This window comes from Anser cygnoides, chromosome 2 (genome assembly GCF_040182565.1).
Source record: "Anser cygnoides isolate HZ-2024a breed goose chromosome 2, Taihu_goose_T2T_genome, whole genome shotgun sequence".
NCBI lineage: Eukaryota > Metazoa > Chordata > Aves > Anseriformes > Anatidae > Anser > Anser cygnoides.
Genome location: NC_089874.1, coordinates 16,697,602 through 16,839,463, shown reverse-complemented (window position 1 = coordinate 16,839,463; position 141,862 = coordinate 16,697,602). Strand labels below are relative to the sequence as shown.

The following is a 141,862-nucleotide window of genomic DNA, read 5'->3' as shown; positions in this document are numbered from 1 at the left end:
TTATCAGATTTTATCATAAATTTAAAAACTCAAAGCAACCCCAAGCAAGTATAAAATCCAGTGCGATGCAAATTCATCAGACTTCTGTACCACAGTGGGTGAACCACAGAATCAAATTTGCCAAGCTCTGTTTTTATCTGCAGCTTCTAAGCAAAGCAGACTAGTAGAACACAGACGGGCTTGTTCCAATGAAGTTTCACGCTGTTCTAACCCTGTCCTTGCAGGAAACCCAAGGCCTGTAGATTGTAACACAGACCACAGAGATGACTCCAGCTCAGCTTCTGTCTTCCCCTAAATGATCAAAACCCGCTTCTTCCCTCCCTCCCCCGAAGCAAAAAGGATGATATCATCTCTCTGACAAACATTTTGATAGTCTTTATATGACTGGAGCTTTCCCAACAAGAGCACAGGAAACCCTTCGACTGAAACAGAGCTATGGCTTTTCTAAGAGCACTTACAATGTAGAGGTAGGATGGATACGCAGAGCGAGGGTATCTGTTCACCCAGGGCGGGATGCCAGTTTGCATATGAATAATAGTAGCTCCCATGCTGTAAATGTCTGCTTTTGTCGTGTGGCCTCTGCAGAGGATAACTTCAGGACTCATGTAAATCTGTGGAGAATAGTCAGAGAAGATTAATCAATAGAGGAAAACAACAAGCAAAGACCAATCATGACATGTTGTTGTCCGAGACACAGACACTAATCCCGCTGGTACCTGCAGCCTGGAGGCCGAGCACCAGCTGTGGAATAGATTTTCTGCTCTGTTACACTGAATAATACACAACTCTTTGGACAGAACTGGCAGGTACACTCATTCATGTCTTCATTAGCCTTCTCTCCCCCCGTTATCCAATAACCTGCACGTTGGGGCACTGCCCTAAGAAATAGGGTAGTCAGGCACAAGCCGGGTCTGAGGCTGGGCACAGGTTAAAAGCCAGGTCTCGAGTCCTGCGGCGTGATTTCTCCCCAGAGCAGCTATTAAGGCAAGCGTCTCTCTCCCACCCCTTTTTTAACCAGGAATTCCAATCTCCTCTAAACCAAGCTGCATTTCCATCCGAACTCTTCACTGAAAAGCTCGGATTTGTCACAGCAGCAGGGGTGCTCAAAGGGAAGTCCCCAGCAGCTGCAGCTGGAGGAGAACCAGCAGGGCGGGATGCGGGAGGCACTCCCTGCCATGCTGCTGCCAGAAACTGCCCGCGCTGCCCGGCCGCAGCCCGCGGGCACGGGGGGGTTCAACACGCGCAGCTCGGTCGGCAAGCCGTCCTGTTCGCTTCTGGTTTCCACTTTTCCCTCACCCCATTTCCCTCTGAAGGAGCCAAACAGATCTTTAATTAGTTCAAGTTGCCCTGCCACAACGCATCGCGTTAAAAGCCATGAACTGCCCCAGGGGCAGGAAGTTAAATCATCGCTGCCTAGTTTGCCGGCGGGCTGCCGCAGATTGAGAACGGCTGCAGTGCTCACGCAAATTCCCAGGAATACTTCCCAGTAAATCACACACATCTGCCACCAGAGCTTCGGGTTGGAAGCACGTACAAAGCTTCAGCAGATGTCTAGGGCTGCTACTGACCCCTGTCCATTGCTTTCCTCAGAGCTAGGGTAAAATAAGGCACCTGCCATGGTTAAATTTCGTACAGAGCAAAGAAAAGAGTTCCCATTTTTATAAAATAAGTAATTAGCACATACAGTGCAACTGCAGTGAAGTCTGTAGAGACAAACAGAAGTTGCCTTCTTGAAGAAAAAGGACGCTGGAACCAGAACCTGTCTGCAGTTACAGTCAGTGTGTGACAAAAGCCAAGATGTACTTTGACTGCAGGGACAAAAAGCAAAGACAAGACGTGCACCCAAGCTGTGACTGCAAACTGATTTAGTCTGGCCTAAAGCTTGGTTGCCCCCAAAGAGCGCAGCCCAGCCCCAGATACTTTCCCATTCCCGCTCCTTCCTGTCGCTGGGCTAGCAGCTGTCTGCCAGTCAGACACAACCCAGCTGTAACACAGGCCATTTTTTTGTGCTATCCTACTCTTAGTTCAGCATTCGTGCAAACGAGTCGCACCCTCAATCTTCAATTAACCTCAGTAGACAACTTTTTTCCCCTCCAGTGTTTGCAGCTGAAGCCTCTGCACTTTAACAAAGCGACAGAAGCACAGCAGAAAGTGTAGCAAACGCCTAGAGAAAGCCTGTCCTGCAGAGCAGCTTCACCACAACCTCGGTGTAGTGTGCTGCATGCGTTGTACAAAAGTAGTTCAGAAAACCCAGATTCTTCACACTACGGAAACTAAACAAAATGTAACCATCTTTCAATTATCCTGCCCAGAATTGCAACTATTCATTTTCATAAACTCAAAGAGGATTCATACACACAGACCTTCTGTGCTACAGGAGCAAATAAATATCCTAAGCCCTCAGAGGACAAGATGCACAGGAGAGAAAGAACTCCAGCTGTAGCTTCCTTTGTGGGGACTAGTCCCAGGCAGCACCAGATGCAAGAGAAGCCAGGCAGGAGTCTGCATGGCAGCACTGTGGCCCTAAGGAGGTGAGGTCATTACACGGACATGTTCAGAAGCAGCACTCCTGGACAGCCGCACCACTTCTTAAGGCTGCGTAACAGAGGGTGCAAAGTTCAGGGATGACTTTGGAGCAAGAGACGAGATCTTACTTGGAAAAAATCATGAAAAACGGTGCTATCAAAGACTACAGATGGCATTTATGGGTAACTGGATTAGGCACTCCACAAGGCTCAACATGGGCACCTACAGAACTTGTAAGCACAAAACCCCATACACTAGCATTTAAGATGTTCCTGTAAGTTTTCAATAGGCATTTGAACATCTCCTTCACCAGCGCCCTCTCCACAGCCTTACTTCTCACCCGCAGTGCTGCAGCAGATCACCAGGATGGCCAGTGCCAGAAACTGGCACTGCATCACCCTCACCCCGAGACAGCACACAGCAAGCCCCTGCACATTTCAGGGTTGCGTGGATTGTCTGCTTTCCGTGGACATGACTGTAGGCACTCAGCAATGCAGACTCTCTTTCTACTAAGTGAAGAACAACTGTGAAAATCAAACAAAATCTTACCAACAAAAATTTGACCTGTCCTCCATCAGCCAAGAGTAGAACATAGATGCTCCACAAACCTGCAAATTTCCCACCTACACACATCTCCAGGGCTTCCATCCCATTTTTTTCCTATCGTCATCCCACTATTTTTTTATTAACAGTGTACACATGCACATATGTTCAAAGCATATACATTAAATGCTAAAACAGCACATTACTTCCAGTGCAGTAAGTATTTTCAGCTCTTAACTCCTCTGACCAGAAAGCCAACACAAACAAATGCTCAAGTATTTTCTCAAATATCTTGAAAACAAATAAACAAACAAGGCTGGCATTCTGTGAAATCTTAGTTTACCCTACCCTGCCAAGGAGTGCTATGCTCTGTCAAATATACGAGTATCTCCTCCAAATACAAGCCTCTGCTGTGAAAGATTATCAAAATGGTAAGTGCCAACAGTTAAGCTGAAGCATTTCCTGTGAACAACCTTCTCTGGCAACAGAGAACAAGCAAAGCCACAATTGCAGCAGCTATCCGTGCTAATTACCCCTGCCTGATTGTTTGCTAAAGCTCCAGTCCTGGAAACACTGTGGCATGAGAGTACCCAAGCCGTGAGCAGGACCTCTCTGCATGTTCAGAGTTCAAGTGCTTGAGAACATTTACAAGGCCCCCACCTCCTTCACTGTAATGCCCAAGCATTTTACCAGATAACCATCAACCACGCAGTACATAACCCCCATAGCGTATAAGGACAACACACATATGGGAAACATGGCTCAGAAATGCCAAAGATCAAAACCCACAGGTTTGTCATTTCTGTGGTTTCAAAGGAGGAGTCCAACTACCATGCTGAGCAGGTCACCCCAGTCCACAGCTGGTATCTCAGAAGAAATCTTTGATGGAGCAAAAGAACCAAATTCCAGTCTGAAGTGTCTGTGACCAGCAGCTGATTTGCTGCAAACCACCCTCCCCAGAGTATTGTTCCTTTGTTTGGCTATAGTGGATCCCAATTTCCTCCTTGACTTCATATTAAATAACCACTAAAAAGTGGGGCTGCAGAGAAGGCAATAAGGCTTTCAAAATGTAACACTTGATTTTCCATTCAACAAGTTCAAAATAAAAAAATTGAGATTATCAAAAACTTAATATCAAACAATGATGTAAAGTATTACGTATATTTACCCTTGAGCTCCAAATTTGAGCCTGAGCATCACAGCAATTGGAGTGATACAACAATGAGGTTTTTGTCCCTCTAGTGCCTTACCTCTGTTCCTCTAAGGTCTTTGGGATAGTAAATGTCTTCTGTCATTTGAACACTTAAGCCAAAATCCACCAAAACAGCCTTAGTTGACATAAAGACAATGTTGCTTGCTAGAAGAAAAACAAAAAAGATGGCATTTAAGGTTCTAGCATGTTGAGCGTTTATTTCACAACATGACTTTCATTTGGATGTTTGCCTGAAATTGGAGACCAGCACAACCAGTCCCAACAGCCAACAAAGTCCTTCTCCTAGCCAAAACAGGTCTGTTAGTGATCGGGACCAATTTTTAATTATATCTTTAAAAAAAAAAAATCAAGCTAGACTGGTTTGTGTAAAAGAAGAAAACAATGTTCGGTCATTTTCCTAGCTAAAAATAAAATAATAGAGAGAGCAAGAGAGAGACAAAATGGCTGAGGGTAAGTGAGCAAGCTAGAAGACTGCTGGACATCTTAGCACAGCCAGCCTCCTGGCTTGCTCTGAAGACCTTTCATTGTCTCCAAACTGAGAGCATGCTGTGCAGCTCTTGCTATAAACAACATAACTATTGGTCACCAAGAGATTTCTTAACACTAGCAATTTAAATTAAGACAGAAATAAAGAGCTCAGGCCCCGCCACAGCAGCCACACTGGTCAGCTCAATATAAGAGAAGACAGAAGACAGCTGTAAAAGTAAGAAAAGAGAGAATTTCAAACGCCCACTGAATTGCAGCAATATCTAGGAGCTTAATTCACTTTCCTTCATGAAACTCTGCCTAAGGCACAGCTTTGCACTCACAGGCTTTCTCTGCAGTTGTATTTCTGATCAAGTGCTTATCAAAGTAATGTTCTGTGTAAGCCTTGAGAAATTCGTATTCACCCTTTCTAAGACAGACAAATGAAGTCTCCAAGTTATGCTACAAAAATACTTTTTCACCCTAAAGAAAACCATGGAGTCAGGTCTTTTCCCATCATGATAATGCCCACCATGACCATACAGTGGGAAGAAACAAACTTTGATTTCGGTCATACGGATTCCCGAGGTAATCTCCCAGATAGTTGCCTACTTACAAGTGCCACAGGAAGAGCATTACTTAATGTGTAACTGTAGCGCTAACTTTGAAGGTACAGATTTCAAAGACCACATAAAACTGAAGCAGAAGGCAGCACTGCCATAAATGCAGCTACTTCTTCGGGATTGCACCCTATGTTAGCTTCACGGCTGGGACACAGGAAGAGCTGGACCCCGCGGAGAGGGACAGCTCTGCTACAGTTCCTCCTTTGACATGACTGAAAGTGCCAGCCACTGACCCTACACTCACTTAAGCAAGCTGATGAGGGTCTGCAGGCCTTTGAACTAAAGTTCTCCCCTCCACACACACCTCAAATAACCTCGTGATTTAACAGTTTCCCAACGAAGGGTTAAAATCAGCTACAGCACTGACCTACTCCTCAGAGCCAGCAGAGCGTCCCCCCTCCTTCCCGGCTCAAGGAGGCCTTTCTGTCACTACAATCCCCACCTCCTCCTGCGTCAGCACCACAGACTCAATAGAAGAGGACTCGGCCAAGAAGAAATCGGAGATGTTTGGATAACAGCCTTTTCTACTGACTCCGCCTGGCAAGGAAAACCACACACCTTGGTTCCCTCTGGCAGAGGCGGCCCTGCCCGGCACGGGGCGTTTAGGTCAGCTATCTGGGGCACGGTGCACCGGGTCCCATCAGGAGTGCGGACACCTCAGACAAAGCCTGTCCAACACCTACGGGCCATCACCAGGAAGCACTGGTGTTTGCGCCCAGGTGCACCCCACACGCCTCAGCCTGAAATTTCAGAATTAGAGGGATCTAAATCTGTGCTTCTGGCAAAAACAGGGTGCTCCTGCTTCCACACAGGATGCCCCTTACTCCTCTGCTGCGGCCCCCTGCCAGCTCTCCTGGTGCTGGCAGCGGACACAGCAAGCATGAGGTGAAAAGGAACCGCTTGCCCCAGAGCAGTGGAGACTAAGGTCAGCTGAAGTGGGATTTCGTGGCTCCCTCCAAACTGTCCTGGGGGTGCAAGGCCGAGGAACACCCCCACAGACCGCCCGCTCTGCTCCTTTCACATACATATCCCATAACACCACTACCTCCTCCTAAAACGCATGAAAATTAATTTCCATCTAAGCACTGACCCGTATTATCTAAAAATAAAATCCAACAAAATTTAGCGATGCTTGATAATCGCTTTCTGCCAATTAATAATCCTAACACTTCCAGTTTGAATATTTCTACTTCACAGAAAAAAAAATATCTATTTTTAACAAAAGTGAATTTGCAGAAGAGATGCATCTTAATTAGAAGCACTGCTACGAGAAAGGCAGGCACAATTTATCTGTCTGCAGTGGGGAGGAGTTGCTGGGAGAAACAGTATTTAATATTAAATTACATGAATGCATTAAAGTTGAATGTTAAAGCAATGTAATAGTCATCTATTGATTTTAATATCCATACATTTTGATTATTTGCATGTTAATGCCCAGAGGATTTTAAAAACAAACGTGCTAAAATTTGCAATAATTGTTAAAAGAAAAAGCAGTAGAAATTATGTATTTAGTTCCAAAGTAGAATCAAACTGAGAAACAGCCCTGCACAAACACTGAACTATTAAAAGAAGGCACAAGTGGAAGGTGGGCAAGGAAATACTTGGCAAATTTCCATGGAAAGAAGAAAACTTCTGATTAATCCATACTGATAATTTTGCTCTATTTCTTCAGGTTTTTATTTCAGGATTGAGTTGCTCAAGAAAGCAAAGGAACTATGACTTGCAAATCATCCTCTTCACTAAAGTAGTAATAAGTAGTGTAACTAACTTATCTTAAGAACCTGATCTTGTTATTTGTTGGGCGTCATCCAGTTTCTCCCTCCCTGTGATGCAAGGCAATGCACCCCAGCTCCGTACCAGGCTTTTTATCGGAGCCCCAGTCCGACCTGGAACATAAAGCACCCCAAGGAATCACACACTTACGTTTGATATCATGATGGATAATCCTTTTGGAGTGAAGAAAGTCAAGCCCTTTCAGGATATGCTTCGTCACCCAAATGATTTCAAATTCCCTCATAGGCCCACAGCTCTCCAGCTTTTCCATGACAGATCCTCCCTCTCCAGCTTCCATAAAGAGATGGATCGTCTCGTCCCACAGAATAGCACCGTATAACTCAGCGATGTTTTCATGACGGAAACATGCCTGTATTTCGACATCTGATGGTTTGAACTGTTCCACTGGGACCTAAGAGATGGAAACAAAACCACATACAAGCAGCTCAAGACCCAGGGTATCTCTACTAACACTGGTTTTCCTATAGATTGAAACGGAAGAAGGAAGCAAAGCACCCCTATCCACGTATTAAAATACGATGCTTTATTCTGATCCTGTGACTTGTTCTTCCTTTCCAAGTCAGAGGAACACATCCTGTTCAAAACTGAGAGTTTTTGGAATTGTGCCCAAATAAAAAGTGCAATCTTCCAGAAAAAGCAATGTAACAATTCCCGTCAAAAACTAGTGGTTACGCAAAAGCTCTAAGCAAACTTCCTGGTGAAGGAGATAAAAGTCCCACTGCTTTTTCAATTAGCTTTGCACAGACTAATCTGCTCTACGGGAGCTGTACACCCATTTGACACGTGGATCAGTGCTTCTAGCAAAGAAACGCTCAGCACGGTCTGCAGACTAACAATGCTCCAGACCATTACTGACCTTGATTAAGTCCTTATCAGCTTTCTTTTATGGTTTCCAAGACAGGAAATCCGCCTTAAAGTGAGCACTCAGCACTATTTCTTTAAAAAGTACTGATGGCAGATTATTAAAGCAATAGGCAGTGTTTGTTTACACAGAGCAAGGCTATTACCACTCTTTTTACTCTCTTTCCTTCAAACTTGTGGCTGTGAAGCAATTAACACAGTAATATTTTTCTGAGAAACACTGTCTGCATTTTCAGAAGCATTAGGGAGCTTTAACCTTGCCGTGGGTTATGCAGGGCTAGCAAACTAAATCTGTTCCCACATCACTGGCCACAAGGGAAGGACACACCACTGTCTCCCCAGCTCTGTCATGCACAGAAGCAAAGCAGGTGCTTATTCACAAGTGCTGAGATATAGAAGAGTGTCCCAGCTGAGCTTTTGCTGGCCCTAAACATTTACTACTCAAGTCAGAATATGATGTTGAAAGGTAAGGTTGAAAGAAAACATTGGCTTGCAGAAAAATACGGAGGTGCTCAGCAATTGTCTTGAGACACCTCGCAACTTTATGCTGAGTTAGCATCCAAAACGCGATGACAGTTGCATGTAAGCTGAGCTCACAGAGACATTAGTTGTACTAGACTAACAAAAACATATGTCTGAAGGCCCCAGCTGAAGGGTGAGATCCTAGAACCATCTGCAGCAACAGGGTTTCGCTGTCACCTTCAGCAGGAACGTGATTCCACACTGATATTTTATCTCCACGAGTGCTGCAGGACAAGCAGAAATTCTTCTGCCACAGGGCAGCAGGCCTGCCCACAGGGCAGCCACACGGGCTACCAGATACTTCCACAATGCTGAAACTTTTAAGGTCTTGGGGCCAAACACCGAAAACAAGTCAACAGTTAAAAATGTCCATTTCTCCTGCATTGTGTAGGCCTACAAAACCCGGGCAATATTCAGCCCAACAGTGGAATTTGATGCTGACATGTTTGAAAATATACCATATGTACCATGTCACCCAGCGTTTGCTCAGAGATAAAACCACTGAACTAACATACCAGTTTGCACGCCATTCGTTTCTTGGTTTCTCTATCTTGGGCTAAGTACACCTTCCCAAAAGCTCCCCGAGGAATAAAGTCAGAGCCAATATTTCTGTAAGTCAGCTTCCACGGGAACAGGAGCACATCCGAGTCGATTTGATAGCGGCCATTCTTGGGGGTGATCTGTGGAGTTAAATTAAAAAAAAAAAAAAACAACAAGCAAAACAATACTGAGGTTAAAATCACTTCAAGCCTAATTAATTTTATACATTGTGGAAAAAAAATATCACTTGTATATATGCACGATGCACGTGACCTGTTCAGCAGTCTTTATTTAGAAACACCAAATGGGAACAGCATGTGAGGTGTGGCATCCATTCACAGCCCAGGCATCCACGTTTCTCTCGAGTGACTAACTCACAAAGTGTAAGTTGCAATTAATTGTCTTGAAACAACAACAACAGCAGCTGGGTTAATGAAATTACCCACCTCTTGTTATTAGATTTACCTGCACATGTTTGTCCTTCCTGTAATCTGCTAACTTGTTATGCCACATACCTGTTACTCACAGGCTATCTTATATGATGTGAGCAAGAGTTTCAGCATTTCCTAATATCACATGGACTGCTAGGGGAACACATTTTAATTTTCCGTCTTGTATCAGAATTTCTGCTGCTTAGTAAGCAGTTGAAGAGGTCTGCCACAATCTCACCAGCCACCTTCTTACCGTTCTATACTGTAGCTGAAAAAAAGGCTGGAAATCACAGTATCTGCTTTAGGTGGGTAACGTATAGAGATCTGGTTTTCTACACTATCACCAGGGCAAGGAGGGGTCCTTCAGGAAGCGGTTCAGAGCACTGAAGTCAGTATCTTGCTCTGAATCTTCCCCTGAAAGAGCTCCCTCCCTCTGCACATGACAGAGAAACCAAACTCCTAACTGCAGCAACATGAGTCCTGCCTTAGTATTGACACTGGTTCTGAAGTCCCTTCGTATTCTCTCAGCCAACGTAGTAGTAGTCTTTCCAGTGAACATGCTTCTAATTAATTCAGGGATACACAGTACTGCCACTATCCAGAATATGGTTAACCTGTTTACTGATAGCTAACCAAGATTCTTAAAGGCATGTAAAAGTAGATTAAGGATATTTATCACTGTGCCTGTCACATGGTCTCAATGTGCTCAGCTCGTCAGCCTCCCTTTGTAAGATAACAGCATCTTAGGAAGATTACCGGTTTTAGATTTCTTTTTAAGATGTCATGCACGTAATCTCTCCGTGCTTTAACTACTTTGGTGTTTTTGATTTAGGAAAGCATCTTCTTGACTGCTAAAACCGTCATTTGTGGCCAGCATCTAAATACATGAAATAAGTTAATTCTTAGAAGTTGTTAACTTTTGCGAGGATAAGGTCTTAACTGATGGGGAGAGTGCCTTTTCAACAAAGGTGTTTCGCTGATATGCAGAATGAGCCCCCACGCTACTCATCGGGACCAAAGCAAAGACTGTACCAATCCCTGCATCTCCCCTGCGCGCTTCTGCATTTCACGGGGTTGAGATTAGCTAGTCCACGTGGGTTACAGCTGTCCTGGTAAGCAACACAGCGAGCGGAGCGCATTTGCAGAACAAAGGAGAGCAGGAAACATCACACTATTCATATTTCAGGAGGCTTTGGATTAGTTCCTAGCCTGGTGTTGCGGAGTGAACGCTCATTTGTGGCCATAGCCCATCATCTTCCAATTTAGTTTCAGCTGAAAGAAATCCAGCTTGTGTGCTCCAAGGCTCTTCGTGATGCAAGCCACGGTGCAGTTTGTGGCAGTCAGCAGGCAATCAGAAACACGCCTGATCCCGACTAAAATGCAGTAGGTATTTACAATGTAGATGTGCCTGTTGAAACGCATCTATAGGTAAGGCCCTGCCTCCAGTCCTCAGTTGCTCAACGAGTCACGTGCACCTAATAACACTTGGTTCATACCAATTGTATGCATCTATAGAAATAATATCCAAGCAAAACAACCCCGAGTATGTAGAACAGTGCCTACCCTAAGTATAGGAAACATTTAATATTAGTGTCATTTCAGTGTTACAGTTCAAAAAGTGACCATTTTGCAATACTCAAAATCAGAATAAAACATTACCCTTTGCTGTTTCACACCTAAGAAACTCATTAAGCCTCAAGCAACCATTGCTCACACGCAAAACATAGTGCATGCAAGATATTTTAGATGATAGATCTAGAACATACCAAGAGAACAAAGCAGCAGGACAAACATGTATGAATAAACTTCTATTTCATGATCGATTGTTTCCAAAACAACTGATTTTTAATAGAACTTCAACGACACTGATACCTATATGTGCTTGTAGAATACAAATCATTTCAGGAATAAAAATGGACATAACCCAAAACAACACACCCATGCTTGCATTCAGCAGAGTGTGATATTAGGTAATATTGTAATTCTGAAAGTCGCAGTTGATACTACGTACTTTCTCTCTCATTACTACGTTTTACATTTTTGTGCAGACAGTGAACTCACCAACTCTACCAAAATAGACGCTAGACCTTTATTTGGGAATTTTGCATAATGAACTGTTACTGCGTGAGCACAAGCCACTGGAGAGCCCTCGCCATCTCCCAAACTCTCCCTGTAAGCACTCAGAGTTGTGGCTTTTTCTTTCTTAATTGTGTCTCTCAAGTTTGTCTTCAGTGTTGGGAAATGTTTTCTAATCTCCAGGGCTACCAAGAGGCAACACAGAGTGGATCATTCTGAACAGCAGATCTTTCTCCATAGCCGCCTTGGACTACAGGGGCTGGATTTGATCTCCTGAGGGATTCCCTCCAGGCCCAGGCTTCCACAGGGAACAGTCTGCCTGTTACTCCTGGGACTGGGGGTGATCTTTATTTAGATTCAGGAGTAACTTTGAACACCTAACATACCTAATACCTACTTATTCTCAAGGAAAAAGAAAAGAAACGTACCATATTCAAGAGGATTCCAGATTCTTGCTGTCTGCATCCTTTAAATTGTTTTGCAGTGTTAGACACCTGATTTGCAAAAGCAAGCAGGTCTTCCACAGTCCCATACTTGACAGAGGACATCAAAGAAACCTCTCGTTCACAAAACAGTAAAGATTCCGCGTGTTCTTCATTTTGATTTGCTTCTTCACACATCGTAATTAAGCTGTCTTCATACACTGCAAGGTCTCCACCTGGATAAAGGTTTTCCATGATGTCTATCACCTCAGACATATTTAAATTAGTTAGCAACAAGTCAATTTCCTCTTTGCTATCACTACCCGTGCTCATATACTCCATTACTGTCCACTTTGCAAAACCACTCCTGAAAAAAAGAGAAACAAACAAACCTGAAGACACTTTTCTTCCAAATTTGTTTCAGCAAAGCAATAAGGAAAAGAAGTGATCAGAGCGACAGATGGCTCATCGATATACAGTCAGATTTAAAATTGTTTTGTATTAAGAAAAAAAAATCATCACTAGTAGACTGAGTAAAGAGGAAAAGGAGAAAAACACTTTAGTAACGAAATTCTTTTGCAAGTTATTAGTGAACCTCTCCCATCATTCAGTCTTGGAATTTACTTTATATCAAAGCTTTTAATTAGAGGTACTGACACAGTAGTGAAGCATGGACCAGCTATATTTTGCTGGATATGCAAAAATGCAGGAGCACCCTCAATGCCTATGAAAGGATGCATTATTTGGAAATGGATGACAAAGAGAGATATAAATGTACCATATTAGTTTATCCCCAAGAGTCTGTGAGCAATTTATATGATGTGTGCAGAAAGAGAAGGTCACAGAACAAAGCTAATAAGCATCCACTAGTAATAAGCACCTGTTAGTATCACTGTATAAAGCACAAATCAGTCACCAGCTGAGATACACCACCCATTTTTTTTTTTTTGCAAATGACTGACCAGAACTAGATTTGAACTGAAATTTTCACCAATTTAGGAAGAAAGTCAGAAACGGAGCTAGCATAAAAGCAATGAGCTTTTGAAGCAGTTACCAGCAGTTTGTTCTGCCTCTGCTATTTCTAATAATAACTTTTAGGATAAACCTCGACTGTTTGGCTGAAGTGGACTTTAGCTACGAGAAACTGGATTCAACATCCAAAGAAGTCCATTCCCATCCCAGTTTCCTAGTTTGAGCCAAAGACAGGTATTCTGCTCAAGTGGAAAACACACATACGTGGTCAGCCATTAATATACTTACACAAATAGTTTTTGACATGTAAATATCTGAGAGCACTTACCTTGTATTTATCCTGGTTACATCACACAAAACCATCAAAAACGTCTCAATATAATCCCCAAAGCCGTCATGTTTCTCGAACCCGTGTTTACCACCGACGATAATTTCACAGCGTTCCGTAGCAGTCTATTAAAAAAAGCAAAACAAATAAAGCCATGGCAGACCAGCTCAAGCAGAAGGACTGGTTTATATTCATATGATTGTTTGCTTCACAGGCTTCACGGAAAGAAAAAGTAGTAATCACAAGGCTGAGATAACAGGGGATTTTTGGCAGAAAAAGATGACTGCGAAAAAGAATTAAGCTACTGTATTGTCATCCAGATTTCCAGGTAGTAGTGAAAAATAAGTTTTCCATGGTTAGGTCTGGAGTTTTATTCTCTCTGCCTCATGCTTGCAGATGGAGGAAAATGAGATTTGTCTCTACTATCAGAACATACCGCACACTGAGAGCTCTCATTTCCCTTTTTCATAATCCACTGCAGCCAACTATTCTTAGCAAAAGATAACAACCGGACAAAAAGATACTTAAAAAAGGAAAAAGAAAAGAAAAGAAGCACAACCTATTTATCTCGAGGACAAGCAGCAGACTCAGTCCCCTGAGGCCACGAAGCAATGCAGCTTACCCAGGTACAGTTTCTTGTTATGATCATTATCTTTCTTACCCTCCCCACAAGGACGTGGAAGCTTTGCGGCACATATTTCTCATGGGTTAGAGAGCATTTACGTCAGCTCTAACGTTGAAGAAAAATGAGTAAAATGACACGGCTAACTTGGCAGAGAAGTTCAGACCATGTGCTGCGAGTTCGGAAGGCCGGGCAGGAAAACTCGGCAGAGGCAGAACAGGAAAAGGCACGGGGAGTGCCTGCGGTACCTCGTCCACCTTTTCAAAGCCCCATGGTGGCTTTGACAGAGCAGCCCCGAGCCCCCAGCCCTGGGCAGACGGAGGTAACGTGCTTCATCAGCGTGCATCCAGCCTCTGGTCCACGTGTGGGACCCCGGCGCTGGGGAAGCGGAGGAGGAACCCCTGCGGTCGCTAGCACTGCTTCAGCAGGGAGCACACAGACCTCGTATCTGGGGTGCTGAGAGAGGTCAGGGTTTTTGTCAACCTACACAAGAAGTAACAAGCTAAGGCTGTTTTCTAACCCCTAGCATCTCGCCTTCCTGTTCTACCCCCCTAATTAAAGGTTGCCCTGAACGCCTGAAAGCGGTTACTCTTAATTATAAAGGAGATTTCTATTTTTTCCTCACAGCAGGACTTTTATTCATTGCTTTTTTGATGCTCAATTAATGGGGGTGGAGAGAAAAGAAACACCCAGTCCAGTCATAAGAGGAACTGAGGGACTGCATGTGAAAAGCAAGGTCAAGTTAGAAACAAGTCTTTAGGGACTTTCAGAAGAAAAACACGAGCCTAGAGAAGCTTTAGTCCTTTGTGGATATGGACAAGTAAGCACCACGATTAAACCAACTCACTCTTTGATGATGTTTTCATGCATAAGACAACAGTGCAGTTTACAGTAAATGCAGCTTTCCCTAAATAGCAGCTCTGTTCCCCCAAATGTTCCCAGACTACACCATAAAACTATTACTCTCAACAGCCCCACTACTACCCAAAGGCGCCTGAATAACAAGAGGTGTCTACTACCAGCATATTCTCAGTTCTGTGCTTTTCCTGCTTGAGAAAACCTGCAAGCCCGTCACTTCTCCCAAACCTAGCAAATTCTAAGCAGTACACGTTTACATACTGAGAGCTGTGTCTAGGCTCTGTGAGGCTCATTTTTTAAATCATGCAGCAAGTTATGTATTATATTTCCACTACTAGCAAAAAGGTGTCAATTTATCAACAGGGAATCCGTTCTCCATTTTTTCCCCTAAAATTCTCCACTAACACCTGTGGTGGGAACTTAATGATGCAAATCATTCTCTACAATCCAGGTACATTAAGAAATTACATCACTAGGTACGTTTTACCTATGCTCTCAGTTAAAAATCTGTTTTTACCTACAGTAGAAAAAAAAAAACCTCTGTGCAAGCACTTGGGTCAGTTGCTAAAGCACAAGACTCTTTCTCCAGTTCTGTCATTATTTCAACATCATCACATGAGCAATCTGCAAGCCAAGATTTATTTCTCCCATTTATCGTGAATTGCATTTCCTTAAAACCCTTGTTCTGGGAAGAGCGCTGCTTTGACGTGACCTACACCACGTTAAAGTAAAAGTAACTGGATACCGAGTTCGGAGTCCCTGCGGGATGTGTGCGTGCGTGTCAAGAGTCAGCCACTCGACCAAAAAGCTTCAATAAAATTAAAAAGCTGTGCTGACTGGCTCAAAACTGACATATATCCAAAATAAAGGTCTCTTGCGTTGCCTGTAGGGAATAATTTTCTGGTCTAAGTCGCGGGCGACGGCCCACCGCTGATGGCAAATAAATGAATAGATCAATGCCTCGCTTGCTTCTCAGGTTATTGACAGATCAAGAAAAAACACACAATTTCAACTTCTTCATAATTTCAGATGCCCACTTGGGAATAAATAAACAAACAAACAAACAAACGAACACCCCCCGAATCCTTGCTTACAGCATCAACGAGGGGGCTCCGAGGGGCTCCGGGCAGGTGCTCCCCGTCCGGGGCAGCTCACGGGGGCTGCCCGAGAGCAAAACCTGCCGGCCGGGAGCCCCCCGATCCCCTTCCTCCGGCCGGGTTTTGGGGTCCCGTCTCCCCCCCCCCCCCCCCCCAGGCTTACCTGCGGGGCTCCGGGAGCCGCCGCGCCGCCCGTCCGCTCGCAGCCAGCGCCGGGGCCGCTCGGGCCGGGCCGGCCGGCGGCCGCGGGGAAGTCCCGGGGGCGGGCACGGCGCAGGTAGCACCGCCCGGGCCTGGCCGGGGGCGGGGGAGCGGCGGGCTCCGGCGCCGGTTTCTATTTCGCTTTACTGGAAGGAGAGAGAGCAAGCGCCGCCCTCCCGGCCTCAGGGGGGGCTCGCTGAGGCTCGGGGAGTTGGGGAGTGGGGGGTAAGGGGGTGTCTGTGTCCCCCCCCCCCACCTCCCCTCGGTTTTGGTTATCCCGTTGAAACAGCCCCAAATATCGTGGGGTGGGGTGGGGGTGAGGGCAGAGAGCACGTCTGAGCGGCCCTTGCATCATCCTGGAATGAAGAACCGTTTGGTGAAAGAGAAACCCGAAAGGCAGCAGAAGTGGCTGGGGACCCGAGGTGGTTTTCCCGTCTCGGAGAACACTGGTGCAACGCGCTCCCCTGTGTGCCCCCAGCGTGTGTCCCTGCCCGCGGTGGTTTCTGCTGGGACAGCTGGGTGGCTTCGCAGAACCCCGTCCCCACGGCCCCTCGTGTCCCCCCGCATGGCGTACACACTCCAGAAGGATGTGCACTCTTCCTGCACGAGCTCAGTTCAAGCATCATCTAAATAAAACTTCAGCTGAGAGTCTGTTGGAATTTAGGACAACAATGTGTAGGATTTGCTAGTGGCATTGGGATTAAAATACTCCGGGTGACAGTACCATGCGTTTGACCATTGACAAAAAGGGGCAGGACTGCATTTTACTCCTCATCCAAAGGGCAGTAACTCTTGCAGGACTACTGTGCTGCCCAGCAGCTTCTCTTCGATTAGTTTTTGGTTAAGGAGAGAAATGGGACTTCTTCATCACCCAAAGCAGTTCCTGCAGCAGTAGCAGGTGTTGAGTTGAACCTCCCTAACAATCTCATGAGACACAGGCTGCATTTTCTGCTTATTACCTGCATTACAATGGACTTTTTGCTGACTGAAAAGTCAGTCCAGTAAAGTTTCAGGACAAACACTCAGGGTAGGTGTTTGAGTACGTGTAACTCCTTTACTATTTACGTTATCCAGACACGCTGACCACCTTGTTTAAAGGTTACAGGTTTGCCACTTCTCTATATTCAGAACAACGCAAATGAGGTTCTGAACGCACAGGGGTTCAGACAGACTTGCCACCTGATGCCTTCGTTTTCCTCAGCATCATGACCCAGCGTGTGGAGAGCTGCTGGCAGGGCTGACCCCTGCTCGCACACGTTTGTTTCTGCAACGCATACAGGTGATAAACACATTGGCAAAGCCCCGTTAAGAAACATGTGTCTTTTTTCTTTTTCTTTTTCTTCTGGGCTTGTTCGATTGCTGTATTCAGTGCATGTGCTGAGAAAAGCCTGTGAATAAATGCAAGGCAGTTGAGGATGATTAATGGAACTAAAAACAGAAGAAGGAAACGAATGGGATTTAGGAAGAAGGCAGGCTACAGGAGAGGCAAAAGGGAGAGAGGCCAGGCCTAGGAGAGAGCAGAGTTGGCAGCAGCTTGCAGGTAGGAGGTTCAGGCTGAGTAACACATCCTTAATACACAGCAGCTCACACGCTAGGGTACTTTGGGTATCCTCTTTCAGGAACATGCCTCGGTTATTAGTTTCCCTAACCCCCAAATTAATTTTAATTAAACCATTTTCCTTTTTTAGTCCAGCTTCAAAGGGCAAAGAGGAGGAGTTTCTCTCTTTCCACATCAATGAATTTAGGAAAGATGCGTCATAGGATTCCCGAGAAAACTCATGTACGTGCTACGGAGGGATGCAGGAAAACGACATTTCTGCTCCATGGCATGGGTACATAGGATATTAATTAAAATGCAGTACTTTAAAAGCGATCTACTCTTGTCTTCTGGGACATCCTGGGATATACAACCAAGACAATAAAGTTACAGCAATTACTTGCAGGCTCTACAGGAGGCAAAAAAGAGTGTAGCTGACCTGCGAAGTCCTGCTAATCCCCACGGTACTCACACAAGCCCTAATTTACGCTACAGACGTGCCCACAACTTTTACATATGTGACAGCCTTTACACACCAAAGCCAGCTGCGTCTAACGCGTCCCCTCCACCCCCTGTACAGGGAACCGTGACACAGGCCGAGGACACCCACCCACCGACCGCCCCCGATCTCACACACGCCACCCAGCCCCGGCGGCCGACCAGCCAAACTCTTTTTATTTCTCCTTTTCCCTCCCCAACCCCCACAGCCCCGTTATCAGCCCGGGCCGCGGCCGCTGGGAGGCGGAGGAGTGCTGAGCCTCGGCGGCTGCCGTCGGAGGCGGCCGGCGGCGGCTGCGCGGTGCCGGCGGTGCCCGGCCGTGCCCGGCCATGGCGCTGCGAGCGGGAGGGCGGGCGCTGCGCCTGCTGCCCGGCCGCCTCAGGGCGCACGGGGCGCGCCTCGGCTCCGTGGGGACCGCGGAGGCGGCGGAGGGTATGGGGGGGGCGGCTGTGCCTCACGGGGAAGGGGAAGGGAAGGGGAAGGGGAAGGGAAGGGAAGGGGAAGGGAGGGGAAGGGAGGGGAGGGGAGGGGAGGGGAAGGGAAGGGAAGGGAAAGGAGGGAAGGGAAGGGAAGGGAAGGGAAGGGAAGGGAAGGGAAGGGCTTAGAACCAGGAGGAGATACCAGCGCACACCTTCTGCTGTAGTAGCTAAGAATATGCAGGTATTAAACCAGGGAAGAAGTGCCTAGCCAGCCAAGCCGCATACAGAGAGCTGTGGGAGCGAGGAGAGCTGTGTTCACCTCTTGGTTGTGGCACCGGTCCCTGGGACCTGTCACTGCTGCGCCTCAGGCACTTCACACTTCTTCGTTTGCCCCAGAAAAAAATAATATTACACGTGGAGATGGGCTAGAGAAAAATTAAAGCAGTTATCCTGCTGAAACGTTTGATTGTCGCCGTGTTCTTAGTGCAAGGCAGGAACCGGTGAGGACCAGCCATTGCTGATGTGCTGTGACTTGTGTTTCTTCTGGTGAAAAGTGCTGTGTACTACTAAGCAGCTGAAACAACTGCTTTGTGTAGTTTCTGTTTGCAAGCTGGCATGAGAAACGAAGAAATTATAAAAATACTTCTTTTAAATTAGAATAAATAGTAACAAGCTTCATTAGGTAAGATTCTCTTGAGTCTACAAAATCCTACGTGTTCCTCAAAAGCATTGTACGAGGATCTCTCTGTTGAATCCCTCTGTAGCCCCAGGGAGGTAACTGCATGCTCTCCTGCCTCCCAGTCTCAGTTACGGATGGCCGTATGAACAGGGAGCACCTTTCCACCCTGTGGTAGTGGGATGTGGTAAGCTGATTAATTTGAGTTACGCGGGGATGTGGTTATGATTTCACATTTGGGATGTAGCCCCTTTGCCTGGTTGCAGTCAAAGAAACCAACAACTTTCGGAGTTTTTCCGTGTTCCAGCGTGTCTCGTTTCCATGTTGGCTCTGTAGGCTGTCAGCAGCAATGCAGTAAGCAATCCTTGCCAGCAGTATGGCGAGATATGACTGATCTGTGGTTTAATTGATGTGAGCTGATGGAAGTATAGTATCAAATGAAAATTTTGTGTAGGAGTTTACTGTAAAAGAAGGTGGTGACTTGTAAAAAGAAGCAAGTGTTCAACTGTTCCCAAGGTGAAAGTGCTGTTTTCATGGTAGAAGAGAGAAAGTGTCTTTTTAGGGTGGCTTGCCAAAGGTCTGGCTCTGCCTCATACTCTTGCTGGGTACCTTGCTGCTAGACTCACGTGTTGAGTGTTTGATGGCGAGAAGCAAATCAGAGAGGAGCTAAGTTTCTTTGTATCATCAAACTTCCCGTGGCATCAAGGAAAGTCAGTGTTGTTTTCATCCTCTATTTCCTATTCCTTGTTCTAAGAGAACATACGTGTTTGTGAGAGAAATGCACTTCTTTATGTGTTTCATTCTTTCTTGTTTGCTGTTTTGCTGTGATCCTCTCAGAGAGCCAAAGCAAAACTTTTAGTTGTTCAATCGCAGAAGAGGAGCTGAAAATCAATTTTAAATCTTAATGGAGAAAAAAAAAACTTGATGCTCATTTCTTCTTGCAGATACTGAAGTCAATACCAGAAAGAAGACATTCACAGAGGTTCAGACAGAACGACTGGAGCAAGCGGAACGAACTGTTTTAATTAAATGCCCATCAAGACTTAATGAAAAAAAATTACTGCAGTATTTATCCAGTCATGGAAAAATTAACAGTCACTTCTTTTTTGAAAATCGGGTGAGTTATTAACCATGTAAACTGAAATCTAGACTCAGACAAAAAAGAAAAGCTTTTATTTGGTCAAGGCCTCATACATGTAGGTCAAGCATATTATGGACAATTAATATGTTAAACTAGGTTTTGTCTTTATTAATGTTTACAAGTTGCTGAGCAACAGATTTTTATTTGTAAGTTAGCTAAGCAACAGCTGTTGTAAGTGGTTCTAGTGACCTGTTTTACATTAAATCTTAAACTTTCATGTAGCACTGTAAATTATCCTAAAAATAGAGCTTTTTTTTTATGAACATTACAGTTGTGAAGGTGAATAGATTTCAGAACTCTTTAATATGTAGTGCTTACCACCAAGAATGGCATGTCTTAAATCTTTTTGCCCTCTTGTGAAAAAAAAAAACACATTTTAAAAGTGCTGAGGTACAGAAGCTGGCATTCATCTTTGTGACTCTCTCATTAAAATGTCATACTGCTACCACAAATGTCTGAGTAATGTCAGTATAACAAGTTCAAGGCTTGTATGTGTTTATCTAACACTATTTCCATTCTTAATTTTTTAGGGAATCCATGCTTTAGTAGAATTTTCTGAAAAGAGCAGTGTAGCCTCATTACAGGATGTTGTTGGAATTCCGAAGGCTGCAGAGCATCATGTTGTCCCATTTAAATCTAGACTTTTTACCTTCACGCTGAAAAACCCAGTGACTAAAGCTGCTCAAGAAACGCCGGTTCATCTCTCCCCTCAATCTCACATTCCAGTGAACGAGCTTATTCAAAAACTTTATCGTGCGGACAGTGTAAGTATAGATTTCTAGAGTTTTCTCAAACAAAAATGATCCCTGTCCACTTAAGATTTGTAAGTGGCCGTGTGAAGCATATAAAGTGATTTATTTCTATTAAAAAAAAAATCTCTGTTAGAACTTTGTGTCAGTGGTTCTCATACATGCAAACAAAAAGACAAAATTATTTTAAATGTCAAAATCGTTTTTTTCTATATGACATAAACGTTTGAGACTAATAAAGATCTTCTAATTGCAATGATAGTAAGTAGATGAAAATATATATTAATAGAAAATAGTCATAGTATTTTTACAGTATTTATTTTCTTTAATAGATAAGCAGTCAAATGTACATTCTGCTGAATGAGTATCAGCTTACCGAAGAAAATACCAAGCTCCGATTTCTGGCCTGTTCCCTGGTTCAGGATTTTGCACGCGCATATTTTCCAGACAGCACAGTAAAGCCATTTGGCTCTTCGGTGAACACCTTTGGCAAACTGGGATGCGATGTGGACATGTTTCTGGACTTCCATGACACACAAGAGCATGCTACACAAATGGTAAGGTTACGCTGTGCGTTTTCAGTCCTCATTCCTCCTTGTAATAGGAAGAAAATAATTTGCTGTTTTTGCAGACTTCGTTTGTACTGCCAGGGCAGACTTCACTGTGAAGAAAGCCCTCATCCTCCAAAGCTGATTGAGCAATACCAGACCTTCCTATCTTATTACCACTGTTTTTTCTTCTCTGGAGCTGCTGGGCTTCACCCATGCCATTTTAAAGCTTGGGTGTGATTTTTAAGGTACTCCATGTCCTGGTACATAATAATTTTGTACATGTGCATTTTGGGAGGGTTGTCAGATTCTTTTACTCAGTTTAAAGAGTTGACTTGCTACAGAAACATTATTATGTACTAGAGTACATACGCCTGCACGTAAAAGTGCATGGAGGTGTTAAGACCTTCTGGAGTAATATTGGTGAATAGTTGCAGGTAGCACCACTCATGTTTGTGGTGTCTTCCACCAACAATTAAATTTCTTCCTAACCCATGTCTTCACTGGTACCAGGATACAGAAGTCTGTACTATGCAATAGCCAAGTGTCACGTGCTCAGGGTTCGGACTGGGGCAGCTTCCAATTGTAAAGCTTAGAGTAGGTTGTGTCATGGTCCAGGTTTGTGAAAGCATAACGAATGGGAAAGGGCTAGAGAAGGTTTTTTTGGAAGGTGTGTCTCTTGCTATTGGTTTTTGACTGTGGATAGTGTAAATGTCCTGTTGAATCGGAGAAGGTAATATGAAAGAAAGGGGTGAAAATCAGGACGAGAAGAAGGGAGATTTGGATTAGAAGTGTCCTGTGGAGAAGCTGGAGTTCTTCATAGATTCTGAAAATGCCAGAATCACTTAATTACCAAAGCTGCTTTTTTATGTATGTGATAATAGTTTGGGGAAAACTGGCTTTGTTTTCCTTAAAAAAAAAAAAGACGATGGCCTTAAGCTTTTGGAGATTGAAAATTTGCTTAGCTTTTCTGTGCTATTTACATATTATCATGTATCATATTTTTCTTTAAAATATGCCTTCAGACATTCCCATTTTTCAGTATTACTGCAGTGATCAAACACAATGAAAGCAGATATGTCAGCTGAAGGATAGGATCACTGTGCCTTTGTAGAAAAGGTTAAAATCTAGGAACCCTTTACTTCAGTAGCCTCTTGAGTTTTGAGGAAAATTCAAGTATAAAATGTCTGTTTTCAAAGCATGCTTTGTCAGTAGCAGTTTTCTTTTGGTATTGATGCTCTGCAGAGATAAAATCTTTCTTTCATGTCATGCCTTCTAAGGAAAATGCACACTCTGTTTGAAGGCAATCTTGTAATAGAAGATGAAATCAGAATCATAAACCAGACCTTAGGATAAAAGGCAGTGGGTCACTGTAAATCTTAGTTTTTAAAATCATCTTACGCACATTTTGATATTTGGTTTGATCCTTTTTTTGTATGTATGTATCATCTTTTCAGTCACACTGGTATTAACAATGGACTTGGATTGGTAGGTGTGTGATCAGCATGAGCACTCGGACTTCAGTAGAATGTTAATACAACTTCTTGAAAAAATGACTATACCTAAAATGAATTGCTTAATGTTTGAGAGCTGGAAAAGATGTCAAATCAATCATCCTTCTGTAGCAGTCCCGTATCAATGCTAGGAAACATGTAGTACAGTAATTTTAGAAAAAGAACAAAATTTGACCATTGATGTCCTTTATTCCTGCATAGTCAACTTTTCATTTGTCCTTTTGAAAAACTTTTACAAATCAAGCAGGGAGGCAAGCGTAATTGCAGTTGCCCAAATTTTTAATAACTTTTTTCTCCTTTTGTAGAATTTTGAAGCGGCAACGTGCCTAGACATCATGGAGTATTATAGTATACTTGATAAATTCAGTTTTAATGGAATGCTTCCAGTCACTGCAGATTATTTTATATGAGTAGGGGAACAGAGATTCTCACTTTAACTTCACTGTGCTTCTAAAATAGTTCTGAAATTGAGGTGAAGGTAAAGGAGCTTTTTTAATTGACATAACGAACAACGACATTTTAATAAAAGATTAAAACTACAGAAAACTTCAAGAAAAAAACTACAGAAAAAAAGTAAAACTACAGAAATTCTTCAAGTTTTTCTTACTAGTGTTTCTTTACATGTTCTTTACATGTAAGAAGATGCAAAGTCTCAGCAAGATGAGGAGGAGAAATAATCCACTGTAGTTGTCGTAATATTTAGCCTCTCTAGAGACATTTCAGCCCACATCTTACTTGGATAAATAGTTTCCCACCACCAATTTTTATTTCAGAATACTTCTTCCCCCATACTTCACTCTTGCCAGTGAGTTACGGAAGGCTCTTTGGAACTGGGCTATATAACATGCTTTATTCAATCATAATTTAGCTGAACCAGGTTCACGTAGTTGACAGGAAGACTGTAAGGAGTGTATAGAAATGGCAGCAAGTCTAGGCGTGAAAAATTCTGCAGTGGTAATCAAGATGGTCTAGTGAGTGTTACGAGATGCACCAAAGATAAGGAGTATTCTCCCTCGGTGTGAGGACAGATAGTTGTATGCGTGTTCTTGTGTTGTCTTGTCATCCATTTGCAGAAATTGCTGCAAGAAAAATAAAAACAAGCAAACAAAAAACTAACAAGCTAGCAGTGTGTGTCCAAAGGTATTTGCCTGTCACCATTCCCTAAATGAACCGCGCTACTCAAAACCTCTGTTGTAAACGTCGGAGAGGTGTGAGAACAGGCTGGGTTACTAGAAGTTGTGAGGACTTGTGGACAGTTGACAGACTTAGTGCTGTGGGGCTGCAGCAGCAAAGGCCAGCAGGGATGCTATTTGCACTGCTGTCTCCCAATTATGGGACGGGTCAGGGGGCTGCGTGGCGTACTTAGGCTCTGTGGTGCAGCGAGGCTTTTGTCCCGTATGCAGATGTCATCTTTATGCGCTGAAAATGAAGATCTTGCTGGTGGTGTTGAAACTTCAGAGTGTTAAAATGCGGGCAGATCTGCTCCATCACAGTGAAAGTATGCACAAAAGTAAGGTTTGTTAAAGCATTGTCTTGCAAAGGACCGTGCAAATCATTAGTGCAACTCCTGTCTAGATTCAAGCACAGCCAGAGAGTACAGGAGAAGAAGGTGCCAGCACCTAGAGAGCTTTATACTCCGTAGGGAAACAAGATGTGGGTGTATCTCCCATAATAGGCAACAACTTAATACTTCAGAGGAAGGCAAAAATCTCATATAGGTGGCAGTGTGATTTATGGGGACGATGATATGATACTTTCCCTGGCAAACTGTGTTCCTAATAACCCTAAGTTGATTGTCTTTCCTAGGACAAGCAGAGGCAAAGGAAGGTAGCGTTAGTTACAAGATGATGCAGCAGCAGTGGGAAGGTTATCTTCTGAACTACTGAATTGCTGCAGCCTTTCAGGAAATACCAGCAGTGACAGAGGACCAGGCATTTTAGCATCAATTTACATTAAAATCACATTTTTTTTTACCACATCTTGTGGCAAAAAAAGGTCAGCGACTGTGACTTAGATGGCAGTAAAAGTCAGAGCGTTCTTTACCAAGAGCAGATGATCAATGCAGTGTTTAACACAGATGTGCTGTGTTCGACTTGCAAGCAGTTAGGGAGATTAGGGAATGCTTTAAAACAGAGCTTTGTGATAGTTTTAGAGTAACAGTTATTGTATTAAAAGTTGCACTTCTTGCTTAAGGGTGTATATCAGTCTACCCCAAGGTAGTAGTTACTTTGTCCGTATCTGTTGTTTTGAGCAGCATTCCACAGGGTGTGAGTAAGTGGTATCAGTGTTTCCATTCTCCCACAAGAGGAACCAAAGCTCCATGTGAAAGTCCAACCAATTAAGAGCATCTCTTTCATTATTACAAAAAAGTCTTCATCCAGCTTCTTAAGAGATACTGACCTGCTGCCTGGGAAGGCACATTGTGATTTTATTTTTGTCACACAGCTACGAGCACCAGCACACCTACGTGTCAGCCAAGTCTCCATCTTTTCCTTTCCTGTTATCTTCCCTAATGTTTGTAGCCGTAGGCTTCTTTCACTTAGAGCTGTTCCTGCTGTAGCATGCAGTCACGTAGCCAAGTGGGATTAGGGACCACTCTCCTGCTATGTTCAAACACATGGGCTGGCTGGAGAACTGTGGGCAAGAGGAGAGCAGGAAGAGTCACCTTAGTTATCAGAGCAACACAAATTCAGCTTCTGAAGTAAGTTTATGGGACGATTTGCAAGGTCCATGATCCCAAATTATTTCACCTATGTTTGAGTGCCTGTTTTCTGTGCACCAACACAGTGACACAGGAGTAACCTCCTCTATTTATGTCTTAGAAGACTAATTAGGTCGCTGCATAATGGTCTTTGTGTCATCTCCATTCACGCTACATTCATTACATGTTTCACAGGGGAGGATAAGTCACTGTCAGGTGTAGGATCAGCAAGCAAAATTAGTTGGGGCTTAAAAACAGAGGCAGAGTATAAAGAGAACAGAGATTTCATCAGTATGGAGTTATTTTATTGGGTGTTAACTGCAAATATGACAATTCAAAATACAAGGATCTACAGGAAAATTCATGTCTGAGCTCAGAGTGCAGCTCCACAGTTTTGTTATTTGTTGGGAAAACTGCATCAGGTGCGAAGTGATTATTTTAAGTTTTAAGGAAACTTACCTTCATTTTGAAGCAGTAAGCAATCTGCCTGCCTTTTTTTTTTTTAAAGTTTTTAAATTAAAAAGTGATTTTCCTTTACACTGCTACTTTGAGGATATGAAATGGAATTACTGGTGGTTAGAAATTAATAGTGGTTTGGTTGTGTTTTGTCCCTCTTACTTTTTAACTTAATTGTGTGCTGCTCTTTTCAGTCAGTCTGTCTGCTGTCTTGGGAATTCCAGAATGACTTGTTGTAGACAGTGGTGTAGTAGCATTATACTCTCATCCAAACAAGTAACTTTACAGTAAGTTACTCACTATTAACCTGGAAAAAATGAATCACTGAGAAAAAACATTACTTTCTCTTTTATTTTCTACCTTTTTTAAAGCTATGCAGGCTGTTTTGAATAATTTATTTCTATTTTAGCCCGTAATTGCGCAGATTCCTTTGCAAATTGTTGTCTTTCAGAACTATTCTTAAATGTCTCTTTACTTCCAGAACTAATAACTTACTTTAAAAAAATCTTGTGTTAGAAAAAAGGTCCCTTTGAAATGGAGTATCAGATGAAAAGATTACCATCAGAAAGATTAGCAACTCAGAAAATTCTTTCTGTGATCGGTGATTGCCTTGATAATTTTGGTCCTGGATGTATGAGCATACAGAAGATACTCAATGCTCGCTGCCCCCTGGTGAAATTTGCCCACCAACCGACAGGATTCCAGTGTGATCTGTCCGTGAGCAACAGGTAAGACCTGGTTTTAAAAATTTTAGACAGAATGCTAATGCACTGATGTTCTGGAAACTTGTCGTGAAAAATATTTAGTCTACTCAGTTCTGTGTTGTTGTTAAATGTGAGTGTTGGGTCTGAAAAGGATATTTTTGACTTCCAGATCTCAGTTTTCCAATGTGCTTAAGATCTCTTTCTGCAGTATAGTAAACAATTGCTAGCTGAAGCTGAAGGCCTGAAAAATACTCTATATGGTAAGTTTGGCGTGTAGGGAATTGAAAGCAGACGTGGTTCTTCAGTCATACTTCCCTTCATGTATGTGGGTATACGCACCGCCTTGTTTTGATTGCTTCAGGTTAAGCATCATGCTAATTTTCATTATCGTCTTTCAGCTGCCTTGCGGTCATTAGACTTCTAGTTATTTCGGGGTCCTTTTTTTTTATTTCTTAAGGGCCTGTGTCAGCCTGTTTGCTGGCAAAGTATCTGGAATGATAAATCAGCCCACCACATGAGAAAACAGCCTGAAATGTTACTGTCATTAGGGCCTTTCACAGTAGTGCCCAATAGAGGGAGCAGGCTTCTTAGAAATACTTCTCTTTGCATCTGTTTCTCCTCTTCCAGCTTCTTTCACTTTTTTAGTTTGTGGTTGACCAGTGGGTGATAGTCAAGCATATAGTTTGTTTTGCTGTCACTTATTTTGAAATACATACCTTAAACCAGTGTTCACGTGTAGCACTGACGTAAGGTACGTAATTGGAAAAAACAGTATGTAACCCTTTTTGTTAGTGTTAGGGAATGGTAAAATATGAGTGATCATCTTTCAAAATAGTTTCGATATGACTTACAGATACAATACTAGTATTACTAGTATTGTCTTGTTATTTTGGAGAAATAACAAAATCTTACGGACACAGGGAAGCACTTCACAGCTGAAATCTTACAAGTCCAGGTATTACAAAACTTTGATATGGCAAACTTCCCCAAAATGCTTTGGCGAATTTTTAGAGGAATTCAGTGTAAGATTGGGAGTAAAAATTCCTGCAACAGTAGTTCAACAAACAATTTAAACTAAAATTGCCCCCAAATTAAGGCTTGCTCTTACATCCTGCTTCCATTTTTTTTTCCCTGCTTTTCATTGCCTTCCCATTCATAGACTGCAAGAATGTTTGTACAACCATGTGATGAAACGGATAAAAGCTGATCCATCTGAAAGCCTTTATCCTTCCAGATAAGTTGTTTTGCAGCAGGACCTGGATTTGGATATTACGAACAACTATCAACAGAGTGGATGTGGCAGTGTGGGAATGAGAGCAAGCACCTGGGAGCAAAGCTGCTGCTTTCAGCTGCAGTTACTGCTTGTGTTTGTTTAAAGAATTTGCTGAAGAACAACTTCAAATTCATTCTGATCACGTTAATAATGTCTTCAACACTTTATGGTTTAAAATTTATAAGTTCGTTTTGTGCTGTCAAAAACCTAAGGACATAAAGCTTCAAATGTTAGTCATCTGAAAATTAGGATAGGTCCTTAGAATAAAATTGTAAAAGAAGTTCTAGATTGTATATAATGTAGTAAAATAGACGTATTATCTAAAACACTCCAAAGGCAATTGTGGCTAAATTCTACGTATGTTTTTTGCATTGATTCTGCATAGTTTAACTCCAAGAATGTGATGGGTGTTTTTGGATTTTCTTTTCTCTTTCATTATGATGTGGAACAAGGAAACAGGAAACAGCACAAATGCAATATTACTATTTACCCTTAACTGCACCCTTCTTACTATAGAAAGCTATCAGATATTTAATCCTGGACAATTTCAGACATTCTTTTCTATTTTTTAATGGATAAAAGGGGTTTTTATTATTGTTTTGTTTGATTGTTGTTGTTTAATAGATACCATCTTCCCTTATAATTGATAACCTAGGGCAGAGCAGCCAGCACTGCAGCTGGTACTTCCCATTCTCTTATTATTTACCTCTCGTACCTTTTCTTTTCAGTATTGCTATCAAAAGTTCAGAACTCCTGTATATCTATGGCAATCTTGATTCCCGTGTAAGAGCCCTGGTGTTCAGTTTGCGATGTTGGGCCCGCGTTCATGGACTTACCAACAGTGTTCCTGGTACCTGGATTACAAACTTCTCTCTAACCATGATGGTCATGTTTTTTCTGCAAAAGAGATCGCCACCTATCATTCCAACACTAGACCAACTTAAAGAACTGGCAGGTAAGGATAGCTGTTTATCAAAGAGGTTGAAGTGACTTTCACATTTATTTTAACTTCTGTAAAGCTATGAATAAACCCACGACGTTTCTGTATGCTCTCAAATACCACTGTATGTTGTCTATGCCTTAAGTTTGAAGGAACACAAAAGTTTCACTTGCATTTTTTGTGAAAAGAATGCATCTTAAAATAGATTCAGTTTTGCATTTCTAGTGCAATGCTAAATTCTACTTACAGGGGTTAGGCTTGTTCTATGCCTCAGACAACTAGAAGTGATTTATTTACTCAGTGCTCCCACGCTGCCTGTTTGTTGTTTATTTTGTTCCACTACAGACTTGTAGGATCTCATGTCTCTGCAGTTTTTAAGGATTTTGCGCAGATTGATGTGATGTCTGTTGTTTTATGGACACCAGATGTATCTATATTATTTTTTTCTCACAATTTGTAATATCCTTGAGACTGTTCAGAGCAACTGCAAATAATTTTTATATCATAGCAAACAAGGTGTTCTGGATGTTTCATACGTAGCTTTCAGGATGTGTTATCTTCAGTAAATTGAATGAAAGCTTGGAGAATGACATCCCAAATTCTTGATTCCTCACTTATTTCTTCTGCTTGTTGACATGCTTCCTTGGAAGCTTTGAGTATAGAAAAAGGTCTGTTCCGATGTTTTAAAATCAGGTTAAATGTTTCCATCAGCAGTTACAGACAAGTTCTCAAAATAAATCAGAAATTTTTATATGCGGAATGAAACATATGTCTTAGGAATATTCTGTAGAAATTTCAATAGCTTTACAGAAAAAGAGGTGTGGACGTTTTGAGTGTGATTATTGATGCCCTTATATAGCTATTAACCTCAGAAATTTGTGCTGTTTTGTGTATTATAAAGCTCTGTATGCAGAAATACCAGGTTTGTTTCTTAAAATAACTTTGGAGATAGAAAGTCATCACATACCTTATTCCTGGATGCTCTTGAAAATATGTCATCTACTCATGCTCATTTTGCTTTGCTTGTCAAAACATTTTTTTCTTTTCCATCTTTAGGGTTAAGATTCAACTTAAATGGTTAAAATTCGCTTGTGAACTTCTCATTTGCTGTGCTTAATGTAATAGCATTCATTGAATTCAGTCATGTCTCCTATTTGAATTTGATTACATACAGTGGCACTTTATTGTTTATCACTTCAAAACATGCTTGCGATCTTTGTTTCAGATGAAAAAGACAAGCATATAATTGGAGGAAATGATTGCTCATTTGTTAGTGATTTAAGCAAGATCAACCCTACAAAAAATACAGAAACACTTGGTAGGTAAATCTTCATTAACTTCCCTTTTTCTGAGTGTGTAGAAGATGAATTATTCCTTGATGTTACTGTTGGCTCTTGGTTTTCTTTCCCTTAGATGAGCTGCTCTGTGACTTCTTCGAATATTTTGGAAACTTTGACTTCAGAAAGAATTCCTTAAATCTTCGACGGGTAAGTGAATTTTAGTCTCTTATCGTTATTGATTGAATTTCTGTGACAGATAACGTGATCGTTCTGTGCTCGCCAAGAGGGCTGCACTATCACTTCGGTTTTTATATATCAGTCATGTTATTTGCTGGTGTGTGTGTGTGTATGGAAGCGTAAGATACGTGTACATATGTAAGTACCTTAACTAGCACCTGTTTTTGGTGGACTGCTAGGAGGATGAGGGGTTTCGGAGCAGTGCTGCTGTGCAGACACTCTTGTTCATGTTCCATTTCCTACTTGGGCACTACCGGTTTCTGGCATAAAAGGTCTTTTGCCAGTACAGACTGATCCTAGAAACTAATTAATTAAGCTGGGTAAATTTTGTTTGCCATTAAGGCTTAAGAGATGAGCAAAAGCCTCCACATGCCACAGCCTGACCTGGAGAGGGGAAATGTCTGTGCTGCTGATGTTTTTCTGTTTAACTAGTCCTGGCCCTGGGGCCAAGGGTGTGTGTCAGTATGTGGGCTCTTCCTGGACGAGCATTATCTGGTAGGTTCCTACCAGAGCTTGCAGAGGTTCTGTAATGCAGAGCAAGTTAGCTGAGGAGCACTGATGAGCACTGTGATGGGAAGTGCATTTAAGTAGCAAACTATGTAGTTGTCAACAACTTGTATTGTACTATTTGAGTGCACAAAAGTGGACCGTGACCCAAATAGCTCTGTACTTAAAAAACAAACTGAACTGGGGGGGAAGTTCAGCCAAGGCAGCGGTCTTGCTTTGTTATACTAGCTCTTAGGGAGCACCGTGAGGGGAATGGTTTGAACAGAGTAAGTGCTTGGAGTAGCTTATCAGACTGGGCTGTGCACGCTAATATGACACACTCCTGCTGCCCGTACACAAATGGAGATAGGAGCAGATTGCAGTGAGTGAGGTTTGAGGTTTGTGGAAAAGCAAACAGGAGGGTGGCCAAAAAGGCAGGGTAAGTTGTTGTCGTACATTCTTTGCCTTGAAGGAAGTCTAAGCTCAATGTGGCAAGGAAAACAACCACTAAGAGGATTTAGAGAATAGAGTCGTACAGTTAGATTGACAGGAAAATTAACTTGATTAATAATGACTTTTTTTTCCCAAAAAGTTCTCTACTAGGTCAGAATTCTCTTAACGCTGATGTGATAACTCCAGTGATTTGTTACTAGCTCAGCATATAATGCGTATGTGCAACTTTGTGGTTTTTTTTTTTTTTCCCTTTACACTATTTGCAGGGAAAGGAAGTAAATAAACCTGAATCGTCTCCTCTTTATATCTGGAATCCCTTTGAACAAGACCTTAATATCAGCAAGAATGTTAATCAGCCACAGCTGGAGAAATTTGTAGCTATGGCCCGAGAAAGTGCCTGGATTTTACAGAAGGAAGATAGAACTCAGCGAATGATCAATAAAGAGCCCTGGGGACTGGCAGCCCTACTAACACCATTTGGAAAAAGTAATCCAAACAAGATGAGAAGGACAAAGGGATTGGGAAGTGAAACAATCAGAAGCCTTTTAGACTCCTTAAAGTTAAGTAATGCAAGCAACCTACAAAAAGCAGTGGGAAAGTGACTTTCGGCACAAAACCAAGGTAGTTGCTATTCTGTTTTAGGAATTGAATGTGATACTGTCTGAAGAACATTACTTTTAATATTTCTATTATGGTGAAATGGAGAGTCAGGTAACCTCTGGTTTTCATTGTGATGGTTCTTTGTACAGGTCTGCTTTCCTTCTGTACATTGTCTCCTCCTTACTCTTCACTCTTCCATCTGTTTTATGAATGAAGAACATTAAAATGCAAATTTTACAGATATATTTTGGAAATATCCTTCAGTTGGGCACTCTTTAAAAAAGGAAAAAAAAAAAAAAAGGACTGACAAGAGCAGCATGGGAAAAAGCCCTTGGGAATTCTTGTGGTTAACATACAAATGATGCGTTAAGGAAAAGCTCAAGAAGCAACCACCTTCCAGTGAAACCACATGTTAAAAGAAGACAAATATTAGAACCATCGCTTCCACTGCAACCACGTTCTGGAAGCCAGTAAAACCAAAGTGCGTGTATCTATTTTTGTAATTGTTTTCAATTCATGTAGGTAGTGCCTGGACAAAAATAAAGAGAATGGAATTAGGTAGTAGGGTTTGCAGCTTCATACTGGATTGCTCTCCAAAAATAGCACACCTGCTTTGTGTTGGTAATGTGGGTTTGCTCTTGTGTTTACCACCTGTTCTCAAACTTCTTCAATCCACTCTCCTATATTATTTGTACCCATAGGGCTGGGTCTCGCTCGTACGTGCTCATGTTTCTCGTTTTGCCTTCAGCTTCACTTTAAGCCTGTATTTCAGGTTCCAGTAGGAGCTTTTCTTGCCTAATCACTCCCCTCAAAGTTGTTGCCTACTAGGCAACACCAAAGCCTTCATCTCATGATCTCTGTATCTCTCTGCTCTTTACAGAGATCCACGGGGAATCACGTAACAGGTTTGAGTGCCGTCCCTAGTCTTGCCTTATTTTTCATATATTCAGGAGAGTACTGACTGTACCTCTTCCAGATCAGCTAAACCAGTGAGAAATGTTTATTGGTGGCTTAAAGAAAGCATTGAGTTCTCCATGCTTTCACCATAAAAGAGTGTTTTTGGAGGAAGATGGAGAGGGCTGGAAGGAAGGAAGATGGAAAGAGAAATAGAGAGAGAGCAGTCAAATGTCAGATTTTTTCCAGGTAGATTTGGGAGTATTCTACCTGTCCAGTTTGAGAGCCACTCATCCATTAAAACTAAATGGCAGGCATGATGAGGACAACTTACAGACTGCTGTTTGTTAAAACAGAACTTTAAAAAGAACTCTTTAAAGAAATTCTGTGCAAGAGATTACTGTAACTCAGATATTATCATACAGATGCAATATTGAACAAGAAACAGTACTCATAAACATCAGTATATTTAGATTCTTTAATTCACTAGTGGTATATGATTTTGTGTGGACCTTCTGTTGGTGTAGTCTGAACTGGTATGTTGGTATTAGCAGTTAAAGAGTGTGCTCTCTTTTCCCAGAGGTATGTTTATCGGAAATAATTTGGGCAGTAACATGTAATTATGAAGTATTTGTAAAATACCACTGGGCAGGGAGAAGCACTGTTCAGCAGTTAGCAACCTAATCAATTAGACGTGGAATGGCACGAAGACCCTCTTACAGATCAATGTGATGTTAATTCATTTGGACTTTAAAATAATATTCATACCTGTCCATTTCATGTTCATAAACATTTTATCAAATGATTTTAACAGTTTTTATCTTAGTCACAGGAATTAATTCTCGTATTAACTGCTTTGGGCATTGGAGTTCAAACTTAGCTTTCTACTTAAATCCCTGGTGCTACTGTGTGAACTTCTCAGAGGCTGGAATGAAGTTTGTTGTAACTTGTTATTGGTGCTAACAAAACCTTTTGATATCAAGCTTGGCACTGGCGTGGTAAGCAGTCCATTGCTACCTTGATCTTTAGAGAACCTAAATAAATTTTCTCCTGTTTCCCGAGCCGTAGACTTTGAAGCTGTTGAAGATTAGGGTGGTACTTGAGTACTTGCAAGTTTCCTTTTTTCCAGCCAAACAAAATGGGTACCACAGGGATCTCCGCATAGGGATGATGTGCTGGAGAGCCTCTGGGTGAGGATTAAGGGAAAGAAAACCAAAGCAGATGTTGTCGTGGGTGGCTGCTGTTGATCACCTGCCCAGGATGGTAGCAGAGATGAGTTACTCCATAGGCAACTAGGAGAAATCCTCAACTCGGAATGAGGAAAAGGTGGAGGCATGTAATGCATTTTTGTCTCGATGTTTAATATTAATGATAAATCTTGGGTTGCTGGTCCCCTGAGCTGGGGGGAGCAATGATTTTCCATCTGTGGTCACCAAAACTGTGAGGGAACAGTTGTATCAGCTCAGTGTTCACAGTCCAAAGGGCCTGATGGGATTCACCTCAGAGAACTGAAGGAGTTTGTTGAGGGATCCACCTATAACATCCAATATTTACCAAAGGTGGTGTGAGTCTGGGAAGTCCCTGCTGGCTGAAAGGCAGCCAAGAGAAGAACACCTGAGAAGACCCAGGGAACTGTGGAGCTGTTAGTCTAATCTCAGTCCCTGGAAGAGTTAAGATTTCCCAGGGGGATGTTGAAATGCATTTAAAGAACAAAGCTATGATCAGGCATAGTCAACATGGGAGCATCAGGGGAAAGTCCTGCCTTAGCAATTTGACCTCCTTCCATGGTTACCCCCCCCATGGTGGATGAAGGGACGGCTGTGAATGCCTTCTAGATTTTAGTAAGGCCTTTGGTACTGTCCCTCACAGTGACCTGGGCAAATTGTCCAGCTGTGAGGCAACCAGCTTCACACTTCGCTGGGTGATGAACGGGCTCAAGGGGAGAGCTCAAAGGGTTGCAGTGAGCGGGGCTGCATCAGGCCGCTGGCCAGTCCCTAGCAGCGTTCCCCAGGGCTCAGTTCTAGGACCGGTTCTGTTCGCTTTTATCAGTGATCAGGATGCGGGATTAGAAAATGCATCCCTAGCAAGTTTGCTGTTGATACTGAACTGGGAGGTGCTGTTGCCTCCCGGGAGGGGTGAGAGGCCTTGCAGAGGGACCTGGATCCGTCGGAGCATCGGGCAGTCAGCAATGGTGTGAAGTTCAACAACGGACAACGCCAAGTTCTGCACCTGGGACGGAGCAATGCTGGATGCAGGTACACAGCGGGAGATGAGTGGCTGGGAGCAGCTCAGCAGGAGGGGACCAGGGGTGCTGGTTGGCAGCAGCGTGCCCTGGCAGCCAAGTTGGCAAGCAGCATTTCGGGGTGCAGTAAAGACAGCCTCCTGCCAAAAGAGGTGTTTTTCCTGCTATATTTAATGCTGGCACGGCCTCGCCTTGAATATTGTGTGCAGTTCAGGGCTCCACAATATAAAAAGGATGTTAAGGTGCTGCAAGGCATCCACAGGAGGGCAACGAGGCTGGTGAAAGGGCTGGGAGGCTTCGTTCTAATGTAGCTAAGAAAGACTAAGAATTTTAACACCCAGACACAGGATGCTTGTACCCAAATAACCAATAAACTTTGCAATTTGCTTATACAGTTGAGCCACTCTGAAACATGACTTTGGTCAAAACGCTTCATTTGTGAACGTGCACAGGCGTTCAGGCTGCTTGGTGTTCCTTAAAAGGCCGGGCAGGACGTGGTTGGTATACACACAGAGCCTTTCAGCATCACGTTTCTGTTTAGACTGTCTGTCCCTCTTGGGAACAGCTCTGAACAACTGTTGTGGCCGCGGGCCAAGTTCTGAAAAGAGAAGACAGAAGTCAAAGCACTGCAGCAGCAAGGAAAACGCACAGGTGATCGTTCCAGGTATCTGCAAGCTCCGGGTGCCAGCTGCTGAGTGAAACCCACGCTCGGAGGAGTGGAGGAGCAGTTGTTGGCAGAGTAAGTCAGCCCTGCTGGCGGCTTTCGTAGAGGAGGCTGCCTCGTGGGGGTGGAGAGCAGCCGGTCAGCTTCTCCCAGCCACAACGCGTGCTGGAGGAAGAGCCGCAGGACAGCACAGCCACCTGTGGGAGGAGAACCAGGCGGGGAAGGGGACCGAGGTTTGAGGGGGTGTATTTAGCAAACCGAGAGGAGATGTGATTCGGGTTTCCTGGGGGCAGCAGCCTTGTCACGCTGAAGATGGTTAGAGACAATCAGGGTGGTTCTGTCGGTAGAAAGAAGGGTTGGGTATTTGTCAAGAGAGGAGGATGGAGGCAGTCTGTACTGGAGAGCTTGCTCCCGTGGTCTGGGGAGATGTAAACACTGTCTCGGCGAGAGCGAGGCCGTAACTCTGAGCTTCTCAGGCTTGGTGCTGATACGCTGCGTTGTCAGGCAGTGCTGTTGGAGGACATATGTAAGGAACATCAGTAAATTAAACACATTTTTAACCCCCTGCCCCCTCCCCTCGCTGGGAGTACTTCTCAGTGCAGTCTCATGTTCCCTGACTCTGAACTGGGTAGGGAAACTGGAAATGTTTAAAAGTTCCTTGCCCTGAGAAAATGCTCTTTGGGACATTAACTTCAAGGCCACATTTGTTGCCGGGGATTTTTTTTTTCCTAGACATTTGATGCTCACAAGAGTTGCAGGAGTGGGTTCTGCTGCAGTTGCCACTGCTCCATCATTCCTCTGTGGCTCCTTCGGATCTGAAGGCATGGTCTCCAGCCAGCTACTGGGTGAGGACGTGTGCATGGTGCTCTTGGTTGAGACAGCTGCAAAACTGGGACTTCGTAGGTGTACCAGATGCCCTGTTCCTCTGCCTCAGTTTCAAAAATTCTGTCCTTTGGACTTCAGATCCCTGCATAATTCAGGTTGGAAGAGACCTTTGGATCTAGTCCAGCCTCCCGCTCAAGCAGGGTCTGCTCTGAGATCAGGCCAGGTTGCTCAGGCTCTTACCTAGTCAGGTCTTGAAAATTTCTGAGGGTGGAAACTACAACCTCTCCAGACAACCTGTTCCAGTGATTGTCTGTCCTCATCACCCCGATCTGCTGCTCTGTAATACACTCCCACGTCCTTGTCACCCTTCCTTTGAGCTCTTTGAGGAGCTTGCATCCATCCATCACCATGCTCCCACCACGTCTGCTACTCCCACAGTGCTGTAGTAACCACACGAGAGCTCTAGTTCCTCCTGTTCATCCCCCAGGCTGCACACATTGGCACCCGTACATTTGAGGTGCTCTCTGTTCGTTCTTTTGTATCAAGTCTCTCTCGTTCCCGTCACCCTGCATCCTTTCTCTCAATCACTCTCCACCACTGCCTCACTTAATTGTGGGTTATAGTTGTGAGAAAGCAATGAGTGGTGTTAGAAACCTAAGAGACTGTTAGAAAAACACTAGTCACCTACCCAGCTGGTTTGTCACCCTGCCACGTAAGAAGAAATCACCTACACAGTTCTGTTCTCACCTCAGTGCTGCCTTCCTACTGATCTGCACTCCCTCGCCCTTCATACGTGCTTCTCATCTTCATTCCCTTAACAGGCCCTTTCCATTTCACTTTCCAAGTGGAATTGTGCTGCCACACAATCGCAGGCTCATTTTCCCTCCGTGGATAACCTCGTTTCCTCTCTCCTTAACACAGCCAGCGGTGTTGCCCAAAGGTTGGCTGAGCTGCGTCCCTCCTCCTTGCTTAAGTTGGAGACCATTGCAGTGGGCCTATTGAGGTATCCAAAGGTATCTGACTGTTTGTATCACACATTATTTGTCAAGTGCTTTGCCTTTTATAAGGTGTTTGGATTTACTTTTTAAAACTTTTAAATATTTTTATTGTCCTTGTCATCTTTTGTACACTTGAGTTTACTGCGGTCAGAGAGTAGTGGTAAAAGCCAAGACCACAAACCAGCTTTGGGTGTCTTTTTTGCCAGGAGCTCCTCTTGGGCTGCCATTACTCATGTTATGAAATCTTTTCTTTGTTTTGCTCCAAGTTTTGCTTTTCTTTAAGATGGTGTTAAAATGCAGCCATTCCCAACCAGGGAAATCAAAGCCCTTGGTAAAATAAGCATTTATATTTTGGCGAGTCTGTCCTGGATTTAGTCATTTATTTAAGACTGGTCAAATATTGGAAGCACCTTCATCGTTTGCTGAGCTGTAGTGGCATGAGACTGCAACAGGGGAGGGTCAGGCTGGGCGTTAGGGAAAGGTTCTGCACCCAGAGGTGGTCGGGCACTGGGACAGGCTCCCCAGGGCAGTGGTCACGGCACCGAGCTGCTGGAGTTGAAGAAGCATTTGGACAATGCTCTCAGATATAGGGGTCTGATTTTTGGGTGGTCCTGTGTGGAGCCAGGAGTTGGACTCGATGATCCTCGTGGGTCCCTTCCAACTCGGGATATTGTATGATTCTACCTTATTGTTCATAGCTGGAAGCTGTTCTCACCAGTTTGGCCTGGAAACATACAGCCAATATTCTCATCCTGCTGAAGAAGTTCCCTTGACGTTTAAATCCTGCCTAAAAATCCAATTTCTGAAAGGATTGGTAGGAAAATAAGAGGTTGTGAATACAAGGTTGGCATGACAGAAGAAGTTTGTGCCTCTGCAGGGCAGCCTGGTGCACACGCCTCAGCTGGTCTCAGCTGCAGAGCTGCACAGCACCACGCAGAGACACGAGTTCAGGTGTAAGTGCAGTGTCGCACCCCAGCCCTGCTGCACCGCACAGCTTGCCAGCTTGGATGCGGCGTGTGGCTGCTGCTTTACTTCTCCCGGCTGCAGCGGAGCTGCGCTCAGTGCTCGCGCTGGATCAGTGGCCGATGAGGAACCGCCTTCCTAGCAGAGCATGTCTTCCTCCTTGCAACTTTTATTTCTAAGTTCAGTTTAATTTATACTCTCTCGGGGGTACAGGCTGTGTTTTATTTGACACGATTCTGTGCCTTTGGAACAGGAAAGATAGATTAAAATTCTCTATTTCAACAATTTTGCCAAGAAACTAGTTAAAGGTCTGTGCTGGGTTCAGCTGAAGCAAGGTTAGGATTTCCAGCCTGAGCTGCTTTGGAAATCTGATGAATCAACAGTTAGCAAGTTTTAACAGTGAAATCATCCTGCTCGCCGGAAAACTTGCTGCTCCAAAGGCTTTGTCTTGCTTATCACAAAATTATCACCAAGGCTGTCTTCTAGTACAAAATTCTTCTAAATTTCATGGGTAATTTGGGGTTAGTTTAAAGCAAGGATTAGGACTTACATAAGGCTAACCTGTGCCAGGAGATAAAATCACGGTCTCCAGAAGGTACCTTCTTTGCAACTCTGAAATGAATAGATGGTGCCTAGTTCTCTGCGTCTAGTAGGCAGCTCGACTGATAACACTATAAAAATCCTTAATTACATGTGATTTTTTTAAAACACTTTAACTGTCTCTTAAAGTGTTTAGCGTCGGTGTTGGAAAACACTGCTCTGCCATGTTTGCTTTGCAAGATGGGTTTGCTGCAGGTACACGAGTCCCTCCTCACTTGTTCTTTTTGGACTCTCTCTGTTCAGTGCTATTGATCTCAAATATTTCCCTTCCTTCCTACTTCTTTTTCTCCTGGCCGTTCTCTTCTCATCATATATAATCTGATCAATAAGCAGCAGATTTTCATTTGGCCCATAGTGTTTGTGGACCAGCGGTGAATACAGCCGCATTCAAGGAAAGCGGGGTGGTTTTTAAAATGTGGCACTCGCGTTGCAGTGCGACTTTCTGCAGCTTCATTTCCTGTGCAGACTGAATTTCCATACTGCCTTTTCCATGGTCCACAGGGAGATTAATTAGCTGGACTCGATGGGCCTCGCCTATACAAAGCATGCATTTTCAAGAAGCATTTTTCATTTAAGATACTTGTTTAACACTGCCTGTGGTATTAGAAAATAGAAGTTTCACGCAAACTTTCTGAGATACTTTGCCCTTTAAAAAGATTTCTGTTTTCCCCTGTTATTATGGGGAACATTATGTTCAATTAGTTTTACAGAAAGCCTTCAGAGATAGGTTTTTGTTCCCATGCTGAGCTCTCTTGTGCATACAAATTTGTAGTAAATGTAAACAGTGCAGCCCTATATTGGAATCTTGCATGGAACAACTCCCAGAATATGTCTTGTAGGTATTATCCTCACAGCCCGATGGGGGAAGTAAAAACACCACAAATTACAAAGGCATAGGCTCCCATTTGTGTTGCTCACTCCATAGGATGGAAGAATTCCCGTAACTCTGTGTCTCTTCTTATGTTGGACACAGGCAAAACTTTGCTGTTGCAGCAGAGAGGAGGTATGTACTTTAGATGTTGGACTGTGAGATTGAAAAGCAGCATTATTTAAATACTTTCTGTATGTTTAAATCTTAACTTTGATTTTCTGAAGTCCTTTTCTACGAGTTTCTACGAGCTAGAGGATTTCAGGATGAAAAGAAGAATTGGAAGAATACATAAAAGCTTCATAGATAAATGGTAGTTACTATGAGATTAATCATCCAAAATAATCATCTAGTGGAAAGCATTACATACAACAATCTGGCAGTAAAAAGAAACACTGCTTTGTCTCTTTGAATCAATTTTATTTCCTCTCTTAATTTTCTGTAGTCCTCCCAGTGACGCACTACTTTTATAAAAGGATGGGATTTGAGAGAGCATACTGAATGGAAATGATGGTATTCAATATATGAGAGGGTATTTAGCCCCTGCAGTAAATAAAAGAAGCAAGGCTGACTCCGTCCTGAAATAAGATTCAGAGATTTAGTGACTCCAAAAATACAGTATGCAGAATGGCTCCATGCATCCTTAGGTGATTCGTACCCCTCTATTTTGAAAATTATCTTTAGACACCTATCAAGCAATTATAGCAAATACTTTTTATATATGAGCTTGGAAAGGAAGATCTTATTTGAAACAACCATGATATCTTCTGTGGAGACACTAAAGACCTTAGCTATTATAGCTCTGCAATAAAACCCACGTTTAAGAGGCTTTGCATTGCAGTTGGCTTAGGAACGTGGAATTTTGCCATTTTGGGTTACCCTAAAAATCCAAATGCTTACAGATAGCAACCAACTTTCACTCTTCTCCCACTTATAAGATTTTAGGTCCCCTCTTTGGTATAGACAATATTCTCAATCTGAATTGTTCTGCAGCAGTTTATTATTGATATCCTAGAGGAAATACGAAATTAAGTAAAAGATCTCCTCTGTGTTAGTTCAGTAAGTTGCTGTTCCATTGACCTGTTGAAGTCTTTGAGATAAAGAAGAAAATATCTAGTGCTTTCCTTCCTCGGATGCAGGCAGAAGCTGGTTGCATACTGAAATGAGAATGCATTTCCCAGAGCAAGAGTTTTAACTGTTGATCTCTGAATCCCTCAGGGTCCGGGGAACTATGTCTGAAGAGCTCACAAAAAAGGCAAGAAAACAAACCCTAAGAAAGCCACCCTGACTGTCAGCCAGCTCCAATTCACTCGAGAGGTGTTCATCTTCTGGGATTTTCCAAACAAAACAAAGGTCAAAGCCACCGCCGCTGAGTCATGATTAGAGATGCAGCATTTCTTGCGATCCAACCTCAATTTATGTTTAATATTCTGTTTAAGTAAAGGGTGGTCTGTGAAGAGTATGTCACTTACAAAGCATGGTTTTTAATGAAGAGAGCAGAAATATTTTTGGATGTCTGACAAACTCTGAAAGATATCTCTTAATGGGGAGAGAAGATTTTTTTTTTTTTTCCTAGCAGAATATCTAAAGTTCCTGAACCCTGCCCTGGCAAAAAACTTGCCTTTTATCCTTATAAATTATAAAGGGTGAATACAGGCCTCTTAGTTTGTCTTGATTTAGTTTTATCCCACATGTATAGGGTTACAAGTATGTGGCAGTTAGGCATAAGTGATATGATTTTATGCTCCAAATGCTGATAAGAGAGAAGCTTCAGATCACATAGGTTAATGCAGACTTGATTCAAAGACACCTAGTCTGAATCCCCTAGACTTTTTCAGACCCCACCTACCACTGCTGCAGAAGACTATAAATATTCACGGCTGCCAGCTGCTCGCTCCCAGTAGGGATGCCTTCCCCTGAAGTTAATCTTTCTGATTCAGTGGGGACCTTTCATTGCCAAGCTGACCCAGCGGCTTCTGAAGTCATCTGTTTGTTTTACCTGATTCTTAAGCCTGAGAAGGCGAAGAACTGTTTGTCATCCCTGGTCCCCATTCCCAGCAAGTTTTTTCCTCCTGACTTCAAATAATAGCAGGAAACAACCCCAAAATTATTCTCAGATAAAGAGAGAGTGGACCATGATGTTATGACATGGCCATTGCAATTCCCCAACTTTGGGCAATTTATGTGAATGTCTAGGGTGGAGTGAACATTTTTCTTTAGCATCTTTATTCTGTTTTTCTAAAAAGATTGATGATCTGATTTTCTTTTTCTTCTAGAGTTTAATAAGCTGGAGCTTTCAAAGTTGTGCTTCACTTGCTCCCGTGTTTGTACTGGCAAAGAGCAGATTTTAAAGCTGAGCCTTTTTCTGCTGTGTGTTTTTCTTCTCTGAGATAAACACAAAATATGCAGTTAGTGTCGTGAGAGCAGTAGGTGCAGGATACAACTGACACTTCCCAGCAGAAAATTCTCCGTTTCGCCAGGACGTTTAGGCGAGGCAGCAATGATTCATTTCTGTGATAACGCAGCAGGAACACAAGTCCAATTGTTTTCTATGTAGGTCAGAAAGGGGTATGTTGGCATCGCTCTTCGCAGACTTTATAAAGAAGTCTGGGAATGGGAAGCATTACAGAAAAAACCTATTTTGTTACTACTTAAGTTGTTCCCCTGGCAGAGGTAGGCTATAAACAGTTTGCTGTAAAAGACTTGCCATCTAGCTGGCATAGCTGGATGCTGCATGTATATGAGGAGGTTTAATTTTTCAGGTTAAACAGCTCGTTTACTCTTTACCCAGTCTCTGCGATTAAAGTCTGGGTCTGCGTCAAGTAGAAAGCCCCCAGAAATACTCAATCATGCCGTTCCAGTGTGACTACCTGACAGCAGTTTATGTTCAGGAAGATATTTCATGTACTTAAGAGTCAGGGGAAACTAGCAGGTAACTTGGCTAGCTCTGGATTTTTCTTGCAGCCTTTTGAAGTCAATGACAGTGCATCAGAAACTTGTTCACCTTCAGTTTGGGTTTGGCCTATCCAGTCAATACCAGCTTTGCATGCTGGCAGGAAACAATGTTGTTGCAGATAATAATTTTGTTTAACTCATTATGATGATTTATTGGACACCCCACTGCACATTGTCACGACATGTCTCCTTGTGGGAGCCTACCAGCTCTTCCATGCTGTCTCTTCCTTCCAAGAAAGCCTTTTGTTATTGAAGATCAAGAACCAAGCTTTTATCTCTTTCCTTCTGTGAGTGCTTCCAAGGGAAGGGATCTGGGACTATTTTTATTTTGGTAGGTTTGGATGACACCATACACTCTTTGGAGCATTGCGTGCCTCTGCATGTGCCCCTGCAAACACCTCAGGCTCTAGTTTCCAGGTTTGTTCATCACGGTTCTGTTACCATCAGCTACATAAACAGCAGCACTACTTATAAAACTGCTCTATACCTGGGAGAAACTGAGGCATGAATCGCGCCTTCCTATTTTGGGAGGAGTAGCTCCTTCCCAAGTGACACATCGCCTTGACACTGACTGTCAGCTTCCTCTTGTCATGTTGGGAGAAACGTACAATGTCTTACAGCATCGGTTTTATATGTTACAGTAAATAAACCTTGCAGCCAAAGCCACGTTCGATTAGGTACTGCTTCGTACATGTTTCAGGAAATAATTACTTTCTTTGTCCCCGTACCTTGAGATCTGAACAGATCCTTGAAGCAGTTAGAGGCAGTGCTCCAAGATCAGCTCATGCACTCTCCTTTCCTCTCCGGAAAGGAGGAAATAAATCCTGATGGCTGGACATGATGTTGTCTAGTGATCCTATTATTTCTTGGCATGTTTATTAGCACAATGTGGACTTCTATGAGACTGTCCCCCACCCTCCATCAGTCTTAACCATTTACAGTAATTCTTTTCTCTGGGCTTCGGTTAATTATTTTATGAAAATCTGTCTCATACAGGAAAAATACCAAGTGAGGCAATGATAAATCTGAAATAAAGATATATACTATCAAAGATGTTAAGTTGCAACACAGTTCAGAAGTAACCCTGTTCGGTTGTTGTGTTTTGTTTTGTTTTTTTTTTTTCCAACCTCAATATGAGAATTTGATTTAATCTATTTTTCCTTACTGGTGAGGCTTAATTGGGAAAAATAAAAAAAAAAATAAATAAAAATAAGGAAATCCTGTTTACACCTGCCTAAAAGTCAGCATTCTCTTCCAAAGAAAAGAAGACTGAAGCCCCAGCCAGTGTGGTTATGAAAGCAACTGTAGCTTAATAGCTTTCAACAGAAGTCACTAGCTGAGGATCTTGGTTGTTACTGGTAATAATAAAGGCATAAAGAATACTACTGGAAGGGGGTTTTGGTTTCTGCAACTGTACACTTCCATGAAAGGCATGCAAACACAGTTAGAGCAGAACAGCAAGCTCAGGCACAGGGAAGCATCTGTATGTAAATGCAACTTGAATTTTCAAAGGGCTCCAACGCTGAGCCCCAAATCTTTTAGGCATCTTTGACAAATCACTGTCAGTATCAATGACACAGAGCTTTGTGCTGGGAAGAAGACACAGGGCATGTCTTCTGTTGAAGCATCACGCTGTGATGAACGGCCAGGAGGTCTGGTGAGTCAGTCGTCCGTTCCGGACCGCTCTTTGTTTCTGTAAATGAGCTAGTGTATATCTGGGAGAATGGGAACTCGTCTGGAACTGGAAAACTGATCCAAGAAATAGCTCACTTGGTGCCGTGACAAAAATGTAGCTGAGTATTTCAAATGTTCAAATAATGGTGATGTTTTTAATGAAACAAGATATTATAACCTTGTTTAACACTGCCACTACTGTTTGTAGCTGAAAGAAATGGGAAAAAATAGTAAAATAGATGCACTCTAATCTTCCTGTTTTATTATCTGTAACACTGATTACAATCAGTGAGTAATTAAAATCAGTGAGTAAAATCTGAGTAAGGAGTAGCAGATAGGATGAAATAAGACCTTTTGATAAGACTTTACCACACTGACTGTCATGTTTAAAGATCATACTTAGATTCGAATGATGTAACGATTACTGCTGTATTAAGCTATTTGTATTTATTTAATACGCTAATTTAATAAAGCTGCTTTTAAAAGTAACTCATTGAGTTTATTCTGTTTTCTTTTAAAATGTGTTGTGTTCAGTCTGTTTCCTATTAAAATTAAAAGAAATGGGTTCCACTTTGTTGTTTTCCATTGGCACTAAGGATGCTGGTGACAAGGTGGCCAAAATCCCACAAAGTTCAAAACTGGAATTCTTGCCTGTTCATGGAATTTTTTTTTATCCCTTTAGCACAATCCCAGAGCGGTTTATATGCATCTGTGTGAAAGCTTGTTTTCGTGATATAACAGCCTGCCCTACTGGTATTGTTTCCAGAGTCAAGATCCTGTATGTAACAGGCAAAATGTACTGAAATGGGCAAAATGTACTGAAATTTGCAGAAGTCTGTGTTATAACTGAGGGGTGAGTGTGGCATTTTGCATCCCTGGGGGTCAGGTGCTGAAGCAGGAACAAGCTCAGAGCTGCTAAGCTACAACCACAGACCCACTGTGCCAATGGTCCTGTAAGTCAACTGAAAGCCTTTATTCAGTCTCCTCGCTGACAGGAGGCAAATTCAATCTCTCTCTCTTTTTTTTTTTTTTTTTTTCCTCTGTGGCAGAGGGGCCCAGGGTGAAGCCCCCCGCTCCTGCACAAGCCCTGGCCACCCTGCTGCCACACAGGCCTCAATTCACGGCACCAGCTGAAGGAGCCCAGGAAGCTACAAGGTTTCCTGTCGCTTTTACAAGCGCTCGCAGCCTGTCAGCGGGAACCATCAGCCCAGTTTCTAATAACTTCGCGTTTTAATCGGGAAAAGGCTGACGTGGGTTTATCCCTGAGGCGCCCGCCCCCCGTGTCATGGCGCCCGTGCCCACGCAGGCCCCGTGACGCAGGGAGCTGCTGGCGGGGTGGCCTGGGCGAGGCGCGCTCCCTCAGGGGGTTTCCCCCGCCTCAGCGGGGTGCCTTCGGGTGCCGCGGCTCAGCCCTCGCAGCTTTCTCTTTTAGAACCGCAGGGGAGGAGATGTGGAAAGCTCTGTCCTCATCTGATGTGGCTTCAGAGCTGCCTCCCTCTGCCAGTTAGGGTTCGCTACTCAGAGACGCTGCTCCTCGTGAGGAGATCGGGTTGGGGGATTTCAGGACGGCTCCGTCAGGAAGTTTTAGGAAGTTTTACTCTGGCCCAGGGAGGTGAGTAAATCCATGACCATGAAAAGGGCCAGATCCCCACATTTACATCTCTGCAAAGTCTGCAGAAGTGTTTCTGTGCTGCTGGAGCCCTGCTGGGAATGTGACGCAAAGCACGTTTTCTCTTGGTATAGCACTGGAGGGAAAAATTCCCTCCCCACGCTGACAGCACGAAAACTGCTAATTCTGTTTTCTTCCTTTTAAGGCATTTACACAGCTTGAAGAGATTTCTTTTGTTTTTCAACCCCAGCGAGCACAGGCGGGCGATGTGAGAATGGCTCTGTATTGTACCCCATGTCACAGCACCCTGCACCTGAAGACGGGCACGGTGAGGGACAGGGGCTGGGGATCAGCCTGCTACAAACAGCTGGATTTTGAAACAGATTGTGGCCCCCTCAGCTTCCCTGCCTCATGCTTTGTGCTGTGCATGATGATAAAAGACACAGGAGCCCAGCCCAGGCCGTGTGCCATCTCCTCCTGCTCTGTCCTGCTCACCTCTGGACCAAACTCTTCTCTCTCCCTTGTGCTACGAAAAGCACTGGGAAGGTTCTTGACCAAAGTAAATAATTCCTGCTTTCTATTTCCCTTCTCTGGTACCTGCCGGCTTACTCAGTGTTGGATTGCTGCATCACTTATGCTTTCCTGGTATTAAGTCCATGCCCTAGAGAGAAGCTATCCTTTTTCTGCGCGTTCTGGGAGAAGACTGATCCTGAAAAGCCAGAAGATGGCAAAGAAACGCCTCCCATCTTCCACACACTGCTTGCTGCCTTCCTGCTCCATAGCTCCTTGCCAGCTCAGTTCTGCAGTTCTGCCTCAGAAATTTTGAGTTTACTTCCAGCAATAATAGTAAAAAAAAAGTTATTTGCATGAATTTAAACATAAGCAGTCCTTGACGATGGCAAAGTCAGTGGGTTGGAAAACTCTCTGTCCTGTTAGTGCATCCAGACAGCACGTGGACGTGGTCTTGCAGGAGCTTGCGATATGCTGAGAAAGACAGATTGGGTGGTCTGCTCCCAAGAGTAGCAACCCGGTGGGTGGGGAGATGCTGTAGATCATAATTTTGGATGACTTCAGCGCAGCACAGAAGGCTGAACTTCAAGCTGCCATTCCCTGTCAAAGAAGATTACTGCTTAGCTGCACCCCAGCCGAACCTCCTCCTTGCTGTTGAAGTTGCATGTGGTGCCACAGGGTGCAGGTGGTGCCACAGGGTGCAGGTTGCCCTGGTCGGGGTACAGCCACGTGCACCAGCTGAGGGTCAAGCAGCCGATGAAGCCAAGCACATCCACCCGCCCGTGAGCTCCCAGCCAAGCAACAAGTGAGTTGGTGGGTTTTATTGGAGTGTGTTTAGAAACAATCCACCACAGTGCTTGGAAAACCTTGAAGAGCAAAGGAGGTGCCTGGCTCTGCCAGCAAAAACATCTCCTAAAAGTAGAAGATAAATTACTTCTTGCGTGCGGTGGACTCACTTTCCAGGAAGGCGGCTGCCACCAGTAGTGGTGGGAGGGATACCAGAGGCAGCTCATACAGGGAGGTGATTTCTCTCAGCATGAAAGTATGCATCTGTTCTGCCTGCCACAGACCTCCTGACATCAGCCCTCCCTGCCTCGGCTCAGCGTCTTTCTTTCGGCGTGAGGCTGCAGGCTACTGTGCAAAAAATATATATGATTTTAACATGGAATAGCTGCTGCTGGAGAAGCACATGTCAAAGGCACCAAAGCACTCCCTGAAAACCTCTGAGCCAGCCTGCCTGCCCTTTCCTCCTGGGGCTATTGGTTAGAAAGGGCTTTGCTGAAGTTCCAAGCAAGCTGGGAAAACTTTCTCTCCACTGGTTTCTCTAAAATTGAAATTGAAATAGATTCTTTCCAGAAGGTTTGTTCATATGCATGTAAACATGAACCAGAAAAATAATACCATTTGTTCTGTGGCATTTTCCTATAAAATTTTCATTATTTGAGGGTAATTTTTCCAAGCCCTGTTAAGTACACGTGGTAGAACCATTTCATCCTTACCAACAGAAAGCTCTTCCATCATTCACTAAAAAAGTCCTTGTACCAATAAAATGGAGAAATAAAAATCACATCAATTTGAAGCTGGGTAACATGAAATCACAGAATGGTTGAGGCTGGTAGGAACTCTGGAGGTCGTCTAGTCATCTAGCAGGGGCAGCTAGAGCAGGTTGGCCAGGACCATGTCCAGCTGGCTTTGGATGTGTGGAGATGAAACCTGCACAACCTCCCTGGTCAGCCTGCTCTCCTGTTTAACCACCCTCACAGAATTTTTGTTTCTTGTGCTTAAATGGAATTTCTTGCATTTTGGTTGGTGCCCATTGCCTCTTGTCCTGTCACTGGCCACCACTCTAAAGAGCCTGGCTCTGTGTCCTTTAAACCCGTCTGTCAGGTATTTATACACATTGGTGAGATCTCCTCTGAGCCTTCTCTTCTCCAGGCCGAACAGCCCCAGATCTCTCAGCTTCCCCCTGTTTAAGAGATGCTCCAGTCCCTTAATCATCTTCACGTCCCTTCGCTGGATTTGCTGCAGTATGTCCCTATCCTTCTGGCACTGAAGAGCCCAAACTGGATTTAGTACTTCACAGATGGCCTCAGCCATGCCGAGGGGAAGGATCTGCGCCCTCCACCTGCTGGCAGCACCCTGCTAAAGCAGCCCAGGAGGCTGTGGGCCTTCTGTGCACTGCTGGCCCATGTTCACCTTGGTGTCCATCAGGTCTCTCAGGTCCTTTTCCGCAGAGCTTTCCAGCTGGGTGGCCACCTGCATGTACCGGTGCCTGGGGTTGTTCCATGAATGTCACGAGGTTCCCATCAGCCCGTTTCTCCACCTTTCTGAGGTCCCCTTGAAAGGCCGCACAACCCTCTGGTGCGTCAGCTCCAGCTCCATCACCTCCTCCCGGTTTTGTCTCATCTGCAGCCTTGCTGAGGGTGCTCTCTGCCCCATTGTCCAGGCCACTAATGAAACTGTTCAACAGTATTGGCCCCAGTATTGACCCCAGGCATACACCAGCATCCTTATGCTGTCCTCTTGCCGCTGATCACATCCCTCTGAGCCTCATCTACCAAGACAGACATCTCATTGTGGAGGGCTATCAGGTTGGTCAGGTGTGATTTCCCCTTCATAACTCCTTGCTGACTACTTGCAGGCACCTTCTTGTCCTTCGTGTGTCTGGAAATGGATCAGTTGCTCCCTCACCTTCCCAGGGACTGAGGTAAGGCTGACTGGCCTGTAGTTCCCCAAATCTTTGTTTTTGCATTTCCTGAAGGAGGACCATTTTCTTTCTTCCAGTCTTCAGGATTGTCTCCTGATTGCTTTGACCTTTCAAAAATAATCAAGAGTGGCCTTACAATGATAGTGGCTGGCTTCAACACTCGTGGGTGTATCTCATGAGGTCCCATGGACTTGTGTATGTGCAATTGTTTAAATGCGCCCTAACCTGACCCTCCTCCACTGAGTGTAAGTCTGTAAGTCTTCCTTGCTCCAGACTTTCCCCAGGTCTCAGGAGAATCTATAGCATCCTATAGCAAGGATGCAAATTTCTGTTAATTCTCTGCAGTGCTCACAGTACATATACATATATGAACATATATATATATACATTTCATTCTGTTCTACAGTATTCTCCAGAAAATATGATATCAACAGCAATGATTCCATGTAATCATAACCCATATATCTCTGCCTTCCTTCTCTTCCTTTTCCTCCCACCTCCAGCACCTTATTTCTAAATCCTCCTCCTCAGAGCCTTTGGGAAGAGCTGGCTTTGCGGCATGGCCGCGGGTTTGTGCTTCGCTCTCCAAGGCGCATGGGGCTTGCACATTTACACCTCTGTGGTGTATCCTTGAAAATTCAGCTTCATTTTCCAGAGGAGGAGAGCTCTGGTGAAGGTTTTCCATTAACCTCTTCCCAACCCCAGTGCTCAAGCCACTGCTGATGTTGTCGGATCCCCAGAAAGGGGTACCATTGCCACGTTGTGGTGGTGGAAAGGTGAAATGGTGCTGCTTAAACACCCAAAGTTAATCTGCTACCCGGTGTGTGACTTGCAATACCGCAGGATTTCCCTGAAAGATTAATGATGTTAAAATGTGCTAATGGAAGACGAGAGCAGCTTTCAGCTGCACGACGTGCTACCGGTGCTGTAAATACTGAACAGCTGAAGTAACAGCGGCACTCTGGGGGGCAGATGCTGTGCCGATTTTAGGGCTGCGTCTGCGGTACCCGGGCACCGCCGCCCCCCAGCACTCCAGCCTCATGCTTCAGCAGAGCAGGCGTGCTCTGAAATGACAGCTTTTCCAAAATGTTCCTCTGCCTTTTATGTTTGCCTCCTCAAGCAGAAGAAGGCTCCCTGCATTAAAAACCACGGCAGGTTTTTCAGAAATGTTGTTTCGGCCTCCGCCTGCCCATCCATCCGCAGAGACCCCAGCTGATGATGAGAGGCACAAGGCCCCCCCCCTCCCCACGCCTCTCTGCATGTACCCACATCACTCTGGGAACCAGACCGCTCCCCATCTTCCATCTGGGTGCCAAAATCTTCCCCTCTGCCCCACGCTGGCGCTTTTTCCCTTCCCAGCTCTTTCAGCGAGACTGCATCCTTCTGTAGTTTCAGCCACGGTGGGACAGCTGGATTTTGGACACTGCTAGCTGGGAAGATTTTCTGTCCAAGAAAACATTACCCACTGCTCCAGGACATAAATAAGGAGGAAAAATTTGGCAAATTTGGCCTCATTTGGCATAATGAAGGTGTATAAGGCAAGGGATGCAGATGGCACGATGGCCACACTAAATCCTCCAAACAGGCAGAAAAGCAGGTCTCCGTTTTCAAGCCCATGCCCCTGACAATTTGTGATTCTTCTTGACAGAATGAAATTAAATACCATGCTCTGGAGAATGCAGGTTTAACTTGGAAAGAGAGAGGGTCCTACTTGTAGATTTGACCAGAAAATGGGAGGTGTCCCATAGGGTATTTTTGTTCTCCCTGTATCAGAAGATGAATTGGATGGTGTCATTCTCTATTAATCCGCATATGACCAATGAGTAATATCAACAGAACCCAGTGGGTTAATCCCTATTCATTCTGCAAGCTTTTCCAGGGGGAAGAGAGGAAAGTGAAACAGTAAATTTGGGCTATTAAAATACTTAGTTCAGGCTGCATTCTGTTTTGGGTCACATCTCAAGCTGCTCACCCCACAAACCGTCTAACACCTTAAGTAAGAAGGTGCAGGAGAGATCTCCAAGGCCAGCCCCGCTACGGGGACGGCCTGGTGGGGCAGCAGAAAAACCGCTGTGGAGGAAACTGATGGAGAAGAAGAACAGACAGGAGATGCAAGTGTCCGTGCTCCCTGGCAGGAACGCTGCTCTGCAGTGCTGCATCCCAGAGGCAAACGGGCCGGATCCCACGGGACCTCTGCTCTGCCCCTGCTGTGGTGGTGGAGGAGCACGGCGGCAGCCGCCTGTGCGCTGAGGTTGATCGCGGCTGACTTTCTGCGGCCACACGCGATGGGTAGAGATGATTAAAGCAAACTCCAGTGCTCTCCTCAGCGCGGGGATGCTGATGAGCGCTGACAGCTGCACCGCTGCTGTCCTGTTCCGTGGTGGCTGTCGGAGATGGGAGCGCAGAGCGCGGCACTAAGTGCAGCTTCTTGCAGCACGGTCCTTGGGAGGTTTCCTCCAGGACGTGACAGATGGGGGGCTTTGCTCTGGGGAGGCGGAGGAAAGGTCTGTGTGGGGTTTGGGGTTGCACCAGGAGGGGCTGGGTTTGCTCTGTGATGCATTCACCATGCAGACCCGTGTCACTCTGTAAGTGCCGCCACAGCCAAACCGCCACGTGGTGACTTGCATTGCCCTCGCAAATCTTCTACCCATGCAATCCCTTCTCTTACCTAACTGTACAGCACCGGTCACGGTCGTAAACATCACCATACATCACTCCTGCAGTGCCCAGTGGGAAATCCTCGCACATCGTTCAGAAACGCGAAAAAAACTAAGAAGCCTGCAAGCAGTTCTGAAATCAAAGAGCCCGTGCACGCCTCAGTTGTTTCAGTGGGGATGGCGGGGGCACGGCCGCATGCCGGCCGCGGGAGGGCTGGCGGGGAACCAGGCATGCAAGGAAAACCAGCGTGTCCAAGCAGTGCTGTCAGCGTGGCCGTGTTTGGGCTGGGGTTGCTGCTGCGGGTGCTGTCAAGGCTGACAGCATAAAAGTGGCTCCCGATGGCTTTGGTTTGGTTTACAAAGCCCCGGCCTCGTTGGTGGCAGCCGCACTGACATGGCCAGCGGGAAGGTGGTTGTATTCCAGGTTTTTAAAGAACTATGTGGCATTTTCCTCTCTTCAAAGACACCAGTCTGCAAAGGCGCTGTGTTTGCAGAAGGATGCTCTCTCTCTTTAGCAGGGGAGAGCATTTAGTGAAATAGCTTCTCATCTAACATCAGTGCCATAGGGGACATCGAGCAGCAACAGGACACAGGAAAACCACGGCAAAGGGCAGCACGCTTTGCTTTGAGGCTTCAGTAGCTGGTTGCAGAGAGCACAGTGTTAATATAAGGCCCAGCACATCCAGACTTGGCAGCAGGAACTGCCCAGTGGATTTTTAAACGGTTTACGTGTTTAAGAACAGATGTGAAGCTGAAGTTTTGTTATTGCATGGCATTTCTCAGCTATTCTTTTCCATGAGATGTTTCATATGTTTTATACCCCGACGCACTTCCCCTCCCGTTGCTATAGTCCTGAAACATTTACATTATAACTTCATTTCGTAAGATTGGAAAAAGAAAATGTATTATTTCTCTCCCATCACCAGCCTCTCATTTCCGTCTCATGCACGCTTTTTTATCCAAAAGGCCACTCTGGGCTGTCTCTCGGTGTTTTTCACAAGGTGGAAGCTTGATGCTGTAACTTGTCTGCCAGCAGGGACTGTGGTCATGCCTACTACCCACTCACAGTAGCCGTGCCAATGTAACTGCTTTTTCGGTCCGTCACATTAACCATATCAGTGAAAAGGGGTGGGTTAAGAAGCAGTAGACCAAAGGGGGAAAGCTGCATCTGTTTAATGTATGCTCAAACAGAACAAATAGTTACTTTTCTTCCCCATTTCACAGAATCGGGGCAGCTGCCAGCCGTGGCCAGCAGCTGTGCAGCCCCAGGGCTCGGCGGCTCCACGCCGGAGGCAGCCGGGGCCCCCAGCGTGCCTGGGGACCGGGGCTGGTTGTGCTGACGTGGCTGGCCTCCTCTCCCCTCCGAGAGAAATGACGGCAGGACCTGCACGGCGGCTCGTGAGGGACGGTTGTGGAGGCTGCCAGCACCAGGAGACCGCCGGCAGTCTGGTGCTGTGAGGTGCATCAACACCAGTGTGGCAAAGGACAAATAAAGCCATGAAAATAAATACCTGGAGGGGCACCGTGCAGTCGCGTGGTTCTTCCTCATGTTGCTTTTCTTTTCATTTACGGCCTGGGGTTCCACGCGATGTCCTCCGCTCCTCATGCAGCACCACGAGGTGCTGGGCCTGGCCATGCCATGGTCATCTTCATGGCAGTGCCTCGATGTTGCCTCTGCCCTTTCCAACGTGTTTGCCTTTTCTTTCCCATGCTCTAAGCTTCTCTTCAAACACTACCAGCTACACAATCCCAGTGCCATGAAAAAATAAAAACACACCACCACCACACACACAAAAAGGTAATTTCCAACATTCAGAAGTCTGGCATATGTCTGTTATAACCAAAAAGTGGCTATGGCCTGATTTGTATAGACGTCTTCCTTTAATTAGGTGAAAAATGTGACTGTTTCAAAGCTGATTTATATTTCTAGCTGAAGCCCAGAATCTTAACCTCTCTTACTGTTTCCCCCATCTGAACTGTGCTTGGCTGTGCGCAGAGTGAGGAATTAGGGTCAGAGGTGGCAGTCAGAAGGAAGAAGGATCAATTGTTCCCATTTCAAAAGTAAACAGTAGTAAGTGCTTAATTGTTTCTGTAATTTTTAATCAAGTGGATTTTTTCAGATTGCTCTGAATAGCTCTCAGTGTGCACGAGCAGCGTGGACTGCCAACAAACCAATCCATGTCCTCCTCTTTTCGGAAGCTTGTGGGTTTTGTTGTGTTTCTTTTGTCGGTCCTGGGCGGGGATGAGCTCCTCCAGTGCTCCCTGCTGCTGTGCAGGAGGGGACTGCAGGGAACGTGCTTCTCGTTGGATTGAACTGGTGCATCCAGCCCCAAACTGGGACAGGGTATGGGGAAATGTCAGGAAGTCCTGCTACTCCTCTTCAGCACAGCAGGGCAAGGGGACCGCATGCTGAGCAGCCTGAGGAGCACCACCCTGCACAGGGCTGAGCTCCCACTGCCCTTGGAGGCTGCTGGGGGTGAAATCGACTCATCCGAGAACAAGCCCTTTGGTGGACACGGGAGCTACTGAAGCCTTATTTCCAATGGATTTGTGTCTTGTCCTTGCCCCAGGAAAGCGTGGTCTCCTGTGCTAAACTTTCCAAAGCAGGAGGACTTCACCCGAAGCACAGGAGACCATGCGACTTCTAGCAGACCTGCTCCTTAGAGCAGGGTCCGGCCTTTTCCTTCAGCCCCTTCCAGAGGCACTGAAAGGCTCAGTTCCCACAAAGACACGGACATTTGCTGTTCCAGGACCAAACTGGGCTGTTGTGGTGATGAATGACATTCCTGTGCTTGAAATGGCCCCATGGATGGTGAGATCAGGACAAGTGCCTGAGCTCCCTGAGCTGTACTGCTGCCTTGTATATCCTACAGATGGATTTTTTTCTCCCCCTTCATATTTTTCCCTGAGTTTCCATAGTTTTGGCAAACAAATGTAACCAGGATGCTAAGAGATTAACCAGGATCACAAGGACTTCCATGCCTGCTGGTGAACTTGGCTGTTACTTTTTTTCTGCATTTCCCAGAGCCACTGGAAGGCTGCGGTGTTCCTGTACAGGTTGTAATGGATATCGTGCAAGCCCAGGTTGCAAAACTGCAGGTTAACTGTGAGCAGAGAAGAGAAGAAGAACAGAGCTTAGCTCAGGCAAGAGGCACACCCTCTGTTTTGGCAAGAAGCAGTTCAAATTCTTACTCTGATTTACGCTAGTTTATAGAAAAGGCTGTATCCAGCCCTGGAAGCATGTGGTAGTATTTAACTGTATGAAACTTGGAATCAGCTTCAAGTGCTGCATGTGGGGAGATCAAAGCTAATAAACCATATATTTTATATAGGCAATATCTGTGATGAAGAAACAAATCCATTTCAGCAATAGCCAAAGGGAAGAACCTTGTTCTCGAAGGCTGACACGGTGACGTTCCTGTTTGCTGGTTTTTAAGGGAGATTGCTCACTGGAGGCACTGCTTTCATACAGACTCTGCCAAGTCCCGTGCAGGTTGCAGGGGCAGCTCTTGGGCCACGGATGAGATGTGCGATGGCAGATGGGTGCTGGTACTTGGGCATGGTGGCGTGGCAGCTCTGCCTCGCAGGTGGTGCCAAGTGCCTTGCTCCCCAGGCATGCTTTCCTCCCAGTGCAGTCAGGCTGACACGACTAGCTGTGGACACACTTTTCCAAAAGGGGAAGAGCCTGGGCCTGTGCTCACCCCACATCTCTGCTTCGCATGATGGCCAAACCCCAGAATCCCATGCTGGCCTCAGAGATATCCCACCCAGAGGGGGCTTGGGCTCACCACCATGGGGGTCTTCACCACAGGGACGGCAGCCGTGCCCCCACCGTCCTCTTCGGGGCCCTTCTGTGTTCGCTCCCCCTCGCCATGTGCAAATCAGCTTTTGTGTCCTGGTTATTTATTTGAGGCCGGCTCTCCAGGGCTGCCCCACAGGGCTATTTTAGTCGCTTCCTCTCCCGAGTTCCTCCCATTGTTGGGCTGGCATTGTGTGAGTCACCCGCCACGCTTCCTCCCACGCTCACTCGCAGCTGGGAAGGAGCTCCTCCAGCTCCTTTTCCTTTGTTAACTGAAGCATCCTGAAGTGATCCAACCTTTAACACCACAACAGCTGAGCTCAGTGATGGCAGCCCTGTGCTTTGCCGTCACTGAGCACAGCTCCTGATGGACACCGAGGTGAACATGGGCCAGCAGTGTGCCCTTGTGGCACGGAAGGCCCGCAGCCTCCTGGGCTGCTTTAGCAGAGCACTGCCAGCAGGTGGAGGGAGGAGATCCTTCCCCTCCATGCCACCAGTGAAGCTGTGTGTGAGTGCTCTGGCCTGGGCTGGGCTCACCAGCACAAGAGAGATGTGGGTGGACTGGAGGGAGCCCAACGAAGGGCCATGAAGATGATGTAGGGACTGGAGAACCTCTCTTATGTGAAAGGCTGAGAGAGCTGTGACCGTTCAGCCTACAGAAGTGAAGGTTCGGGGGGACCTTATCAATGTCTGTACGTACCCAAAGGGAGGGTACAACGAGGACATAGCCAGGCACTTTCCAGTGGTGCCCAGTGCCAGGACAAGACACAGCTGGCCCAAAATGAAACACGGGAGGTTCCTTCTGAACATCAGGGAGCAATTCTGTACTGTGCAGGTGACCTAGCCAGAGAGGCGGTGGAGTCTCCTCCTCAGAGACCTTCAGGAGCCCCCTGGACATGGCCCTGGGCTCCCTGCTCCTGGTGGCCCTGCGTGAGCAGGGGTTGGGCCTGGTGGGCCCAGAGCTCCCTGCCAGCCTCAGCCACCCTGCGGTTCTGTGGCAGGAGGGGGCACGGAGCAGAGCCCATTTGTTAAGGGGGTGCCGAGTGCTGCTGGTCACGGCTCCATGATGGAGAGCAGGGCTGGCGGAGCTGCCCCAGCACTGTGAGGCAGTGCAGGCCATCTGGGCACCACATGGCCCTGCGAAACGGCTGTGCACACCTGGCCGGGCAAGCTGGCTTGGCTGTGGTGCAAATGAGCTGCTAGCAGATGAGCACTAAAAGTATCTAAAATGCAGGCAGGGCAGGTATTTCAACATATGTGATGGGCAAGTGGTAAAAATCTTAAAGAAACAACTCAGCTTGTATCCATTTCCACCAGGTTTCTTTTCATTTGTTTGTTTTGGGCTTTTTGCATTTTATTCCCCTGAGCACCAGACTTATACAGGACTAACATTTCTGCCACCGCAGAAGTGGAAAACGTCAGCGAGCTTGGGTCTAGCAATTCCTTTTATTTTATGGAGTCATAATGTTTTCCAGCTCCATGCTGTGCTGGGCAGACTAATCCTCAGGGATGCTCCTTGCACTCCAGCCTTGCCCCCAGTCAAAGGAGGAAACCTAGCATTTCTCCCGCATTATCGGCTGAGGACATTGGCTCGGCTGATGTTATTTCTGCTGCTTGTTAGGTTTTCTCTTCAGTAACCAGTGACACGTTTCCCACTGGGAAGGTATAAAATCATCACCCAACTGCAGGGGATAATCATCATTTTTGCTAGAGTGACCCTGATGTTTCTTGTTAGCACCAGCAGTATGTGTGGGGACCTGCATGGTGGAGGGAGCAGATGGTGAAGGAGTCCCTTGGGAGCATGGGGAGAGGAGGAACACACAACTGCCACCAGCAGAAGCATCTGCCAGCCTGCAACCAGGTAACACCATCCCGGGCACCGCCACGCTGAGGTTTTCCAGTAGATGGAGACATGGCGGAAGGTGGGAAGGAAGGGAAAGGAAGGGAGGTCAGAAGGAAAGCTCAAAAAATGCAGCCTGCCAACAAACCCCTGTGACTGGTCTTCGGGTCTCGACCCCAGATGCGCTGATCCGGTAGTGCTGCAGGGGGCAGGTCCAGGCCAAAGCCATCTGGAGGGACACGGGTGGGCTCAGCCTCTCCCTCAGCACCTCACGGGCTGGGGCTGAGGCTAATAATGGTTTTAGGTCTGAGGAGAAGGTGGCCACCCTGTAAATAGGAAAAGGCAGGCCGCTCGTCTGAATGACTTCATTATTCCCCGGAGATGCCCATTCTGCCTCTAACAGACAGTTGCAAGGAAGCTGCTGGCTCTGGGGCTGGTGACACAGCGCAGCGGCACAAGGATGATGTACGCAGGCCTTTCCTTCCCTTGTCATTTATTGGAGCATCTGGGATCTCATTTCCTACAAATCAAGACAAAATCTGGAAATCAGGTTTTGGTCCCGGCTGCAGCTCATCAGATCAGGAGATGAGGAGGGCTGGAAGTGCCTGCTCGCAGCTGGCTGGGCTCTGCAACACCTGCGTCTCTCAGTGCTTTTTAATTTAATTCCCTAAAGCCTGTTAAGGTTGTTGTGGTTGGGACAGGCTGGTGTGGGGCCCCAGCAGCACCTTTCTAAATTTTGGTGCCACACAGTTCCAGCTGACCCTCGCTGGACATCTTCCCACTCTCCTTCAGTAGGGATACTGGGTGTCACAAGAGCAGGAGAATTAAGGAATCTTTTTCCTTCCAAATTTACTATGTTTTTCCTGGAAACTCTAAGAAAGCCAGGGCTGGAGGGGAAGTAGCTGGTGAGCTGGAAAACATTCATTTTGCTCCCAATCTTTCTTTCCCTGCTGCTCGAAACAGTGGGAGAACCCTTGAAAGAGTCTTGCCCCTTGTGTCCCCGACCCCCCAGCACACCCCTGTAAATGTTTTCTAAAGATGAGCCTTACCAGTGGTTGACATGAGGTAAAGACCAAAAGATATGAGAATCCAAGAGGTTGTATCCCAGGCCTGCCACACACAAAGCTCTGGCTTTGTGCAGGTCTGCATCTACTGCCTGGGTCAGTAGGGCAGGTAGCGTAACTACTCAGGTACTTCTGGTATTTTTACTGTAACACTGGAGCAACTTGCAGCGCTTAAAGTATTTCTCACATGAGCTCCCTTTTACAGAAAAGAGTGAAAAAAAACCATGACTTGCCAAGGTCAAATGAAATATTTGCAGCAAAATAGAGGATTCAGCCAGGGCCTTCCAAATTCCTGACTGCTACCAAAGTTGCTGCAAGACCCTGGCGGGACTGCAGGACATAGGGCCAGGATGCTTGGGGGGCCACTCAGGTGCCCTACAACATCCGTGCATTTTGAAACATGCACGCCTGCTTTAAAGACAACCCTTAAAGATTTTCTGGCACTGGCACAGGGATGGTCCAACTGACCTACTTTTACGGATCTTCCTCGTCGCTGACCTCCGTGGTTCATTGACTACAGGGATTGCTGTGTTTCTCATTAGCAGTTAGAAAGCATTTTTATGCTCCTGTTCACTCGGCGCGCAGCATGCAGCAAAATATTCCAGAAAGTAATCCTGCTGCACGGCTCAGGGCTGCGGTCCACAGAGAAGCAGGCTCCTGGAAAAATCAGAAAGGTGAGGCCAAGGAAAAGCACGGGATTTCTGTCGTGCCTGGGCTGCGGGCTGCGTGCTGGTTCCAGCGTGTCTGGGTGCAGCTCCCATCATGCATGGTCCCCCAGCTCTTGCCTCTGCTGAGCTGCCAAAAGGAATCCAACAAAGACAGCACGTAGGGTTAAAAGCAGAAGGGCCTATGTTCCCTTTCAGACTGGTTTGCTTTCATGGAAATATTAATTTCCAAGCAGTTACTCCTGATTTACTGAGTGAGACTGGAATGAGACCTATGGTATTTACATAGGAAATGATGTTGACATCTTGCTTTTTATGTAAGCTCCTCGGGATTTCTTTAGTCTGGCTGCTTCTCCAAGCGCGTGTCCATGAACTGCTATTTCTTCTCCTGCTGCACTTCAGAACGGTGGAGCTGCCTCCCACAGGTTGGTGGTGGGGCTCTTACTAATGCGTGTGATAGCTCAGGGGCTGCGGGTGCCTTTTTGCCACCCCACCCTCGCTATCTGTCCTGGGGAGGGTTTCCAGGCTCCTTTGCACCAGTTCAGGTGAGGTTTGGAGCTGCAGAGGGAGCGGCAGCAGTCCCACGCCAGCCACGGCAGTCCCTCTGGACCCAGGAGAAGGAGGAGCAGCACCAGGACCTGCTATCTCTCTGCGAGGGAGTGAACGCCCCAGCGCTGGTGCGATAAGAAACTGGGCTGAGGTTAGCATTAAACTCACTTTCTCAGCAGATAGCAGGTGGGGGAGATTGCATCCCATCGCCCAGAAGTGTTATTCCCACCTGGTCTAGATCTGCACTCTCCTTTCCAGACTGAGCCTGAACTCCGGTGCTTCTCATTTGCTTGTTTTTGAGTTGGCTTTGACATCCCATGGTCACCCACGGCTGGGGACCCTCACCCTGCTGGGTGCTGGTGTTGTGCCAGGCACTGCAACACGGAGCCTGCAAGGGGCTGGGCAACAGCAACACACCTCACGTGTGCTGAAGAAGCCCTACAGGATATTTTCCATTCTTCAGACACCACAGTGCTTCCCTTGATTCATTTCCTCCTCATACTGACTTACTGTTTCTTAAGGAAAAAAAAAGAAAAGACAACCATTAACTAACCCCAGGATTTCACAAATACCTTCTTCGAGGCTTTTGGTGAAGATCAAGTGTAGTATAACATTAAATATTTAGTATGCCCTCTCAGAAGGGATTAGATCTTTACATATGAAAAAGGGAAGAGACTTAAAGATTAAATAGATCTTTTAAACATCCAGCTCTGGTGACTCAGAATGACAACGCCAACAGGCACGGCTAAAGAACTGGCAAGCAGGGGATTAGGCAGAGCCCGGGTCAGGGCAGGGGGGAGCTGGGCTGTGCGGAGGATGTCAGTGGGGGAGTCATGGAGATGCCTGGGAGGAGGTGACACGAGGCTCACGAGACTTGGGCAGCCGAGAGGAGAGGGGCAGGAAAAATGTGACAGTGGACGAGAGGAAGGGATATGTAGCACTCAGACCTGGTGGCTTGGCATGTTCTCAGCTGGTCCCTGAGTGAATTACCCACTATATCACACTCCTGTAGTATCTGAGTGTCTAGGATGAAGCCTTGGAGTCTTCCCAAAGGACTTCGATCAGCCCCTCCTGTGATGCACTGGAAGAAAACCACCGCTCCTGCTCCACAGAGTTTATTCACAAAGAAGAGTTCATGCCATAGATATGCTTATATACACACAATCACACAAATTAAAAAAGAGGATTTGTGAAATGTCTCCCCCTTTAAACCAAAAAATAAAACTAAATTCAAAAGGCAGAAGAAAGGAAAAAAAATCATGACAAAATCCTTCATGCGCAGTGTGTTAAAATGAAGGGTTAAAGCACAGGGATGTCCCTGCTGCCACAAACCCTTCTCTTTCTCCGCTTTTAAGCCAGAAGACCGTGACATGAAGACAACTCATGAGAGAGCCTGCAGTTTGGCTCCTTAAACCTCTCCGGGAGGGCTTAACTAACGCGATGTGGCAGCGGCACGCGTGCGGTGCAGGACCCCTACCTTCTCGGCCAGCTGCCCAACAGGCGAGGGCAGGCGCTGGGAAGCGCGGACTTCCTCGCTGCCCTGGCTAAGGCACCTTTTTCAATTCAGTCCTTTCTAAGCTATGTACCTGTAGTGCTCAGCCTGGAAAAGATGCTTGACTGACCTTCCGTGAAGCTGATCTCAGCCTTTTCCCAGCCCAGCTCTGTGCCATTCCCGCGTACGAGTGAACAGTAACTGCCTACATGGGGAAAATAAGGTGTTGGCTCAGCCCAGAAGATGTGCACTGCCCAGGATTTCCACGACATCCCAAGTTCAGTTGCATCCCATTTTGTTCTGCGGAGCAAACCTCTGAATGACTTCAGTTGCTTCCCTTTGAAAATAATTGCTTTCCTGATGCAGCCTTGAACACCCAAGCAAAGAAATATCTCTTTCTCGCTACCAGCCCCGCTGAAGGAGTGGCAGGGACTGGAAACTGAGACGTGGTGAGCTCAGCATGACTAATGCCTATCAGATCTACTTCCCGTCACTGCGGTGCGACAACTTGCAAACCTGAAAAAAATGTGCTAAAGCTGGTGAAACCTGTCCTCGGTTTGCCAGTTAGATTCACAGAAAGCTGAGTTGGAAGAGGCTGTTGTAAACACTTACTCTGACTTCACATGCAGTTTGGGCCGGAGTTTCCCTGAATTAGTTTGCCTTTGAACTGGAGTATTTCTGCTTAAAAATGCATTATAGGAAAATTTCTGCGTTTTGAAAATCCACCTCAGACTATGCTAAACCATTCTCATGTTTAGTTAACCTCAGCTCCTAAAGCATCTTCCTTTTGATCTAAAATCCCTCTCCGTCAGCATCCAGCTCCAGATTTGGCCACACTTGTGCTCCAGGCTGACAAGCTCCCCAGTCACCTCTTTATTCTGTTTATCATCGCATGTGGTAGGAGTCACGTTGCCCTCCTTTGGATAACCACAGTGTGGATGTCTCCAGCCGAGCGGGTCACAGGCTCTACACTCGGCCAAAGAATCAGGTGCTTTGAGGGTACCGTCTCTGTAACCTGGCTTAGAGCTCTGCTGCAGCAAGAGGATTGCACTCCCAGAGCACTTATTCCTTCTCATTGACTTTAAAGGGAGTCTAAATATATCTGCGTTTGGTCAGATGAGACCCACCCGAGCAGTCGGCGATCCCAGCTCTCTTCGCTCATCTCTCACAAACTGCAAAAACACACCGAGATCCTCAAAACTACTTTACCAAGCGGAGTCATATCTCCTTCCAGTTACACCCATCGTCCTTCCTCGGACTTTACAGCTTCCCAAACCCTTCCCTTGTTTTTCCTGCAAACATATGGAAAGCCCTGACAACAATACCTTGCCCTTTCCAGCTGCAGATTAGGGCTACCTAAATGTTAAAACAATGTTCAGGACACGGTTCATTCTTTCAGGGGTTATTTTTACTGCCTTGTCTGTGTCCGTGGAGAGCTCCAGGGTCCATTTGAGCTCCGCGTTGGCCAAAAGCCACCACCTGGAGAAGCACAACCTGCTCCCAGGGCTCGTTCCCCCCTTGCCAGGCTGCATCGCTGCTGCTTGGCCGCCCAGATGCCTCGTCCAACACACCGTGACGGCCCTCAGAAATGAAACCCAAAGGGAGACTGTGCTGACTCAAGGCCAGAACTGGGTTTCCACAACTCTCAGAGAGCAGCCACTAAAGGAAAAGCTGCTGGGAGAGCCCCAGGCAGAGGCGAGCTGTTGACAGAGGGTTTCTGCAGGAAGACGCTGCCTTCCTGCCCGCGGGGCTGTGCACATCTGGCTTCCTCCTCTCCCCGTGGCAGATGTGGGTGTCTGCAGCTGCAGGGACACCGACACTGCTCCCTGCCGCTGGGGACAGCTACGTGAACGGCTGGCTGTGCCGGTGCCTCCTCCCCTGCTTCCCCCAGACTCCGGCCACTTCCCTTCTCCGTTCTATTCCAGGTTTTCCTTTTGGAGAGGCTTTTTCCTGGACATACTTTGTGTATGCTTTCAGCTCAACAGAAAACTCTTGTTCCCTCCCAGGCCTTTCTCTAGGGCACTGTGGACAAGTAGCCATCAAGCTGACCAAAACAAGAGGATCCCGTTCTCCTGCCCCTCGTCAGCTCTTGGGACATTTTGCTGCTTCTGCAAATTCGGAGCAGTCCTTGCTTGCAGCAGGGCCATGGATGGGTCTCTGCTCTGTCCCCGGTGTGCCTGGTGTTCCCCAGGCAGCCAAGAGGAGGAAGAAAAGGTTTCCTCTTCTTTCCCAGCCGAGGTGCCTGGCTACACCTTATCCCAGCCTCTGTGCATACAGGTGGTGCTGGAATTGCCACTGCTGCAGGGTGGGCAAGCAACAGGCAGAGCGAGAGGAAAAAAAAAAAGATAAAAGCTCAGCAAGTGGATGGTTTGCATATTTGGAAAGATCACACAGAGGGATAGGTGATGCTGAAGTGCTCCAGGTGGCATCAGATGCTTCAGAGTGAGCAGCACAGATCCGAATCGGAGCCACCTGCCTTCGAGCCCTGGAAAGCCAGCCCTGATCCCCCCCTCCTGTCCCCACCGGCCCTGTTCCCCCACATCCCGTCACCTCCAGCCCTCTCACCTCCAGCCCTGGCCTCCACCACTGCCATTCCCCTCAACGTTCAGAAAACCTGCCTCTGAAGGCTGTTAGGTGTTCCCATTTAAATACATAAGATTTGAAGTACAGCCACAGGGTTCGAGCTGAGCTTATTTTAGCTCCTTGGGTTGGTGGTGGAACAATCCTGGTGAGAGGTGGGGATGAGAAGGTGGGGACCAAAGTCTGCTTGCAAATCTGCATTGCTTCAAAAGTAGAGTGGGATATACACATAAATATAACAGAAGGTCCTTGTCATACAACTGCTGATTATTATCATTTTTTTCTTTCTTGTCTGGTTTTAACAGACACCTGTGCTTCAGCTGAACTTCTCCCCATTAGTTTTACCACCTTTATCATCCCACACTGCCTTTCCCTCAGCTGTCTTAGCTTTTGTTTGTATGCAAATCATCAGTGGTAGTGAATTCCCCGAAGAGGAAAACAAAACACAATTGTCTGCAATTATTTGTTGCTAATTTTTCTATGTATTCTTCACCGCTGAGCCCTGCAAAAGAGGGTTGTTTTGGTTTAAAAACATCTCTGTTGAGCTAAAGCTCGATGGAAATCCAACAACCTAGTGGGCAAAACTCTTAAAGGTAGCGAATGTTTCCAAAGCTGCACTGCTCCTTCCCCTGCACAGAAAAGCTCCACCAGCACAGCAAAGCAGTAAAACATGGGGCTGGGGAAATGCATTCCTCTGGTCGTCTTCTCGTAGCACGGAGCTCCTAGGTTTGAACCTTTAGTCCTCCAGTCATTTCCTGGTGTGTGTAATTACAACTGTTCCTGAAATACAAAGCAAAACAAAAGAGGGATGACTTCTGCCAAGTAAACTGCATTGTTATGTCAGTTATGCATGTCTTTCTCAAAGTTAGCCATTAGGGCTTGATGTGGGTTCTTATAAAGACGTTACACCTCAAATAACCGGGGAGAGAACAGAATCCAAACAGAGCACCACCAGGTCGGTTATATTACTTCTCTTTGTGACCACCTCATGAGTCCTTCACAAAATAAGTTGACTGTAGATAAGGTAGCCTCTATGTGACAGTCACGCTGATTTGTGAGAAGCGTTTTCATGGCCTGCTAAGAGGATTATCTAGAAATCCCATCAGCGGGGTGAGTGCGAGAGCACATCGTTACTTTGTCCCTGCAGCCAGTGCAATGGGTAGAGCTCGTTAGGTACTGAACCTTGATTAGGGCTTGTGGCTGTTCCCTGCACACCAGCCCCTGTTTTCCTCCCTCCAGTGACCGGCAGGGGCATGCTCCCCATGGGACCCCATGCCTGCCATGACCAGATCGGGGTGGTGGTCCCCAGCTCACAGGCAGCAGGCAAAGCAAGTCATTATCTTTGATTTAACGCTCTTAAGATCTGAGCTGTTGTCTAATTAGCTGCCTATTGAATAATGATAATAATTATTAATACCAAGCTCTTATCTGTTCTTTTCATTAGTAAAGCCAGAAGCACAACACAGATTATTCCCATATTACATAAAAGCAAAGGTGAAACAGAGATGGGTGGTTTGCCTTCCCCAGGGTCACACGTCAGTTTACTGGCAGATCTGGGAATAAAACCTCGTTTTTCCAATCCTTGGTCCAAGGCTGGAAATGCCAGGTCCCCTGGTGGGGTTTCCTGAGTGTCCGTGACAGCCTCACAGCCTTTCCCATTGCAGCCCTTCCAGAAACTGGAGGAAACCTCTCCTGGGCCAGAGTTCACACACTTCAGTTCAAGGCTGCATTGCCAATGACCTCCTGGAAAAGGATTTTCTCCAGGGAAGCTACCGGGCTATCACTCACGGCAGCATACAGAGCTAGCCCAGCTCTCAGGACAGTTCAAAGGCCCTCCAAGGGACACAGTTCCTAGTCTGAGATGAACTTTGCTTCTTTCTCTCTCTTCTTTCATGTGTGTGCTCTGTATTGCTACCCAAACACAAGCAACCACATTATAGTTTTATTCCATGCCCCTTGTGTGAAGTAGCATCGATTTTTTTTCCTCCCTGCTTTTTATTTCAGGATCCATTTTCTTTCTGTATCCCCTTCATTCTGTCCCTGGCTCTTTTACATGGATTCCTTGGGTATCCCCAGGTGCATGTCTCACAGCACCTCTCTGCTCAGTGCTTTTGTTCATCCCGAGCCATAAGCCCACTGCAGCTGTATGAGAGCTGCTCTGCCCCGTCCAGTCGTGCAGTGCAAGAAGAGACCCTTGGTAAAGGCTTGTCCGGCACCTGGCACACCACTTCGGTAGCGCTCCGTGTCACCCTCCCTGGCATGGGCGTTATGGGGTTTGTCGAGTTTCTGTAAGGATGGCAAGACCTCTGGGACGCCTGCTACTCTGGAGGGATTCACTTAACTGTATAGGTATATTTGGATTTCTTCCCAACTTAGATTTCCCGTTTTTCTCAGATTTGATTAGCTGAATTATTATTTCATAGAGGGGAAAAAAAAAAAAAAAAGACCTCAAACTCACTCTCCAGTGGAGTAATATTTGCATCCTGTCTATCAATGAAGGATCTCCTGCATATCTCTTTGCCAGATCCTAAATTTTTTTGCAAAGTCTCCTTCAGGCAAGGGGCGCAGTGTCTTGAAATATAACAGGTTTAAGCAACCATTTTGTAGCAGGATATTCCTCAATTCCCCTTGCATACCTAACTGAAAAGAAGAGATGAAGACCAGCTTTAAAAAGCTGAGAGAAAGAGGAGTGTTTCTGCGTTAGCTATTAGCAGGTCAAAGGCTTCTTGCAAGGAAACCTGCCCATTTACACAGAAAACTGAGAGCACACAGAGTATTTTTCTCCACCTTCCCTGCAGAGAGCGAAGTGAAATCTAGGAATTAGGGCTAAATTGTTTTCAATTTTTGTAATGGCTTCAGGTAAGTGGCTTTTTCTCCTCCACGTCAGTACACTTGATGGCCATTATGAACCTCCCTGGCCAGAACAGGCCCTGGAGCCCTCAGTCCTTATCCCAGCAGATCTCCCAGCTCCCAGCTGGCACCACGAGGCCCCGTGCCATGGGTGAACCATTGCATGGGTGAACCTGCAGCCCCTGCTCGGGTCCCTGCAGCCCCTGCTCTCCCTGCACACAGGGGGGCTCCAGCTGGGCACCAGCCCTGCAGCCAGCCTGCCCAGCCCGGCCGGCACCACCCCCAGCACTCCCCACACACCCCCGTTTTGTGCCCCAAAAATGTTTGTTCAAAAGAAAAGACGAGCTCTTTGGGCTTGTCTATTTCAGGATCTTCCAGTGCCTGAAGGAAATCACCGAAATAACTCTTCTTTCAGCTCTCTCACAGCATTCGGTGCCCCCGACTGACCAAACCTTTGCAGAGAGCAGCTCTGAACTGGTAGGTTCAAGAAGACATACTGAAAGTACTGGTGGTGATTAAGGTTGATTTTACCATCTGACATCTTCTGAATGCTTCTCAGATGATCCCTCCAATCACCTCCCGAAAAACACGAGGACTCCTTGCACACCAGGGGTCTGAAAGGTCCCCAGCACTTTCTGGGGGCCCCAGAGGTCTTCTCCAGAGGTCCAGATGGCCAGCCAGAGGGTGGGCCCTAAACCTTAGGGTTAGACCTCAGGTTCATCAAGGACACAACGGTTGTCTTCATTGAAATATGTAGTTGGTGAGGAAAGGATGGGGCCAGGTGCCTGCTCACTTCCCATGGGGACTTAGACCCTGGCAGAGCTGGGGCACGTCCAGCTGAAGGAGCACAAAGGGCAGAGGCAGCCCGCTGCTGTCCTTCAGCTAATGAGGAGCAGGAGACCCTGCTCCCACGGACACGTCCCACCAGTCCTCCTTCCCACACCACCTGGCTGGGCGGAGCTTTTCTCTTTCTAAAAGCCCTACCGACAGCACACACGTGTAATTTGGCAGTCACGCCAGGAGCAAAATGAAAGCGTTGCCTTCCCTTCAGCTCGCTATCTGCACCATTTCCCCCTGGTATCCTTTCTCTGTTATTTTGTTCTTTTCCCTCACCGCAGTCATTTAAACAATTTCCAGGCTCACACTGAAGTGAAATCATTTTAAGATGGCTTCCTCCTGTTTAAATTAGGAGGAGAAAGAAAGAAAGAGGAAAGAAAACCTTTCTTGCTTTGCTGTCAGCCCTCCGGTATGAGCAAGTAAAAGCTTTGTAGGGTGGTGATATGTCCCTTCGCCCTTACGGCATGGGTACCTTGCCTATAAAACCTCAGTCATGCTACGGATCTTCAGCACAGGTAAATCTAACAGCCAGGCCAAAAGTATCTACCTGGTCCTCACGGTGGTTGTTATAAGCTTTCAAATACAATATTTTCATTATATCGATATTTTCCAACATTTTTGAAATGTAGAGGTAGTTTAAAAAACTGGCATTGGTAAAAGGAGGTGTATTTTGCAAAGCTATTGCTTTGGACAGCAGCCTGTCCGAATGGGAACAGCCACCCCACAGCCCCAAATACACCGCTGGGGGCTCAGAACGTGCAGGAGGGGATGCCTCCAGGGTCCCCTGTTCCTTCTTGTTCATCAGCTACTAACGTGGCTGCTGGGATGACTGCCAGCTTCATAAGCATTCAGGAGGTGCTCAGGGGTTGGAGGTTCAGCACCGTTAGTGAATGGAGGCTGAAGGGGGACACGGCACTTCCCAATTCTGGCTTTCAGGGACTTTCTCCAGCCTTTCTCACCCCAGCTGGGCTCTGGGAGCAGCAGAAGATGCTCAGGGTCTGTGATTTTGGGGCTGGATTCAGGCTGCCTGGCCATGGAGAGGCTCAGCACCCCTCTGCATGGGAGCAGCTGCCTCCATCCACAGTGTCAAGCACTCCCACAGCAATTAATTAGTGCTGCTGATTAGCACATCCCATCACCAGACACGCTGCAGATCACCTTCTCATCAAGCCTCCGTTATCTCCAGGGCAGAAAAAGCCTTGGCAGCGAACGTGCCTTGCAGCATGCCCTGCGGGTCACCTAATCCTGCCCCTGCAGGGCTGGAGCGAGGGCTGGGCTTCACGCAAGGGAACCTCGTGCAAAAAAAAACCTCTGTGAAAGGATCGATGTAGGGTTTTGTTCTCTACATCGAGGTGCTTCTTGCTGGCTGATCGGCAACTCACCAGAGCTGCTGAAGCTGCGGAAGCTCAGCTGTGGAGCACCACGTCCACAGAGACATCGCTCGCACCGCTTCCCTGCAACAACCGCTGGCGGGGCACGCAGAAGGAAATGTCCCAGCAGAAAACAAAAGGGCAAGCTGTTTTAGTCTGGTTGAAACGGGAAAAGAAGGATAGTTACAGAATACGTGCTCCTGCATCAGCCCGTCCTTTCACAGGTGAGGGCAGGTATTCAGCTGACATCTCCGCAGGACACTGAGATGGGAGCAGCATCGCTGTATGTGCGGGCAGCCCATGCTTCTCCACCCCCCTGCGCCATGCCCCCCGCCTCCAGCAGCGAGGGGGAGGCAAGCCGGGATTGCGAGCTAAAAGAAATCTCCAAGCAGCTTTTTAACTTTTGGATTTTGATTCCGTCAGTATCATATTTTCAAGCTTTTCTCCCCAGACGAGAGAGCTACTAACGTTTTCTTTAAATAAACACAGGCGTTTTCGCATAACCGCATTATTCCAGGAACCTTACAGCAAAGCCAGAGCCTGCTAGGGAGGTGTGAACACAGGGTTCCCCGAGCATCGCAGTGCTGTCTCTTGGCACAGGAGGCACATTTTTGCAGGGGGTGGGAGTTATCCTTCGTTTACAGAATTTGCACTCTGATCCAGGTTGCTTCCTGAAGATGTAGCAGCCCCACGGCAGTTTTCTCAGCGCCTCAGGGGGCTGCTGGTGGGAGCAGGGCATTGTGACAGCACCAGGCTGCAGGAGATGGAGGAATAAAGCTGTAAAAAGAGCGGGGTCACTGGAGGGATGGTGGGAAGCCCCCCACCAGATGAATGGCCTGAACACTGCTGTGAACGAAATTATTCTGCTGGGAAGCTCAGGCCCTTTCCTTGGGGTAGCAGAGTCAGGTGAATTAAGCTCAAGTCAGGAGCTGTTCTCTAAGGCATCGGCCTGACTACAACCCACAGTGGGTATTAAAGCGAGTGATTCAACCTCCCGTGCGTCTCTTTCTTTATCTGTAAAATGGGAAAAAAATGAAGTATTACACTCAAAAAGCCTGAAAATCATGTTTGTGTGGCATAACAGGAAAGCAGTGTTAATGATCCGCCTCATATCTGCAAGTATGCAGGAAATGAACATAAACAAAATGTTCTCTGGTCTTTGGTTTCAGAAATCCAGAATTTATTTTTATCTTCAGATTGGCACAGATAATGCTACGCTGCCTTTCTGAAGGGGCACTAAAGAGTAGATGGGGCTCTGAGTGCCTAATCCATGCAGTTTTTTCTCTGCCTTTTTGCTTAGCAGTCAGGTCTGAACGGGAGGAGAAGGAACGGGTTCATTCCCAGGCACCTTGACTGCCATGGGCCTTGGAGTTACCAACCCACCATCATCATCACCCCAGCAGCTGATGGGGGTTTGATACAGCCGTGTTTATGCACTTCTGGTGTTTGCTAGGGCACAGATTTTTATCTTTGTTCACGGACACGGCTCCAGTTCGCTGTGTAGGGGCCACATGGATTCACCTCCCTGTGGCAACCTCGCCGACCCGTGCGGCACAACGTGGGCTGGCACCGGGCATCACGAGGGCTTGGGCAGGTTGGGCGATTTCCAACTGAATGGCCTTTTTGTTGTTCTTTGGATTGGTTTGGTTTCCCATTTGAAAATGCCGGTTCATCAAAATGGGAATGTTCACAGGAGTGTGCTGATTTTGACAGGTTGCAGCAGCTGGGGGAGCTAAAAACCATTGGTTTTGCACCAGGAGGCTGCGTTTTTTCCTCCAAGCAGCCGTCTGAGGGCAGCCCGGACTCCTGGCAGAGCAGGCAGCACCTCCGCTCCCTCGCAGCAGAGCTTTCCTGATCTTTTACATATCTCCAGAGTTTTCCCAGGATGGAAGGTGCTTTTTTTTTTTTTTTCTTCTTCTTCTTTTTTTCTTTTTCTTTTTTTTTTTTTCCCTGCCTCAGATAAGAGTTCTTGACCTTGAAAAAAAAAAACACAAAACATTTTATAGGCTTTCTGTCCATCCTGGACTATCGACACACACTGATGAACTGGAATAGCCACTGTTGAATTGCTTTGCCAATGAACTGATTAACTGCTCGGCTTCTGAGCATTACTAACAAGAACAACCATATCTCCTGCAAATTAGGGTGCAAAAGGAAAATAGAAATCCTAATGAGGTTAAGGACACAAACCCGACTAGTAGCAGGAAATGCTACTTGGGCCCTAATTTCTGCTGTGCGCAACCTTGCTGTCCTCCCCACGGCCACCTGAGGTGTCTCACTTGTCCTCACGTGGCAGTGGACACGGCTTTATTGCTTTTTGCTCCATGGTGATGCTGGGCAGGGCTGCTGCTGACCCCACTGTCACATCTCCCAGAGCCCGGGTGGATTCATTTAATTTGAGCTGCCAAATGGTTCCCAGAGGGTGTGAGCTTCAAACTGCTGCTGTCTCAGACTGGGAGAGATTAGCAAAAAATGAAGGACTCCTTATCCCAGCTTCTCCCTGGGTACAGCCCAACATAATCTGATGCTGCTTTTTTTGCAAAGACGTGAGATGTATTGCAAAGGGGGTGATAAGGGAAGAGACCCAGACCTCTTGATACTTTAAGAACAGAAGAATATTTGCACTCAGTTTTTGCTCAGGGAAATGCTCCCACTCCTGTATCCATAAACCCTTTCATTCTGTGGGAAATTTCACTGCATCATCATCGCTGTCCCAGGAGACATCCCTGACTGCACCGTGAATGGTAATTAAGCATGAAAACTTGCATTGCAGTGGCAGTGATGGGGCAAACACCGGAGTGCAGCTCTGGGCTGTATTATGATACAAAATTTAGATGCATTTGCAGATCTGGAGGGATATTTTCCCTGTGCTGTACTGACCAGTGCCCAGAGAAAGACTTGTGGCCTGCTGTGAGCATCCTGCCTTGCTGTGGGGAGGTGGAAAAGGCAGGCTACGAGACAGGGCTGACCCTCACCCCTCATGCCCTGGCCTATATGGTGCCCCGTGCTCTGGCTTCAGAAGAAGCTGCTGGCATTTACCACTTCCTACAAGGTGCTCAATATTTCAAAAATATCACCCCGCCAGCCCTATAGGTTGTATCCCTGAAGGATGGAGCCAGGAGCTCATCTGCCAGCCTCTGTGTTATTTTTCTTAATTTTGTCATGCTTCATTGTGATTTTTTTGGTGGGAAACATTGCAGTAAGCTCTTCGGTCTCAGTGCAAATCTGAGTCTGATTATCAGAACTTTGCCAAAAATAGCCTTGTTTTTCTCCACACAGCGAGTGACCCACATCGACAGTGTGAGGCTTGTTTTCTCTGGAATAGCAGCAGGTAGTTTTGAATGAGTTTTGATCTCCTAGGGACACTGTATAATTTGAGTGCAACTCCCTTTACAGCCTTGCTTTTGAGTGAGTTTCTGTGGCTCTAAGGAGCAGTTCCAGCATCTGGGAAGTCATATGCTAAATACCAGTTTCAGAAAAAAATCAGGCAGAGTTAATGTGGCCATAAAATTGAGGAAAGTTCAACTTACTCCGACCTTAAGGTCTGTTTCATTATACTTCCTGGTGTTCTGCTCCTGCTGATGTTCACTCTACACAGGGCATGCTCATCCTTATTCATCTTCATCATTAAAGACCTGAAGAGGGTTTACGGTGCATTTCCCAGAAAAACTGCCCTCTAATCCTCCAAGTGAATGAAGCAGAAATAGGTCCGAAACACCCAGCATCTTACAAGAGAAAACAGATTAAAGTGAGTTAAAGGGGAATCTCACATGATATTTCATTTCCCTTTTTAGTGTCCATTTCTCTGTGCAGTTTGCTTCTTTAATTCTGATTATTTTTAATAGTGGTGTGCATTTGTGTAGCAGAAGCAGCGTCAAAGCTCCATGCCCCGCTGTGCCAGAGGGACCCCTAAACACAAGGGAGTCTCACCACAGGGATCTCATGGTTGGTGTAGCAAAGCCAGGGTAAGGATGCTGAGGAAAGATGGTTTCTTTCAACATACAGACCGGGATAGAGGCAGAGAGGTGTGGGCGTAAAGTTTCCTAAGAAGCCGGTGCTGCCAAGTGAGAGCAGTTCTCAGAAGAGCTGAGCTCCCCTCTAATCAGTAAAGTAATGGGCAAATTCTTCCAAAGAACTCCGGACAAGGGGAAATGAGCTCTTCTGGGGATCTGGCCTTATATAGTTATTGTAGCAACTCAGCTTTGGTGCCAAGTGTATGAAAATCCATCACAGAGTGACTTGCCAAAGTGATACAGGGAGCCTGCAATGTGTCTGGGGGATCCAGTCCTGGTCTCCGAGTCAGAGGACATTGTTCAGGCCTCTGGCTCGTCTGGGAAGCACAGGGCCTGGCCTTGGCTTTGCTGCCTTGCTTCACCCAGAATTGCTCGTGGCAGATGGTGTGATTCCCCAGCAGCATTTCTGCGTTCCCTGGGGAGCTGCAGGGAAGGACCTGGCCCCTCCGCAGGGCCGTGTCCCCAGGCCTGGCCTGGCTGTGGGGAGGCTGGGGCAGCCCCACCTCGCCCTGGCCACCCTCAGCAAAGCTCAGGGCCTGGGGCTCAGCAGCATTTAGCTCTGCCATGCACAACGTGCTGGCTCGGGGAATGCCATCAGCGGGTTGTTGAAGCATCCTTCACCGAGCCTCATAGTGTCATCTGCCAGAAAATTTTGTTGCAAAAAACAAAGATGCAGCTCAAACGCTGCTCCACAAGCAGTGCGAGGGGAAAGTGTCGGTGTGGTGCTAGGCCTTCCACTTTTTCACAACTTACCTTGTTATTCACTGGAGTCTTCAGCTCAGTGTTTCCTTCAGACAGGACTTCATGCTGCAGCCTGGGCAACCATTTGGCTAATGGTGAAGAAATAATTACAGGCTAAAGGCCAGGCATGTTAATGGAGGCCTTCTTAGAGATGCAAGCTACAATTCTGGATGTATTAAAAAGAGACTAATCCTAAACTTCTCACCTGCCTGGAGGCCTCCTCCTTGCTGAAAGCATCAAGAACCGTGAATTGGTTGAGCCAAAAGCCACAGGGCAGGGCAGGGCCATGCGTGGAGTGTGCCAGGAGGGCCCAGCGGGCACTGAGGGACCAGCCATGGGGGCTCGAGGCACCCAGGCCAAGCCCGGTCCCTGCCACTGACCCAGGCTCTTAGGGTGGGCGAGCCACGTTTGTTCAAGCAAGCTGGAAAAGAAAACTGCAGCAATTACAGCACAGGAGCTGAATGGCCAGGTTTGGGCACGTCCTGTGTCAGACGTGCCCTTGCTGTCATCATCATCAGCTACTCCTTTTCCCCAGGGAGCAGCCGCCGGGTCCCTGCCAGGGGCTGGCTCTCGGCTGCGGCAAGGAAAACCTGCTGCTGTATTTCGGCATGGTCCTTCCTCCTTGCCTGTGCCTCACAGGGAGAGTCTCCCTCACTGTGTGACTCTCAATTTGCTTTCATGTGGAGGAAAAAAGTGTAACAAGCTGATGGCACCTTCCACCAGCACAGCTCATTTCATGGTCCTTGGTGCAAGAGGTCCCTGTGTTCCTGCCATCAGAGGTGTGAGAGGAAAGAAGACATGCTGTTACTACCTCCTGACAACCCTCACGCTCTGCCTGACTATAATTTTCTCAGCTCTGCTAACAGAGCTCTGCTAACTCTGTTTTCCTCATCAGCCTCTATTTCCAGGACCTCAGAGGTTCCCACTCCGAAATCCTTTTCCCTCAGCCCGCTGTTCCTTCATTTTTTCCACAGCGTGCCCTGAAACCTCCAGCTGAACAAGGGCCTCTGCTGTTCACTCCTGTCTCATCAAATGTGCCTCTCTCAGCCAAGGGCTTCAGCCTGTCACCTTGCAGCTGGACAAGGCATCGCTGCTGTAGCAGCACCTACAGACCTTGTCTATGCAGTTAAGGAGTTCAGAAAAGAGCACGAGAGGCCTTGAGCGGCTGTAGTTTGGCTTGGTCCTTCCTGGTCCTTCCATGGGCCTCAGAAGGCACCTCTAAACGAGCATGCCTGCAGCAGTAGCAATCTCATTTGCCTGTCGGAAGGGACTGGGGATGAGGATAACCTTTCCTAAGTGGAAGGTCCACTGGCTGGGCGCTGCTGCTGGCATCTCTCTATTGCTGAGCAAAGCTGGCTCTTCTCTAGGAGTGTCTTCAGAGCTGTGCCCCCCTGAAGTTCAGCTGTCTGTGCAGCCTGGTTTTCAGCTATCTCATCCTAAAGCTACTTACAGGAAACGCGTGTTCTTCCTTCCGAAATCCATGTGGGTTATTTCATCACATCTTTGCCTGCCACCTGCCATACTCACCAGCGAACTATAAATGGCTGGGTGATGGGTTGTAGAATAGGGACAGATAGACAGAAGAGCTTTTTTTAAAGAAAGCTTAAATAAGGCATAGTCAGATCATAATACGCCTTTCTAATATTGTAATAATATACTTCTAGCCAGACAGGAATTTTCCAATCATTATCTATTGACTGAAATCCTCCCACCCCAGAAACTGACCTTACTGTGCTCTTGTAATGCTGCCCTCACCCATGTGGGTCCCAGATTTTCTCCCAAAAATGCTTCGCCCTGCCAGGAGGTGAGCTGTTCTATGGCACCTGCCTAGTAAGTCATCTTAAAAGTATTTGGCCTTCTAGGCATGCTGGGGAAAGCATGCTTCCCAGCGCCTCCTAGGCATGTGGGGAGATACTAGGAGCCCACCAGAAGCTGGATGATTTAGGCTTCATCATCTTTGCAAGCAGGGTATTCTTTTGCAAAGGAAACTCCTGAACTGAAGCCCATACCTGCACTGGGAAGATTTGAAGCACCACCAAATGTAGACATTCTGCTTGTGGTGTGAAAGGGAGGAGAGCTAGGGATACACCCAAGTGAGAAGCACCATACACCTCTAAGCATCCAGGGAGAAGAGTAAGTTTGTTGTCTTTATTTCCTCTAAATTTGTTAATTTAGCCAAAATAATTTACTAAGCAATAAAATTTCCCACCCTACTCTGAGTGAGCCTTATGCCAAGGCAGCCCTGGGCACCGCCACAGGACCATTCCTGAGACAACTGTGGGGCTCCCCAGGCCTGAAGGTGACTGCAGCTTTCCTTACCAAGTGCTGGGCACAGCTTGCCACCTCCTCTGGAATCCCCATAGGTCCCTGGCATGGCTCAGGAGCTCACATCTGGTCCCTGGTGGCTCACACGTTTAACCCTTTGCCCAGGACACCAAACCAGTGACCCCCCCTAACCCCAAGCTGGGGGCCAGGTCCCTACTGCCATATGCTGGGAGGTGCAGGGTGAGACCTGCTGCTTTTGGAGAGGGGAAGCCATGCCCACGGGGGGTCAGCAGCTGCCAGCGCCCCTCCTGTGCCAGGACCTCGGTCCCCCAAATCACACACCTGCCTGCCTTACCCTGGGCTTGCAGCTGAGCTTCACACACGTCATTTAGTGGGAAATACCTCAGTGTAATCCGCTGGGTTAACCTGCACTTACTGCGAGCTTGTTCTGTTTGTCACATCGCTGGTTTCTTTTTAATTCACCGTCAGGTTGTGATTGACATAATTTTAGAACAGAAAAAAGCGTCACGCTCAAGAATGAAAATAATTCAAGAGTTAGCAGCTTAAATTCACTTTTTTTTTTTTTTTTAAATCCCTTTTTTTAGCAACCATCACAATTCTATGTCTTTTGGTACTTGCTTCTGGGAGGGGCTGGTTCAGGGCCTCAGCTCCTCCATGCTTTGATTAGAGAAAACGTTTGCTTTATTTTGCAACAGAAGCAAGCACCAGATGTCAAAACTACAGAGCAGAAGTGTGAAAATGTGTCCTGCTACCATTCCCAGTGGGCTTTTTTCCCAAAAGCTTGTGTTTTCTAGATCAATCTTACAGTTTTGTGTGATCTTAACTGAAGATTTTTTTTTGGCTGGGTGGATTGGCAACATCACTTCTAGAAGCGGCTTCCTAACTCAAAAGAAACAGAAACTTTAGGAGATGCCAGGTGAGGCCCACTGCCTGCAGGCCTCAGCCTGGTGGGGCCACGGTGCAGAAATACCCAGCGGTGTGCAGGGGAGGTTCCTCTCACGGATTGGGAATAGTTTGTTGGCATTTACACCTGGGGAACAGCCATTCCTGCTAAGATCCACGCTGTTAGGGTTGGATGAAGCAGCTCTAGGAAACTATGTGGAGCCGACTTGGCTTTGGAGGCAGCGGGCACGCTTGTGGCCTGCTCTGCAGCAGGAGAAGCAGGCCCGACCCGCCTTCAGGCGTGCGGGGAAAATAAAACACCGAGCTTCATCGATGGGCAGGTGTTTGACTTCCAAACGCTGTGTCAGGGCCGAAATCTGGCACAGGTTTCAGACAGAACCCTTTTTTTTTTTTTTTTTTTTTTTTTCCAAAAATACACAGACTTGAACAAAATGGTCAAATCCGGGTCCAATTCGTTGACTTATTTGGGAGGCAAAAGGAAACTGACACTGAACCCATCCCACCGCTAAAAACCAACATCAGTTTGGAAAGGTGACATTTCTTGCCTTGACATTTTGGAAATGAAAGTCTTCATTTTCTTTTTGTTTGTTTTTAATGCGCTGTTTCTTTGTAAATTAAGTACAGTCTGACGTAAGAGATAAACTAGAAAATGAAACCACATGTTAAGATCAAATGCTTTCACTAGATTCAAAATTATTTTTGTTTTTTTCCCTCCCACACTTTTTTTTTTTTTGAGTTTCTGTGGAAAAATGGGCTCTTTTCAGGTCAACCTGCAGAGCAACTTCTGTTGGCCTCTCTTCCTCCCACTGTTTCCTATCTCGCCAGCTAAGCAAAAATGGAAAATATATTCCTCTGCAGCACAGAAACTTCCTTCGTGCAAGCAAAACTCCTCTTTCCAAGTGGAGCACTAAGCACAAGAAAATGAGAGGTGTCATTTTCTTCCCTCAGGGCCCTCCAGCGGCTTCCTGTGTCCTTGCTGACATACGTGGCCTGGTGGCTGGCACACCTGCTCTGACCGGCCTGGCGTGACGTACCAGTACCTCTGCAAACTGGGAGGCAATGGTGCTTCCCCAGGAGGGCTGTAACACTTGGCCCTGCCCCAGGAGCAGTGCTTGTGTCTGCTGTCCTCGTGGGGTCACACGCGAGGACAAGGTGCGACGGGTAGCTGGAAGTGGCCAGCAGGGATGATCTGATGGCAGTCACAGTGATGCTGAAGAGAGATCCTAGTCACCTCCCTGCTCCCAGGGCCAAAACAAGAAGCTCCCAGAGCCGGGCTGGGCCAGGCATTGTGGGGACCTCAGAGAGCTCAGCCTGAGCTCTGGGAAGCAGCGCGGTGTCCCCAGAGGTGGCACTCGTCCTACAGCGGGAGAACCAAGCAGGTGCCCCAATCCTTCCTGACAGACAAACCCACTCTCGCCCACGCTGGTCATTGAAGATGCTGGGCCCATAAATCAGGGTGGGCTCTCCTGAGGCCAGTGGTGACCCACAGGAGGCAGCACCCCGGGTGCAGGGCGCTGGCTGAGAGGTGCAGGACAGCTTCCAGCTCCCCCCCACGCCGGGGCGGGATGCCCGCCTGCGGTTTTCAGATGGGCTGATTACGTCTGCAAAGCACTTGGGAACGCTTTGGGATGAAAAGCATTATGTAAGGGTAAGATAATGTTATTTATAGAGCCAGGTTTTATTTAAAATGGAATTAAACTCTGGCTCACGAAGCTTCTGTTGTCAAAGACAAATTGGAACTTGTCCTCCTTTCCTCTCTAGCATTTTGCATCCAAATTGTTCTGCTTCCTCAGTTCAGCCTGAACTTTAAGGATGTGCTTTATTTACCAAACATACCTCTCTGGCAGTTACTAGATCTGTTTTCCTAAGCCATCAGCTGGGAGGTGAACCTGGGAGCCTGGACTGTGGCTGTGCCATGCAGTGACAGCAGCTGCGGCACCAAAGTGTCATACAACAGGAAATGAAGGCAGGTTTTGAGCTGGATTAAATAAAAAAAAAAATCAAAACCACCCAACCAGTTTCCTGGGCACAGTATTTTGCCTGTGTTTGACAATTTCCGTAGTAATATGTGAGCTGCAGGGAGGCTATCAGGCTTGCAGCCCTGCTGGGGATGGCACTTCTTCAGCGTGCTAATACCTGTGTTCTCGTACAGCTACAGACGTGGTGGCCTTTTCAGATGTTGCCTTTTTACCTTAAACAGCTTTATTTGTTTGTTTTTGTTGATGTTGTTCGAAGGACTATATTAAAATCCCCCAAAGTTGTACTTTTGACAAAACACGAAAACCCGTTTGTGCTGATGTCTGATGAACTCCACGCTAACAGGTGCTGGGAATATAGTTTTACGAGGCACAGCACCTTACAGAGGTTGGTCTGCACAGTTCATCTGCTGCCTCTCACTTGTCTCAGTATCTAGCATGAAATTCCACACATGCCTTTTATTTAGGAAAGAACACAAAAGTATGTTATCTTATTCCTCTGGAATTTTCCACAGTTATTTAGCATGTTAGTTTAAGCATAATTGGTGAGTGGGCTCTTGAAATTTATATCTTAGCAGCGCTTATTTACATCAGGCTTAAAGTAGTCCGTTTCAGCCGAGGTAGATGTGAAGCATTAGATTGCAAACGTACCTAATCCATCTCTCCTCCCCCACAACCAGAAATCCTGTGGTTAAAATAACACAGCCTCTATTCAGAGCACAAACTTAGAGCTGCTAGCGGGAGCAGGCTCGGGATTCAGACAACTCTCCGCAGATGAAGCTGTTGAAGGGTCTCTCCCGGTTTTGTTTCCCATCCTACTTCTGATCCATGCGAGGAAGGCAGGGGCTCTCCTGCGTGCGAGCAAGGTAAAGATCTTCTGCGTTCTGTGTGCGTCTGCATGTGTACATAAAGGAGCCTGTAAATGTGACTGTAAAAACGCAAATGTGACTGTAAAAATGTTGCTGCTTCTACAGCGAGAAGCGTTTGGGAAATGGCTTCACAATCTTTAACTGTTAATCTGCTCTGGAGGCTGCTCCCGTACAGCAGAGCAACGATGAAATGATAGTCTGGCACGGCGAGGCTAGCAGCAGCAATTCCCCGCCGCACGGTAGAGAGGCTGAACGTGTGGGAAAGGCAGCAAATAGCAGAACCGGGCACCGCTGTGGTCCGGCCAGCCTGCAGCATGGCAGGCGTGTTGCTGACCCCCAGGTGCAGCCCCTCTCACGGGGCTCCACGCAGGAGGCAGCGCGGTGCCGGAGGTGGCAGCGGGTCTGGGAGCAGGGGATGCGCTGAGGCTCTTATGGCAACGGCAGCGCGGGGTGCTCAGAAGTGTTGGGATGCGGCGTGCTGGATAATTGACTGCCTTTATTTGCTCTTACTGCTTTCCGTGTCCCAGGGGATGTAGGAAAGCATCTCCTTGAGCGAGGCAAGATGCTTTCTCACAGCGCTTCAGGGCGCACCTCCTGCCTGCCACAGCTGCCCTCCCCTGGTCCCCGCTGTCCCAAAGCCCTGCCAGCCTGGCAGCACGCACCCAACTCCTCTGCTGCTCCGGAGGGAGGAGGAGGAGGAGGAGGATGCTCTGCGTGCCAGGTCCCTCGCAGCGCTGAGCTGCCGTGCTGCGGGGAAGCTCCCGCCTGGCAGAGGTAACCTCGTCCCTCCAGCCAACACCGCTGCTTTGTCCTGGAGGAGGAAATGTGGTTTTATCATCTGGGTGCCTGGCGTAGGGAGGGGGAAGCGAGGCTGCAAGGAACACAAACGCAGAGTTTTTCACGATAGCACATTGTGTACAGCACGCCGTGGCGGAGAGGCAGCTCGGAGGAGAGAGAATATGCACAGAACAAAGAAATGTGGTCAGGCAGCAACTATAAAATTTCCATATAGAAAGTCAAGCTGATGTCATTGCAACTTCCCAGAGCGGTGCCAAGAATCCTAAGCTCCATATCAAGATTCAGTGAAAATCCCCCGCATACTCACAATTTGTTCATGTGGAAAAATGAACTTTCATGGAAAATATGCATGGGAATCTGCCAGAGGAGTGTGTTGCTTTATTTCTTTTATTAATTTTGAGCATGTTAGTTCAGAGAGCAGTCCCATTTTAGCATCAGCTGCCCCCATCCAAGAGTCAGAAGCTCTCATGCAAATGCTGGAGGTGAGGGAAGCGTGGTTTTTTTGTACGACCAGTTGTCAGATGGGAAGAGCTGTTCGAGTAGGAAGGGGAGTGGGAAGGCTCAGTGGGATGACTGCATTAAAGCTTTTTTTCCTAGTGACAAATCTGAATCGTGATAAGACACACCTGAATGGAACAGCGTCACCAGCTTTTCTAAGGCTGGATGTGTCAGGGGTGGGATTGCGTGTAACTCCTGTGATTAAGATTTCTCGTACACGCCTCGCTATAAGACCGCATTCATGGTCCCTTATAACTTTGCCAGACTCGAAGCATTTAGACTGAATTTTTCCAACTTGTTTGTCTGCCTCAGGCTAAGATCTTTTCTGGAAAATTTCAGCCAAAGCTGTCCAGCTATTTCCAAGAATGAGCATAGGGGGAAAAGGTGTTGTTGTGCAACTGGAAAAAGCGGAAAGGAAGAAACAGGAGGGGGGACCTGGTGATCCTTTCTTTGGATAGTTCTTATCCCTCTGCGCTTTGGAGCAGAGATCTGAAATTTGGCAGAAGCTGAGCTTTCTGTCAGGACTGTGGGTTGTTTTAATTTTTTTTTTTTTTTTTACTTTGTAAATCTCTTCCAATTTGGCCTCGTGATAGACTTTGGAGGGAAAAAATAGCAACTTATTAAGGACATGCTAGTGCTCAGTAGTCAAAATCTGCTGAGATTTCTTCCCGCGTGAGCGAGCCCAGCCCACTGTCCCAGCAGCTCCCGGCGCTGACCCCGATGCTCCCGGGCACCCAGCGGTGCTGCCAAGCTCCTGCTGCTCCTGTTGCCTGTCCACAGCTCTGCAGGGACGAGGGGCTGAAGCATCACTCAACCCTGGCAGGTACCAGAGCTCAGAAATGCTTGTGAAGCACCCAGAGCCCGTGGGAGATGTGCCGCTGTTGGGAAAATCAGTCCTCTGTACACAGAGGAGGACTTGGGTGGCAGTTAAAGCCTAGGACCACACAGCACTAAGGAAAAAACAAAATACCGTACAACGTCTTAATCAGTGAAGACTGTCCACCCCGCCCCATGGGATAAAGCTGGGACCTCTAGCAAAATGCTGTGTGATCATCTAGTGAACAAGTGCCATAACACATGGCAAAAGGGAGCCCTAGTTCTGCAGGCTCTTTCCTCGTGGATTTTTCAGTCTTAAAGTTATTCTTGCGGCCTATTTCTGTGTGTAATGCGTGTGCAGCACTTTCAGACAGATGGTGAAATGTCAGGGTTTCCATTTTGCCACTTGACATGATTCCCACAGCGAAAGGTAGAGAGCGGCAGTCTGCTCGCTTCCCTTCCCGCTGGAGCTGCAGGAAGTGGTGGCTCCTTTCACTTCTTTTAGGGCTATGAGCCATGGAGCACCCCGTACAGCCTCTCCTTTCACAAAGGCAGGCAGTGGTGCTTCATCATCTCCATCAGCTCCTTGGAGCCCCGTGCTCACATAAGGACTCCGATGTGCAAGGCGGTGTGGGTTTGGTCAAAGACCGGAGGAGCAGCCACAGCTCCTCGGGAGCTGGCAGCATAAGCAGAGACCAGAGCTGCCTACAGACCACTGCTGAGAGATGAGGGAGCACCAAGAAGCCACGAGACTACACCGGCTGCCGTGGCAGGCAGTGCTCGCTTTGTCGCAGATGTCACAACAAAGAGTTTTAAGCAAGTTTTTTTGCAGGAGAACTGAAATGGAGTTCAGGTGTGAACCCAAAACCTTCATCGCTTGTGACCTGCTCCAAACCCAGACCCCGCTCCTACCCCAGCTCTACTCACGGCTGGCAGCTGGCTTTATCCCCTCGTGCTCTTCCTACAGGTTTGGTTGAATTAAAGCAGTCTGTGGGACGGGACCAGCTCAACAGCCACAGCCCCGCGCCTTGGGACACGCTCTTTGCTGGAAATTAAAGTTCATGAAATTCATTCTGCAGCTCCTCAATGGACAAAGCGAGGCTTTTGTGTAATTCCTATTTCTCATATGTTTCCAAGTAATCATGAGTTATGAACTGTTCTGTCTCAGGAATTAATGCTATTTTCCAAACGATCTGCTTTGATCCGCTCTGCAGACTCCCGGAGCCTGCAGGTTGCGCGGGCCGGGTCTTCTGTCTGGAGCCACACCAGGTCTTGGGTTTCTGAAGGTGGTCGTATCGCACCTTTGAGGACCCCAGATCCCATGGCTGCAGAGAGTCAGGCTCATCCCGGCCCTGTGCAAATCATACCCGACTCTGTATGGGGGCTGTGCCACGTCTTCGGGTGCAAGGATAAGGAAAGGATTTACCTTTTTCAAAAGAAACTAGCATAAGGTGAGGAAGATGAGCATTTCAGCCTCTTGCACTGGCAAAGACTATTTGGGAAACCCCTACCCAGATGTAAATTCAGGTCTCCCAGCCTAAACTAAGTGCCATAGATTCCCCTAAGTCCTTTTCTATCATTCACAATACCCTTGTGAATCCCATAGCCTAACTGTCTGTATGAAACCATGACATACACAAGTTCCTAATAACTTCAAGCTCTCTGAGGACATTTTTTTTAACTGCTTACAGCCTTTTAGCATGTTTTCACTTTCATTTAGGTGCCTTGTCCCTCAGCGGTGAATTTCTCTCATTTTCTCTTCTTTCCTGCTACTGCCGGTTGTTTGTTTGTGCCCTCGGCGTTTTCCACCTGCAGGGCAGGAGGCGCCTCTTTGCATCAAACCTCTGACAGCAGCGCTGAGTCTTGGCTGTGCTCAGCTCACCGCACGAGGTGACTCCAGCTCTGTAGCCACAGATAAAATATCCTCCATGTTTCCATCCCTGAGCCTAACCAAATCGAGCAGCATTTTAAGGCGAACCCGTGTTGCAATTTGCAGCCTCCACCACCAAGGCTGTGTTTGTGTCTCTGCTGAAGACCTGCCAACGCCTGACCGATGGGTCACGCCTGGCCATCCACAACCACCTTTGTCCTGTTGTCCTCAGGGACGTGCTCCTGCAGTGCTAAGCTCTGCTCTTACCTGGACTTACCCAGCCGTGTCATCAGGCAAAATGCCCGAAGGGCTCGCAGAAGGCAACGCGTCCACTGCTGTGACTGCAAGGACTTGTACCCCTGCTGCACCCAGCACCAGGCAGAAACGGGGTTGTTGATAACCTATTGTGGAGAAATAGAACCAAAAGCGATTGCTTTCCTTGCCGCTGCTGCCTTTGTTCACAATGTCTTGCATTTGGCCTCTTTCACGTATGTAATCAAACATCGCTGCTTTCCACATGCTACAGCTCGCTGTGTTTAAATTCAGAGGAATCTCCCTTAAATATTTACTTAAACTATAACATCCCTTGAGCTCTTTATAGATTGCTGTACAAGATTGCCTTTTGTAAAAGACCCCAGATTTTTTTTTTAATTTTAAAATTTCCTTGATCTGCTTCCCCACCTCACAGCCGCACCGAGGGCAGCACCGCCTCCTGCTCAGAAAGCTGGTGCCTACTCCTTGGGGCTCACAGACCCCAACCTCAAACCCTGCCAAGGGCTCCCAGAGCCGCAGGGCAGGGTTTCAGCACACATTGTTTCTGTCCCAGGAACACATCAACCCCATAACTTCCAGGAATAGGCAGGAAAACTGCTTTGAAAGCCTCTCTTCCTACCATTGCACACGCACGGCAGCTGAGGCTGAAAGTGCCAGCATCTACAGCCAGTTCATTGTTTTCATATAAAACGTGGATAAAAAATGCAGGCGGTCCTTAGCAGCTGTGGATTAAACGCCTGATGTGCCCAGGTGGGTGCAGGGACCTGGGCTTGTAGGTGGTGTCCCCAGAAGTGCAACCCCACCTGCACCTGGGGACCTTGGGGACACGAAGTTGGGATGCCTGGGGACATGAAAGTGGGCTGCCTGACCCAGCGCCAGGAGCCGAGGTGAGCAGGGCTTTTGGTTTGGGGCGGAGTTTTGCAGAAAAGTGTTCTGCATTTTCTTTTTTTTTTTTCTTTTTTTTTTCTTTCTTTAAATTTCAGATTCGCTAGCCATGGAAAATGAACCTTTCAATAACATTTAAATTATAACTTCAGATCCTGTGGTTCTGGGCATTTTCTGAGCAACAGACCTTCAAGACACATAAAACAGTCTGGGCTATTCAGCTGGAGGCCTCAAACCTGAGAAGGACCCACTACTCACCATACAAAGATTTTGATATTATACATAAAAATAGGGGATTCACTTTGCTTCTATTTAATTTTAGCTAATGGTGCACATTCAGCAAAGTATTAGGTAATTTTCACGTTATCTGTTAAAAAGTTTGCCTGAAATAATCAGTATCTACGTGGTGGAGAACTACAGTCCTTCTTCTGTGTTTCTAATTCCACAGTACTCCAGCATCTTGATGATTCATATACTGGCAAAATCTGCACAGCCAGTGTACGTTTGGGTAGGAATTGGATTACTCACCCACATAAGCAAGTGCAAAGGAGGTAATTCGTTATGCTGTTCCTCGGCTATAATTGAGCCTCGGCTTCCCATTCTGGGCTCTCTGTGGGTTTAGTCGGGGGAGCTATGCAGAGGAGAAGTACCACAGCCTCTCTGAATCATTTTTATTCTCATCCCGGTTCTTTATCATTAATTACATCAAGGCACATTTCCATGGAGACCGAGAGCAGTGCCGTTAGCCCGCAGTCCCTCCGGTCCCCCTGGCACCTCCACTTGCTTTTCTAAGTGCAGTGCTCCTCCAGCAGGTCCCTGGGGAGGAAGAGGCAGGCTGCGTTTTGATCGAGATCCTCCTCGTACTGAGCGTCAATTTCAACAGGCTAAATAAAAAGACACGTCCTGTTAGAGAGTGAGCGCTATTGGTGAAGCTGGGGGATCAATTAGTCTTTCCTGGTGGCTGAGGATGATTGCAGAAACAGATTTGAACATCAGGATGGCACTGAGTATTACTTTCCTCCCATGGTGGATGCAGTACGTGGAAAGTCTGCCTCAGACATCCTTTTCCTTTTTTTTCAGTCTGAACTGGAAAGACCTCCTTGTACTTTCCTCTCCACCGCACGAGGCCATCCTCAGCAACATGGACGTAGTATCGCGGTTTAATAAATTCAAATCAATACTTCATTACTTTGCTCTGTTAAGATGAAGCACGTTTTTCCCCAAGTGGGTACAAAGGGCTTTTATCCAGCCCTTGCTCACATCTACCCAGTCACCTCGTGTTGGCGTCAGGGTCAATTCCCTCCTTTAATTTCCTCCCGAATTTATTCACAGCATCTGGCATAGACCTTTGACTGCGAATGTGTCTGAAAGAGTATTTCCAGAATAAAGTCCTTACATCTTTTTTAAAAAAATTCTTGCCTGTACTAGTCAATCTGAGCAGCCGCATGATAGCACGAAAGGGCTTTTTTTTCCTCTCCTTCCAGTGGTAGCTCTCACATAGCTCCTGCATTGCACATTGCTGCCCTGCTTTCCATTTCATGGGACCTCCTGGCAGTCATGCCCTTGTCTTTGTACACGACCAGGTCAGGAAGTCAAATTACAGGTAACCTGAGGCATCTACGTGGCCTTGAAAATATTGTTTCAGAAATGTACAGGCCGCTTAATTCTGGAGACAAGTCATGACGATGGTTCAGAGCTGAAACGACTCGTTTCCAGCTTGAACTGAACCAAAACCTCTGATTTCCTCTTGGTCTGACATTAGTCTGTGACATCCTTTTTGTGCTCTGGCGTCTCGTGGGAGCTGTAGCTATCTGCAATAGCTCTGGCTCACCTGCTGGGCTGCGTGCACCCACGAGTGGCAGCAATTGCACTCCTGTGGAGCTGGGAACACCCCTTGCACCAAAGAACGGGGTGTTCTCAGTCCTGCTTCACCCTGCACACCCGTAATGGGAGGTACTCACCCAGCGCAAGGTCTTTGAGGAAGCAGATTGGAGTAGAAATCCCATCACCTCCGGGAAGCCCTGGAGATCTCAAGCAGGACACTGAAAAATGAAAGGAAGATTGGTCACGGTGGTGCTGGAGGGTTACGGAGATCGCAGGCACGGGGGGCAGAGGCAAAAGCGGAGCTGGGCACTGTGACCACCCTGCTGGGCTCCTCTGCGAGGTCCCCGACTCTTGCATGGCCAAGGGCTGCACAAATTAATGTTGTTTTAGTTCGGCCATGCTCGTGTGGCTTTATGAGTGCTGAAAGCAGCGTGAGCCCGAATGATTAACTGTTGTTATTTATGAGGTATAATACTGCCCAGTCCCGGGGCTGAACTTTCCAAACCAAAGCCCAGTGTATACAACCGGCCCTGCCGCTCTCCAAACAGTGCCCAGCATCAATCACGGCGCTGTAAACTGTTTACACAGAGCTGCAGGCGTCATAACTTACTGAATAACTCTCTCGTCAGTCAGATAAGTAAATATTTCAAGAGACTGTGAACATCGTCACCAGCCCCGACTGCCCAGACCAGCTCCAGATGGACCCAGGTTAACAGGGGACCAGAACTGCCTCGCTTTGACGTCCCTGCTCCAAATCGGGTTGAGAAGGGATCTGAAAACAACCCCCCGAGGGAGGCTGATGCAGTTTTAAAGATGCTCAGCTTTCTGTGGAGCTAACAAGGGGAGGAAACCATGGCAAGTACTTACAAGGAAACTATCTTTCTGACTTTGTAAGTTGGCATTTTGGGGAGCCAGAGGGTTCCCCTTCTTCTCCATGCCCTCCTCGCTTAGCCAGACAGATGAGGGGAGGCCAGCAAACGCCTGCAGCAGAAGGGACGGGCAGTCCTCTCCTCAGGCCATGTCTAGGGACCACCGTATCTGGTCTGTCACACTGGTTGGTGACGACGGATGGTGGCAGGGCCTCCACAAAGCCACCTTGCGTAGTCCCATGGGTGTGAGGAAGGGAAAGGTGTGAGGACGAAGGGCAGGTGCTGTGAGGACTGCTGATGCTGTGTCGCAGGGGGGCTGAGCGGGACAGTCCTCCCCCAGAACCCACCGAAGGCCATGCACAAAGTTCAGTATGGGCTGAAAACTTCGTAACTCATTGACTCGAGGTTAACCTGATGCTGAGCCATCGGCCAAGCTGCATGTTTGGTGTTTGCTCCTTAGGTTTTTGACCGGGACCTACTTCCATCCAATTCCTTTAGAAAGATTTTGATTCTTTCTCTCTTGAGAGATCAAGATATCTCTTCCGTACCTCCTGATTATGCTGGTGCCGAGGGGAAGTTTTCCTAAAAGTGTGTTTCCATGCACGGTGTGTATTACTTATTTAGTGTCAGAGGCATGTGTGAGGCTGCCTGTGTTTACAAGAAGGCAGGGTTTTCATCCCAGGACTAAACCAAATGCTGCCAAGACAGCGCAGCACGGGCATAAATAAAAGATAGCTTGTGGAGACTGTCGGCAGTTCTCATCCCCTCAAATGTCTGCTCCGGTTTGTGCACCACCACACTGACTGCCTCTCCAACCTCGATATCCTCAGTGGTGGCTGGTATAGGAAAACAGGTAAAGTAAGAGTAATTCCTCACAAGTGGGTAGATGCATAGGGGAAAAGGATGCAGAAGCAACATCGACCTGGTGGTGCACATCCCTGTGTGAAATGCAGTCAGTCCAGGTGATACGTTCGTGTCCTGCAAGCATGGAGAGGTTTCGCCTGCTGTAGTAAAAGTTTTCTAATTCCTAGATAACCTTGGTTGAAAAGGACAGCACAGAGTGAAACATGCAGGGGATCTGCCAGAAATAAAGGTGTTATTTTTTAAAAGAGAGCTGGAAATGCTCCAGCTTTGGATCCAGCTCCAGCTCTAGCTTCCAGCCGTGGATACAAACCCACATGTATTTGGAAACCACCTGAGTGCCACCAGCATAGAGGAACATGTGTGTGTGCTGTGTGGGGAAGGGAAATGGAAGGGAAAGGGAAGGGAAAGGGAAGGGAAAAGGGAAGGGAAAAGGGAAGGGAAGGGAAGGGAAGGGAAGGGAAGGGAAGGGAAGGGAAGGGAAGGGAAGGGAAGGGGGAAGGGAAGGGAAGGGAAGGGAAGGGAAGGGGGAAGGGAAGGGAAGGGAAGGGAAGGGGGAAGGGAAGGGAAGGGAAGGGAAGGGAAGGGAAGGGAAGGGAGGGAAGGGAAGGGAAGGGGGAAGGGAAGGGAAGGGAAGGGAAGGGAAGGGAAGGGAAGGGAAGGGAAGGGAAGGGAAGGGAAGGGAAGGCAAGGGAAGGCAAGGCAAGGGAAGGGAAGGGAAGGGAAGGGAAGGCAAGGGAAGGGAAAGGGAAGGGAAGGGAAGGGAAAAAGGGAAAGGAAAGGAAAGGAAGGCAAGGAAGGCAAGGCAAGGCAAGGCAAAAAAAGGAAAAGGTGATGATTTCTTCCGTCAACCACTGCCTGCTCCTGGTCACATACCCTGCTGGCCTCTAAGTAGCTGTAGTGCTGTCATCTGTGCTACCTGAGGCTTTTTTTGTAAGCAAAAGGTGCTCTGTAGCTGTCTCTGTGTTCCTCTTGACCAGTCTCTAAAATGGGAACTTAAAGAATGCAAATGGGGGTAGATTTGCCCTTAACTAAGTGCTTTTCTTTTCTTATCTTCACTGGTGCATGTCACTGTTTTTTCATCCATTAGTGATTTTTTTTTTCTCTTAACATCGTCTCTGATTTCTGTGTCATGAGGGGGAGTATTGTCAGATCTCATTCGCATGATGGGAGAGGCAGAAAATCCGTCCCATATATCATGTGCCCTTGGCTCCCAACACCACAAAGGATTTCTTCAAGCCCTGCTCATTATCTCCTTTTATACTTTAAAAGAGAAGCTAAAATGCTGGTGACAAATGGCCTCGTTTATCACATTTAATTGACTGACTGTTCTTTTAAGCCTCTGAAATACACACTTTGGGCCAAAGCACTGGAAAAAGAACATGCCATTTATCCTGGTCCGCTGCCAGGTCACATTAAAAAATGTTCAGGAGGTGTTTGCTAGACCAGTACATCGAGTGTGCTTGCTCCAGCAGCGTGTCTCCAGCTGTATGCTGTGCTGCTTTCTGGAAAGGAGGCTGAGCAACTGCTCCAAAAGTACTTTTTATCCTTTGCTAATAGCGCTAACCATTTTACTAGAGACCTGTGGATGTGCAGCACAAGGTCTGCGCCCTCTGCAGAGGGTAGGACCTCCAGAAGCTCCACGAAGTGGAAACCTGGACATCGGGAGGTGGCCTGCTGTACCACTGCGGGGTTGCTTGTGCTTTTGATGGTAACAAAAATGAATTGCAGGCACCCAAAGGGAGGCCCCTTGCTCCTATCCTGTGCTTCCAGCCCCTTGTGAGCCTTGCCCTGCCACAGCAAAGCCCCTGCTACCGGCCTCCATTGGACTGAAGAGACGTACGGTGCCGTTTGGGAGGGACGATGGCACTCCTCTGCCCAGAGCTGGCACTGCCCCTGTCCTGGGACGCAGCTTGGCTTGGAGGGCCCGCACCTGCACAGGCTGAGTGTACACCTACCGTGTCATACTGTTAGGGGGAAAATAAAAATAATAAAAAAAAACTCCATTGTTGCAACACGTAAATAGAAATGCAACATGTGAGGCATCTCCCTCCCCTCTGTTCAGCTCCCTCTGTTAGTGTGTGACTTCACTGAGAGATTTTCTTACGGATAGGGATGCTGTTCCTCAAAAAAATGTGTGTAGGCGGGCAGGTAGGCTGAAGAAGGTGGTGTGGATTGGAGAAGAGGTGGCTGAATAGTGAAATAACATTTATCATAAAAGAGTGAGCAAAAGGAAAGCAAACAAATTGTCCTCTGTCAGTGCTGTAGGTAGCAGCCATGTGCTAAAATTTCAGTGGGGGTGTGTACTTCGTCTGGCCAGGAGGGAGTTAAGAAAGATTTAATACAGATTCAAGACAGATTTAAGAAATGTTCCGAACAGTAAGAGCAGAAAAACTCTGAAAGACTTCATCTCAGGAGGCTGTGGAGGTTCTGTCGGAGGCTTTCAGGGGCAGGCTCTCCACATGTCTGCAGGCAGTGCCCTAGGCACGGGGTGTGGGGATGGACTGAGGGCAGCCTGGGGGCCCTTCTGCGTGACACTTCCAGAGTACTGACCCCAGCAAGAGACTCCTCCGATAAAGCTCTTACAGAGAACATGACTCTGGTTCTGAAACCCCCACAAACCCCCCCCCCCAAAAAGGGGGGTTCTCTGAAGCCCCCCCAAAAGATTTCAGGCTCAGCCGAGCCCTTCCCCAGCTGGCAGATGGAAACCTGTCGTCTCCTTTCCCCATCCCACCCTGCTGCCAAGGGGTGCCCCGAAGCCCCCGGCACCCCACAGCTGCTGTCCCCCATGGGGACCTCGGACCCCGTCCCCCTGCGTTCACCCCACGCTCACCAGACCTCAGGGGGACTCAGCATCGCGTCCAAGGGAGGAGATTGACACAAATCCCGCAGTCCCAATTAGCAGCCCGCCTAATCCCCGTGATGTCAACAGGGCTTTGCATGGCAGGATTTGGCCCACCGCCCTCCTGCGGGAACCGCAGAAGAGCTTTGGGTTTTATTCCCCCCTCCGTGGTAGGAGACAGCAAAATGCACTGCCGAGCTGTGTTCGTATCTGTGGGAAAATGCGACAGAAAAAGGTGTTTCTGGGGGAACACAGGGAAATCCCGCTGGGCTGCTCCTCTTTAACCCTAAAACATACATATATGGGTTTGCCTACATTCGTGTGGATAAATATATTTTCACGTCCAACACACACAGCCTCTGGGGCTAGCACAAGGCACACGGGCGGCAGGGGGAGGAAGAGGGGGAGGCCGAGGGGGGGAAGCTGCCGTGGGACGCCGCGGCTCTCCGCTAACCCCCATTTCTTACTCTGCTGGAATGCAACCAGTGACTGTTCCTACTATTTAAGGAAAAAGGTTCCTATACAAAATCCTGTGGTTTTGAAGTGATCCTTTTATAGGCATAAAGAGATTTTTCCACATCCCTCTGTTTGATTTCTTTTTTCACTCAGACCTGGCTACTCACACAGATATTTACAGGGTACCACGCGCAGGAATCGTTCCTGCTCTTGGTGCTGGAGCTCAAATATCCCACCAGCTTACCACAAAAAGCCACAAAAAGCCAAGCAAACTGAAGTCGCTTTAGCCATAGGACAGTGCTACTGAGAGTTGAATTTGGTCCCGTACCCATCCCGAGGGATTTGGAGCTGGAAATGCCTCATCACGGAGCTGAACGTGCTGTGTGCTCTGCAGCGGGCTCACCCTAATCACAGCTCTCCCTAATGAATTGTTTACGCTCGTGTTTCTCAACAACAGGGCACGTTAATGGAATTTGTAATTTCCTTGCTTTGGAATAAGATTAACTATATGTTAGCCTCGAGTTAACAGCAGGGGCTTTCAGGGTGTTTACCCTAAACAGTAATTGGATGCAATGTGCAATGTGTGCCTGCTGCAGAGACCTCAACAGCCGTCCCGCCTTGCCCAGGGGCGTGCCCCGCTCCCAGAAGTGGGAAATGTGTCATCTGTGCTTGTTCGGGTTCGGGGAGGGGTGACCCCAGGCTTCCCGTGCCCCGGGCAGCGAGCACTGACAGGGACCAGGGGGCAATGTGGGGTGCTGGGGACTGTGAGCGCAGGAGCCCATGTGTGAAGGCTTGGGGGGGCTCAGGTGGGATGCATCCATCCAGCTGCTGCTGAGCCGCTTGGCCCAGCCAAACTGATGGGATGCCAGGGGGAAAAGCAAAGCTCAGGGACTTACAAAAAAGTCCACGGCCACCTGAGATCTTCTCAAGTCACCCTGCAGGCACCGGCATCCTTGGGGTTGTCCAGGCACAAGTGCTGAGCTGGGGGTCTGAAAACAGCATTGCACAGCTCGGCGCTTTATAAGCACCAACACCATCTTTAATTTATTACTCCAGACTATACAGTCACATACAGTGCTGGAGGTAGCTTGTCCGCACGAAACTTACAAAAGAAGGGATTTACAGAGTCCCAGTAGCCGCTTGGTGCCAGATGTCTATTAGCTCATCACATACATATGCCGTGCAAGGATGCCGGCACCAACACTCCCCTGCTGCCGAGACACGCCTGGTACCACCAGCTTGTGCTGACATCAGTAGCAACCTGCCCCAGCATCTCCCCCACCGGCGCTGGGGGAAGTGGAGAGGACACATGTTCCAGATAGAAACACCGCCAGGGTCTGTTCGCACAGTGGCTTCAATTTATCTAATTTTACCTCAGATTTGATCTGAGTGGGAGGGATTCCTTCACAAGCTGTGTCCTGTCTGACAGCTTACACACTTCTAAAAAATGAAACTACGGGAGTAATAATAGGAGCAACGACAAAACTACTTCAAAGCAGCTGAGACTCCCAGAATGTGACAGAAAAACTTAACCTGCTACCTGGCTCCCCCTTGACAGATGAGGGATGTTCCTCATTCCTGCTTTAAGGTGGTGTACACCTCCAGCCTTAGAAGAACGACTCCTGATTTACTCATACACCGAGTGAGTGGCAAGTGCCGGAGCTGGATTTGGGGTCATTGGCACAGGTCTCAGTTCTCCAGGCTTTGAGCTCCCTCAGCTCATTGTTGAATCATCAGTCAAAGTCATCGTTTAAGTGTGCACAAAGCCCCCATGGAAAACTGTGTGATCCAGATACGCGTGCAGCTCATCTAGCATGAATGACTAAAGCCAGGCTAAAGATACATTGACAGAGCGGGGATGGAAAACTAAGTGATGCCCGCCTACAGAGGGACAAACTCGTAGCGCTCTCCCCAATTGTGGGTGGTCCATTGTGCACCATTCTACTCAACGAGAACATTAAACTCATACTTGCGAACCTAATTTGAAAAACCATTATCTAGACTTCACAATGGAAGCATTGTAACCTCCTCATTTGCACATACTGAGCCTCAGCCCCCAGTTCCTCTCCAGCACACAGAAGTCTCTTCAAAGTCCTGCGATCTGATTTGAAAAAAATGCTGTAGGCGTAAAGTTAGCGTGGAAGTACGCGGCCCACTGGTGGCTCTGTTTTCATCCGCACAGAACACGAGGCCAGCGGATGATTTATTTTTATTGGCACTGCGGTCAGATAAGCTGCCCTTATGATGAATGAGAGGAGCACGGGTCGGCCTGAGCTGTCAGTCAGAAGGCAGAAAGACCGCAAAATGCAATTTAATTACGTACTCCTTGAGCATGCACTGCTGGGTAGTGCCAGGGCCCCGCGCCTGCTGCTTCCCCCATTACTCTCAGAAATAGTGCTTCTGGTCAGGGAGGTCACTATTTGCCCTTGGACCGCTCTCGATCTTTGTAAATGCTGTGGCATGTCATGGGAGATTATGGCTATGTCACGACTGAAGCAAAAATGTCTGGCTTAAAATTAAGAACTAAATATCAGGGCTGAACATCAGGTGTGCTTCACCTCCTGCCTTCCCTGGGCAGTGGGGACAGCCTGCAATTTGCCATCTGCGACCACCTCAGAAAGGTTTCTGGACCTCACTGTAACAAACCATTTTCCTCTGGTTGATGTTCTCTTAGTTTTTACAAACCAGACTTGTTGCAATCACCCGGACTTCGGAATTAAGCAAACAAACTTTTGATGGATATTCTCACACCTTCTGCGTTGCAGCCAATGTATCCTATGCTTTTCTTGAAGGAGACCTTGATTATCGCGTAAATTACATTTTTACCCTCTTCTTCTGAGATCTCAAGTGGGAAATGAATTTTTGGGGGGATTGAAGGTTGCTAGAGAACTCCAGCAAGTGAAAAGATCATGAATACAAATGGACGGCTTGGGAGGAACATCAAAGGTTATTAACAGCACTGCAGAAATGCTCCAGAGCTTTAGAGCTCAGTGCTGTGGGTCTGTGTGCCTTCACAGCGTTGCTCGCACTGCTCGGATGGTAGCATCGTGATTTGTACCACTTTCTGCCGAGGAGGAAACGAGGCAGCTGTCCCACAGCTTCCAGGCCAGTAGCCAAGACCCCAGAGAAGAGCAGATTGCAGCTCCGTGTGGACGTGGACGTGCTCTGGGTGTGCTTCAAGCACCCACAGCAGGGAGCAGGGCTACTCGGACTTTCGTGACTTAAAGATGTTCTTCCTAAAACAACACATTTTGTCATGGCTTTTTAAAAGTCGCTTGTTGCAGGAAAACTCTGCTTTTAAGCAAGTATTTTCCAAATGATTTAAAAAATGACACCTGTAGTTTAAGTTTCTAATTTCTGAAGAGCAAAATATCCTGAGAAATTTGATTTTTTCCATCTCATCACAACTCAAAAAATATATATATATCACAGAGGGCTCTTTCTATTTGTTTTGTGGTTTTTTTGTTTGTTTGTTTGTTTTGTTTTTTCCTTTTTCTGTCCCTCTGTAGCTGCCTGGGTGCCTCCTGCCAGCACACAGGGGCACCCGATGGGGACGCTGGGTGCGACCCCAGGCCTGGCGCTGTGTCCAGCAGCTATTCCAGTGCTCCTTCTCCTCCCTTTTTTCAGCTAGGTCTTAGCAGGGGTTTAAGTTTCCTTTTTGCCAGCAGCTGCACACACTCGGTACTCGCTGCTATTGGCACTGAAGATCAGAGAGGAGGGCAATGTGCTTTCCGTGATGAAATCTGGTTGGGAGCAGTAAAGATCTGAGGGCTCCCTCAGCCAGAAAATTGGATCCGGCTTACCTGAATGTCAGGTCATCTGGGCTGGAGTTAATAAATAGCTCGGGATGAAGGTGGACAAACAGAGAAGGAGCTGCTCTGTGCACGTAGGAGCCTAGTTTGCTGCAGGGTCTGGCCCTTCATGCCGTCCTACGGCTCCTCCTGGAAGGGCTCACCTGGGCGAGCAGTGGCTGGTGCTGAGGACCCCAGCTCAGTGCATGTCCCAAACCTGTGGGGACTTCATGGCCTCGAGATGTCTCCTCTATCAGAACTGGGTGAAACTGGCTATCAGATCCACACGTTATCACGGGCAGGTGAACAGACAGAATGGGTCAGGCTTTGGTGGCAGAAAATGCAGCTAGCACATCCCACTGGCTCTTCACAACTGTCACCCAGAAGGCCAGGTCCTGCTGGAACTGGGCTGCCAGGTGCTGGTGACACCAAAATGCATTCCCAGGGCCATCGTACCTGCAGCCAGGTGCCTGGGTCCTGTCCCACACGTGCAGACATCTTGGTGCACCTACCCACGCTGGAAATGCTGGCCATGCCATCACACCGTCTTGTAAGTGAGGGTGGCTGGTTTCCCCAGGGTGTGCTGCCTGCACCACTGCCCGTGCAGAAACCCTACACACATAGCCAAAGTCTTTGGGATTTGTCCCTATAGAAATGCCTGGAGAGGTGGAAAAAGGAGGATTCTGTGAGGAAACCTTGGTGTATGGTAGCTCCAAATATGCCAAACTGCTCCAGGAGAGAAGTCCCCACTCAGGTGGTATGCCCTGTCCCCAGGAGCATCCCGCAAGCTCTCTTTTCTCTGGGCCATGGGTAGTGTGCTGCCCATTTCAGGGTTTGCACAAACAAACACCAATCTCAGAGTTTCCTTCCAATGCCTCGGGTTGTTTCTGCAAGACTGCACAGTCACGGTTGTGTCCATGCACGCGTCCAAGATATCTTGGTTTGGAAAAGGGGTCAGGGACAAAGACAAAAAACGCAGGAAACACACCAAAAACGTGATTCATGGTTGCCATGGCTGTAATCCTGCCTGGTAACCCTGCACTGCCACATCTGAATGAAAAGAGAACGGGTGAAGTGAATGGGTCTGCCATGGACCCTGCCACCCTGCCCTCCACCTCTCTCTTTTTGGGTGCAGGCAGCCACAGAATCACAGCATCACAAAACAGGCAAGGTGGGAAGGGACTTGCAGAGGTCGTCTTGGGACTCCAGTCACCAGCCATCACCTTGTTTGTCCATCTTCTTCCCGACCAAGATGAGATTGTTCCCTTCGGCTGACAGAGGCTGAAAAATACGGCTTAGATCTGATTTTCTACCACCGCAGTTAGATTTTCTGTACTGTACAGGGGAAACAATGAAAGGTGAAATCCCTGTAGGGAAGGATTTGTGAAATTCTGCAGGAAATTGGTATTACAGATAATTGTTTCCTGCTGAGGGGATCTAACAGAACTTTGCAGAAAAGCTGCCCTTTTCAGCAATATCCACTGCAGTGTACCCAGGCACAAAAGTCTGTCTCTAGCACAAATGTGCTTCACTGCACATTTTCCTGCTGCACCTGAAATCTAATATTGGTTAATTCCACCGGGATTTCCTTCATAAGAGACAACATAGTGTAAATGGTAAACCTGTGAAATTGCAGATGAGGTGAAATGTTGGGTGCCTCGCCCTCTGGAGCACCAAGACTTTGATTCTTAATGGCAGCTATTGAGCCTTGCCTTTTGAAGATGTGCAGGGAAAATTTATTAACTATCAGCAAAACCTCTCCTAAGTAGGCTTGTACCATTAGAAGGCACCAGTTTTGTTCCGCTAAGGATAAAAAAGACACTTATAAGCAGCAGCATTCTTGTATCTGGTTCCCAGTATTTTTAGAATAGGTCCTTTTTTTTGGTCCCTATTGAAGGTACTTTGTTAAAATAAGCCAGCATTATCAGAATAACAGATACAGCAGTTGATGTGATACTGGGTTTTGCCATTATATACAGTTATGGATACATGTCCAGGAGAACTGATATTTTTTTTAAGTCTAGACGCCTTTGGTAAGCTACTCTGAGCTGCAGTCATGCTAACAGTGGATGGGGGAATAAGCCTTCAGACAATCTTTCCTCTTCATGCTCCTGCTAAACTTACCAAAGTAGACAGACGGCACTTTCTGGATCAGAAACTCCTGTCCATCGATCATAGCCCTCTTATTCAGCTGCTGCCAACAGCTTTAGGCTTGAAGCAACAGAGACTTTGAACTAGATAAAAGGAAACTTCTGCTTACAATTATTACAATCAGAACAAAACCAAGAGAGCTGTGACTGTTTTATTAATATGTGTGCTTTGCTGTTCCCAACCTTTGCAAAATCCGTGTATCTGGTTCTCCAAGAATATTACTACTTGGACCTAGTTCATATGGATTGCAAAGGATAAAGACATTCCTGAAAGCTCACTTGCCAGCTCCGCCGCTCTGCCAGCAGCAGTAATTTGAGAAGGAATGATGGTCCCTTTGAAATATGGACTGCAGTGTGACTGGAGTACTGGGCCCAGCTAGATACACGTGCATGGACAGACCTACAGACAACCCGTTTTCCTCATCTTCACCCTTCTGCTGCTGTGCAGCGCTCCTGCTGAGGGCACTGGAAGCAGAGAAGACATCAATTCTGATCTTTGAAATCGTTTCAGAAACATCGTTTCATCGTTTCAGCCACTGCATTGGGCTGTCCTGACAGTAGCAAGAGGAGCAAGGACTGGAGCAGAAGCTCAGATCTCCCATTTTCTTTTTATGTCTCAGTCATAGCTTTATGAAGAATTAGAGCATTTTTGCAGGACTCAAGCGTGCTGACAGTATCCGGTTTAACATGATAAACCTTGCTTGCCATCCCAAATTTACGAGCTATCAGATCAGCTCATCTGCTAGGTTGTTACAGCCCCTCCCTTACATCATCAGGAGTGAATGTGTTATATCGATTATGCCTTTTACAGTCCAACGTGGGTTTAAGTAAACTGCGTTAACTGAAGGGCTTAATGAGAAAAACAGCTTCTGCATGTAGAGCCCTACCTGAGACACAGATCTGAAATGCGCAAGTGTCTGTTACACAGACCCTAACTGCTTTATCAGATGAGAGGAGAAACCTGGCAAAGCTTAATGATCTCGCAGCAAAAGACATGAAGGAGGCTGAGAGGTTTCTGTCAGATCACCCAAACAGATACTTGGGCTGCAGGACGGCGTGCTGCCATCCCAGCTAATGAGTTCCCAGCACAAGCACCTCGGCTCTCCATTTCTCCAGAGAGTTTCCTGAAAGGTAATTGACTTTTTGTGAGCAGAATGAATAAACCGTAGCAGAATAGCAGCTACGGTCTCTTGTGCTCCCTGTCAGTCACTGGACTTCAATAACCAGATTTGTTACTATTTTGAGCTCTGTCTTGAGGAAAGAGGCACATGGACAGACATACTCTGCAACGTAGTGTAAGAGTTGGTTAATGGGGGAATTTTATACCTTGTTAGGAATGACTTTAAGCTGTTCTTGTGTAGCTTTATTGATGGGTTGTGGTACAAGTGGCTTTGAGCCTGGCATCCCATGACCCATCCAGCTTCCATGCACACTGGGCTGCAGAGTCCAACTTCTCCTACCAAGCCCTCAGCAGAGGGCAACGTAAGAAGGACTTCTATTTGGATCCCGCACAGGGAGTTGGAGGTACAGGGAGTTGGAGGTTGGTTTGGATACCGACAGGGAAGAGCAACACCAGCCAAGGTTTGAGCAAAAGCAGCTTGGACTCAGAGCCCAGGGCACAGCCACAGAGCATCAGAGAGCCCCTGAAGGTGGCCACCTTCCCCTGGGGGGCTGGAGAGCGGAGAGGCAGGAGGCAGGCTGTGGTGGCCAAGCCCTGCTAAGATGGCAGCACCTACAGCCACCCCCTTGCAGAAGTCCAGGTTTTTAAAGGAGTTCTGGGAAGGGGCGTACAAAAGGGAGAACCTAAGTCCTTAGGCAGCTGTGAATTGCTGTCTTGGATTTAGGCACCTAAGTGCTTTTTTGGACCTCATCCCAAACACTTCATTGAGTGAGCGTTGCTTTAGCTTTAACAACAGCCCGGTCAGGGGATAAGCAGCAACACAAACATTCCAAGCTGCTCTTTTAACGCATCCTAGGTTGCGAAAAAATGATCGGTGCAGAAACAGCTGCACTGAGTTACGGTGTCATTGCCCCAAGCTGTTTCCTTCACGGCTTCTACAAGGAAACACCCCTCAGCAGTGCTTTCCTCACTGCCTTCGCTGCAACACCATCGGCCCGGGGCGCTCCAGAAAGCTCCCGCTGGCTTTGTGTTGAAACTGGTGAGCAGCTCCCACCACCCGTGCCTCTGACCCTGTCGGGGAGGAAGATGGCTCCCGGCAGGTCGAGGAGGACAGCAGTGTAAAGTAGCATTGTTTCTGTAGTGATTGTTTGCCTCCTCCCTTAAATATAGAGAGGTCGCTTGTAAGGAGCTGAGCTTTGGGACTCGCTCTTACGCCTCCCTCCTGAGGCGTCTCAACTGCTTACAGGGTTTGTGGTGCTGCTCATGACCACAGAGTTCACATTAAGTAGAAAGAGAACAGAGAATCTTCTGGTAAAGAGGGGAAATAAATGGCAAAGCTTACCTTCTGTCACCCGGGACACGTGTACGTTGACTTTGGAGGACACACGGTCACAGGTGCGCGCTGCCTGCAGGGCACAACAAAAGACAGAGCAGAAGTAAGACGACTCATTTCCATTTCAATTTTCTCCTTGTAGTGGATGCAATTCAGCTTTGCCCGGTGCTGTCTGCCCGGCTATAGCTGCATGTGCCTGGCAGTGTTTAGTCTCGTTTCAGACAGTTCGTTCAGAGGCTGACTGGCTGCTTTTCTCCCAGAGCCTGCTGCGGACAAACAAGGCTCTCAAAAACAGTCTGAACGAAGGGTCTCCTTCCAGATTCAGGTCTTTTTAATACTTCAGAGGTGAAGTGGGGTCTTGTGAGGTCCCCGCTGTCTGGGAAGGGGGACATGGGACCCCCCAGAGTGGGGACTTGTCTGTGGGGACGACCGGGTTCGGACAGGCCGGCAGTGTGATTAAAGGGTGTGTGGTATAAATGGACCACAGCTCCCCAGCCTTTGCACGGCCTGCCTCCTGATGAGAGGGTGCGGGACACTTCTGTGCTGCGCTGCGACCTGCCAAAATATAGGGGGTGAAGCTTGAGCCCGTGGAAGACAGGATGTGATAAATTAAGGCTTCCGTGGTGGTTGTTTCTGATCCGAAATAGAGAAAATACAGTGTAAGTATAGGTGTAATTTCCACTGATGAGTCTAAAAGCCCTCTGGTGATTCAGACAGGCTGCATAAGTTGTACAGGAGGCAGTCTCAAGCCGAAACAACCTAGTAAAATGCACACGGATGCCTATTGATTAATCTGAATGAGGCTTTGCCCAATTAAAGTTTTTTATTATTTTGGTGCTTGGTTCCATTTTCCCTCTGGTGTTGGACAGACGGAGGGAAATGGAGGAGTTCGGCTTAGCAAGAAAAGCATTTAGCATGAGAGCTTGGACTTCCCCACCTTCCAAACAAGACTTATTTGTAATATCCGTATCAGCTTCCACAAGACTGCTTAAGAAATTAATAGACTTCAAAGACTTCCATGCTAAAATACAGCCCCTACACACCTGCAACCCTTCATGGTGCAGGCGTATGTTCTGTTGGTGCTGTGATCCTTTGCACAGTTGTTGTAATTTAACAGGTTATCAAGCAAAATTGTGTTTCCATGATGTTGCTCAGAAGGTTCTGGGCATGAGGACTTTCCTTGAAGAAGTGTCTCCTCTCCAGTCCCTCCAGAAGCACTGCAAGTGGACACCAGTTAGGAAAGGGGGATGAGAGCAGTATTTGAGTAAGTGCAAACTCTCCTGAAAAAACAATACAAGAGTGAGTAAGAGTTAGCTGCAAGAACAAACTATACAAGCACAAGGCAAGTTTATTACTGTGGGTCTAAAGACCCCACTCACATCTAAACCTGTACACCGGTGGGAGTGAGGGGGAAGGAAAGCAGCTTGTCGAGCATGCCTCTGTGCCACGGGGATGCTTTATGCAGCTATATTTTTCTATTTTGGACCCACGCTTGACGCAGAGGTGGGCCTGTGCTGCCCCCACAGATAACAGCACGCTCCTGAGGTGATTTCACAGCTTCAAGGCAGGCACTTTGAAAAGATTTTTCTATTAAGAGTGGATTTGAGCCCTAATCCCTTGACCCCGCCGGCACATCAGCATGACAGGTCCCTGCTCCTGATAACAAAACTCTGCGGTGCCCCTGCCTGCTCCCCTCACGGAGAGCTGCGTGGGGCGGCAGCGCTGCCCTGGCCGCCCTCCAGAGCCCGGGGATCTGTGTAATCTCCCGTGTCAAGATGTGTTTGGATACAGAAAGCCACACCATCCTGGTGTATATCAGGTAGATAACCGGAGCGGCCTGCCCCAGGGAGACAGATTCCTTGTGCTCTGTCCAAAACCCGTCCCTCCGCGGCCTTTCTGGTGGCTCTTCAACCCCGAGCGACACTCGTGCCTTCAGGGGGCTGTTCTTTGGGAGATAAACATAGCTCTTCTGGTTCCAAAATTACAAGCCATTCTCACATTTTTTCTCTTTAACAGACTGTAATTTCAGCTTTTTGGGTGAGGCTTTTTGTGGGAACGGCCTGGCATGAAGGGGTCTTGCAAACTCTTGTTGAACTCTGTGAGTAGTCCCATTACGGGCAGCCCTGCCTCATGCTCCCGCCCCTGCCACCACGCCGAGCTTCTTCTACAGAAAAATAATAAAATAAAATAAAATAAAATAAAATAAAATAAAATAAAATAAAATAAAATAAAATAAAATAAAATAAAATAAAATAAAATAAAATAAAATAAAATAAAATAAAATAAAATAAATAAAACAATAAAATGTTTTCTGCCCTTGATATCTCATAAAATGAGCTCATGTAGATGCATGGCAGGGAGGCAGTATTTCAGAAAGGACAGTGTTGCCCTTTGAAATAAACGATTTAAAATTTAATGCTGCCACAGCTGAAGGCTGGAATTGGTGAGCTGAAGTTAAATAGCTATTATTTAAATCCTTATGGAACTAATAGGAACTCTGCCGCAGAGCATTTATAACAAGAGCCGTTTTATTGTGTGCTGTGGTTTGGTATTAAAAAGCACTATTTCCGTGATGTTCCCCCGTTCCCCAGTGTGAACCTGTGGTCCTTGGGGAAGGGCTTACTGCAGAGCGCAACCCCTCCAGACTCTACTGCTTGATATTTACTGCTGCAACCATGGGTTCTTTTGTTGCCTGTATATGTTTTTCATTTGCTCCTCATGAACCCCAGGGCTTCAGTTGTATCTTAGAGCAGTGATTGCCACAGCCTAACTGCATGCAGCAGAAATAAGTACAAATCCCTACATCAGTAGCGGGTTTGCCATCTTCCAGCTAACTGTTTATATGTGTATGTTCAGCAAAGGGAGGAGACATTCCCAAACTACCTGTCCTGTTTCTACATTACTTTGCAGGCTTTTATCACCCCACCTCGTGTGTGTCCCTTCCATCAGGTGCCCCACTACTTCGGCCTCCGCTCTCCCAGATAAAGAGCTGCTCAGCACACACACTGTGTGCTTGTGAGTTAAGTTATTTGTGCTGCTAAGAACATGTTTGCAGCTGTTCTGAAGATGAAGTGGCTTTTTTTTTTCAAAGTAGGTTTGTAATTAGCTTCATGAAAAAGTCAAAGGATCTTCAGCCGATGCCTGTGGGCAACCTGAATTTGCTCCCAGCCTTCACCGTGATGCCAGTAGGTCACTATCTGACCTCCCACAGTGAATCTGCAGTCACAGTTTGTCAGTGCTGTGGTGCAAAACTCTGCGAGAGGACAGGGTGCGCCCAACTGCTTGACCAGACCAGCACTGGATATCAGGTGTGACACCAGGGGCTGCTGAGTGTTGGCTGGGAGCAGCCAAGCACTCCAAATGACAGTGAAGTGGGCATTTAGATCATCAAGATCTTGTGGTAATATATGAGATCCAACCAGAGTCCCTTCTTCTTTTACCTTATTTGAAGTATGCTTTCATGAGATTTTTCCACAGTGGTGTTAGTGGGATCACAGCCCTTGCTAACCCCTGCTTTTTGACTAGAGAAATAAAGCTAAAACCTCACCTGTGCTTGGAAAAAGACCGCTTCTCCGTTGTATACACCTCAAATGTCTGTTCTCAGCCACGACCTCACTTGCCATCGCCTGCAAGACTTCACTCCCTAATGAGTGACACGTGGATCATTAGCAGAAACGATGATGTGGCCATCACAGCCCTTGGCCTTCATACCTAGGCTTGTGGACATCAGCAGAGATGCAGTAATGTCTCTAGTGTACTGTTTGTATACCCTTGTACTTAAGGCATCAAATCCCTATTACTTCCATTGACCTAATGCAGATCAGCCTTCTGTAGGGCAGTGGGCATCCAAATTCTAAACTAGGAAAAGTAGGCCAGATCCAGCACCAATATTCTTTGCTATCGCCCAAGTATTCCCCTTCTATCCACCGCTGCCTTCTCCTGCCCCTTCTCCATTCCCAGTCCCAACACCTTCCCAGGAGGCCTGCTGGAGCTCCCAGTCCTTCTTGAGAGCTTTCCAGCTGAACGACTGTACAAATATTTTAGCCAGAAAACTCTTCTGAAAAATTAGGCCTAACAGTTCTGTTCCCCGTCTGGGTGATGGGAGCAATTCCTGTTAGAACTTCCCACCTCTCCGGGGTGTTGTGATGAGAAACTCATTAATATTTCCTGAGCACCCTGAGCCAACTCCTTGAATGAAAGAGCTGCAAGGATTATTTTAACAATACTTAGCACTTCAAAAGTTTTAAAAACACTATCTAATTTTCCCAAATGTAAAACAGCTAAAATTTGAAGGGTAATTTGCGTGCCACACCTCTTAACCTCTTCAGCAGCCTCCTCAATGTTCAGGTGCCTTCACACACAGTGTGTGTGTACGGTTCCTCCGGGTTAACTACTCTTTTATTTCTAGTTTTTTACCCATTTTTTTTGTCCCTCCATCATACATTCAGGTGTGATACAGATGCTCACTTAGTCCTTATATCTAAAGGAAAATACAATCAGTGCACTGACCCACTACTCTCTGGCAGCCTATGTAGCGGTGTGTCGGTGACTGCCTCGTACCTATTTCCGAAAAAAACAGTGTCCAAGAGCCAGCAATTGCCTGAGTTACACAGCCACAGCTCAGACAGCAAAGACTGACCAAGGCAAAGACACTTCTCCCACTGAACCCCCCCTCAAAGCCAGAGCCAGTTGTGAGACCTCCCTGCTGTCCCCACGCTCTGTCCGTCTGCTGACGAGTTATCGCAGCCTCTGGTCCGACACCTTGTGCACAAACCAGCTGGTGTGTATTACATCGTCCTCGCAGAGCAGTCACCACCCGGTATCGTGAACTATTTCCCTGTGTTCCATACACACCCATCCCGTCCGCTTCTCTGGGGCACTTAGGAAGCGGTAAAGTAGTTAAGGAATTGAATCCCCAAATATCAGGTCAAAATACAGCTAAAGAAGTACGGAGGACAAACCAAAACATCTCCTCTCCATGGCAATGCTTAGTGTTTCCCTTGATGTAGCTATAAAATATCTGAAGCTCCTCTGTTCCAAACTGAAGAGGTGCCAATTCTATAAACAGGTGATTACTGGCGGGAGGAGTAATGTGACATGTTTTCTTGCAAAAGTGTAATATCTGTTTTGTTTATGAATAGCATCTGTTCTAAGAAAGTTTCATATATCATGGCCGTAACATGCCATATAGGATGGACAAGAGGAAAAAATAAGCACGGTTTTAATAGCACATCTGTGGCTAGTTAGTTATGGTAAACTTCAGGTATGTGGTGATTTCAGCGTGTGTTCCTAAATACATCCCCAGCAACTGGATCTAAGACAAATGCTGTTACTGCATTTCAGGGAATAATTAATGTACCCAGTCACTTAAAAGCACACCAAAATTTGATGGAATCTGGTTGACCTCAAGGTAAAAAACACTGACACAAGATCACCTAAAGATACAAGGCTGAAAGCTTGCACCAAGCTAGGTAGGGATGGCAGGACAGCTCTGGCCCTGAGCAGCAGTGCTGATGATGGGAGACAAAACACAGAAGAGTCCTGGTGAGGGAGGCTTTCAGGCCAGAGCGAATTATAAAGGCATAAAGCAGCAGTAACTTGCACCGGGCAGGCCAGAACTTCCCATTCACTCATCACACAGCAACGGCCAGCAGCAGTGCTGGGGCTGAGGAGCTGGCCGGTGTGCAGCATGCGCCGTGTTTTTCCTTTTCCCCTCCCTGCGCATTAACTCGTCTGCATTTCCCCCATCTGGCCTGCCTCTCCCGTGTTTGTGCGTTCCTGCTTTCCATGATTTCTCCCTATAACGGCCACTAACTCAAACTCGAGGCCAGAGCTTTGCTTTGCTGTGCATGCTTGCAAATGGCTTTTGACTCGTGGTTTCTTCGCCCTTCTTGCCCGCTGCGAGCCATGCGGAGCACCCAAAGTGCCAATAACGGCTCTGTCCTCTCCTGTCTCATTGTGTCACTGATTTTCGCCCACCTCAGGAGCCCTCAGTGGCCGAGCCCTGTGCCAGATGCTTCAGGGCTCTTTTCTCTTCTGCAGATCCCATTCGTATGTTTCTCTCGCAGCCACATTTAGCTCTTACAGCTGTTTTAGGTTGGGAGTGCCAAACAGAAGATGGTCAAACTGTAGTCCCCTTCTCCAGAAAGAGCCAGGAGAGGGACATCTCTGCAGGACCGTGGGCTTTGCAGGGGAGCAATGCTCCACTGGCCATGCACATTTACTGCGATCACACACACACACACACACAAAAAAAAAAGCAGAATTGCTTTCCTCCTCTGCTTTTCCTCATCTTTGCCTTTCTCCAAGCATCCTTGCCCTTCTCCACCTGCGTGAGACCATGACCCCACCGATCTGGGCACTGAGCTGGGGCAAAACCAGAAACTCCATCTGCCCCAAGAGCCTGCTCGCTAGCAGGCTGAGGGCAAGATGCAGGAGGGGCGAAAAAAAGTCCCCAAAAGCCACACTGCTGTGGAGGGGCAGAGCCCAGCGCAGCGCTCAGAGCTTCCCAGCCGCAGTCCCGTGTCTTCGTGCCGTACACCAGTCCTCTGCTCAGCCCCCCTTGTGTGGGATTTGGGGCTGCAGCTGTTCACAATCGCTAATTGTGAGTCCAGCCTGAGAGAATGCCCAGATCATCTTGAAAACGATGTGATTTGCTTTCTGGTGTCAGACCACAGAGCTACGTCCAGGTCGTGTTTTCAGGCTTTTCTCTGTAACAGGAGAGCCAGAAGCACAGGTGGCTGTTCTCTTTGTTTTAGGAGGAAAGCTGTTTCTCATTTCAAGGCCTTTTGACTTTAAGGAAACCTTCGGAGAGTGCAGGACTCCTAACAAATTTGCAGAAATGCCTTCATTCAAGGGCTGCACCTCCCTTTGCAGCCCACCACATACCCTCAGAAGAGGTGTAACAAAAATATCCCCAAACACAGAAATGCAACCAGTACCCGGCTTTGGGGTGTGCTGCCTTGTGTGCTTTTATCGCGCTCTCTGCAGGCAGTGAACTCCCGAGGGCAAGGACCTGACCCTTCCCTTCACGTTGACATTGTTCAGAACATGACACAGGCTTCCTCCTCTGGAGGGGCTGCTCCAGCTGGTGCCCCCCCACCATCTCCCAGTGCCGCAGCAGCTCCTGGCCTTGCTCTGTGTCCTAATCCCCAACAGGGAGGTTTGGGCTCGGGAAGGAGGGATGTCAACAGGAGCATCTCCTACAGCCAAGCAAACAGCCCTGAGGTGCAGCCATGCAGATGAGGAAATCATCCTGGATTTTTATTTATTTTTTCATACAAGACAGTAGAGACAGGTATTAAAAAAAACACCTCCCAATTTGCCTGTCAAGAGTCAAGATATTTAAATAATAAACCTTAACTAGTGTCAGCAAGGCCTCTTTGATGGAAACCTGTGCTACCATCACGCCCACAAGAAGCTGTGCTCTGACAAAACCCAATCTTTCTGCTCATTTACTGTTAGCCACAAGGCTTTGCTGTGGGCAAAATACAGGGCTACCTGACCAGCAAAGCTGCGGGAGCTGCACAGGTACCCTGCGGGGCTGGGGTGTGAGGTGCTGCAGGGGGTCCTGCTGGAGGTCCCCCTGCCACCAGTGGTGCTGCCCGTGGGGGACGCTTCACGTGCCAGAGGCTGCAAGCAAAGCCTCGCTGCTGGAAGGCAAAAGGAGATGCCTGAAGAAAAGCAGGGCAATGATGATTACATCGAAAGCAGGGCACCAGGAACCTGCACCTGGTTCTGGGCTCTCCTGCCCAGCTCTTGGAGTCATCACTCAACTTCCAGCCCTTGCTTTCCCACTCTTAGCCAGAGCACGTATTGAATAGGGCTCTGTTTGTGAACATGTGTAAAGTGCTTTGATGGCCTAGGGTAAAAGTCAATTAAGACATGGCGAGCAGTTGGCGGGCCCAAGCAATTGCTGAAGTAAATGATTCACAAACATGCCCTTTCCAGAGCGTCATTAAACTGAAGCAGATTTTCAAATGATTCACCTGTTTCTTGAGGCTGAATAAATGACGGGGAGTGGAGAGGTGGGGAAGCAGGCAACCAATAATGCTTCAAAAACACTCCCAAATGTCACAGTGAAAACCGTGGCAAGGACGAGCCCTTTGGGCACGTGGTCTGCCCAGGCCAGCAGATGCGGCAGCTGAGGAAGGATGCACTCTGGTCCCTCTCCCTCTGCTGGACTCTTTCTGCAGATCATCCCCATGCAGGTAAAGTTGATATTTTCCATCATCAGCCCCACATGGGAGCGTGCTCCCAGCAGGGCTCCGGGGTCAGGCCCTTCTGCGTTACCTTCCTGGAGGGTTGCACCGCCGTTGGACGTGTCCCCAACTCAGCTTCGCAGCGAAGCGCCCAGTGAGCAGGCTTGTGATGGCGGGCTGCGATCATAGAATCACAGAACCGTCAAATCAATAAGGTTGGAAAAGGCCTCCAAGATCATCTGGTCCAACCATCCCCCTACCACCAATATCACCCGCTAAGCCATGTCCCTAAGCACCACGTCCAACCTTTCCTTAAACAACCCCAGGGACGGTGACACCACCACCTCCCTGGGCAACCCGTTCCAATGCCTGACTGCCCTTTTTGAGAAGAAATGTCTCCTCATTTCCAACCTGAACCTCCCCTGGTGCAACTTGAGGCCATTCCCTCTAGTCCTATCACTAGTTATCTGCGAGAAGAGGCCGACCCCCAGCCCCCCACACCTTCCTTTCAGGCAGTTGCAGAGAGCAATGAGGTCTCCCCTGAGCCTCCTCTTCCCCAGACTAAACAACCCCAGTTCCCTCAGCCGCTCCTCACAGGACTTGTGTCCCAGGCCCTTCACCAGCTTCGTAGCCCTTCTCTGGACACGCTCCAGGGCCTCGATGTCCTTCTTGTAGTGAGGGGCCCAAAGCTGAACCCAGCACTCGAGGTGCGGCCTCACCAGAGCAGAGTACAGGGGAACAATCACCTCCCCGGTCCTGCTGGCTGCGCTATTCCTGACACAAGCCAGGATGCCGTTGGCCTTCTGGGCCACCTGGGCACACTGCCGGCTCATGTTCAGGCGAGCATCGACCAGCACCCCCAGATCCCTTTCCTCTGCGCAGCTTTCCAGCCACTCTGCCCCAAGCCTGTAAGGTTAAACATGGTAGGGACCTCAAAGATCACCTCACTGCCCCGGGCAGGGTTGCCACCCGCTAGCTCAGTTTGTCCAAGCCCCCATTTTCCTTGAATTATACCCGAAGAGAGGGGGCAGGACGGGAGCCTCCAAGCGAGCCCCAGACGCCCTGGGGGGGCGGGCGAGCCCCGGGGGCCTCCCGCGGCCGCTCCGCCCCGCTCCTCCCGTCCCATCCCAGTCCGTCCCAGTCCGTCCCATCCCATCCCGGCCCGTCCCGGCCCGTCCCGCCCCGTCCCGCCCCGCCGCGGGTGGCGGGCCCCGCAGGCTCGGCGCCTCCCGGCTGCCGCGGAGCGCGGCGGCCCCGCCGCCACCCGAGCGAGGGCCGCCGGCGGAGCGGTGAGTGCCGGCCGGGCCGGGGGCAGCGGAGCGGGCCGGGGGGGGCTCGGGGACGAGCTGGAGGAGGCGGTGGGGTCGCCGCACCCCCGCCCTGCACCTGCTGGGACCCCTCGGTGAGGGGAGGGGGGGGTCCGCCGGCAGCCCCCCAGTCCCCCGGGGAGCTCGGGGGGTGCCGCGGCTGGAGCAGCCCGCGGGGGTCCCCGGGGTGCTGGGTGGCAGCAGGGGGTGGCAGCGGGGTGGGAAGCACCAGCAGGCTCCCCCGTGGGGGTCTGTGCTCACTGCCGTGTCTGCCCGGCAGTCGGGGGGGGGTCTGGTGGTTTGTTTCCCTTTTCCTCGTTGTTTCAAAGCGCTTGCTGTTACAGAGGGGATCTGTGCCGTTATGTCCCTTGGTAATTGGCTCCCAATTACAAATTACGGCCTCGCTCGGCCCCTGGGTCTGTGCCAGCGGACTCCTGCATCTATTAAAGATTTATTTTTTTTTTCCTGTTTTGTCAAGAGTTGAGAATAATAGCTTTTTTTGTGGCGTGGACCCTGCATGTTGAGTTACCCCAGCCCGTGTCTTTAAGTGAAAATATGATCTAACCGAGCGCTCAGGCTGATCCACACGGGCAAGACGTTAAATCTTGGCCGGTGACAATGAGAACTGTGTCCTGCCGAAAAGCGTTCAGCTGTGCTTCTTCCCGTGAGCGGGAGCGTTTTCATTGCTTTAAAAGTTCTGGTTCTGCCCAGGAAGGCTGTTGCTGCTCGTGGGGAGCAGGCACGTGGAAAACAGCAACCTTCCAGCTTCAGACCGAAAACGATCGGGTTGATGACAGAGAAGGGCTGTGCAGTTAAGGGATGCAGCCGCTGCAAGAGCCTCAGTTTGTCCCAGCGCTTCCCGTTTCTAATCGCCGAGGCTAGACCTGCCCTACCCTGTCATGTTCTTGCAGTTCTACCGCGCGCCAAGGTACGTGGAGGAAAAAGTGTGGTCCTGCCAGCGATCCCCTTTGCCGAGGATGCCGAGGGCAGCATGAGTAGGGAGGGGACCAAGGCAGGTTGCTGCCCCGGGCAGCTCCTACCCCTGGAGGCAGGATGCTCCCTAGGGTGTCCCACCGGGCACAGCGTGCTGCAAAATGCCAGCTCAGGCTGTTGTTTCAAAGGTTGGGCCCCATTTCTGCATCCCCCCTTCTGGTGGTGGTGTTCATGCTTTCTCCTTGCTGCAGCGTGTGTTCGCCAGCTCTTGGAAAATACTGACCGTGCAGAGCCTGCCTGGCTGTGTGTGTCAAGTGGCATGTTACAGTGGTATATTGTTCTTTCGATGCATAATTTCACTGGCCTCTTGTGACCTAAAAAGCACACAGAAAATAAACAAGGGCATATTGTTCAGTGGGAAGGATGCAGAAAATCTTCTGCCCTTAGCCGCCCGGTTAGGAAAAGGTTACTTTTAAGTGTTGCTCCTGATTGCCAGAGAAATGACATGGCACATGTGAGCTTGGTTTTTGCCAAGCAGACTTTATTTGGGAGGTGATGCATTTCTGAACTTCTCGGTCACCTTGGAACTAGTTATGAGTGCAGAGCAAAGTCCTGTCCAGATCTTCTAATTAATTTGGCCAAAGGCCATCCTAATTAACCTTGAGGGAGTTCAGGGGTGGGAGAGCTTGGTATGAAACAATTGTTCTCTTGTAATTTGCTTTTCACAATGTGTTGACCCAAACAAGAGCTGCATCTCTAAAATCCTCTGGGTCTCTCGCTGAAGCCATTACACCAGTTTATTTGTTTTTTAACAGATGTTGTTTTTCACTGCTTGAGTGGAAAGGGTTATCTCACTTTCTGCAACCTTGTTATTGTGCTTTGTTTTAAGAGCCAGTGGACTGGGGCTTGCTGGGGAAGCTTACTCACCGGTTCCAGCGACAAAGGAAGGGGCTGGTCAGCCTTCCAGTGGTCTTGATGTGGTCGTTAAGGTCTCTCTGTGAACTGATGGCATCTTTTCACATCTACGCAGAGATAACCCGCAGTTTTTTTGGTATTGGCAGTGCTTGCAGAGAACAGAAACGGGCAGCAGACTCTGTCGCCCAAGTGTATTGCAGTTGGGATATTAATAGAAGTCGTCAGCCATAACTTGGACCATCTCAAATGGTGGGGCAAGGGAAGGGAAAATTTACCAGCCATTTCTGAAACTTTAGGATAGTGCCTCTTCTGCCATCATGCTGCTTGCTGCTGGCCTTTTTGGTCCTTGGGGCTCCTCTGTGCTCAGGAGCTGTGCCGCCTTTCACCCCTCTGTACGTACCCTACCGGTGCGCAGGAGAGGTGCCTGTCTTACTTTTTTCTACACTAATGCTCTCAAGTGCTACTTTGGCTTTTATTTTCTGGTAGTGCAAGGGGTCGGGGGGAAATCCTGCTGAGACTACAAGGCAGGACACACAGACGCAAGAAAGGAAGATCAAAGACGTCTATAATACAGGAAGAAGCAGAGGGTCAATCCAGAAGAGAGGGCACTCGATTATACATACAAGGGTAATATAAAAGGGATAACAGCACAGGAGAGGATGGTAATGTCTGAAAATGAGTAAACAAACAGACGTGTAAGGCTACGCTGAGAATTTATTTACCCCAGCAGACACAATCCTTATCTCTTTGAAAGAGGAGAAGACCATGCCAAGCTCGGAGGGCCTCCACTCCCAGCCGCATTTGTGAGCGGGAGAAAGTGTTTGTTTACGGATCGCTCCTCCGTGAGCCCTGGCCTGATGGGCCGGCCCGTCCTGCTGTGATTAGTAGGATGCTAATGTGCGTAATCCTTTTGATCACGAAGCCCAGGCTCTATAAGTCATGTCACCGTCACCTCAAAGAAATTCAGCCTGGTGATGGATCCCTTATTAGAAATTTGTACTTTTAAATATTTAATAGTTATTATTGACATCCTTTTGTTTTGTTTTGTTTATACAAATGAGAGTGTTTCTGTTAAAAAAACAATTACAAAAAAAAAAGCGCTCACTCATGCAGTCTTAGTGTGGGTGTTGCTTATTAGCACTTTGCCCACAGGTATTTGAGGTGAGATGATTAGCCCTTAGCATCCTGATTTTAAGATGTGAACAACAAATGTGATTGCATTTGCTTTGTTCCACCACAACCCCGATGGATCTCTCCGTACAGAAGAGTCATAACAGCATGGAAACATTCGTCTGGGTTCTAAACAATATTCTCTATAGCTCCTTTTGGGGAGGGAAAGAGTTAGCTAATTACGCTTTGTTTAATAAATGTACTATTTTGTTCCCTTCTTGCGACAAACAAAAGCTGTCATTTGGGGAAATATACCATATGCTGCCAATTGGTCTAAGGACTCGTTATATCTGCCGTGCGGAGTAGCAGCGAGCGCTCTTTAACAATTGCTCCTTCTCTGAAGAAAATCTGGACGGATTTCAGTGCAGCAATGTGCTGCTCTGTCGTCGGTGGGAGCGAGCCGTTGACATTTTGAAAACCAGCTAACGCGAGCAGTGGTGTCTGTGCATGCCTGGACGTTTCCTCTCCCCGTTTATGCCTTTATTTCTCTTCGGATGCTCCGGAGCCTCAGCAAATGAATGCTCAGTCAGCGCCGGGTTAGGCTACAGCAAAGTTAAAAATCAACACTATTTCAGATACAACCTCCCAGCCACGCACCATCAGACACGTATTTCATCATTATGTGAACCCAATACTCGAACACCCACAGCACTTAAAAAAAATAAATCTAGCTCTGTGCCATTTTTTCTTGGCAAATCCGAGAAGGCAAGCCTTGAAACCTGACCTGAAACCCAGCAGAGGGGGAGAGCAGCAGTCACTCGTTACGGCCTCCCCCAGCGGAGGAGGCGCTCGGTGCTCTCTCTCATGCCCCGGTGGGTTTGCTGATGCATCTGTGCCAGCGAGATAAAAGACAGGAATAGCTACCTTCTTACAGATAGATAAACTCCTTCTTTAACACTCACTCCTCTCCTCCTCCCCACTTCCTAATTTTATTGGAGCCACGTCGGATCATTCATTTATTCTCTGGCTCAGCTCCTTGGTGATTTCAGTGAGGACTTCTTCTTCAAAGACTGCAGTGAGGACGTGAGCTATAATTTTCCCTTTCTGTGAACCTCTGTATTACAGAAAAAAAATGTGAACCCTCCTGCCCATAGGTAATGAGGATTAAACACAAAATTCACAGATTTCTTTTTCATTTCTGTGAGACAAATGAGAGGCACACACCTGGGAAGGCATGTGGAGCCATAACACTGAATTATCGGCAGCAATGACTCTGTCACGTCTTCACGTGTGGTCAGCAGAGCTGATTATGCATTTAGCACGAGTGGCTTTGAAACCCTTGGTGTGGTGTTGGCTGTAGTGGGAACTGCCTTGAAGCTCAGCCTGCTGTGTGTCCAGATCTGATCCCAGTCCTCTGGTTGGGACCCGTCCTTGTGCCTCCGCTCGGGTCATCTGCTGCCTCTTCTGTGCGCAGGCTCCTTCAGCGTGTGGTGTTTCTTGTGCCTTGTGCTCGTTTTGGGACTTTACCTCCCAAAGAGCCGCGTGCTGGTCCTCCTCACCTGCATGTGGCTCCTGGTGGAGCGGCGTTGTTCGTGTGAGTGTAGGCCCCTAGGAGAGAATGGAGGCCAACAAACTGCAGCTGAGGAATCAAGTGGGAAACAAGTAATACATCGTCTGGTCAAATATTCAAAATTACAGGTATGGGGCATTTCAACAAAGCAATACCTTTGGGGCTGGGGGGAGGTGGAGGAATGTCAAACTGTTAAGTTTCTGTCCCAAATCCCTTGTGTCTAGCTCAGGATCTGCTTTGTTTCCACTGTTCCTGATAGATGTCCATTTAGCCTGTTCCTGAAAACCATTGTTGGAGATTTGTAGCTTCCCAGGGTAAGCAATGTTTGACTATCCTCGTGGTTAGACCGTCTCTCCTAATGTCTAACCTAAGCCTCCCGTGCTGCCTGCTGAGACAATCACTTCAGGTTCCTACATCAGCAGGGAGCAGGACAAGATTATCGCTGCCTGCTAGCAGCCTGACATATCTGAAACTTGTTATCATGTCTCATTCTCTCACCCCAATCCCTCCTCCCTTTTCCTCCGGCTAAACAAGGCCGCTTCTTGCAGCCTTTTTCGAGGGGTCACACTCTGTAAACCTTTTGTCGCTCCTGCGAGCGGCTGGCAGGGAGCAGCTGGAGGCAGGGCCCAAAACTGGGTGCAGGGCTGGGCGCGGAAGGAGCAGGACAGCCTGACGTGAGATGCTCGTCCTGGGGCATCTCCAAACGTGCTCACCTCTGGGTGCCAAGTCCTGCACTATTCTTGATGCCTTTTCTCTGTGTGGCTCCAGGCCCCGAGACCCTTCTGCTGTACCGCTCCATTTTGTACTGATGCATCTTCCTTCTTCAGCGTGGTGCTTTGCACCTGCCTGTATTGAATCTCAGTCATTTGCTTCAGATTGGTTCTCTAATTTATTAAGATTTTATTCTAATTGTAATCCCTGAAAATGCTCGTAGCACTCCCTACTGATTTGTAATTGTAATCTTTATTCTAATTTACAAGTTATTAATGGAAATACTGAATAGAGCAAAACCCCCGGCAGAGCCCTTGTGTGTCTTTTCAGGTTGACATTTAGTTTACTCACTATTCCTTGAGTGCAGATTTGGAACATTTGTATATCCACCTACGATAATATATTATACATAAATCGTATTCACCTGTTTTGCATATAAAACTGTCACATACATCCATCAAAAGTTTTCCTCCTTCCAATGTGCAACTTCTGTATTTTCCCCCTAGTCACTACGCTACCGACTCTGTCGAAGTAGAAAATTACATTGATTAGACTTAATTTGCTCTTGACAAGTCTGTGTTTTCTGTTTTCTTGTGACTTTATCATGTGGGAGTGGATGCAGCTGCAGGGTTGCAGGGAGCTGGAAATTGCGCTGCTCCTGCGGGGCCGCACACTCGTCCCCTCTCCCTCCTGCTCCGTGATAAATCAACACCTACCAGAAGGATTTACAAGTGGGTTGAATAATCTGAGTTGATACCGCAGCCAGGCTGTTTGGTCTGTGATACCTCAGATCTGTCTCTTTCCCCGTTTTGTTTGAAGTTAGATAATGTTTGCCCTTCGCCCATCCTCTGAGAGTTTCTAGGAGGTATTTGCTAATGGCTTGGAGGCTGCTCTGGCTACATCCCTGCTCCCTCCTTACTCCGCGCCTACGCTTAATTAGGGCCCGCTCAGCTGAATGCATCCGACTTACACTAATGTCCCCTAACCTCTTTGCTCTGTGTCCTGGCCTAGCTTTGCATCAACTATCCAATACCCGATCGTAGTGAACCTTACTGTTTCAGACTTTTTAATGGCATGAATTTCTTCTTCACCATCTGAACGTGTGTCTGCCACCAAGCGAACGTGGTGCAGCACCCGTGGTTCTGGGCGGAGGGCAGGGGCTCGGCACGCCAGGTACGGCTGCAGAGCAGCCTGCCCTTTGCAGCCCCATCCGCCTCCAAAAGGGTGAAACAATCAAGGTAAACGTCTCACTGAGTGTGTGTGGTTTTGATAAGCTGTCTCGTATGCACACATGCAAAAACAGAGTGAGAAAACAGGAGAGATTACAATGGACAAAGACTTGGATATTCTCCTGGGATGTAGCTCAGGGTTATATTTAGTCTGAGCTAGTAGTACCATCTAGTATTGTAACTTCAACTACAAGAACCTGTTCTCCATTGCTATAGTCTGTCAGGCTTTTATCGCTTGATCTGAGACTTTCAGGTTGTGTGTCTCTCTCAGGCTAAATGTATTCTAATAGCGTCAGCCAAACCAATTCAACCATTTCCAAGAAAAACTAGGGAGAGGAGGAAGGAGAGGAGGAATGTTGTTTTGCCCACATTAAAAAAGGGAAAGAAAAGAAACCTTCCAGCCTCTTGGTTGAGAGCTGCGGTGCCATCACGCTCAGAAACAAGATCTATGGTTACAAGGCTCGGAGACGTCAGCGTGTGTTCCTGGCAGACCTGTCTCTGATTCCAGCCGCTCCGTTTTCCCAAGGTTTTTTCTTCGCATCCATCAGCATCTCACAGCTTTTGGTGCAGGGACAGTGCTGGTGCCCTGGTTGCTCCTATGGATGTGTGAGCAGAGTGTGCCTGCGTAGCCCCAGCTTTGCCCAGGGAAACTTTTCCTCGGTTTCCCAAGGAACTGGGAATGAAGGCGCCGGTGTGCAGAGAGGTGAGAAACTAATGGGGTGGGAGGGGGATGCAGGCTGCCTGTACGAAAGTGTTGGTACTGGATTAGGTGAACAGAGGGATGGAATTAGGCAAATGACTGCAACTAGCTTCTTGGGTCACCCCATGTCTTCATTGTGTGGGCACTTGGCTTGCCACTCATGGCACGACTTGCAGACCCCTGGGCTCTTGCAGCAGTTGCTTTCAACATAACCTTGTTCAGTTCTAACACTGTGCTTCAGAAAAATCTGGTTGCAGACACTTCAGACTAGGCTCCTAGAACAGAGAGGGCTGTTTTCACTTTAGTCTGTCTGCATAAATACTTCTGTCTGGCACGTGTCTGATATAAAATGAGAATAATGTCACTGCGCGCTCTCACAGAAGTGAGTGAAGATAAGCTAGCTTAACGTGTGACCCGTCTAGATAATACACTTTGTAATTCAGGTGCCTGTTAGTAACTCCGTCTTCAGAGCGGTGTCTGGATAGCTGCTGTAGATAAAGCCTGTGACGACTAGCATCACCTGCCCCCTGCATCACAAGAGGCAGGAGTCCCGCAGACTTCAGTAGCCTGAAGGCACGTAATCACAGACTGCAGCAAGTCGTCCGTCCGTGCTGGGTGCCTCGCTTTTGGCGATACGTGATGGTTGCGTGCTTCGTTTTGCAATGTGAATAATGCTGCTTTGTTACTTCCCTTTCTGTCAAGTTGTACAGAACTGCTTGCAAAATGTTATAAATAGTTACGCAGAGGTGGGCAGGGGGAGTTGTGTGCAAGAAGGACTTCCACTTGGGTCGTGTTTGAACAGTTTGAGGGTTGCCACCTTCCACTTTAAGTAACAGAGGGAGGGAGATGTGTAGCAGAGGGCAGCCAGCTCGGTGCCAGTTCCCTGTCACTCCTGGCATCCCGCTGAGCTGCGTGGGTGCTCCCCCAGGATCAGCACCAAGCGAAGGAGCACGCCGGGAGCCTGCCCTGAATGCCGTACAGAGGACCTAGTGGCACACGAGCGCTTTTGGAGCCCAGGGGTAAGAGCTGCAGTTGCCACTGCTGCAGGTGTTGACACTGGGCCATCACTGCCAGCAGTGGTGGTGGTGGCACCCCCAAAAATAGGGCTGGGTAACCCCTGCCACTCAGCAAACCTGCAGAGAGAGGCAGAGCACCAGCAGAAATCAGTGCGATTCCCCGACCAGGAGCGGGCTGTGAGAGCAGCGCAGAGGAAACCCTAGCACCAGATTTCTTCAGGGACTTTCAGGAGACTTTGGGGCTTTTCTGCAGAGCAGCAATGGGATCCGTGCTCTCGGACAGACCGTCCCTGCGACAAGGTGCTCCGACGGCCTTTCTCCTATTGTATCCAGCTCCCGGGGCTGCGGGTCCCCATTGGCCCCATTGTGTTCGTGCACGCGGGGGCCACGCAGATTTCCGCAGCTCAGCCCGCGCTCGCTCCTCTCCATCTGACAGCGCCGTGGAGAAGTTTCCAGAGAAAAGCTTGGCCCCTGTTTTCAGCTTAATGCGGAGCTGTACCGGCTGACGGGGACAAGTCGGAAACCCTGGCAAGATAGCAGGCATCCTCAGGAAGCAAACCCTATCAGAAAAGCACTGATGTCATTGGCAAACAAAACAAATGAGCGCTGGAAAAACAAACTGTTTTGCAGCGTTGTTGATCTTGCCTCAAATTAGAAGCTCTGCACAGCCTTTACTCTTTGGCCCAGTCTCACAGATTATTTACAGGACGGCACCGCAGCCATGGTTTTGCTACTCCCGCCAGTCTGATCCCTTTGATTTTAGTTTTTTAGATTTATTTATCTAAGGGAGGGTGGGAAGAGCGTCCCAGCGCTGCGACCAGTTTTGGAAAGCTGGCTGGTGTCCCTGCAGGCGTCGGGTGCTGACATGGTTGATGTCCTGCGGGCTTTGCTCCTCCCAGCTGCTTCTCACCAAAAAGGGGACCAGAGCGAGCCCCACGGGTGGGGGTTCCTTGTCCCCTTGCCTTTGCCTCCCCGATGGCCCCGTGGCTGCAGCAGGAGGCAGAGAGGGGGTTAAGCCGTGCTCCAGCCTGACAATAATAGCAGGAAAAGCGCATTTCTTCCTTGCACCTGCGAGCGCTCCGATGGGCTTTCTGCCGTCTCTGGTAGTCACATTGGATCTTTCTCTTGTTAGAGGCTGAACAGCTCTAGCAGCCAGCTGTTCCCCTTGCTCTGCTCCTACCTGGCTCCTTGCACGGTCCAGGGCGGGGGGCAGATGGAAAATCAGCTTTTTAGGTCAGCACTCAAAAATAAACCACAAAGCCTTCCCTTGCCTCCAGCAGGGAAGGGTCCTGCTCCTCCCTGCTTTCTGCCTGGTTGCTGGCTCGGGTACTCAGAGCCCTCACTGGGAATTTGGAGTCCTGTCCTAGCAAGGGAGACTCCTAAAATATTTTCGGCACAGAGCTTTATTTCTCTGTTTTTAAAGGGTGTGTAGTGTTACTTGCGTGGAAAGGGAAGAGATTCATTAAGCTCCAGAGACAAACCGGTTTAAATGCTAAGCAGGCTCTCAGGCTGCAAAGCCACTTTTGCAGCCTTGCAGGTTACCAGCGAAATCGTGGCTCTGCATTTACAACGTGCATGTTTTTCTGCCTTAAAAAACTGCTTTTCTACACCGTGGGCTGCCCTGGGGCCAGGGCAGTGCAGGGGCTCCCTATGTGCCTGGAGCCACGCACTGGGCTGGCCCCAGCGGCCGCAGGGCATCCAGCAGACAGGGCGTGAGCAAAAAGTGGATGGGGATAAAGCTGGAGAGCTGCGAGGTGGCTGCAGTATGTGGAGCACTACGCCACAGAAACTGGTTTAGGTACTGAGGCAACCCGTCGGCTTCTGTGGGTAGGTAGCCTGAGAGGTTTAGCACCACTAAATGCGCAGCAGCCATCTCGGTAGTTGCTCCATCCAAAGTAAATTATTGTTAATAGCAGTGAAGAGGGTTCTCCCTTACCTCGTGCCCAAGAGGAGCATTAGAGCCCTGTGTACAAAATAGACTTGCTTTTCCTGATGTTTGCAGAGACGATCTCCTTTTGAGCAGCTGCTAACGCAGGGCTCCTGTCCCTCAGGTAGACGTGCTGCTATGAAGGACACGCACCACTCACCGGGCATGTCAGATGAAGTCCTTATGCAGCAAAAATCATCTTGAGTGGTTTATGTTTTACGTAACAAGTCTATTTCTGCGTTTCACATCTCATTTATGCACCTTTCTTTTTTCTGGTAACGCAGTTCAGGCACAGAGGAGTATCTCCAGGTCAGTTCCTTGCTGTGCACAACCTACAGAAGAGATGATTGCCTTCCAGCCATTTTAAAACTAGGGAAGAACGGGTATTCTGTAATTGCCATAACAAGCTGCGAGGGGGGCACAGACAATAGAGATTGTTTCCAGCCAGCTAATTCAGTTTGCTGAAGCTCCGCTGGAGTCGGTGAAGAATTGAGGACAGTCACCGGAGAGAAAAATCTGGACTGTCCTGTGTGTTGGGAATCATCGAGACACAACAGACACAGGCATCTCAGGTTGATTTCAGTCGTTTTTCACAGGGAAAGCGTGCTGTAAAAATAGAGCATGCTTGAGACCTTAGGCTTCGTGTTATTCTAGTTGAGAATTACTGGTTTCCAGCAGGTCAACCTAGGCCAAAAAGAAAATAATCTGTAAAAAAGACTGTTTAACTAAGGTATTGCATGACATTACCTGGGTTTCTCATGTGGTTGCATAATGAATTTTTGTTCTCATGCATACATTGTCCTTCATGTGAACATTTTTTCTTAATTGGAATATGCAGAGCTGCTGGGAGAGGCAGGTTGCCTTGTAACCCGTCCCCTCCTCCCAGAATACAGAGCACACCAGAGGAAAGCTGTTTTTTAAGCAGACGCCTGAGTCAAACGGTGGGTTTACCTCTGCTGCAAGGATTTGGGCGAAATCTGAAAGCTGCAATCAGCGCTGAATTCGTCAGCGGGATGGACTGAGTCAGCAGCACGGCATCTGCTCCGTGGCTGAGCACGTGTAGGGGCGTTGTAGGGGAAGGTCAGCACGGGACCCAGCAGCATCTGCCTGCACTTCAGCTGATGTGCTTTATTGTAAGGGTGGAAGGCTGAGGCCGAGGGATGAAACCCTTCGCTTCAGCAGCCCACCAGCTGATGAAGGAGGCCTTCCCGTGTTTAAAGCAGTCTTCTGTTTGTTTGATTTTTTTTTTCCAGTGATGGGTCCTGCTGGAAAGAGCTTTCTGATGGCGCAGCTGTGAGTGAAACCAGCACAATATGTTCAGTGTCGAGGACCTCCTGATTTCTCATGGATACAAATTGTCTAAAAACCCCCCTGCTTCATACCAGAACAGATACGATGGATACCGGCGTGAAACCGCGGGGAACAGGTCTGCTCAGAGACCGCTGAATGGGTTCGAAGCAGACTTGAGAGCTTACGGCAAGAAGCCTTTGGTGAAAACCAACTCGAGCAGCACCGAGAGCAGCCATGGGAGCCAAGGGAGGCGCGCGGGTCCTGGTTACCACCATGACCTTCAGGGTTTGTCCACTTTTCATACTTCAGAAGGGGGGTAAGTTTCAGCATCATGCCATGGCTTTGCTTTCTCTTCCTTTGGGTTCTGGGTGGATAACTGAGCATGTCCCTAACCCGTGACACCATCTTCCTGTGATCCTTTCCTGCTAGTGACCATTTCCACGCGCCGCAGGTCCACACGAAGCAGTGGCACATCTGCTCGCCTCCTGCTCGGGGAGGCCTCTGAGGATATTGGGGTAGTGGGAAGTGGCCAGCTGAGGGGAAATACCATTTACTCATATGGTCTGTCACAGAAAGGCCTTGCTGGGGGGCTCAGGAAAGCTCAGTCCAAGCGCAATAAAAATAAAAAGAGAGGCAAAAGCTCTTCCTTTTGTAAGTGAGTTGTTTTAAAAAAAACGAGCCCAGCTTCTTCTGCCACATACAAGCCCTGGTTTTTGTGGTGGGTTCAGCCGCGTGCAGCCCTCGGCGGCTGTTCCTCCACGCACAGGGCGCTTTCTGGTTTTCCTAAGGCTGCTCTCGCGGAGTAAACACGCGAAGATGCCTGTGTGTTTCTTTTTAAAGCAGCTCAAAGCCAGTGGAAGCTCTTGTCGTCACTCCATAAAACGTGCTTGCACAACCGCGGGTTGCTCACCGCGGAGTACGTGCACGGCGGGGCTGGGGCAGGCCGGGCAGGAAGAGCTGTGTGTATACAGCGCGGCTCGGGCATTGTTTCGTGGCTATTTGAGTGCTCCCTATGAACAAAGGAAAGGGGCGAGAGCAGGACTGGAAGCCAGCCCAGCTGTGACGGTGGTGGTTCGTGAGGAAAAGCCCCTTCCTCTTGCAGAACAGGCTTGAAACTGAAAGCGGGACGCAACGCTCCAGCCTTGGAATCCCGTCCTTCTACAGAGACCCTCAGTAGCATGCGGCAAAGGCATGTGTCCCCTGGCTGCCGGGCCTGTCTGCTCGTCCCCTTCATCTCCCTTCCCCTTGCAAGGTTGCTTGCCTGGAGCAGGGATGGCTCCTAGCTGCCTGCCGGAGTAAGGGCAGGAAGGATGGGAGCGCTGGGAGCTGCACGTCCCGGCTGGGGAAGGCCCCCGGGTGCAACCGTCCCCTCTGCAGCAGGCAGGAAAGGACACGGGTTTACAGGTAGTAAGGAGGATCCTCCGTGGTGTGCTGGGAGCTGGACGGCAATCAAGCGAGGAAAGAATTAAAAAGAACGAAAGGGAAAACGGCTTCGAGTCAGGGAAAGAGGGGATGTCGAGGAAGGTGGCACATGGTCTTGGAGCAGAGTTCACGATGTGGAGAAAAACTGGTGTGAGGGAGAGACGGCTGTGCAAGGCTGGCAGCGACCACAGCGCTTGCTGCTCCCACACCAGGTAAGGTAGAACATGCTTCAGTGCCAGGGGATGTTGGCTGCCTTCCTGCCTCCCTCTGCCCCAGGTGAGGCTGCCACAGTGGGGGCTCGCTCCTCTGACCCTCGTCAGAGGTGTGGCAGAGGTGACTACGACTGCCAGGGACGGCTAAATACAAAAACGGAGCTCTCTGGTAGGTTGCGTGTCTCCTTGTAACCCCTCAGAAAGCAAGGGGTGGAACCCATCAGTCTGTAGCATGGTTAAATGTTATATCCTGGTTTAAAAAAGCTGCTTTATTTTTCCGCATAAAATGGGGAACGTGGCCCTGGAGATGACTTTGTCACACTTCAACAAAAATAGAAATCTTATTGTTACAGCAAACTCTAACTGCCAGTGAGCCTACGGGGAGCTCTTACAAGGCTCTCACAGCTACGAACGAGGGGGAACCTTTGTAGCAGCCGTCCCTTTCTTGCCATCCCTGGGTGTGCAAGAAGGGTTTTGAAACAGAAGAGACTCAGACATACAGACACTGCTCTTTGGGCTTGGCGGGCTCCCCGCAACCACCTCCTGATTTTGCCTTCCCAGCGTGGCAGAGGGTGGCACAGCGGCAGGAGAGGGCCAAAAGCGGCAGCACGGCTCCCAGCTGCCTTCTCTGACCTTCACCTGCTCCACGGCAGCTCAGGGCACGGATTCCCTTACCCAGGGAATAACCAACTCACGCTCAGAGTGCTGGGTGTAGATGAGCTGCTGAGCCTCCAAACACCCCAGAAGTAAGTGATGTTGTCCACCTTGTTCGTGAGGTCAGGAGATGATGCTATTGTCAGCAGAACTTTGGGATTGTTCTGCTCTTCCGCTGATGTGCTCTGCTCCACCCTGTTGTTCTTCAGGCAGGTTATGGGGGAGCAGGTGGTGGGAGTACTGTCCCCGCTGTTCTTGCTTAGCCGAGCATCAGGAGGCCACGAGGGAAAGGTTTGGAAGAGGCTGCGAGGCAAAGAAAATGAGGAAGCTGCCCCTATGGGTAGAGACGAGAAGGTTCGTAGAACTCCTGCTCCTCATCTGAGCGTGGAGGAGATGCACTTCGCTTCGTTATTTGTGTGGGAGGAACTATGTTGGTAGCTAGCGAATTTAGAGATAAGTAGATAGCATCATTAATGAGATCACCTGCTGCAAAAATTAGACAACTGTACTGGTGTTATAACGTGGATGAGAGTATGTGAGGATAGGATCCCAAAATAGAACAGAAGTTGCCAGTGTCCAGAACAGAGCTCTGATTTTTTTACCCCTTGCTGCCAAATCCTGGAAATAAGTTCTTTACAGTGCCTCGCTGCTGGGCACAAAGTCTGCCCTGGTGCGTATATCTCCTGCACCCTGAGCAGCTGGGTGCCTAATGCCTTCTGTTTACCCACTAGGAGCCAAAAACAGGGACAGAAACGGCCATGCTGTTGCTAGATGGCCCTACAACGGCCTCATCCTGCAGGGTTTTGACTTCATAGCCTGTGCCATGCTCCTTTACTTCTGGTGGGTCCTGCTCTGGCATCTGGGCAGCTCCGACCTGCTGCTGTGAGAGCACCAGCTGGGTGAGATGCGGTCGTGCAGCCAGCACAGGGTGGACTGATGGCCTCCTTTCTTGCCAAGGCCTAAGACTCGTAGAGAGCTAGCAGTAGTTGATGTTTTTAAAATGATTTATTAGATTAATTTTATATAGATTCAGTTCAAAGCACTTTATGACAGCAGTCATGGTATCTGTTAGAAGCAGGCCTTTTAGAAAAAGCTCACAATGTTTAAAGCTTCCTCTTGGTCCCATGGGACCCCTCTGTCCCTGGCTGCCACCTGAGAGCCAGCTGTGAAGCTCCCGCAAGCCGCTGTGTCCAGAAGCACGTTTCTTCATGCACCAGCGTGGTTGCAGCCCGGAGCAAGGCAGACCTGTGCACTGGGAGCAGCACGGTCGGAGATTAGCTGCTGGTAAGAGGTACCGTGAGATCTCTTCGTTGATGATGTCCTGGATGCAAAGACCACAGCACGACTGGCATTCTCCATCCAGACGTGTAGCACTGCTGCGGCTGCAGTGAAGCGTTTTGAACTTGAGGCGACTTCGGGATGCTTCCCCTTTCCACCGCTTCATTAGATCACCCAGCAGTGCCATAGATCCTCTCCACCCTCAGGAGCAGAGGAGTCCTCAGGCTGTGCTAGGCTGGAGGTCCATCAGGAGGCTGTGGAGCATCCCCTTGCCCTGCGCAGTGCAGTGCCATCCTCTCCAGAGGCTTACTGGGCCCAGGAAGCAGCAGGCTGTGTGTAATCATCTCCAGCTCTTAGATCAGGCACCAGAGAGAATGAGGTTCTCTGCCTCATGCATGAATATACTATAGAAAAGATCAGGTGTAAAATGCCCTAAATACCACCTTTTAAATGTCTTTTCTGCACTCATGTTGCAGTGGTGGTCACATGGTGGTTTGTGTCATGCTCAGAAATTTATTACGGAGCCTAGCTATTAATCTTTTCATCTTTAAAAACAAATTTAATCTTTCAACTAGCTTTAATAAACGGAGGAACATCCTTTCTGTAACTGAAGCTGTCCTGACTTAGAGCAAATTTGCTTTAATGAATATCTGATCTTGGGTTTTGTTTGTCTTTAAAAAAGCAAACTAACCCAAACTGTTCTTTTAGTGGTTTCCTAGGAAAGAGTTGAGTAATGCTTCCTTCCCTATTCCCAATTTCCTATTAAATCCTTTAAACAGGCAGCCCACTTCATTCCTGTAGTGTTAGCTGCAGTTGTTGCAAATCGCAGCATTATTGTCCACCATACCGCCTTCCCCCAGGGTTTTCATATTTAGGTTGATAAGAATTTGCTTTCACTTTATATTTAATGTTTCATTTTGTTTTGTTTCTTGTTTATTTGTTTGTTTTTAATGCTGAATTAACCTTTGCAAGAGTTGTGATAGATTCACCATCTCCGGAAATTTAAAGATCAAGATTTTAGATGCTTTTCTAGAAGACCTGCTACCACTGAAGCAGAAACCGTTTCAGGGAATTCCGTTGGCCTGCACTGAACAGGATGTCAAGCCAAATAATCGTAACAGTCTCTTCTGATCTCAGAATCTATGACTCTCTACTTTCTGGGATTTTTTTATAGTCCCTTTAATGATGAATGGTGAAATCACACCAGGTATTTTGTGTTCCTAGCAGATCTGACAGAACAGAAAGAGCAATCTGCCCGTCCCCTCATGATAATCTCAGAAGAAGGCAGCTTTTGTTCAGTTGCATGTTTTTACATGCTGAAATGCATAGAAATGTTTGTTGTTATTGCGATCAACTTTCCAGTATAGGAGGTGTCCTGTTATATCTCATTGATTAATTAAGACATTTATTACTTCGTGGGGTTCAGCAACTGAACTGCGCTTTGTGCTTCAGAAGCAAAACACTTTGCTCAGATGTTAAGTCTTAACTCAGTCGAGTTAATGTGAACAAGATGCTCCTTATCCCAGCTTAGTTTTAAACTTCTGTAGTCAGAGGATGAAGTTAATATATGTAAAAGGACATTACTGTGGATCTGGATGATGTAATTCTCATTCTGAATTTTAAATTATATTATCTTTTCACAAACTACTACTCAAATAGGGTAGTAGATCTCGCTTTTAGTAGAAAAATGAGGTAGATGATACTGTTTATATACCTTGAGGTCGAGGGAAGAGGAAAAAATTCTTGGGTTCTATCTACATCCTTGTCCTATTTATGTCAATTTTGATTTTTCATCCTAATCGTATGCTGGTGGCAGCTACGTAGTGCAATAGCAGTTACACTGTTGGACACCTTAGGTACAAGAATAGCAGAACATGGTTCAAGTAGAAGATTAATTATTTATATGAAAGGATACCAATTTTGTTCAGCAGTAATATACAAAATAGTTTACGGTTGTTCAGAGCACATGCAGGAACTGTTCTGTTCATGTAAACCTGTGTTCTGAATTTCTAATCTGCAATAAAATGTGTGATGTGTTTCATATTTCAGTTATGGATTGTTGAAAGTCATCCCTCTTTTATTAAAAGAAAAAAAGGAAAAAAATTATACATTTTGGTGTGTTTTAGGTTTAAATATTGGTTCCACCTTACTCAGAGCTGTGCTAATACATCACCATTGTTGTGGCATGTATCATTTCATCCAAAGCCCTTTAAAGAGATTTGTTCCCTCAGAAAGATGAACAAGAATCAATGCAGGAAATGACATGTTTAATTTCAGCTCTTGTACTAGGATGCAAATCACGCTTCTTACAGAATATATCTTAAGAAATAGCCCTCTACCTGTTCCCCCTATCCTCTACTTTTTAGTTTTAGATTCCTATTAAACTCGCCTCTCCCAGTAGTCCCTTTAAAGTTTATGGACTTTGGTGTAACAGAGGGCAGAAATAAATTAAAGGTAATTATTTCTGTCTGCCAATTGAGGGGGGCTGTACATGTTTGCAGAGCGTGTAACTGTGTGCATTCATGTCTCTTTCTAACAGCTTTGCACAGCTAACAATGTGCCAGCAGAGCATCAGTTCCTTCGCCATTCCTTTGCTCATGCTAACGACTGACTTAAATCCTCTCACTAAAATCATGAAGTGTTGTGGTTGCGAGTGATTACGGAAACCCCATTGGCATAACTCAGCGTTCGACCTCCTAACGGGATAACCCATGAGGGAAAGAAGGGGCAGCCGTGGAAATTGCCTGTGACACTGCCTTTCTTTTTCAGGGCTTATGACAGGCCTCAACTAGCGTGGTCTTCCCAGCCCAAGGCTGACAAGGATCTGGCCTACTGGCGGCGGCGAGGACAAGACTTCAGTGTGCTGCTGGGCTACTCCCAGAAAGGAGGCGCGGAAATGCAGGGGCTGGCGGCAGCCCACGGGGTGCCCCGGCACCCCAAGGACGCTCAGCTGAAGGCAGGGCTCGGCGCGGAGTACGTCAGGAGAGGCGGCCTGCCAGAGAACTGCGAGGCGCCCGGCGACTGCACATGGCAAAGTTTGAGGGTGGAAAGCTGGAACCAGCCAAAAAAGGTAGGAAGGCAAATGTCGGACGGTGACAGGGAGAAACTGCTCCAAGAGCTGTATTCGCTGACCCTGCGAGATGACGTGCTGAGTGCCCACAACAAGGGGAAATCGCAGTCCTTGCCCAGAGTCCTGTCACCGGAGAGCATGAGATGTGTGGAAATGCCCTCCCTGACCAACAGTAACAACTCCCTCAGCGTAAGTAAGGCCCCCTCCTATCCCCCAAGCAGGCCGGCTGTGGAATCGGCCAAACACCACGAAACGGGGGGCCATTTCCTGCCCCTGGTGAAACCCAAGTATGGGAGACCTCTGATGCCTCCATCCTATGAACTGCAGCGACAGAGCAGGGCACCTGCCGAAACCGGTGGCTTTCAGGACCACTACCAGAAGGACGAACCCGTTCCCTACTTAGCCAAAGCACACGAGCCAAGGCAAGATGCTTGCGTTCAAGACTCTGGTTTGGAGCCCCCGGTCTATGTACCTCCCCCGTCTTACAAATCCCCCTCCCACCAAGCCGTGACTCCACATTCCCCCAGTGAAGTGCCTACCAATGCCACGCATGCCAGCAGCAGCCAGCAGGACGCTGCGGAGCGGGTTGTCGCCTGCCAACGACCGCCTGCGAATAGTGTTGAAACGGGGGCCGACCCCTGCAAAGACAACCATCTTCCTCATGGGAAGCAGAGCCATCCGAGACGCCCCGCTGACTACCTGCGTTCTGTTCAGTATATTCCCTTTGACGATCCTCGGATACGGCACATTAAAATTGCACCACCCGAAGGTCTGCAGGACAACACGAAATACAGTGAAAATGCACGTAGTCCCAGTTCTGGTACTTCGCAAGAGAGAGACCTCGAAGTGCAGTACAACAGTGCCTTTTTGGGTGCATCACCCTCACCTGGTTCTGTAAAGGGAGAAAGAAATTCTGACAGCTCCACTCACAGCGGCAGATGGTTGGCACCATCCATCCGAGATCAGGAAAATTGTGCCTTGCTGGACCAAAGAGACAGTTGTAGCACAACTAATCACAGCCCCCGTAACGAAGCCAGCACAGAGTACACAAAAGGCAAACTTTCTCTAAGAAATTCACATATGGACAGCACCTGTGAGACCGTTACAAAAGTGAAAAAGTTTGAACCTGGAACTGGGATGCAGAGCAAAAAGAGTTCAAAGAAAAAAATGAATGAAACTATATTTTGTTTGGTCTCCATCCCAGTTAAATCAGAATCAAATCTGCCAGATACAGATAGGAACAACAACATAACCCAGAGCCCTGATAAGAATGGGTTTGATAACAATGGGGCTTTGCAAGAACAAAGTCTCTTAAGTATGTCTTCAACGGACTTGGAGTTACAAGCGCTTACAGGAAGCATGACCAATAAAAATGAGTTACAAAAACAAGAGCTGTGGAGACCAGAAGAGTTCAAACAAATGAATGACCTCAGATTTATTCAGCCTGCAAAACACAGAGAGCTCAAATACTCTGGCTCCTGGCCAGGTGATCAGTACAAAGACCAGCAGACACAGACCAGTTTTGCCGAAGAACCTAAGAGCCCACAGATTTGCCATGGTACAAAGCCTGGGCAGCCCAATAGTACCAAACTGCTGTCTCCAAAGCAACTCGGATGTACAGCATCCACGACGGGGTCAAAACAGACAGGGTCGCCTTCTGACGAGAGAGGCTGCAGGCAGAGCGCTTACGGCATGAAGGGTCAGACGTACCTCAGCCAGTCCAGCAACAGCGCGTTTTCCAGGACTGCCACCTCCGTCCTGCAGGCCTCCTCGCCAAAGGGCCACCAGAGCCAGCCCGTGCCTGCCCAGGAGAGGGAAAACGGCCTTCTTCCCAGGGGCGATGTGGTTAAGGGAGAAGCGGGCGCTCCCTGCAACAGTAAAGAGCTGTTTGGGCAGTTCCTTCTGAAGCCCGTAAGTCGCCGTCCCTGGGATGCAATAAGCGAGCTAGAGAGTTTTAACAAGGAGCTGCAAGGGCAGGAGGAGAGCACGAGCAGTGAAGAAGACTTGGAAAGTGCTTCTCCGCAGGCACATGCCCTTCCGCAGAGAAGGGCGTCCAGAAATGAGAACCAGGAGCCAAAACGTGGTGGGAGGTTGGAAACGGTTGTGCCAGAGGTGCCTGTGTTTAAGTCAGGAAGAGTTAAAAGTAAGTCTGAAAGTTGGAGCGTGGGGACCGAGCATGGTGGCGAGCCCGGCTGCGTTGGCTCTCAACGCTCTTCGCAGCCAGGAGGGAGCAGTGAAGGAGTCAGGCCAGCAGATGGAAGCCTGATAACAGAAATGAGGGCAGAGGAAGCCAAGAACAGAGCAAACAAACAGCCCGTTCGCGCGGGACCTATCAAGAGATTCTTGTCCAGCAGCCCAAGCAGTTCCTATCATGGTAATCCTTTCAATAATCCTGTTTTACAGGAGATGAGCGAAGACCAAAATTACTTAGACTTTGTTAAGCTCAGCAAAGGGGCAGCTCCTCAAAATGATCCAGTATTAGAGAGAGGCTCAGTGGTACGCTTGTCCTTAACTAAGAGGAACCACGGGCGCTCTGAGCCAGATTTGAGGTCTGTGGGACTTGATGTAGCCCCAGGACCTGGTGCTAACAATTCTGATCACTCTTCAAATGCAAATGCAGTGGAAATCCCTGTGAATGAGTCCTTGCAGGCAAGAGCTGCAAGAATTTTAGGCATAGAGATAGCAGTGGAGTCTCTGCTTCCAGATGACCACGTTGGGCCCCATCCAGGCGTGAGCCCCGCAAATGGTGCCCAGGACCTCGAGTCATCAACGGAGAGCACAGTAAGTGGCAAAGAAGGAAAAAAAGATGATTCTTACGAAGGCAGGCGTAAGTGTGGCTGGACAGAGAGCGCTCTCTTTGTTGGAGAGAGGAACCGATCGTTATACCTTGATGAATGCCAGGCCACTCACCGTGAAGGCAGCACTAAAACGTTGGTAAAGGAGCAAGCGTTTGAACAACCTGCGAGTCCCAGCCAAGGTGAAGACCTAAACTCGGTGCCCAAATCAGCCGTGTATCAGCATTCAGAAAAGAGAGTGAGGAGTACCTCAAAGGTGATTGAGACGCTCCAAGGCAAGCTCACGTCTCCCCCGAGCCGGACTGCCATGGACCGCTTGGTGCGCATGAAAGAAGTTGACTCTGTGTCCCGGATGAGACGTCTGAGCATTAAAAGTGCAGACTCGGGAGAGGAGGTGGACGAGGAGAAGCTGTCGAGGGCACAAGAGGAGAGAGGAAGCAAAGTGGCAAACTCAGGAGCTGTGTCCAAGCGTGTTATCTCCCTCAGCGAAAACGGATATTTAGCTGGAATGGACAAGAAGAAGATGGACAGAGATTTTTCTTTAGGTAAGACCCTAATCTTGGAGATCCAAGTGGGTACTGTTTCCTTATGTAACGGGCACCATCACTTTGCCTATGCCCACGTAATGACGCTCAAATAGTAACAGGCTGTAGGTGGTACTATCCCCATCTGGTTGTCACCCCCTGTGCTCTCCTTGTGGAAGAGGTAACGAGGGATCCTATTTTAGGACAAGTTACTGTAAAGCTAACTTGTGACACTGAAACTCATTCACAGAGACTGGAGCGTTCCCTGCGGTCTGCTCTCTGTCTAATTGTTTCAGGGAACTGCCAGCTTCAAACAGCAGAGTTCAAAGACAGTCACTCTTGTGCCAGTGCTTGGGAACACGTGGTGATTTAGTCGTAGCCTCTCCTTGAATACGCATTTTTTCCCTCTCTGATACTTAAGTAGACACATACTATATCAGAGTTCAAGAGAAACTAAAAATAAAAATCTGATGTTCTTCCGTGAAGCCTCTGGGAAAAGGCTACATTAAGGGGCCTGGAAAATTCTCTCTCTCTCATGAATATTTTCCAGATCATATGTTGAGAATAACTGTTACTCCCAGGTCAAATGGAAAGTTGTCTTTTTCAGTGAACACCTTTTTTTTTTTTTTTTTTGGTGTTCCTCATCTCTCAAGAGCACATAAACTTGTGTAGTCCATATGCATCCCCAAAGCAACATGAGCTGTTCTCTCTCCAAAACAGTTTTCATATGGCATCGCATTGAGCAACTGAAAATCACTCGTTGCCATAGGTCTGCATAAAAGGATAAATGTCCCAGGCCACCTGTCTGCTACACGAAATGAATTGGAGTGAGCAAATGTATGGTGCAAAAGTTGTTCAATTACTATTAATCTCCTCCTCCCTTTTTCCATCCTGTCTGCAACAGCTGACATTCTGCCTTGAAATTTGCACAGGTTGTTCATTAAACCCCATCGATGTAAATCTGTTCACAGTTTTCCAGTACAGAGGGACTGAAACTAAACTGAGCGTACTTCAAAGTGGAAGTATTTCTTTCTTTCTGCCAAAAAAAAAAAAAAATGTTTTTATGAGTTCTGAGCATTGACTCCTGCAGTCTTGCAGCCTTTTCCTGTGTCTTTCTCTTTATCCCACAGCTCTGCATCCCTTTCTGCTCTGAACTGTATTCTCTAGACCCGATTTTCCAAGTGGGTTAATTCAGCTTCCTCGTACCCATCAGGTCGAGTACGCCCCACACGCCTCTCCTGTGCCTTCCTCCCTTGGGGTTTCTGCCGGAGTGAAGAAAATAACTGTTGTGGTGACATGACTTCAGGGATGTATCAAAACAGATTGTGTTTGTTTTACTGCAGCCTTGTACTCGGAGTTATTCTGCAGTAAATTAGGTCTAATTTTATCCTCCTTGCTGACAATGCCAGGCTTGTCTGCTGCAGTGTGTTCCCATTGCGGCAGTTCCCTCTGTTGCAGCTGCAACAGCCTTCCCTGCCTCTGGCCAGCGTGGGTGGCCCTACCTGCTGCACCCACCCCGTGCTGCAGGATACCACGTGGGGTGGGAAGCCATCCCATCCACAGAGACCCTGGTTTCCTGAGAGCCACGAGATACTCGTCTTACCTCAGTGAGGCAGGACTGAAGATTTCTGTGTAGAAGGGCCTGATGTTTGTCTTGTCTGTTAACTCCTGCTCCATCTTCCAAGCTAGCTCGCTGGTACCAGTGACAGCCAAAATGGGAACTAAGCCTGGAAAAGCATTGTATTCGTTGCTTTCAAGGAGTTTGGAGTGAGATAGGGTGATGTTAGTCTTATAATTGCAGGCTGGGCCCACCTTAGAGGCTACAGGCCTTAGAAGAAGCAGGCTTTCACATGTATAATGCAGCCGGGCAGCTGAACAGTCATCTTGGTGTAAGAGCTCTCCAGAAACTCAGTGCAAGAAGCTGATCTTACTGTGCCTTAGAAAAACATCTCCAAATGTTCCCAAATGCACTGGATGTCTTTTCTCCTTTGCTGTTTGAAGACTGCTTCTGTGAGTCTAATCATCTGGCTTCGTTTCTGTAGAGAGTATTTCAAGTTAGCTTAACCAAATGTCGAATAAATGTTTGTGCATCAGTGCAGGAATTCCAATATTTGCCCCTCAGATACAGTCTGAGGCAGCCAAGAGTCTTCCTGGCAGTCTGGGCCTTTTGTGTCCTTGGTTTAGATGCTGAAGATCTGGGTGAGCTATCAGGGAATAAACTGGGCCCTGCAGAAATTCCACGTCTTGTGGCCTGATTTCTTCTCCCCCAAACAGGGAGCACCTCCAAGTTGTGGTGAGCTCTCACAGTGTGAATGTGCGTGAAAATCAGGCCGTGGAGGCCTTAGGAAAATCAGATTTCTGAAACGTGAATCCATTTTTATTCTTAGGTCAACCTCATGCAGAGTAGTTGAGAATTTGTGTATGTTCTTGTGGGTTAGGTGGGAAAAAACATTTGAAACTGAAAAAGTATCGCTGCTTTGGAGACATCTTCTCACACCATCAGTGCTTTAAGCTTAGAAAGATGCAGCATTGTCCTGGAGGGCACTAGCTCTCGTACACTATTTTCCCCTTGAGTTTTTTTCCATTTATGTGGTGTCTGTCCTTGAAGTCTGGAGATACCAGAAGAGGCTGAATAGTGATAAGCAGTTTGGAAAACATAGGTACTGCTGGCACAGGCTCCTGTCTTAGCTGGCCTAGCAATTTGAGGAGAGTAGGCAAGAAAAACAATACCCAGAAGTTCCTTCTTAGCCAGTCGCCCCTTGGTATGGGTCTGGATGCTGCAGATGGACACTTGCATGTAGAAGTAGAAATCTCCCTCTGAGGATTTTTATGCCTGTTTGAATGAAGACATTCACTCACATCAACATAAGAGTCTCCGGGGTGAATGTTTTACTCTTGAAGTGTGATATTTATGTGTGCAACTCTTTTCACGCTCAACTGTTTAAATGCAAGTGCTATGGGAGCATGGCCTGCGGGAGGGACTTTTAAGGTTAGCACAGACACCCGATTACATAAACGCAGCGGGCGGCAGCTCCAGTTTGTCCAGACCCTGTGTGCATCGAGACTCCTCCGCAGGTAGCCCTGCTTCCTCCGCTCCATGGCTGCACCTAGGGTAAGTCAGACGTCTGCAGGGCAGGCACATCTCGCAAGGAGAAGCCCCTTGGTTGCTATCCTCTCCAAAATCACAAGGACACAGGAGAGGGCTCATGTCTGCTCAGTGCATGGCCATCGTCTGGATAAACCCAATAAAAAAGTCTGATAGAAGAGCGTCTTTGGGGATTCAGAGAAGAAATGCAAAGTGAGGTCTGTCCTGTGACCTGACAAGAGGTAGGCTAAAAATGAAGAGCAGTGTTAGTAAGCCAGTTCTCACTTCAGTGAGTAACGTTCAAACCGTGAGCTGCGGTTGTGCAGACTGAAGCAGGTCGGTCTGACCGCAGGGATGTAACAGCAGGGCTTTCTGGTATGCCACTGAATGAATCTTGGGCTGGGGAGCTACAATCAAATGAAAAGACCCTGATAACTGAGCTGTATCACTTCTACCAGCCTTCAACACCCTGCTAGGAAGCTTGCAGCATTTCCCTGTCCTTAGTGTTCAATACAAGGGGGGCAAATCTTATGTCTTTCCCTCTCAAAGCATCTGAAAAACAGATGTAATCATTTAGCAGTCAATGAGCTTGCTCCTACCTACCCAAGGCTTTTCAAGTTTTATCTTGATGCATTTGATCTGAGTTGCTCCCAGGTTACACCGGTGTAAGTACAGAATTTGGGTCAGGAATGTAGTATGGATCTTTAGGGCTATCAGCCCAGTTTTAGCTTCCTTTTTTATATAAAAATCAGGAAAAAGATGATGTATTTCCATGGCTTGCTGCATCTATCAGTGTTAAATAAGTTTCACAGTACCTTATTGATGGTGTTTTCTTGTCTTTTTCAGACACATATGACCCCACCAAAGTTGAAAAGGTGTGAGATGAACGGAGAGGAGAATAGAGATTCCTACTCTACTAAGAATGTTTCACTGATTTTTTTTTTTGCTGGGTGCTTTTTGTTTGTTTTTGTTCTTTGATGCTTGGAAATTGCCTCCATTCGTGGTGTTTATGGTGTACTGATAATGCCTTTACCACCGCCACTAGGAATTAGCTATTTGTATCTGAAACTGTTGCGGAGACCGCAGAAAAGTCTGACTTCTGCATTGGGACCATCTGGCTTTGTAGCATTAAGACTTAATGCCTACAGTTGGCAAAGCGTTTTTATCTGAACAGCATTTCAGTCTTCAGCAGGGATGATGAAGTGCATAAAGTGAGGCTTTTGCGCTTTCTCTTTGGTGTAAATGTAAACGTGGGAGATTAGTGAAATGATTTTGAAAAGAATGTGAATTTATAAGCTAAACTTCTAAGTCTCTATAGTCTAAACTTTGTTTAACTTAAGGGATTTTTGGCCATAAGTAGAAAGTGCTGCTGCGCAAAGTGGGGGAAGGAATGTGAAACAATGGTAGCGAAGGCTGATTGTGAAATTATTTCTGACTTCCAGAGTTTGAATTTACTCGGATTAAATACTTACTTGCCACCTAGAGAGAAGAAAAGCAAAAGCCCCAAAGCTTCTAAAAGATGAAGACTTTTGTAGTACAATGTACAGAACGTGTAATTATAGTAGCTGGCAACTAGTGTTTCAGACCAATGCAAAGTATACCACTGGCTGTTTTGCACTCAGTATTACCTATTTTTGTTTTGCTGTTTAGAAATTCTTTATATGAAAGAATAGTAGCTGGTTTAAAATAGCCCATTTTAACAAAGTAACTATATTTCTTGTTACAGAATACTATCTATTTTTCTACGATGTAAACAATTGCTAACAAGTGGCAAGTATAAAGAAGTATTATTATTATTATTATTATATTTTAAGAAGACTTATCCGTCTGAGTGAAGGTGACCCAAGCAGATTTCACCTGTGTATCTTAATGCACACACCGTATTGCCACATATCCAGTAGTGCTCCCTTATTTCGTTCGGAAAAGAGCCATCTATGTATGTATGTATGTACTACAGGGTTAATTTCTGTTTTTTTCCCCACTCAACCCTTGGATCGCTCTTCTTGGAGCAACTTTCTGAAGCGCAGCTGAGAACCGTCTGGGCTGGTGTTGCTGCCATAACATTCCAGTGACTGTGATTACCAAAAAAAAATGGGTTTGGATCTTCGTCCCGGTGCCCTTGAGCAGCTCAGATGAAATACCTGGTTTCTTTCTTTCACTTAACTTCTTTTTGCACATTGTGGTTTTGGATTGGGCCAGTGTATGAAAGTAAATAAACCCAGGTTCAGTTCTCCCCTGCAGCTAACTGATGGTGCTGGGGAGGAGTTTAGATGTCTTCTTTGAGGCATTTAAATACATGGCTTTAAGTGTATTTTATCTGCACACACAAATGCATGACCTACAGAGTTTATAATAAAGCCTATGCATTCTGCTCTTTGATACTGAATTAGCCTGCATAGGATCTGTGTCTTTAAAGCCTTTATGTCCACTCCTGTGCATTTTTTGTAAGTACCTGTTCGCTAACATTCTTCAGATGACTTGTTCATGTACGTCACTGGTCTATTCTACTATCCTTTTTTTGGTTTTGGTTTTGTAGCATAATTTTATTTTCTAAAATCTGATTTCTTGAAATATTTTTTCCTAAGTCTGTAATTTGGAAAGAACACTCATCCTGTGTTTTGGCAGAAAGAATTTCTTGTCTGTAACACGATTCTGTTACATATGGACTATTTAAAGCTTGTTTGAAAAGAAACTGTGGTGTATAATTTATTTTATTAACTCTTGTGCATGCTGTCTAGCAATGCTTGTTGACAAACTGTTCCTACCATCCTTATTATACTCACCTTTGTTTTAAAATAATCATCTATCTCCATCTAGCACATCTGGGGGCTGGTAAAAGGCTGCAAAACATGTTTCCTGCTAATTCTGTCCATAAAGAGCTACTTCCTAAAAAGAATTGCTTCAGTTCTTACCATCCCACTTACTAGCAAAGCTGAGATGCCTGGCAATAACTTGGAGGATTTAATTTACCATGGGTTTCTGGAGAACTGTCAATTGTCACGTATCACTGGTCCTGCTACCTTCAGTTCATGTCTGTGTGGAACATGAGGTTTTTGTGCATTTTTTTTTCCTTCTGATGGGGAGGGGTTAATTGATTCTTCAGTGTCTGTTTCATCACTCATGTCAAGTAATTACTTTTCCAAAACATGTAAACAGCCAAGACCTTAAAAAAAAAAAAAGAAAAAAGAAAGCAATAGGAAGAATTGGTTTTACTGGCCAACAATAAGAAATTAAAACCTAAAACATTAATAAGCTTTATTTCGCAGTAATGTGACTGACCAATGGATGGAAGACTATAGTTAGTACTGCTTTAAACATGGTGTGTTAGTCTAACCACACTAGCTATTTCCTACTATGACGTAGGAGTGACTATGGCTTAGTGTTTCTATGGCACCTGTGCCATATCACCTATCTGAATGGGCCTTGGGGATGATACCATAGATGAACACCTTTCCAGAAGCCTTTTGCCAGTTGCAAATAGTCATCAGAAAGCTCCTTCTGCTCCGGATGTAGTTAAAAGATAGTTAATGGTGACTTTCAGTGCCTGTTTCAATAAAGCTGTCATGGCAACAGCTGTCACTGGCAATGGCAAGGGCAGGAGCTCAGGGCTGAGTGGATGCCGAGGAGGAGGAGGAGGATGTGGAGCCTGTTCCTAGGGTCTCCTGCAGCACAGCGGTGTGACTGCAGAGCAGCAGTGAAGAACGCTGTGTGTGTGTTTATTTCCAGGAGGAAGAGCAGAGCTAGTTCCTCAAAAAGCACGTTGTTAGGAGTTGGGTATCCAGCTTGTGCTGCTGCAGCTGGGGATGGTGGGGCTGGATGACAGGCGGTCAGATGGGATGATACTGGTTTCACAAGCATTCCCAGAAAAAAAGAAAAAAAACAGAGCACAGGTTAGTATATTTAAAATATTTCATGGGGAGACTCTTCTGGGGATGGATAGCTAAATAGGACCTGCCATCTCCTGCTATTTACCCTGTTGAAATAGCCCATTTACGGGGTTAGTGAGATATCAGCACTTGTTGGCTGTGCTACGGTACCAGCTCTGGTGCCAGGAAGGTACACGGTGAGCCCGCAGCCTGAGGCTCTCATCTTCTGTCTGAGAAAGAAGGCACCAGGCTCCAGCATTGCTCGCAGGTGCTGACCGAGAAAAGCAAGTCCCTTTGGCTTTGCAGCGGAGAGGTGCGAAGCGAGAAGGTACTCGGGGACTCCCTGATGGGAATGTCATTTTTTGAAGGTCAAAGTGCTCCCTCGTGTGGTTCCCCTGAGCACGAGTTAGGAGTTTGCCTGCAGAAGAGCCACTATTCTCTGATCCCACCCTAGTCCTTGCTAGAGGCATTTTTGAACTAGACAGAAGTGTGCTCTGAGAAATGCTCCTGTCTCCGAAATCCCACTGTCATCACAGCCAGATAAGGTGGGATGAGAGAGGCAAAGGAGGGAAATCCCTTTGCATGACTCACCATCATTGGTAGTAGAAATGCCCAGCAGTAGGCCTGAACAAGCATCGCTTCTCAGCTACTAACTCAACAAAGCTTTCCTTAGGCATAAGAAAGACTGTTGTGTTTCATACCACAGATTAGTCTTTACTGCAAACAACTGCATACTGCATCAAACCCATCGAGTTTCCTCGACTCTGCTCCTGATGGAACATGTAAAAATGAAAGGATGGTGGGAGCAGATATTCTATATGCTGAAACAGCCAACAACTGCTGGGAAAGAAAAAATAAATAAAGGACAATATGTGCTTAAAGTGGTCAAGTAATAAAATTAATCTGTCAAGCATGCACCCTTTGAAAATAACCAGTCCCATAAAGCTTATTTATATAAATATTTGAATTTAGTGAAATATTTCTGTTTAGTATCATAAATCAATATTAGTATCTTGGGTCAATACTCTGTTGCCTTTAGCACATGGACAGCCAGCTGAATGTTAGTTTTATAACAGTGGATTTTCTGGGTTGGTTAAAATGTTGATATTTCCTTCACTGCCCCTTTTCAGAAGAAAAGTGATTGGGAGAAAAGTAAAAGTGAGATGTTCTTGCATTTTAAATGGCAGAAGTTCTTGCAATTGCAAGGTAGGCATTTTGTCCAAGCTCACAATCTGATTGAGGCAAGTATATCTGAGAAGCACATCTTTACTTGACAGGAGCCATCAGATGAAATAAGTGAGCCTTTTTAATTGTTGGCCTTTTGAATGTTTTCTGTAAAGCTGTCCTTTTGCAGGACACTGATATTTTCTTGGTTAAGGATCGAACACCCCCCTAATTTCATTCCCCTGGCAATAAGCCATGATGCTGCAGTCCTAATTTACTGGAGTGAGATTTACTTACAGGTGTTGACCATGGAGTTTAAACTTCTATCCTTCTGCACAGTCCCAGTAAAGAATGGAGCTGGAAATTTCATGAGACGATGATTATATCATTGAATCCATTAGAAAAGTTGGGAAATTGTGACTTCATGTTTTCATTCAAACTTGCATGAAAAAGTGTTCGCTCCACCTCCCCCTGGGAACTAAACGAAAGCTGTTTACCATCAACTCTATTTTTAAAGGAAAAAATGTTTGAAACAAAGAAAAAGGGAAATCCTGATATCAATAGCAAAGCCCCAAACCACAATGCTACCTCCCACCCATGCTGAAAAATATGTTTGCAATATGGCTTGCAGAGCTGCTCAGCAGGGAGAGGGGTGAAGTCAGAATTGACTGACACATGGCTGAGATTAGAAATAAAAACGAAATTTCCCAGCCAAGAGAAACCACAATAACATGCAGATTATAAAATGAAGGAGGAACTTTCCACCACGAACAGCAGCAATCTCAGCCTTCCTTCTAGATCTGGACTGGCAGAGAAAATAATCAGAACCATTCCAAAAGCTATTCCTAACCTGTAAGGAAAACAGGCAGAGTATCCTCCTGTCTTTTTCCTTACAGATTGCAGATAATTCTCCATACTGACTTTCTAGATACTGTGGCCTATCTCCAAAACTAATACTAGCTCATTTCCACAGCTTTCTGCTCTAGGTAGCCCAAGGGCAGAGAGCTGGAGGGATAAAGAGAAAATGGAGGCAAGCAATTTCAATAGTATTTATATTATGTCAGAAGATGAATGCATTTTAAGAATTTTCTTTGTATTTTTTTCTGCACAACGCAAATACCGTGCTTCTGTGCTTACATGTAAACTGGAGGGGTGCTGCTGTCCCACAGGAGACATTCTCCAAATAAAGATTTTGCATGGTTACGCTCCTCTGTGATGTTGGCGTTGTTACAGAGCAAAACCGAGCATGTGCTCTGATGTTTGCATTGCCTTGAGAAAGATAAATGTACTGGTGAAGTGATAAAAGGCTGCAGGTATTCTCCAGGGGGCTGCTGCTTCACTATACTAAAACCTGACATTGTGGCTGGCTTGTTACACCAGCAGGTACAGAAATTCTCATTACCTTTCACATATTTGCCTTCAAAAAAATTACTTTCCACATCCACACTTACTCAGATCTTCATAAACCCTAGGTCACATATTTCCAAATTGTGTTCTTTGTTTGCTACCTTTAGGGTATGTTCTGCCTCCGTGTCAGAGTCCGTTCCTCCTTTACTGGCAACCAGCCATTTGCACTGGGTAAACCTACCGTGTCACAGCATTTCCCACTCCACATCAGAGCATTTTCCACTCCCTTTGCACAACTTGATATGGCACTGGGGTAGTTTACTTTGGCTGTGCTGCAGTAAAGAATGGCATGCTCTGTATCTGTGCTGATAAGACTTCAAGAGAGCTAAGCTATCATTTTAATATTAAAAACCACCAACTATCTTTTTCATGCAAAAGCGTAGGCTGCTCATGGTTAGAATGTGCAGGTCTGTCTTTTGTCATGGGCTCACAAACAGGTTAGACCTTACTGTCATACTCACACATATGCTGTAGAGAAACACTGGATTCATCCTGGTGCTCCTCACCTGTCACAAATCTACCTACAGAACAAGAGACAAGACAGGGCTGGTGAAGCTGCACACAGAAATTATTGTGGCAGTTTTACTCTCCTTTTCTTTCCATCATCCAGACACTCTGAACTCACTGTACCTCCCCCTTCCCTACCTTCTTCCTACCTTCTTTAAATATTAAAACTTCTGGTCTGGCATAATCCCAGCTTCCACCCATTTTTACTCTAGAAATCAATTTTTTTTTTCTTAATTTTTTTTTTCCTGCAGGTAGGAAAGGGCAGGCACTCAGTTC

At 47.3% G+C, this 141,862-nt stretch overlaps 3 protein-coding genes and 1 long non-coding RNA gene across 10 annotated transcripts in view; 2 read left to right on the top strand and 2 right to left on the bottom strand.

Annotated features, from left to right (window-relative positions):
• The window catches only part of MAP3K8 (mitogen-activated protein kinase kinase kinase 8), a 19,485-nt gene extending 3,284 nt beyond the window's left edge, over nt 1–16,201 (bottom strand). Inside the window, exons 1-7 of the mRNA XM_066991563.1 lie at nt 16,057–16,201; nt 13,317–13,441; nt 12,023–12,383; nt 9,063–9,227; nt 7,294–7,555; nt 4,320–4,426; nt 459–611 (exon numbers count right to left, since the gene is read on the bottom strand). Of these exons, the coding sequence (XP_066847664.1) occupies nt 459–611; nt 4,320–4,426; nt 7,294–7,555; nt 9,063–9,227; nt 12,023–12,383; nt 13,317–13,351 (1,083 nt within the window). The 5' untranslated portion in view covers nt 13,352–13,441; nt 16,057–16,201. The remainder of the gene's footprint in view (nt 1–458; nt 612–4,319; nt 4,427–7,293; nt 7,556–9,062; nt 9,228–12,022; nt 12,384–13,316; nt 13,442–16,056) is intronic.
• A 2,208-nt stretch (nt 16,202–18,409) lies between these two features.
• On the top strand, nt 18,410–34,262 carry MTPAP (mitochondrial poly(A) polymerase). Its single transcript, XM_066991562.1, has 9 exons — nt 18,410–18,562; nt 20,170–20,342; nt 20,897–21,130; nt 21,448–21,672; nt 26,851–27,062; nt 29,040–29,266; nt 30,477–30,569; nt 30,665–30,738; nt 31,974–34,262. Exons 1-9 carry the CDS (start codon nt 18,460–18,462, stop codon nt 32,307–32,309), a joined length of 1,677 nt encoding a protein of 558 aa, XP_066847663.1. The 5' UTR covers nt 18,410–18,459; the 3' UTR covers nt 32,310–34,262.
• Nucleotides 34,263–80,145: 45,883 nt separating this feature from the next.
• JCAD (junctional cadherin 5 associated) lies at nt 80,146–140,875 on the top strand. Of its 7 annotated transcripts, none has more exons than XM_066991558.1 (4): nt 110,029–110,183; nt 121,566–121,918; nt 127,938–131,578; nt 135,489–140,875. In XM_066991558.1, exons 2-4 carry the CDS (start codon nt 121,626–121,628, stop codon nt 135,521–135,523), a joined length of 3,969 nt encoding a protein of 1,322 aa, XP_066847659.1. In that variant the 5' UTR covers nt 110,029–110,183; nt 121,566–121,625; the 3' UTR covers nt 135,524–140,875. The 7 variants fall into 7 exon arrangements, with proteins under 7 accessions (XP_013047169.3, XP_066847659.1, XP_066847660.1 ...); XM_066991559.1 differs by having other exon boundaries at nt 132,688–135,518; XM_013191715.3 differs by lacking the exons at nt 110,029–110,183; nt 135,489–140,875 and adding an exon at nt 80,146–80,304 and having other exon boundaries at nt 127,938–132,648.
• LOC106042670 (uncharacterized) lies at nt 114,566–117,222 on the bottom strand. Its single transcript, XR_010829101.1, has 4 exons — nt 117,064–117,222; nt 115,865–115,963; nt 115,443–115,575; nt 114,566–114,767 (listed from the first exon to the last, which is right to left on the bottom strand). It is a non-coding gene; the product is annotated as an uncharacterized lncRNA (long non-coding RNA).
• Nucleotides 140,876–141,862: the final 987 nt, after the last annotated feature.

Excerpts from the sequence above, each read along its gene's own strand:
- MTPAP (XM_066991562.1), top strand. The coding sequence starts at position 18,460 with ATGGCGCTGCGAGCGGGAGGGCGGGCGCTGCGCCTGCTGCCCGGCCGC. Across the intron at positions 18,563-20,169 it reads GACCGCGGAGGCGGCGGAGG|ATACTGAAGTCAATACCAGA; the intron begins GTATGGGGGGGG and ends TTCTTCTTGCAG. Across the intron at positions 20,343-20,896 it reads ACTTCTTTTTTGAAAATCGG|GGAATCCATGCTTTAGTAGA; the intron begins GTGAGTTATTAA and ends TTAATTTTTTAG.
- JCAD (XM_013191715.3), top strand. The coding sequence starts at position 121,626 with ATGTTCAGTGTCGAGGACCTCCTGATTTCTCATGGATACAAATTGTCT. Across the intron at positions 121,919-127,937 it reads TTTCATACTTCAGAAGGGGG|GGCTTATGACAGGCCTCAAC; the intron begins GTAAGTTTCAGC and ends TTTCTTTTTCAG.